General features: G+C 36.9%; 12 protein-coding genes, 1 long non-coding RNA gene and 2 pseudogenes across 18 annotated transcripts; 8 read left to right on the top strand and 7 right to left on the bottom strand.

Moving 5' to 3' along the window:
- Positions 1-12,592: 12,592 nt before the first annotated feature.
- Positions 12,593-16,244, top strand: LOC137741914 (putative E3 ubiquitin-protein ligase XBAT31). Its single transcript, XM_068481613.2, has 8 exons — positions 12,593-13,042; positions 13,250-13,309; positions 13,433-13,504; positions 13,606-13,727; positions 13,826-13,966; positions 14,068-14,175; positions 14,409-14,667; positions 15,370-16,244. Exons 1-8 carry the CDS (start codon positions 12,863-12,865, stop codon positions 15,763-15,765), a joined length of 1,338 nt encoding a protein of 445 aa, XP_068337714.2. The 5' UTR covers positions 12,593-12,862; the 3' UTR covers positions 15,766-16,244.
- Positions 16,245-18,554: 2,310 nt separating this feature from the next.
- Positions 18,555-20,541, bottom strand: LOC137741374 (uncharacterized). Its single transcript, XM_068481092.2, has 3 exons — positions 20,324-20,541; positions 19,921-20,070; positions 18,555-19,479 (listed from the first exon to the last, which is right to left on the bottom strand). Exons 1-3 carry the CDS (start codon positions 20,342-20,344, stop codon positions 19,012-19,014), a joined length of 639 nt encoding a protein of 212 aa, XP_068337193.2. The 5' UTR covers positions 20,345-20,541; the 3' UTR covers positions 18,555-19,011.
- Positions 20,542-26,355: 5,814 nt separating this feature from the next.
- On the bottom strand, positions 26,356-28,721 carry LOC148692819 (uncharacterized). The gene is made up of 2 exons (XR_015952842.1): positions 27,807-28,721; positions 26,356-27,070 (listed from the first exon to the last, which is right to left on the bottom strand). It is a non-coding gene; the product is annotated as an uncharacterized LOC148692819 (long non-coding RNA).
- A 1,173-nt stretch (positions 28,722-29,894) lies between these two features.
- Positions 29,895-30,371, bottom strand: LOC148692818 (uncharacterized). The gene has a single exon (XM_088680233.1). The coding sequence runs from the start codon at positions 30,369-30,371 to the stop codon at positions 29,895-29,897; it is 477 nt and encodes a 158-aa protein (XP_088536359.1).
- A 5,894-nt stretch (positions 30,372-36,265) lies between these two features.
- Positions 36,266-37,395, bottom strand: LOC137743113 (uncharacterized). Its single transcript, XM_088679150.1, has one exon. The coding sequence runs from the start codon at positions 37,035-37,037 to the stop codon at positions 36,405-36,407; it is 633 nt and encodes a 210-aa protein (XP_088535276.1). The 5' UTR covers positions 37,038-37,395; the 3' UTR covers positions 36,266-36,404.
- Positions 37,396-46,476: 9,081 nt separating this feature from the next.
- LOC137741697 (actin) lies at positions 46,477-49,660 on the top strand. Of its 2 annotated transcripts, none has more exons than XM_068481406.2 (5): positions 46,477-46,756; positions 47,585-47,674; positions 47,817-48,210; positions 48,502-49,115; positions 49,355-49,660. In XM_068481406.2, the coding sequence occupies exons 2-5, from the start codon at positions 47,615-47,617 to the stop codon at positions 49,418-49,420; spliced, it is 1,134 nt and encodes a 377-aa protein (XP_068337507.1). In that variant the 5' UTR covers positions 46,477-46,756; positions 47,585-47,614; the 3' UTR covers positions 49,421-49,660. The 2 variants fall into 2 exon arrangements, with proteins under 2 accessions (XP_068337507.1, XP_088535747.1); XM_088679621.1 differs by lacking the exon at positions 46,477-46,756 and adding an exon at positions 46,871-46,957.
- Positions 49,661-52,753: 3,093 nt separating this feature from the next.
- Positions 52,754-58,269, top strand: LOC137742412 (U-box domain-containing protein 33). The gene is made up of 7 exons (XM_068482272.2): positions 52,754-53,410; positions 53,814-53,932; positions 54,359-54,468; positions 55,298-55,796; positions 56,191-56,742; positions 56,845-57,567; positions 57,882-58,269. Exons 1-7 carry the CDS (start codon positions 53,116-53,118, stop codon positions 58,062-58,064), a joined length of 2,481 nt encoding a protein of 826 aa, XP_068338373.2. The 5' UTR covers positions 52,754-53,115; the 3' UTR covers positions 58,065-58,269.
- Positions 58,270-60,660, bottom strand: LOC137741324 (epsin-3). Its single transcript, XM_088679882.1, has 5 exons — positions 60,508-60,660; positions 60,110-60,254; positions 59,721-59,843; positions 59,318-59,479; positions 58,270-59,164 (listed from the first exon to the last, which is right to left on the bottom strand). The coding sequence occupies exons 1-5, from the start codon at positions 60,605-60,607 to the stop codon at positions 58,612-58,614; spliced, it is 1,083 nt and encodes a 360-aa protein (XP_088536008.1). The 5' UTR covers positions 60,608-60,660; the 3' UTR covers positions 58,270-58,611.
- Positions 60,661-75,089: 14,429 nt separating this feature from the next.
- Positions 75,090-78,377, bottom strand: PLL5 (pol-like 5). Its single transcript, XM_068481834.2, has 4 exons — positions 76,468-78,377; positions 76,253-76,366; positions 75,602-75,866; positions 75,090-75,502 (listed from the first exon to the last, which is right to left on the bottom strand). Exons 1-4 carry the CDS (start codon positions 78,133-78,135, stop codon positions 75,387-75,389), a joined length of 2,163 nt encoding a protein of 720 aa, XP_068337935.2. The 5' UTR covers positions 78,136-78,377; the 3' UTR covers positions 75,090-75,386.
- An 8,754-nt stretch (positions 78,378-87,131) lies between these two features.
- On the top strand, positions 87,132-95,584 carry LOC148692817 (akuammiline synthase 1-like; annotated as a pseudogene).
- A 4,601-nt stretch (positions 95,585-100,185) lies between these two features.
- Positions 100,186-101,923, bottom strand: LOC137742500 (fasciclin-like arabinogalactan protein 4 pseudogene; annotated as a pseudogene). Its single transcript, XR_015953731.1, has one exon. The product of XR_015953731.1 is annotated as a fasciclin-like arabinogalactan protein 4 pseudogene (transcript).
- Positions 101,924-109,107: 7,184 nt separating this feature from the next.
- Positions 109,108-113,171, top strand: LOC137742626 (protein TRM32). 3 transcript variants are annotated; one of them, XM_068482538.2, is made up of 5 exons: positions 109,108-109,351; positions 109,902-110,155; positions 110,448-110,536; positions 110,657-112,121; positions 112,313-113,171. In XM_068482538.2, the coding sequence occupies exons 2-5, from the start codon at positions 110,002-110,004 to the stop codon at positions 112,990-112,992; spliced, it is 2,388 nt and encodes a 795-aa protein (XP_068338639.2). In that variant the 5' UTR covers positions 109,108-109,351; positions 109,902-110,001; the 3' UTR covers positions 112,993-113,171. The 3 variants fall into 3 exon arrangements, with proteins under 3 accessions (XP_068338639.2, XP_068338641.2, XP_068338640.2); XM_068482540.2 differs by having other exon boundaries at positions 109,112-109,321; XM_068482539.2 differs by lacking the exon at positions 109,108-109,351 and adding an exon at positions 109,500-109,636.
- Positions 113,172-113,650: 479 nt separating this feature from the next.
- On the top strand, positions 113,651-117,337 carry LOC137743316 (GTP-binding protein Obg/CgtA). 2 transcript variants are annotated; one of them, XM_088680650.1, is made up of 7 exons: positions 113,651-113,981; positions 114,775-115,006; positions 115,130-115,238; positions 115,413-115,495; positions 115,575-115,637; positions 115,755-116,822; positions 117,202-117,337. In XM_088680650.1, exons 2-6 carry the CDS (start codon positions 114,872-114,874, stop codon positions 116,817-116,819), a joined length of 1,455 nt encoding a protein of 484 aa, XP_088536776.1. In that variant the 5' UTR covers positions 113,651-113,981; positions 114,775-114,871; the 3' UTR covers positions 116,820-116,822; positions 117,202-117,337. The 2 variants fall into 2 exon arrangements, with proteins under 2 accessions (XP_088536776.1, XP_068339284.2); XM_068483183.2 differs by lacking the exon at positions 117,202-117,337 and having other exon boundaries at positions 115,755-117,126.
- Positions 117,338-122,022: 4,685 nt separating this feature from the next.
- LOC137741563 (metallothionein-like protein 1) lies at positions 122,023-122,955 on the top strand. The gene is made up of 3 exons (XM_068481258.2): positions 122,023-122,180; positions 122,299-122,376; positions 122,629-122,955. Exons 1-3 carry the CDS (start codon positions 122,128-122,130, stop codon positions 122,720-122,722), a joined length of 225 nt encoding a protein of 74 aa, XP_068337359.2. The 5' UTR covers positions 122,023-122,127; the 3' UTR covers positions 122,723-122,955.
- A 2,400-nt stretch (positions 122,956-125,355) lies between these two features.
- On the top strand, positions 125,356-126,254 carry LOC137741562 (metallothionein-like protein 1). The gene is made up of 3 exons (XM_068481257.2): positions 125,356-125,515; positions 125,630-125,710; positions 125,934-126,254. The coding sequence occupies exons 1-3, from the start codon at positions 125,463-125,465 to the stop codon at positions 126,025-126,027; spliced, it is 228 nt and encodes a 75-aa protein (XP_068337358.1). The 5' UTR covers positions 125,356-125,462; the 3' UTR covers positions 126,028-126,254.
- The last annotated feature ends 3,054 nt before the right edge of the window (positions 126,255-129,308 follow it).

Raw genomic sequence — 129,308 nt, 5'->3', positions numbered from 1 at the left:
AGGGTTTTGTTCAGAGTCCAGCGTCAATTTCTTCTAGATCAAAATTTTACTCAAAAGAGAATTGGACTTGTTTTATAATCTAAGCAGTCCCTTGTTGACCAGCTATGTAAGAGGGTCCGTCTTGAATTGGATTGAGTGCTAGATATTCTAACTTAGAGCTTTTCTCACGACATATATTTAGTAACTTGATTGGATGCCTAGAAAATATTAATGGTAGGTATATTCAAGACCAATGAATCTTTGACATGGATGTTTATGATGGGAATCTAATTACAAAATATATCATTTTTGCGTTTGCGTACAAGTTACAACCACAAAAGCTTATCCAACTTGCATATCATCTTTGACCCTACCCTTAATTGTTTCATTCTCTAACAAAAATAAGATAAAAATTAAGGTAATAGTTTCTATTTTTAAAATTAATGTAATTGATTGAATGAATAACTCACCATGTTGAACAAAGAAATGGAGATTAGTTTTTAAATTTCGTACAAGGTGTATTTGCACCCTTCTTTGCTTGAAAAAAATGTGGTTTTAGGTATACCTCTATTTGGGGTTTTAGGTTTCCATCAAGAGATGATCATCTTTTGTTCAATCACCGGATTGGCTGCAATGTCTGACTGATCATTTTTGGCTAGTTTGCACTAGTTCATTTTGAAAAAAGTTATCACATACTTCTTGGTGGTTTTGCGGGAGAAATGTGATTCTTCGAGAAATATTATCATGTTTAGTGCCTTCGCTGTATCCAATTCATAAACCATAATAATAGAATATCAACACCTTCTGACTAATTATCTAATTCTTTTAATCTGAACAAAATTTGAAAGTTGACCCTCATTTTTTACGTCAACATATCTTGAATATGATATTCAATCCTAGTTACCAAACATATGATTGACGGATAATAGAAGATCAATTCCTTGTTTTTTTAATCTAAATGTGAAGAAATGTTTTATTGTTAGATTGTCTACAAACATAATATCCTTATATTGCAGATTGTAAATCAGTAATTATATTGATTATTTCCTGAATCTAAATTTACTAAGAGAACTTTATCTGTCAATTGTGTGTATTACAGTCGATTCTCCGTCAAATAATATACCAAAGGGATTAGAGAATTTAGATTTTAATAAAATTAAAGATCACTTTCAGGTGCATTGCCTACCCATAAGGGAAAACTATTGTGTGAAGAAACTATCTTCAAAGTTTAAAGCTTGACGACTTAGTTATTGTTTACAAACATATGTTGACGTAGATATTTAAATTTTTTTAATTACAATGTTAAAATCACGTTTATTAACGTTAGTCATTCACGTGCACGAGAATGGTTCCTAGTTGCTGATTTGAGAAGAATCCATTGTAAGACTTACATTAATTAATGATTAGCTAGTCATCAACACGTTTATGCTCTTAATTAACATTAATGAAATAAGAAATACTAGGGAGACTAAATTTGCAAACTAAATGATGTGTCACCAATAAGAATGAGCATGTTTATCAACGTTTATGTAATAAACCAATCATAAACTTCTATGTCCTTTAGTTTCCAAAATTTAATCTCTCTAGCATTACTCTTAATAAAATAGGGTAATTTTAAAGAGTTCAATTTTTTAAACCAAATGATGTGGTTGTAGATAATTGGATTATTAATTAAATGTCGATTATCGTGCTTGTTTTTTTATTGGTGACACATCATCCAATAAAATAAGAATAGTGTTATCCATACACTCATTTTTTTCTTTCATACCCTTCTTAATTTCCGGTCATTGGATCGAACGAATTGACCAAAAATTAATAAGGGTTCAGGAGGTAAAAATGAGTGTGAATCGCACTATCCTAAAATAAAATTCAAAAAGCTAAAAACAAACGGGTAATGCCAGAAAGACCATCCATTTAGATCAAATTTTGTAAGCCATATCACATGGTTGTTGATGATTGGACTATTATGTAAATATTGATTAACGTACTTATCTTATATTGGTGATGCATCACAAGATTTACAAATTTGATCTAAAAACTTAATATTCCTAACATTACTCAATAAAAACGTCATGATATTGAGGCCGGCCCTTTTTCTATATTAGGTTAGCCATGCAAAAAACTTTGCTAAATTTGGGTGCACTCCTTTACATTTTTAACGTCTGCTGATCAAGTGGGGGGCTTGGGATTGGATTGCCTGGTGAGAAATGTAAAAAGGACGAAACAAGAAAGGCTTTATGTTTGATTGGTACATGACGTGAATATATGAAATACTCCCCTACACCCACTAAGCAAAGAAAATGTCTTCTTAAAAATATCTTTGATTCTTTATTTGTTAATCAATTAAAATCGGGATTTGTGGTTAAATATATTATACTAATACAAGTTGGCTACCAAATAACAACTATGTACACGTACCATTGCATATATGGCAATTGTATGTAACCTTCTGACCGCATAATCCGATTTGCATGCAAATCCCTATCAAAATAAGGGGCCCTTATATGTGATCACCAATAATGGGATACATGGTGGGTGGATCTTTCTTTAATTGTATTTCAATTTTGAATCATTTTGTTGCTAATGTAGGTGAAGACATTGTGTAAATATCGTTCCATAACAATATTTTGTTCTTAATGCCGACTTGTTTTATGTAGTTAGATGCATAAACGATTTCCGATTCGAATGATTTTTTATAGAGATGACCTTCAACCGATCAAATATTAAGAAACTAAACGATGCTGTTTATAAAGTTAACACAATTAATATACATTATTCACAAACAATGAGATATGTGCATCCCCATAAAATTTCTGTATTGTCCTTATTAATTTCTGCATGGTCGATAAAAGCATGAGTGTTTTGTTGGTCATCGGGAGGCATATGCTGCAATATCCAATAATATAGGGAGCGAGGGGATTCACTACGCACTAGGGCTTCCTTAATTCGATCCTTAACTTTAGTAATGACTTCTTCTTCTAAAATATTTTTTCTGTATTGTGACGGAGGAATTAGTTACATAAAAGCACTTGGCATACCAAAATGGGAAGAGGGAATTGCTTTCATCAACAGTTGGTTATGGTAGAATTTGCTTTGGTGTATATTTGTATATAGGGTTTAGGGAATAAGCAATCTCAAAGGTGCCTAATAAAAGGGGCACATCAATTCTCAAGCAATGGAAAATACAAATAGTCCATGCATGATTCTTAGTTTTTTAAAATAGTGTGAAAATGAGAATTTCAAATTTTAGACCTTTAAAAATAGGGAGTTTTAATGAAACACTCCTGGTACTTTTCACTTTTAACGAAAATGACAATTTTACTCTAAAAAGTCATTTTAGATACTATTCACTTACAACATTTTTTTTGTCATTTTAATTAAAACTCAAAGTTTTCAAACATTTTTCATTAGTTTTTTTTTTTAAATATATACCACTAGCTTAAAAAGTAGAATAAGTCCATTCATGGGTCAGATGCATTATGCTTAACTGTAGACTTGTAGTTACACCAATGCATTTCCCATCTTAATTAGTTTTAACAAAAACCTTAAATTGTAAATGCTGTTGTGAATAGTATTTTATAATTAGTGTGACTGTGTAAACTATAAGTAGTAGAACTACAAGAATCTTATAGGATCTAAAAGATTCTTTCTTTGTACAACTTGTATAACTTGTAAGGCAAGTACTAAAGCTCATCGTGATTAAATAAATGTACTAGGCATAAGGAATAACACACATAATTCCCAATCCATTATCTCCTTCTTTCTTCTCTAGCCGCACCTCCTCTACTCTCTCTCTCAATAATTAGTTTTATAATACAAATATAGACGTATTTAAGTAACGTCGAGCTAACATCTCTCAATGGATGTGCCACCCCTAAAGGATGATTTGTCATCCCTGATAGGGCATGTTGCCCATGTATGGACGACATGGTACAAATGGTGGTTAGCCAATCATCTATCCCTGGCTAGAAGCATGACAGATCACTCGATTTGTAGGATTTACTTCCCTGTAAGAGGAAGAATATGGGCACAAAATGAATCCCTACTTGATCGTTGTCTCAACTAGTCCATCTCATGAGATTAATCTGGATTATCCCAAGACCTGAATTTCTAGATCCAGTATACTTGTTTGGGTGAGTATGGAATTGGAATGAGATTATCATAGATGATGTTTCACTTATATGGTAGCTACTGACATAAATGAAAAAACAACGATATCGAACCGTGTTCCTTTGATTAGCTGATTGGTCAAATAACAATCGATGTTAAATTAGATTCCTCATCAAAGTCTGTTCGGACATATTGCTTCTGCACTGCACAAGGTAACCCTATCATGTTACAAGTGAGAAAGGAAGTGTAATGAGATGAATGAAATAGTCAGAATGCACACCTTATGACGCAAGGCTTCTCTCAAATACTTTGTGATTGATTGCAGCATATTAATGTGCTTATGCGTTTCTCTATGAGGATATTAATACAAAGATTTACATGTAAGTTCCAGAAGAATTACATTAACTGATTCAAATAGTTCTAGACCACAAAACACCCTCTCAACTTGAATGAGACATTCATTTTATGAATTAAAACAATCAGAACAAATGTGATATACCTGTTTAAGTGATCATTTGAGAATTTTGTAAATTTAAATGCTAACACATTTGTTACACATATATTTTCAATCTTTATATATATATGAAATTAAAAATTTTTTTTTCTGAATTTGTAATCCTAAGTGTTTTATATTTTATATTTTGATAAACCTTTTCAATTAGAAAAAGATTTTAATATGACTATCACAACATCACGTGATATTATCAACCCAATTACATGTTATGACACATTAGTTCATTCATATAATAACACTTGAATTATTAACGGTAGATCCAAAGTTTCTCGTAAATTCAATGAGATTGTCTCCCTAATAAAGAACATTACCAAATGAAACCTCCCTCTAACCATGTGGCATTGTTGGTTAACTGTGCTCTTATTATTCTACTGCACATTGAGACCTAATCATCGTCTTCTTCTTCTTGTCTTTAGTTTCTTAACCAAAAGAGGCACAATCTTCTGAAAGACATAAAGTATTATCAAATTTTATTAGCTTAAAATACAAGTACCAGCATATTACACTTGTACGGTCCATCTTAACCTAAGATTCTGATCCACTATAGAAGGCATCAGCGTCAAAAAGAAAATGAAAGAATAACAGAAAAAGAGAAACCCAATTATTAATGATTATGATTAAAAAGAGAAACCCAATTATTATTGATTATATGATTAAGTAGCTTTTATTTGACAAATATCCCTTGCTTCATTGCAAATAAGCATTCAAGTTCCAAAATATCAATTGTGGCCCCAAGAATATGTCTGAAAAAGAAATGGGGGATTAACTTGAGGAAATAATATTCATTGCCAACAGATTTTAGCATAATTAAGGTAGTTAGAGTAATGTACTTTTTTACGTATTTTAAATTTAAATCTCATTTTTTTATAGTATAGATAAATTTATGTAAACTAATTTATAGTTTATCGAACAAAAGAATAATATTCATTGAGGTAGTTAAAAATTAAAATATAGAGTAAATTGTAAGATATTTTCTGAAATCACAACAATCAGACATTGAGATCACGAATAAATCAAATCAATATAAAATAGAGATGAATTTATCTGTAGAATACGAAAGACATGACTCTTTCGGATGACAAAAGATGAGTTCACAAGGTTGTCTTCTCCTACCAATACTCCAAAATATCACTCTACTATATGAATAGGTTTTAGTATTCTAAGGAATTCAACATATGGAAGCATGGACTTAACCTAGTATTTATATAACATTGGGGTTCCTTATTAGTCGGCCTATTAATAGCTACAAATCACCTTGATTGAGTCCTATCATGATGCAATATCTTTATATTTGAACCTCTAGATGATTCTCCTAAATTAACTGCAATGATTTAAGACTCCGTAATTCTTAACTAACTTGGACTCTTAATTTACTTGAATTGCACATCACTGAATAATCAAGTGATTTGTTGCTCAAGTAAACCAATTGTCACACATTGCCATTCATAGAACTTTACATAAATTACTTGCACTTTCAAGTTTGTGTGCAATTATAACCTTATACCTCATATATAAAACATTATAATGTTATACACAAACTTATAAATTGGTTGCAATATCATACGTTCTTTATTCAATTATATGTTTTTTTGTAAAAAAAATTAAAAATTAAAATAAATTGAAGTTGTCCTCCACATCAACATAAAATATGAGTTTTATTTTGCCAACTCATTTTGACAGCGGAATAAATGGATTGAATAATGGATGTATGATAGTGTAACCAAATCATAAGTCTTATATAACATCGTAATATTTTATAGATGAGATATGAAACTACGTACAATTGAACACAAACTTAAAGATAAAATGTAATTTACCCTAAATACGTCAACACCGACAAAAGGGTGGGAAAGTAAAACAAAAGTACGGATAGCAGTATTTAAAATTCATTAAAAACAAAAACAAACAACCTTTCTGCCTTTGCCGACGGCAAGTGTGAAAGGAGGAAGTATTCATGCAAACTCAGAGTATTTGAAAAAATAAATTAAAGAATTAATCTGGTTCCTGCTTGAAAGAGAAGAGTCTCCATTACTTAAATTAGTTTATTTGTTGATTAAACAAAGTGTTGACTGATCTTTAATCCACGTTTCGTCGCCGAGAGTTAGTTTCGTGTAGGGTGTTTCTTGTGGTTCTAACTTCTAAGGCCAAGCTCAATCTCCTTTTACAATTAATCACTTTAAATTTATATTTTGTTACAAACTTCCATTACTAGACTTGGCTGGATTTAATTTGTTTTTTATTTAAGTTTTTGATGCAAGAGTTCATTTTTGGTAACTTTGACGAAAGTTCTTAAAAGGACAATCTTTGTCCACATGTATAGTCGTGTGTGCATAGTTTGAGTGAGAAGTAATATTAGGTAAACTAAATTTGCAAACTATGTGATGTGTTACAAATAAGAAACAAACAAGTCAATCAACGCATAAGTAATAATTCACTTATCAACAACCACGTCATATGATTTAAAAAAATATATATTTTAAATTGATGGTCTCTCTAGCATTATCGATTGAATGAGGTAGAAAAACTTTCCCTTCACTGTTCCGTGCCTTATGCCATATGCCATTATGCATCTTTCTCTCTATCACATGCAGCACGTAAATTAGCGTGAAGCTTTACATGTAATGAGATTTGGTTAGTTTTAGAACACTTGAAGAGCTTTGTTGGACAATTTTTTTAGTGGAATATCACGTTAATTTCCCTAAAAGATGGCCGTTACATATATCATTCTTGTACGTGATTTCTCGATAGGGATGTTGTATAAATCACATGGGAACACCAAGATCAAGAGCAAATCTGAATACAAACATGTGTTTGGTAGCTATATAAATAATAGATAAATAACACCAATAAGTTTCTTTATTGTTCATTATTTTGATCAAGGGCCAAAGAAATTCAAACTTGAAACGTATACAAACATTAGAAAGAAAAGTAGTACTAGATTTGGAACTATTTAGGTTTTTTTTTTTCTTTCAAATTTAAATATTGAAAACACGACTTGACTCTAATTTGATAAGGTTAACCATAGATTATGTTAAGGGTTTTTTTCATAAATGATTTCTGAAGGTGACATGCATTATCAAGATAGTTTCTGAAATTTAAAATTAATTAATGTAATCCCTGAAAATAGGTGTTGCAAATCAATGTTATCCTTCCGTTACAATTTTATCCAAAATTATGTTATGGGCTGATATAACATATAAATGGGTCCCACAGTAAAATACAAATGGCTGGTTTAAAATGAGTGCATTTGGAGTAAATTCCATGAACAAATTCATGAATGCTTCCAACACTATTAAGAGTAAAAAAGAAGTGGAGAAAAGAAGGACAAGAACCCCATTTTAATAAAGAGTGGTGGTTGAGCCTAATTCTTTGCTTTGGCTTGGACATCATAAATTATGTGATTGTTCGACAAAAGCAGGCAGGTACCAAATGCCTGTTGTGGGAGGATATTACTTTTTCCAGATCCGATTAACGATTTGCATCACAAAAGATGGAATTTTCAAAGAATAAGTATGCTTAGCATTGCATAAACTTCGTTTACATTTTAACCAAATTAGTAGGAAAAAGAACTATCTTTTATGAATCTTATACCAAAAGACTAATCCCCAAAACCACCTTTTGTCTTTGTTTAGAATAAACCAATTTATATAGAACATACTTGGATTCATCTCATTGGGTGTACTGCCTTGTCTACTTATTGCGATTAACATATTTTTACTGTATAATTTAATTAGTTTTTTTAAATTTTCTTATTGCTATTAACATACTCATCATGATAAATCGTCTATATATTAATTACACATAGATGACTAATATAATCCCTGATTTGTTTGTGGAGGTAATTTAATTGATGCCTGAATATAAAATTATACTTAATACGTTAATCGCAAAAAATGGACAAAAATACAAGTATGGTCTATTGAACATAGAACTCATGATCAAAGATCTTATCAGTAATGTAATTTTCACAAAAATAAAAAAAATTAGACCTGTTCCCAAGAAAGGAATGATGAAGACCATGTTCAATACTTTTCTTCCCAAATTAATCTATGGACCCTCTTCATTATCAAACAAACAACGCACCTCCTCTCTTTTTATAACATTTCTGATAGGCATGAGACCTATTTCCATAGGAGAAGGTTTTCTCGCCTTCAAATTCTCCATCCTACCGTGCTCTTTTTCACTTTTTTTTTTTTTCTTCTCTTTATAAAAAAATCAATACAAGATGTTAGCGTAACTTAACTATGTTTGTTCAAATAAGAAGAGATTGGAAGGGAGAGAAATTAAAAAAAAAGAGAATCCTATTCTTTTCCGAGAAATTTAAAAAGAAGAGAATTCAACTCCATTTTCAATCGGATAAATGAGTGTTACAATATTATCAATATATAGTATTCCCCAACAAATTAATGGCATGCATGTAATGCAAAGTAAGATCCATGCAACATTATTATTTTTTTATAGAGGATGATGCATGCGACATTGCTCCATATTTAATTTGACTTTAAAAAAAAAAAAAAAAACCATTTACTCGATAAATCCAATTCGAAAAGAGATGAAAAATCATTACTCCACTTTGTCAATATTATTTATGTGAAAACGAAAAAGTAACACATTCTGATCCGAAAATGTCTACTATGACTCTGAATCAAGCTGTGATGGCTGATATCTGAAAGGTGACGAAGCCATAAAGTGTAGTGATGTGAAAAATGTGAGTAAATTTAAACCTAAAAGTGTCTAAGTATAAGAGTGCGATGTGAGCGAGAATGAACCCATTTCACATGTGATATCAGAGCATAAGTACAGTACAGTAAGATAGGGTGAGAATTATACCATCGAAGGTAATCGTCTACACCAAGATTTGCCAAGAATCCTCGTTGATATAAAAACTTAGCTACTAAAACCTGGAGGGGCGAAAAACAAAGGTGAGTAGGCCTAAAAATAAAGTTTTATAAAAACCTTTCTAAAAACATTGTAACCCCTCGCTGTAAAACAAGTATAGTTTCCAAAATATACATACTACATATAGTATGAAAATACCTACCATATCCTACAAAATCACAAGATTGCCATACGTCACAATATTGCGTAAATGAACATATAACAACCAATAACACATAATCTCGCATAAGCAAACATATCATATCGGGTGCTCATTGACACATGTTGACACACGAGTTCATGCAAAGGTATTCTGACATGAACATGACTGGGTGTAACAATAATATATGCTCTACTGTTACAATCACGTGAAGACTAGCGTTATTCGCGGTCACACACGAGTCGGAGTTGCCTATTGCAACTTGTACGACAGGACTGGAACCTACTTATATCTAAGGCGAGCATGCGGTGTGGATGTGAACATACACATGAAAAACTAGCCCTGGTCATGGGCGAGCATTAACACCGGTGCAGCAAATGATGAACAAATAACATAATTATAATCATGCCACAGCCATTCAACAATTATTGTCAATATCATACTATTCATGACCATAAATATAATTACGGCATCCCCTTATAGTAAGCTTACCTGTGCATCTTGTAGGATTATTTCATCATTTCCCAACAATAAGGCATTTCTTATAAATGTAAGTTTAATCATGGCAATCACGTAGAGAATTTATTTATAAATATATATATATATATATATGGAAACTAGCCAATATATATATATATATATATATATATATATATATATCAAAGAAAAGACCCATTTACAGACCATGTCACCGAGTCGAACCCGTCTCGTAGCATCGAGAGTCCTTGCGATCCGTTTCGCTTAGAAATGAAACCATTTAGGTAAATATAACGTGCTAATGAAATTACGCGTTTTCGTATAAAATACGGCTAATAAAGGAACTATCCTACAACGGTCGAACTTCGGAAAACAGACGGTGGATTCAGAATCAACACGTTGAAATGCACTGAGGAGGGTCCATAACCCTACACAAGTCAATCTGGGACATCCACCCATGGATTTTTGATCCATAACTGCCCAAAGTCCACACTAAACTTCTTGAACAAAATATTAAAACTTTTTTACGATCCAATGGTCGAATCTCTACCAATCGCAAATTCAAGTGGAGGTCAAAGTTAGATTTTACAAACTTTAGAATTTCAATTCGGGAAGATCCGTACGTTGGATTCCCGATCTGTAAGTTCCTAATGTCCACAAATATTACATATTATCATGTATTAACGTTTGGTGCTGATCTAACGGTCGGATCGTCCATTCATATAATAACCAAGTGGCGGCCAACTATGCGGTCCACTACGAAACTATATTAAAACATCAAGATTTCACTAAACGGATGTCAATTATGGAATCAGGGCATCAAATTAGCCTAGGATGGTCAAGTGGGGTCTTGGCCCATGCGGCGGCTGGCCGCCCCTACTCATTGGAAAATTCAACTATTTCCTAAATTTACCAAATTTCACATAAATGTAGATCTCGATGAATGGAGCAAGTTTCATACATGTGGCCAAGCCAAATTTGGCCGGGAAAAGTCCCAATTTCCCTCGAACTCGCCGGAAGCCCTAGAAATGGGTGGCTTCAATCCATCACCTTTGGTGCTCCACTGCCTCTATAGTTGTTTGGGTTTTGTTCCCTGCCTTAAGAGAAGTAGTTTGATGGTGATGGTCGACTGTACTACCTTCAAAAATGGCAGAATTTAGCCGTACACTCCAAGAACTCGCCCGTGAGTTCATCACAAATTCAAGGCCAATTTAACTCGGTTTTTGATGAAATTGGAAAAGGAATGGGTGCTAGGTTAATTCCAGGTGGTGTGTGGCTTCTAATCACTAGAGAAATCACCTGAAAAGGCGTCGGAAATCATGGCTACAGCTGGGTCGGGCCACGGGTCAAAGGATGACCCGGTTTGGCTTGGTTGTCCCTCCTCCAGTTCATCTCCTTTTCTCCCATCTCCTTTCTCTCCTTCCTTCTTTCTCCATTGGTCACTCTCATTCTCTCTCCTCTCCCGATTCAACTAACCTCTCTCTTTCTCTCTCTCTTTTCCTCATGTTCTCTCTTTTTCCGATTGGCCTCCCACTTCCTCCTTTATTTTTTTATTGGGCAGCCCCCAATCCTTTTTTTTTATTTTAATCCCAGCCATCCATCTCTTTCCTTTCTCCATCACAGCCATCCGCATGGCGCTTCCAGATTTTCTAGAGCATTCCAGACTATGATCAAATGACCATTTCGCCCATAACTTCGTTCGTTAATAACTCCTTCGTTATAACTCCAAATTACGTTCCATTTGCACGTACGTGTTCGTATCGTCGAGTACTTCGAGAATACAGTAAAATAGTAGTTTGTACATGTCACGAAGAGACGGCCAATAAAAGTCAACAATCTCACATTTAGGCATTTTCGTCAATTCACTCATTTAAAATTAATAAAATCGTAAAGTTATGGATAGATTTTCACAAAAAGAGTCTTTGCATTAAAAAAAAATCTTATTATTAATAGAGAAAAAATTTTAAAATTATAATAATAATTTAAAGAATACAGAGTTTTGAACTCGAGACGCATAACGTATAAAAACTTAACATCCAATTCAAAATTTTCGGGGTCTTTTGATATGGGTCCAAAGTAACTAAAAATTAAATATATTTCAAAAGTCAAAAGTCATTAAAATTAGACCTATTTCAAAAAATAATCTATAAAATTGGAGCTATTTCAAATTTTCCCTTTAATCTACTAAGATATTGTAGTACTCGCCAAAATAATTATGCAATGTTAGACACCGTCAATTCAGTCCTTCTGCCCAAAACTAAATACAGTCAAACTTCAACACGGTAAACCATTTTCCTAATATCAAATTAAACATCCTTAATTTCAACATTAGTAGCCTAATTATTTCCAATTCAACGACTGGAAAAATAGAGTAAAAATTTCAACGGCTGCGATTGATTTAATCAAACTGGGTGTCGCTGGTTGGCCCATCGTACTGTTTCGAAATAAAATCTAACTGCCCCAGAAATATCTGACTGCTGCCCGTAGTCAGTCTTAGTGACTGCCCGAACACTGACTCGATCAGCCCTTCTCCTTCCGGGCAGCTCCAAACTCCAAAGCTCTCTCTCTCCTCCTCCTCTCTCTGGACTCGAAATGCATAAATGTGAAACCTTTATATTCAGTTGACGATGGAGGCCACCACCTTCTGCCTTCAGGTGAAGGTGGCTCAAAGATATAGCTGAATGAAGTGCTCCCATTGACTCCATTAATTGAGTTTAAGAGAGAGAAACTAGAGAGAGAGAGAGATGGGTCAGGGGTTGAGTTGCAGAGAGAGTGACCAACATGGGCTGTTCAGAGCCGTACAATTTGGGGAGCTGGATACTGTTGAAGAGGTGTTAGAGAGAGACCCGACTCTCCTACGCCACTCCACCGTCTATGACCGCCACTCCGCTCTTCATATCGCCGCCGCTAACGGCCAGATCAAGGTGGTTTCTTCGTATTGACTCCTTTGATTCATTGGGATTTCAGAAAATCAATGATTTTTTGGAGTTCTTCTAGATTTTTGGCAAATGGGTTTTTTGATTCTTGGTGGTTAATCGTTTTTTTTTTTTTTTTTTTTGGTTGGGAAATCTTTATGCGGTTTAGATGTTTGATTTATGATCTTGTTTCTCCGTTTTTGCTTTGATTCGCAGATTCTTTCTATGCTGTTAGAACGATCTGTAAATCCAGATGCGTTAAATCGTCACAAGCAGGTAATTTTAATTACTTTTGGCTCCGAATGTGAAAATTTTGGAACTTTGATATTTTTTGTTTTGTTTTGTTCTGTTTTTCTTGTTCTAATTGTCTTATGGTTTTGTTGATTGGAAATGATTCAGACTCCATTGATGCTGGCTGCAATGCATGGCAAGATCTCCTGCGTGCAAAAGCTTCTTGAAGCAGGTGCAAATGTATGTGTAAAATCCCAACTTTTTGTTTTTGTCTCTGATTTGCAAAATTTTGTTCGTATTTCTAAATATTAACTATGAAATCATGGTGGGATATTAATCAGGTATTGATGTTTGATTCCCTCAACGGAAGAACTTGCTTGCATTATGCCGCTTACTATGGCCATTCCGGTTGCCTTCAAGCTATTGTTTCTGCTGCTCGTTCGAGTCCTGTTTCTGTTTCCTGGTTGGTCTCCTTTTACTCTCCACACTGATTCGGTCCCCTCTTTGATTACTCTGGCTATTTGCTTATCGATAACATGAGTTTGTTGGATTGGATTTCAGGGGATTTGCCCGATTTGTGAATATTAGAGACGGTAAAGGAGCAACACCGTTGCATTTGGCAGCACGTCGAAGTAGGCCTGAATGTGTAGATATTCTGTTAGACAACGGGGCTCTTGTGTCTGCTTCAACTGGTAGATATGGGTAAGAATTGTGCTGAAATTAAGAATTGTGCTGAAATTCTTAATCCCGATTAATCAGCGGTGTTAGTTCTGTTCTGTACATTGATGAATTTCTTTTTACAGCTTCCCTGGGAGCACCGCACTTCATTTGGCGGCTAGTGGGGGATCTCTGGATTGCATACGGGGATTGTTGGCATGGGGTGCAGATCGTGTTCAAAGAGATTCATCGGGGTATAATTTCATTCCTTTCTAAAATTGAGTAATACTTTCATTTCTTAATTTATATACAAGACTAAATTCTTGAGCTATGTTTTACGTTGTCTCATGGTCTAATCATTTTGTTTCACCTTTAAATTGCTCGACTCTTTTCTTGATTAGTACCATCTGAATGGATGATCATGTCCCTTAATGTGATTTTTGAAACTCCATTTGAGCTTATATCTTATGTGCTTTTATATATGCAGGAGAATACCATATATAGTTGCTTTGAAACACAAACACGGAGCTTGTGCGGCCATGCTAAATCCTTCATCAGCTGAGCCTCTTGTGTGGCCAGCACCTTTAAAGTTTATTAATGAGCTTAATCAGGAAGCAAAAGCTCTACTAGAACAGGCCTTAATGGAGGCAAACAGGGAAAGGGAAAGGAACATCTTGAAAGGAACTGCTTACTCTCTTCCATCTCCGTTGCATTCTGATACAGGGATGGATGACAATATATCTGTGGTAATTTCCCACCCTCTCTTTCTTCATATTCAAGTATGTCTATTAAATAAAGTAGGAGCTTATGGTGGGTTTCGCCCACTTTCTCAATGCTACTCAATAACCAAAAAGAGTTTGATTGAAATCTAACCACCCAATGAAATATCTTTTCTTCTTAATTGTCTACGACATTACATGAGTGAGGTCTATTATTCTAATTTTGGATTGACAAGTTGCTGTCTTGTCCTTTAATTTAGTGTTTCTGAAAGACGGAATCAATGAACTTGGTTGCTTAGACAGAAATTTTTTAAATGTTGTGAATTACCTTGCTCTTTTCTTTTTTTTTCGGCAGAAGAATTATCTTGTTCTTTAAAATCAGAAGCTGTGTTTCTGATCAAAAATCAGAAGTCATGAGCTTTATTTTCCATACAGTGAGCTGGACCATGAGTCCCATGACAGTTTTCTGAATCCTAACATTAGGAACACTGTACTATTTTGTCTTTGCTTCATTTGTTTTCCTTGGCTACGGTCCCCTTTCGAAGCATTAAATTTTGATCTTGCTGCTGAATTAGATCTTTACTAGTGTAGGATGCACCTCATTTTTTCCTACAGTTTTCGGATTTAGTAGGTCAAGGAGACATTTTCAGCGGTCGTGAATTATAGAGACATTTATCATATTGTTTAATGCACGGGGACCAAAGTATTAATTCAGACGTTTTATTGCAGGAAAGCGATTTAGATCAATGCTGCATATGCTTTGAGCAGGTGTGTACAATTGAAGTCCAGAATTGCGGTCACCAAATGTGTGCACAATGCACTCTAGCTCTCTGCTGCCACAAGAAGCCAAATCCAACTACATTATGCCTTACGCCACCAGTTTGCCCATTCTGCCGAAGCCCAATTGCCCATTTGGTAGTTGCAAAGATCAAAAGTTGTGATGATGATGATCATGACACCGAAGATAACAATTCCTCCAAACTAAGAAAGGCAAGGAGGTCCCGAAACTTCAGCGAGGGCAGCAGCAGCTTCAAGAGCTTATCGGCACTTGGTTCTTTTGGGAAGATGGGTGGCCGTGGCTCAGGAAGGATTATTGCCGGGAATGAATGGGTTGACAAGCCTTGACGCTTGTCGGATTCGTTGCTTTCGTGCAAGTGCAAGAGAGAAGAATCCAAGGAGCTGCTGTGTACAGATAAAAGTCCATGTGTTATGTAGTTTTGGAAAACAAGCAAAGGGAGTTGCAGGCAATTTGGGTTAGGGTTAGATGTGTTGTGGTCCTCTTAAATTTGTTTACTTGAGGTTCAAGGAACTTATTAGTTGGTGGTTTGAGAGTCTGTTAGATATCTGAATTGGGGAAGGAAAGAAAAAAAAAAAGAGGAGGAAATTATTTTTCTAAGTTGAAAATTCAAAATTCTTGAATGGCTGGTTGGAAAGAGTCAAAGGGTATGTTGCCAAACACTGCTCTTTCCTTGCGGAAATGTAATATTATTTTATTTTCATTTTTGGGGTGGCAAGATTGAATTATTTTTCTGTAGTTTGTGCATAGAAATGGGATTGTAGTGCAAAAAATACAAATAAATAAAAGTCATTTTCTTTTTATACAATCACTGTTTGAAATTTCTTTGATAAGATATTTTCATCGATGTTTCTTACACATCGGTAAATATTAGAAAAGTTTTTATATTTTGTTCTAATCTGACAATCCTTAAAGTTTTATTTTAAATTTCTACGTTTTTACTAAATTTTATCATTTCCTCAAAAGCAAATCAATATCCATGTATCCATAGATATTTTTACAAATTTACATATTGAAATTTTCACCGATATCAATATTTTAAATACTATTTACAACATTACATTTTGAACTATTTTAATTTATTAAAAATAAGATTTAACCTCAAATGCAAAAGACTTAAATTAGATTTTATTAGAAATACGCGGTTTTAACTGACTGACTTAACTCGCGTCGGTCAACAAATAAAGAAAAAGTGATTGGGAGATTGAATTTCATGTGATTGTGTCTATATTTGATCATATGACTCCAAAATCTAATTTATGAAATTGGACAAGTCAGCTAGATCGCTAACAGAGACAGTTGGATGGGTCAACAGTGAAACATTACCTGCCAAGATGTTGACTAAGAGAAAGACGTTCGGCCTGTGACTATGTGAAAAGACAAGAAATAAGCAGGCCCACTTAAACTATGTGGGCCCTGGATTTCAGTTGGCCCAGCCTTTTGCTTGATATGATTAATTTGGAAATCTACCAAATATCGGATGGATGTGGGCCCGTTCGGCTGGTTTTTTTTATCCATTTTATTTCTGTCAGCAAATGATGTTCATTAAAATTACGCATGTATGGACTTTTGGACAGTGTAAGAGTTAAGAGTTTTTTCGGTATGATAGGTACAAAGAGTAATACATTACGTGTTATTATATAAATTGTGGGATATGTGTATTAAAAAGTTGATAACTTAAAAAATAAAATTTCTCACCACTTCTATAAAAACACATGGTGTACCACCCGTATTCCTATCACAATGAAAAATTTCTTGTAAGAATTGGTTTAGGATTGCTTAAATTTTTTTGAAAGCAGCTTTTAAAAAAGTTGGGGCCTTAATTGTGTTTGGCAGATAAAGAATTTTTTTTTTTTTTTTAAAATTATGAGTCAAAAACAGCAGAAAGCAGAAGAAGCAGGTCTGCACATGCTTCTCAAAAAAAAAAAAAAAAAACGTTTTTCATTTAAGGCACATGAACAACACCAATGAAACTTTCATATTGACAAGCCTACCACCATTTCTTTTTTTTCTTTTTTTTTCTTTTTTTTTTTGGCTAAAAGCACTTTTAGCGCTATATTTTTTACCAGACACTTACTTCTTCTTTTTCACAGCTATTTATTTTCAAACCATAGCTGAAGCAGTTTTGAAAAAAAAAAAAACACAGCAACTCCAAACTAGCCATAAGTCTCATCTGATGGAAACATTGCTACTGACTTGCTTGCTACTTCATAGGTTCCACTTCTCCTTGCAAACAAGTTTGTAAGTATAACGGAATTCACTTTTGTTATAATACGTGAATTTATTTATTAATACATTTTAAGTTCACAACATTATCAAACATTTCGTTCTATATTTCAACATTTTGTGTATATGTTTCATTACATTATTGGGTGTAGATCAAGACGAATCTTTATATTTAGGGAACTTTGCTCTCGATACTGTTCATTTTTAACGAAAAATCACATTTTTACACTAAAAAGTCAATCATGGTACTATTCACTTTACCCTTTATTTTGTCCCTATCTTTAAAACTCAAAGTTTTCAAGTATTTTTTTTTTATTAATTTTCCTTTTTATTTAGGCCTTAATGTCTTTAAATGCCGCAGGCTCCAAACTTATTGTTGGTTTGGACTTTGTGTGTATACTTGTCGTTACGTTATTGGGCTTAGAATGTGTGTTGCCACAATTTTTTTAAACAAAAGATATTATCTACACTAAAGAAGAGGGGGTGGGTTTAGCCTCACAATGGGCTAGCAATAATGTAATTTAAATTCGCATTCGGTAAGAATTGAACCTAAGACCTTTCACTTACAAGTGAAGAGGAATACTATTAGACTGTAGTATTAAGTGGCATGTTGCAACAATTAGTTAAGCATTAGACACTGAATCGAAGAAATAATAAATTTTTCGAAATACTAATAAGAAATTTCTTGTAAGTTCTAGGAAAAATCCTATTTGGGGTTAAATTTAGGAAATGTTGAATAGTAGTAGACACAAATTTTCTTGTTCCCCTAGATATTTCCTAGCCATTTCAGTCAATTGGTAGGACATAGTACCTTAGGATACCATCACATTTCGGCCCCATAAGTCTTTGTAATCATACTTTTAGAACATAAATTGAAATGATGAACATTTGCTTTTGTAACTTACTTATCATTAAATGAGATTAATCAATCCAAAACACTAGCCAACTGGCGTGAAAAATAGCTTAATTTGCTCCATAAAGGTGAGACAGATACACATTTCATGCATTTTCTTCTCCATACTAAAAAAAATGTTTGTGATTGTTCCCGAAGAAATGAAATAAAAGATACGGTGAAGCTAGGGTAGTTACCGTACAAGGTATATCCAACGATTGATGCATAGGCAACATGATAGATCGATATGAGCACCCAATAATAGAACTTGGTTGTTGCCGATACTTTCTTCTCGGTTCCTTCTTCTCCTTCTTCCATAATTCGAGCTCGGATGCAATGGAATTGTCAATTGACCTCTTTATTTCTTCAAATAACATGAAATTCTGAATGAGACCCCGAAAAACGAAAGCAAAAGAAACTGAGACATTCGCATAATGCTAGGTCAATGAGAGAGTTGTCAACACATGCATGAAAACAGCATTGATTTTCTTTGGTCGACATGATCTGAACCAAACCGTGGACTAGATTGGGGAGGAGCAACTTGACCATCAACAAAGAGTGAGTTATTTGATTCTCTAGCTGGCTGATGATGCTCAGCTAGGGCAAGCTCGTCGTCTGGTCCGTAAATTGGAGGGTTTGTTCTGTAGTTTTCATTGGCCGCTTGTCTCTCAGCCGCAAGAAAGTGGCCGAGAGATGGCGGATGATTGCGCACGTTCTCATCATCTGTACTGTCTTTGGAGCATAAAGAGAGAAAACAGAGTCTGAATTTGGTGTTGTTGTTGTTGTTGTTCGTCTTCCTGTCCTTGCTGGCCTGATGATCGGTTTTTCTTCCTCTTAGAGATCTTCTTGAGAGCTCTAGGATGTTATTGATTCCTATAAGGCTCCCGAGCGTAATGCTCCTATCATGGAAAAAAGACCCTGTGGACTGCAGCCAACCAAGCACATTCTGAATTAACAATCATAGAAAATGTACAAAAACACTTAACACTGTCGAAGATTATGGAAAACACGATTACAGATCGCAGACCTCCTTCAAATATTTTCTTCATATTTCATATTAAGATCAGGCAACAGCAAGTTACCAACACATGATGTCAGTTAGCAACACATATTGTTAATTAGTAACAGTAACAAATGTAAAATTAGGTCCACAGTGTCAGTATCATCTACAAAACTACAGTGAAAGCGTAGGAACCTCTAAATTTCGAGTCCAAAATTTTTCACAACCCGAAGTATATACCAATCACTTCTAAACCAAATACATACACATATAATATACAGACAGATACACACATGTCATATGTATGACTAGAAAATTCCAACAAAGCCCATCGAAGACAAAACTAGTCTGTAATATATCACTGACCTCTGTGTCCAGATCTGATGAGGAATCTGTGGAGGAAGTTGGAGAACCAGTGAGTAAAGTGTTAAAAGAAACCGACCCAGAAAATTCATGGTTTGAAGCAGCCAGCCCAACTCTCACATGCAATGGCTGCAGTCCCAGTGGCCACCCTTCCTGCCATCCACCAGTCATATCATCCCAATATTATCAATTATTCATAAGCCTCCAACAAATAATGACAAAAAATTAACATGACTGAACAATGTGGCAAGAAAAAAGTAGACCCACAAACCCAGAAAATTATAGGAAAAAAACAAGAAATAAATCAGACCCACCATAGAAATCTAGAGAGAGAGAAATGAGAGGTGGGTTTTGAGCTCAGAGGGGAAAATCCAAGGAGGAAGAGAGAGAGGAGACAAAGGAGTACCTGCTGTTGTTGCTGAGCCATTTGTCTGCAAAGGCCAAAGGAACTGTGTCACCTCCTCAGGTAAATGGAAGTGTCATTTCCTTAAATTTGCATTGCAGCTTTGCTTTTTTCTGAGGTGAATTCTTGTTGGGGTGGTAATATTGGGTAACCCTATATAGAGGTCAGTTCTATGTACAGAAGATTAAGAACAACACCTGGAATGTAGAGAGAGAGAGAGAGAGAGAGAGAGAGTGGACTAATCATTTGTGAGCACTATTTGTTTGCTTTTCTTGGGTCCTGACTCCTGTTGAGTGTTTGACTAGAAAGAGGAAACAGAATCATTTCGTACCCAAGAAAAATTAAAAACAAGAGCATAATTCCAAAAATGGTTCAGAAGCTGCCCTCTGGAAATTATACATCGATATCACCCTTCCCCTACAAGTATAGATTTTTATACTATAAACAGTTCCATTACCCAACTCTATCAATTGCTTGTACAAACTTGTAACGCAGGCGCATTATGTAATGCTAAATGCAGTCGCTTACGCTCAATCAGATGAATTTTAACTGTTCATATAGTATGTTGCATATTCATCAACAGTTGAAAATTACACATTTGCTAATGGGCGACAAACCTATAAACAATAACAAAATCTTCTTTAGAGTCTTTGCAAAGAAAACACACGAACACGGCATGGATGAGAATGGTAAACCCAAGCACAACCCATTGAGTTTGAATCTGATATTTTTCACTTACAAATAATAGTAGTTCGTTTTTCAAGATTCAGATTTTTTTATTGTAGCCATGCAAGCTTTCAAAGTTCAGTGTATAATTAGATGAAATAATGCATTGTAGTTGGTCATAAAATAATTTCTCATCATTAAGATTGTAGAGATCAAATAGAGGGTATTAAATTAATTTGGAAAAAGGAAGACACTTTTGTTTTGTTGGATCATTGGATGGCAATATGAAGTAGTCACACTGCCAATGAGTGGTCCTTTTCTTTTGGCCCACAACGCCTTTTGTCGTGAGACTAAGCCCAATATTTTCCCAACAGGGCCCACAACAATATGACCTGGAGGAAGTAAATGACTTCTTGCTTTGCTCCACGGCGCCTTTTTGTTAAAAGTAATTTTTAGCGTATTCACAAAAAACAGTGTTATTTACATATTAATTTTTACTTTTCATATAATTTTGTTAATTTCTTTATTATTGATTTTCTTCAATTCATCTGGTTCAACGACTGAAAATTAATAGGGTGTATGAAAAATAAAAATAAGTGTGTAGAACCCAAAAAATAGTTGCATGGTGTTATTGTTTTACTCAATTATAACATGCATCCTTGATTTCTATTAATATACCATAGAGGTGAAATATATCAAAATTGTCGTCGACTTATCTCATACATGGAATGGTACTACACGTAACTTTTTTTTTCAGTAGTTTTTGTGACATTAACCTATATTTGTTATATCATTAATAGGACCATAATCACAATATGACACTTGATTTCTCGTGTGAAGTGTGGGTGATTTACTGGACAAGGCTTTTTAATAAGAGTTGGAACACCTGTTTAGTTTTCCTTCATCCTAAAAGTGAGAACTACAACTAACTAAGACAAGTATATTTTTTAAGGAAAAAAATTTTGAACTGTGATATGAACTTACACACATTTCTTAATTTTTCATATAAACTAAGATTTTGTTGTAGGCCTATTTGATTGAACGATCTAGGGTTTAGAGAGAGAAAGAGGGGAGCCGGCCACAATAAGAGAGAAGAGAGATTGATTTAATTGTGAGGTGTGTATGATTCACCCCATTGTGCCTTTATTTATAGTAGTAGGATAGGTAAAAACCTTTCCCTTTAGGATTACAACATTTAATAGGCAATCTAGTCCTAATAGGAATATAAGATACTTTCCCATATCTCCTAGGATTTACACAATCACATTCATATTCTAACTATGACTGCAACACTCCCCCTTGAGTGTGTAAATACTCAACAAACCATGACATCAAATCTTCAACAGATAAGGTAGAATAGTTGATGAAGTCATCGGCACAACGTGTGATCGCGAGTCTCAAATTTAAGTGAAGTATGCATTTGTAGTAAAACTCACAAAACCTCGCTATGGTAAAACCTAAGGCATGTGGAAAACCCATAAACTAATGAGAAAAGTGAGAAGTATGCATAATGTCTTTAAACAAATGTCAAACTGGATGAAGGTAAAGAACTCAACGGAGCATGATTATCCTAGGATGGGTGCCTCATTAAAACCTCGTTAGGTAGCAAAAACCCAGTGGGAAAAATGCTCCTAATCGTAGGAAAAAGAGTATATTAAGATCATGTGAGTATGCTTCTAGATACTCCCCCTGAGTTAGACATAACTTCTAAATAAGAGAACTATAAACGATTCAACTTAGATAATTTATGCATACCAATTCCTTGGACAAGCTTATGAAAAGTAGACTTGGGCAACGACTTGGTGAAGAGATCAGCCAGGTTGTCCTAGGAATGGATTTGCTTGACTTCAATGTTCTAATGCTGCTGTTGCTGGTGTAAGTAAAGGAACTTCGGCGTTATGTGTTTGGTGTTGTCTCCCTTGATGTATCCCTTCTTCAGCTGCTCAATACATACTGCATTGTCTTCAAAGATCGTCGTAGGAAGGTCAACGACTGATGTAAGACCACTAGTGCTTCGAACGTGTCCCATAACTTCTCTCAGCCAAAAACACTCACGCGATGCTTCATGTAGGGCGAGAATCTCAACATGGTTAGACGAAGTTGCAACTAGCGTTTGCTAGGTAAACCTCCAAGATATAGCAGTGTCTCCAACAGTAAAGACATAACCTATTTGAGAATGTGCTTTATGTAGATCAGACATATATCCAGCATCTGAGTAACCAACAAGGCGAGAATCAATTCGAGTACCATAGGGGCGGCAACATTTGGAAATTCGCAGTTATAGGACAAGCCCAAATCTGTTGTACATTTGAGGTAGCGGAAAATGTCTTTAACACCATTCCAGTGCCTGCGTGTGGGCGCATTGCTGTATCTACCCAATAGATTCACAGCGAATGAGATGTTAGGTTTAGTGCACTGAGCCAAGTACAATAAAGCCCCAATTGCATTTAGGTAAGGAACTTCGGGTTCCAAAATCTCTTTCTCATCCTCCTTTGGACGGAAGGGATCTCGTTGAGCATCTAGAGTCTGAACGATCATGGGTGTACTTGAAGGCTTCGTTTTATCCTCATTTAAATGACACAACACATTTTGGGTGTAGTTCGATTGATGTACTAGGATTCCATCCGAACAATGCTCAATCTCTAGCCCAAGGCAATATCGAGTTTTCCCAAGATCATTCATCTTAAATTCCGATTTCAAGTGTGTAGCAATTTCCTCAAGCTCTGCGGGAGTCCCAATGAGATTCATGTCATCGACATAAACTGCAACGATTGCAAATAAATGTGACTTCTTTATGAACACGCATTGGCATAATTCGTTGTTCACATAACCCTGACTTGTCAAATATTAACTCAGATGGTTATACCACATCCGCCCAGATTGTTTCAATCCGTAGAATGACCTCCTTGACCTAATTAAGAGAGTGTTCCGTGGTCTAGAATTATTTAAGCCAATCAATGGAAGTCATTCTGGAACTTTCATGTTTATTTCCGTATTTAGATCCCTATAGAGATGCGTGGTTACCACGTTCATAAGTTGCATATTTAGTTTTTTTTCGGAAACTACCAAACTGATTAGGTAGTGGAACGTTATAACGTCCATTAGGGGGAATACGTCTCCTCATAATCAATCCCAGGGCACTGAGAGAAGCCTTGTGCTACGATGCGTGCTTTCTATCGCACTATTTCATTCTTCTCATTACACTTCCTCACGAAAACCCACTTGTAGCCAATAGGCTTCATGCGTGGTGGTGTAGGAACTATAGGTCCAAATACCTTACGTTTCGCGAGCGAATCGAGTTGGACCTGGATTGCTTGTTTCCAGTTTAACCAATCAGTTATACGTCGACATTCATCGATGGAACGTGGTTCAATGTCTCGCTAAGCATGATGTTAGTAGCTATTGAGTATGAGAATACATCGTCGATGATCATCTCATTCCTATTCCAAACCTCATCCAATATTGTGTAGAGGATCGAAATATCACGATTCTCAAGAGGCTGGTATGTTTCATCTGAAGCATCACCGTAATCTAGAATAACCTCATGCATTGGAACAAATGAGTGAGCAATGGTCGGATTCAAACTAGGGTTACTAGTTGGTGCCATTTTCCTCTTTTAGGGTTGTGAATCCTTTGAACCAAGGGGTCTGCCACATTTCAGGGTAGGAGCAGGTGATTGGCTAACCGCCAATGTACCTTGCCGCGTGGAGGGTGCGGCCTCCCTTCCGGCCTTCCCAAGCGGGTTGTTGACGTACGCGGGTACATCTATCCTTGTAGGTGTGTTTACAGCGGGTATATATGATCTTGTCACCTTTGCTAGATCATTAAAAGCATCTAGCATGCTTTGAGCAATGCTCTGAAGATCTATAATTCATCGCACCTCAGTTTCAGACTGTGTAGTGAGGGGATCTAAATGAGACATAGTGGAAGTATACCACGACAATTTGTGGTGTTCTACAGGAACGTTAGCATGCTTGTTTCCTCATAACAACGGGAAGACTGTCTCATCAAAGTGACAATCCGCAAAACGTATGGTAAAGAGATCTTCCGTCAAGGGTTCTAAGTATCGAACAATTGATGGAGAATCATAACCGACATAGATTCTTATTTTTCTCTGAATACCCATTTTGGTATGTAGCAGCGACATTATTGGCACATAAATGGTGCACCCAAACACCCGTAAATGCGAGACGTCATACTCGTATCCAGTGTCCAATTATAACGGTGAATGTGGTTGGGTAGCGGTAGGCCTTAGGCGGACCAACATAGCTACGTGCAATATTGCATAGCCCCAGGCAGACACCGGCAGTTTGGTTCTCATAACCAAAGTATGAGCTATCAATTGAAGGCGCTTTATGAAAGCTTCTGCTAGGTCGTTTTGGGTGTGAACATGGGGCACATGATGTTCTACATCAATCCCTACTAACATGCAATAATCGTCAAAAGTCTGTGACGTAAACTCTACAGCATTATCCAGTCGAATCAACTTGATCAGATAATCAGGGTGGTGAGCCCTTAGCTTAATGATTTGAGCTATGAGTTTAGCAAACGCGACATTGCGTGTGAACAACAAGAAAACATGTGACCATCGTGTCGATGCATCAATCAACACCATGAAGTATCTAAATGGTCTGCATGTTGGTTAGATAGGTCCACAAATGTCCCCTTCAATCCTTTGAAGAAATTTAGGGGGGTCGTGAATAATTTTTGTATTATTAGGGTTGAGTATTCAACTTCCCTAAAGAACATGCTTTGCATGGCGAGGGTCCAACATAAGGATGTAACTTATGCCCGTGTGAAGATTTAAGGATATGGCGCATCATGTCACATCTAGGATGTCCCAAACGGTTATGCCAAAGCAACAAAGTGTCCTGAAACTCAGGCTTAGGGCCAGCCACACTGTGGGTTTCTATGTCGCGAATGGTTATGATGTACAACCCACTCAGCAAGCGTTTCAACTTCTAGTGAATATGCTTCTGGCCATATTCATATGAAGTGATACAAAGAAATTCAGAACCATGATCTTCAGTGGTTTTAAGATGATATTGATTATCTCGAATATCTCTAAAACTTAGCAACGTTCTTCCGAAATGTGGAGAATATAATGCCTCCTTAATGGTCAGAATTGTACCATTGGACAACATGATACGTGTTTTTCCGTATCCTTCAATCAGGTTGGATGAGCCTGAGAAAGTTGTCAGATGAGCTTTCTTGGGTATGAAGTTAGTAAAATAGTGTTTTTCACTCAAGATGGTGTGCATGGTTGCACTATTTGCTAGGCAACTAACTTCCCCACTAGACATACCTAGAAATAAATTGATTGAATTAGTCATATGCATAGATATAAGTCCATTCATTCAATTAAGCAATTCAAGAGAATAATATCCATTCAAATAACAATTCAAAATTCAAAACAAACTAAAACCAAACAAATTATTCCAAATACTTAGGAAAATTGTTAAAATTAAACCATAAACCTAGCAAAATAGTGGGGTAGGGCCAGCCACTCTTAGTGGGTTCGGCTAGTAGGGGTAAACACCCTCAAAACATGTCTAATTTATTCATCTGTAGGTGTTGATGCCTCCTGAAAATCTGATATCTCCATTGATGTAGTTGCATATTCCGGATGATCCACATATGCAAAGTTAGACTCACAACGAGAATCATACTTGGCAATAGCCTCAGAGGAAGCTCGGTATACACATGACCAATGATCCCTTGATCCACAACAATAACACATGTCCAGTTCAGTAGAAGCAGGCTGAACTGGAACTTTGCCCTTGTTCTTGAAGTTTGGGGCCTTAGAGTCAAGTGGTGGACGCTGCTGGGTCACATTTTTTCCCTTATGTGCGGCACTATGTTGACTTTGGGCCTATGGTTGGACTTGTCGCCCATTGCCACAGCCATGACGATTCTTTCGTCGTTGATGGATGCTATAATAAGTCGCATGCGCTTTAGGCGCGACGTTCGAGCCAGTGGTCAAGCTTAATGATTCTTCATTAGAAGCTGGTTCTACTTTTCAGCGAGAAGTAAAACAAAGATCAAATCCGAAAACTTGGTGAATTTTTGTGCCCTATATTGTTGCTGCAGGACAATATTAGTGACATGTATTAGCAGTAGTGTAGAAAAGCACAGAAATGCAGAAAGAGAATAAAAGAGAGAGAAAAAGTAATTGATTACATTGATACTGAATTAATCTTTACAACTATGAGAATACAGTTTATATAGCCATCATGACTAACTTGCAGCCTAAGCTATTTAACTAACTAATTTTGGTAACAACTCTAACAACCTTTGGATATTGTCAACATCCCCCCTCAATCTCAACTGGGATTGTCCAGTTTGAGATTGAAGCAGACCATCCAGCAATCAACTTCTTACAATCACAGAAATCAAGAAACACAACCTTCTTCGGCAATCGGCCTTCAATGAAGAAAGGGAACAAGAACTGCACTCCGGCAATCGGCCTTAATGGAGTTGCACACAATAACAACAAACAAAATTTTTCAAGAACGTTACTCCGGCTATCGGCCTTTAAGGAATAACACACAATATCTGAGACAGAACTTTTCACTCCGGCTATCGGCCTTATGGAGGAAACAAAATGCATTCAACACACTCTTGGCAATCGGCCTTTTTCGAGTGCACAAATCTGAACAAATTTGAAGTATACGGCTATTGGCCTTGACACTTCCAAAATTCCCAAGAAAATTCTCACTGAGACATTATCACAAACAGTTGATATGCTGGAAAGAAAATTAGTAATCTAAGACAAAACCTGAGAACTTGAATCTGGAAACCCATAACACACTGTCCTTACTTCGAATCACTTGTAGACACCTCCTTATCCGTTTCTTTCTCTCTATGTACCATCCAGTAAGCTGCACGGCGCTGATAGGGCTTCAACTCAGGAAGCAAATCGAGCATGTCAGCTTGAAGCATTGCATCTGCTTTTGATCGCTTAATGGCTTCATAGAACCCAGAGACATCAAACCTTGCTAGTTTACTAGGGTCTGAATTAGCATATCCATTTTCAGTACGCAAATCAATTTCCATTTCTGTTGATTTACTGACTCTGTACCTAGCCTCTGATGTCATTACTTCTGGATGAAGCCAACCCATGACATTCCTCATACTTTCTTTTTTTTTTTTTTTTTTTTTTTTTTTTTTTTTTTTTTTTTTTTTTTTTTTTTTTTTCAGACTTGCCTAGTAATGTCCAGAAGTGACTGACAAGCATCAAATGCACGCTTAAGTATCTCCACCCTAACCGTGACGGTGGACATATCAATCGACACAACCCACCGAACCGGCCTTAGGGTCATAAACCTCAAACTTGCCAAGTGAACAAGACCAGAGATACCTTCATCCGGTCCATCAAAACTCCCCGATAAAATCACTGAGCACTCGCCCGTATCCTCTGTTGGACACTTCTTAATGAATTCCAAAGATATATCAGCAGAGGATAATACAGGCCAATGGCCTAACTTCATACGGCCAATAAACTCATTCACGTTGCACACTCGAAACCTTAATGAGTAATCATCCTGATTAAAATCCCCATTCAATCCATCACCAGAAAACCCTTCTCCGAAATTCAAATTTGTCAAAACAACTTCAGCAATATCAAGGTGCTCGTCCGAAACCCAACAAGACCGATCAACTTCCACAAAATACGGCTCATCAACTTTATCCAGTTCATTCTTTCCTGATTCCCCATTTGAAATCTTTATCCACTTCAAGAAATCAAATCAACTAAGGAGACTGACACTCCAGACTATCAGACTATCAACAGCAACTCCAGACAATCAAGAAACGCAGATCACCAGACACTGGTTTTACAATTGAACCTTGTCCCCCATATCACCAGATCATCAGAATCGCAGAAACTCCTTCAAAACTTAATCTTGGCAGAAACTATATTGCATCATTCTTCAACTAATGTCAATGACCTTCACAAGTTCACAAGTAATCATGTATAAAATCTCACACTTTATCTTCTGCGGCAATTCCACAAACACCATGTATGCATAAAGAAGATGACAGATACACGAAATAACCTGACAGAATCCAAGATCCCACTTTCCAATCAGCAACACAGAAGAGAAATTCCCAGACGAACAGCAGAAAGAATCACCACCGAATCGAGATTTGCACAGCAGAAAGAAGATGGATCTCGGCACCCTAATCTTTTGACGAAGTGAGCTGTACAAATTGACATCCAGGACACCGCCAATTAAACCCCTGATTCTTCCTCGCAGACATGTCGATAGAAGTGGGAGCTCGGGCCCATTTCTTGATGCAAATCAGATGGAAAATTGAGTAGCAACTTGAGCAGGACCAAACATGTGCAGACCTCCTTACCATATCATAACAAATCATACACTCGACAGTGCCCTTCGTCAGCTTATCTTGAATTTCTTCCACAAGTTGGAGCAAATTTATCTGTTCCGCTAAAACCGAGTGGCTAGACCGGCGCATAGGGCTTTGGAATTGGGCGAGAGGAATCCCTCGGCAGAGAGCTTTAGTTATTGGAGGTAGTGAAGGCGTCGGTGGAGAAATCTCCAAATCAGAACAATCAACCAACAATCGCAGAAAAATCAACCCAAGCTCGCGGAAGCACTAAAAATTTAATGGAAATTTGAAGAGAAACTAAACTAGGAAAAAAAAAATTCGCAAACTACTACGAAGAAACCACCAGAATTCATGGCGTGAGCCTGGTGGCTCTGATACCATATTAGCAGTAGTGTAGAAAAGCACAGAAATGCAGAAAGAGAATAAAAGAGAGAGAAAAAGTAATTGATTACATTGATACTGAATTAATCTTTACAACTATGAGAATACAGTTTATATAGCCATCATGACTAACTTGCAGCCTAAGCTATTTAACTAACTAATTTTGGTAACAACTCTAACAACCTTTGGATATTGTCAACAACATGGAAGGTCGAAAGGTCTTCTCGAGGAGATCTGATTCGATTAGTTCCACTTTGCAGAATTTCAACAAAGAACGGATTCTACAAACTTCAGAGTTGTATTCATTCACGGACTTAAAGTCCTGGAAGCGAAGATGTTGCTGGTCGTGTCTTGCTTTTGGCAAGTATATGTCTTTCTGGTGATCGAAACGGTTAGCCAGAGCAAGCCAGAAGGTGTGTGGGTCCTCCTCAGTGAGATACTCAGTCTGCAATGCATCATGGATGTGTCTTCGAATAAAGATCATTGTAGTAGCCTTCTGAGCTTCGTTAATAGGTTTGTCGGCGATAGGTGTCTCGATGGTGGCTCTAATGCTCTTTGCAATTAAATGGAGCTTCACCTCTTGAACCCACTTTAGATAGTTTCTTCCTGAGACTTCTAGAGAGGAGAAATCGAGCTTGTTCAAGTTCGACATGTCCCTAAAACAGAGGGAAAAACGTGAGTAGTCATATGGTAAGCCATAGACATATATCGTAGAACATACAGGTTCTATAGACATGTATTGGTTTAATTTATGCATGAAAACTACAAGTTTTATGTGGTATGTTTTGAATGAAAACTTCGGGTTTCAAAGGCACTAAATTTGAAACTACAAGTTCAATTTAGTTTTATGAACAATTAGTTCATAATGAGAGGTTCCTGCAAGAAACACATAATGCAATATACTAATTTGAATATAGTGGATTTGAGGTTCTTCGGGAACTCAAGTGCGAGAGCTTCATTACTGTGAAAGTATGTGACGGTTCAAAGTATAAAAATAAATTAATGAATTGTCAATGTCCAAAAGTGATATTCGGGTTAATAATTTTGGATTCATTATCAGATTAATGGACTGCATATCACTTTTAATTAATTCAATAAATCGGGCCATACGGGGTTGATTGTAGAAGCTAGATAATATTAAAATAATATTATTGAATCGAAAATATAGCCCCAAAATAATTTGGGCTTGGTGTCGTGGGTAAGAGGCAAGGGTTGGGTGCCTTAAGTATACGACAAGGCCCAAAAAAAAGGACCTCGGGTCATGGCTGCAGGCCACGAGGTGGAAGAAATCCCCCAACCGTATCTGGGTTTTCATTTAGGCTAAAGGAGGGTGCACGAGACAAGGCCCAGCATGAGCTGGCTTTGTGGGTGATGCACGGGAGGACAAAAACCCAACCTTATGGGTAGGCATGTGGGTTCGAGTGAAGGCCTAGCCTAAAAAAAGTTGGTGTCATGGCTGAGAGCCAATGCAGCAAGATAGGCATGGGACTTTAGGTCCTGCCGAGGTGAGTGCCAAGCCAAGGCCTGGTGGCTGCTTCCATAGTGATGGTGCGGTGGTATGCCACACCATGTCCAATCCATTTTTTTTTTTTTTTTCAAAATTCCCTTAAGGTTTAGGAAAAACCCTAAATATGCTTCTAATTTATTTTGCATAGTTTGACTCACAAATTCCACATAACAATTTAATTGTGCGATGCATGAAACAAATATATAAACATATATATATATATATATATATATATATATATATATACATCGAAAGGAAAATATAAATATAGAGGGGTTCCTGCATCATGGGGAATGTTTTCATACTTCGTGAACGTTTTAAATATCTTATTTTATTTTAAGCGTACCTGATTAGCAAAAAACGAATAAGCCTTTGAATTTGGTGGATGATAGCCTCCTTCTACGATGCATCAATTCCTTAGCTTCTGGTAAGAGCGTGCTGATAACGTGTTGTAGGCCTATTTGATTGAACGATCTAGGGTTTAGAGAGAGACATGGGAGCCAACCACAATAAGAGAGAAGAGAGATTGATTTAATTGTGAGGTGTGTATGATTCATACCATTGTGCCTTTATTTATAGTAGTATGATAGGTAAAAACCTTTCCCTTTAGGATTACAATATTTAATAGGTAATCTAGTCCTAATAGGAATATAAGATACTTTCTCGTATCTCCTAGGATTTACACAATTACATTCCTATTCTAAATATGACTACAACAGATTTATTATTATTATTATTATGTTTTAAATTTTTATTATTGCAAAATATTGAATTGCCTAAGAATTCTTTTCCACATATTTTTTTTCACAAGTAATCGTTGAGATTTAATTAAATCTCAAAGATTAACACGTGAATAAAATGTGCAGATTAACAAAACTCTTAAATTGCCTCTCAATTCTCATCTTTCCTTCAAGGGTTTCATTCATCTAAGGCCATACAACCCAAGCCCAATTTTAGTTGTTAATGGGACAGAAGTTGAGCCCAATTGCGGATAAGGTTTGGGCTTTGAAGTTTTAATAAGTAGAACTAAAATCAATGAGGGTAAACATGGAAAAAGACCTGGGTTGACTGTTGAGACCATTGGTGATTCTCCCACATCATTTGTGTGAGGAAAGGTGAATACCCATTTTTTTTTTTTTTTTTTTTTTTTGCGAAGACCACGAAGTGTCCCCACACACGAAGGGTGGAATGGAACTGATCTCCACTCATGATTCGTCTTGCCTCTGGCCATAAAGTGCTTTCAGCTGGTTTGGAACCCCTGCCAGTAAGGCACCAGGGAATCCACCAACTAAAGATGGCAATTTGCCAATCGCACCACACCGTGTGGTTAGGAAAGGTGAATACTTGATACATGCAGCTAGTAAGACACATTTAGGGTTGGAAATCCCATATATTCATCAAGCTTTATGCGAGTTTGGTCCTAGGCGGACAATTTCTTGCTGGGACCTGTGACAACCATTAAGTCAATCTACCTTACACAGCCATTAGAATTGTCAAACAGATACTAGCTAGGAGCTAAATCTTGCTGCGACAAAGAGAATAGTGAAGCTTGGCCCGAAAACGGCAATGGATTGTGCTCGGGGAGAAGCTTTCTTCTTGTGTGAGAGAGAGCGAGAGTAATACTTAATGTCTTTGAATTATTTTTAGTTCAGTCTGAACACATATTAATCCATTATTAACAATATTGGGGTCGTCTTCGCTCTGCAATCAGAATCTTCTTGTAATTATTTCTATGTTATACTCCAAACCATCTCAAAGCGCTCAACATTGACTTAACTAGTTGATGATAAAGACGATTCTGTTTTAGTATTGCCTTCGTATTGTCCTTGTAATCAAGGAAAATACATATTCAAGATGAGTTGTGAATCCATTTATTTGATACATATATGAAACTGACTAAACAATCTCTGATTTGAATGAATTATGTAAAAGTGATTTTTTGGGAATGATCAAGAAAAAGAACGATTTCGATTATGAAATTTGTATAGTGTGAATATGTTAATAGCACGAGTTGGATCAGGTTTGCACCTCATAAGATGGATGCATGTATTATCCATTAATTAATATCATGTATAATTTCATGAGGAATGATAACCACACATTCTATTTCTCCTTCTACACACTTTTTTTTTTGTCATCGAATTGAAAATCAAACAAAGACAATGACGACCAAAATAAAACAAAGATGTGTGAAGGGAGAAAAATGGTGCGTGTTTTTTTTTATTTTCTAGAGGGTTCTCCAATCATTGTGTCATTCACACTGCATTTATCGTTTGGCCTTACTGCCTAGCCAAGCTAACAGGCATTTTATCACGTTTATGGCATCATATTGCAATTGGGGCCACTGCATGCATGTTAGTGCTGTGTCATGTGCAGGAAAGAAACAGTCGACCGACTATGAAATTTGACATGTAGTGGTAGCTAGCTAACTAAAGCTTTCAATTTCTACTAGTGTGTGTGTATATATATATATATATATATATATATATATATATATTCAGGTACCTCCTCCCACACCTTATAGTCAATCTGGGTCGTATAGAAGAAGACATATTTGCATGTTTATGTCATTGTGTTAATATCAGTTAGCTAACTTCGTCTTCATGGGAAAGTTCCTGTATTTTCCAACTTCCAAGAAAACAAATATAACATCGATATATGTACGTACTGACTTCCTTAACCCTGCTCACTATACATGAATGCACGACTGATATGTTTTAATTTTATATGAGGAAACAAAAAACAACAGAGAGGGATCAGAGAGAGAGAGAGAGCTCTCTCTGAAGGAAGTGATCAGAATGATATTGTAAAACAAAAATATATTGTAATCGTCAAAATTTATAGGCCAACGTTACTTGATAATGGTGAGGTTATAGAATGACATTGTTAATTACACGATCAATGTTGATTATTATACCCAAAAACGTCTATTACAGTACTAAGATAATTTAAACAACATCTAGGTCTTAGAGTTAGGCGAAGTCTTAAGAGTACGTGGAGAAAATTAAGATACAATTGGTTAGATCCAGAGTTTAATTCCCTGTTAATATATAGAATGGAAACCCTCAACATAAATCACCTCAACTAGTACATTCTAAATCTTCCCCTTTTAAGAAGAATCAAGGATCTCCTGGCTGATCTTCTTGTTTCGAGGAACCGCCAGATCTCCCGGCTGATCTTCTTGTTTTGGAATGTAATGGTTGTTAACTGTTGGTGAGGGGAGGTCTCCCTCCTCTCCCAGTTTGCTTATGTTGTACTCAACCTTTTTTGTTCAAAGAAATTCTATATCGTCGCTTAAAAAAAAAGAAAAAAAAAAGAAGAATCAAGGATGACATGTCTCAACCTTATCAACGATAAGCAAGTTGGATTAGTTGGATTTGTTTACAGTTATTTCCAAATTCCAATAAACCTTCTACTTTGATTTAATATCTACCCAATCTGATCCAAAACCAACACAGTAAAAAAAGATGCATACTGATCGAACATTAATTCCTTGTTACCAGTACAATATAAAATCGGTTAAAAAATGAGACCATAAACACAGAAAAACAGAGAGAAAGTAAAACTAGCTACCTAACTACCATTCTGCCCATTATCCTTTTGGGGCCTTGGGATGGAAATGGAAGAATTAGTTAGATGGAATTGATGGTGGGAGATATTGCATTTTTGAGAAGAGATTCTATCGGATCTCTTCCATCAAGGTCACTGGATTAAGTGATTCAGATTTTTGAAATTTCATCCAACGGTCAAAAATTACTATATCTTTTAAAGGGGTCAAAATAGGTGGGTTGTTGGATGAAATTTCAAAAGTCCGAATCACTTGATCCGATAACCTTATTGGAAGAGATCCAGAGAAGATGGTGCAATAATTTATATTAAAGTAATTAATTGCCAAGTAGAAGGAGGGATAATGTCACGACAAGAACAACTTATATGATATAAGATATAATTTGACATATTAATTATATTATTACACAAAATATCACGATACCCTTGTTATGCAAGTGCTATTATAATGTTATGGTGAGAGCTGCAAAAGGGACCCCAACATTCATTGATAAAGAGAAGGTGCGCGTGGGGGCCAATAAAAGCCTCCTTGAAGTTAGAGAGAGATATAAAGTACTACCCTACCAGCTCTTTGATTATTATTTCTAGCTTTTATTAGATCATCTCTGTCATCTATGGAGGAATATACCACATGGGTTTGCTCACCCCCCCTCAACTGGTAATAAAACAATGCAGGCTCAGGCTAAGGATGTCTGCATCTGCTAGACAAAGTAAAGTCAATGCCTTCCAATCCATTCTACAGAAATATGAGAGAGAGAGAGAGAGAGAGAGAGAGAGAGATCTATTCCACAGAAATATGAGAGAGAAAGAGAGATCCGTTCTACAGAAATATGATAGAGAAAGAGAGATCCTTCTACAGAAATATGAGAGAGAGAGAAAGAGAGATCCATTCTACAGAAATATGATAGAGAAAGAGAGATCCTTCTACAGAAATATGAGAGAAAGAGAGATCCATTCTACAGAAATATGAGAGAGAGAGAGAGAGAGATCTATTCCACAGAAATATGAGAGAGAAAGAGAGATCCATTCTACAGAAATATGATAGAGAAAGAGAGATCCTTCTACAGAAATATGAGAGAGAAAGAGAGATCCATTCTACAGAAATATGATAGAGAAAGAGACATCCTTCTACAGAAATATGAGAGAGAGAGAGAGAGAGAGAGAGAGAGAGATTCTATGAACACTGAGATGCAAGCTATAGTACTGTAAAGACATATCATATGATCACCTCCATGACAAAGTACAAAAAGAATATAAGGCCTTGATTCAAGGTAAGCATTATTCGAGGCTTAATAATGGAATCCTATGAAAACTTCATCCTTGATAAATTACAGAAGTTACACATGCATGATTTTTCAGATCTGGGGTTAAATTTCCCAATGTCAGATCTGGGGTTAAATTTCCCAATGTCCAAAAAAAGGAAAGAATATGATGTGAGATCAAGCGATAAACCTGAACTGCATATATGAAAATGGAGAAGAAAAAGTGCCGAGCTAGCACTGATGATCACAAATTCACTATATATCATCACAATGATATAGATGAGAATTACATGCCATTAAATTTGGCTTAAACATAAAATATAAAAATTACTTCACATGCATAGAGATCTCAGTTAGCTGATGTTATATGATCATCACTTGCTTGTACTCTAACTTTCTTCTTCATAATAATCTTACTACCAAGATCTGCAAGATCATCAACATGAGGAAACAACGATTCGATCTCATCAATCGAAAGATCAAGTAAAATTCTGGAGCCAATTATTGCTTTTCTCTTCTTTAGTGGTAGTGATTTGGGTTTTCTTGGTGCTGGTGGACATTGCAGACTTCCTGTGATTTTGTGATCCAAAGATGTTGGAGTCTTCAACCCATCTTCCACATCACCATCACCACCAATACCTTCTTGCTGGACTCTACAGAATTCTCCTGCTGACGGAAGTTTGACCTTCAACGACGAAACAAACATGTCGAAATTATCTTCTTGCTTCTCTTCAGAGATATGTAAGCCGTCATCTTCTCCTTTGTCTTCGTCTTCACAACGCGCAATTTGGCACGCATGGTTATTAAAATTCAACGCGGGTCTCACTAAGAAATTGAATTCCATGGAATTAAGACCGTTACCACTACCATTTTTCTCAGAAACCAACATTTGAGAGAGAGAATTAGTACTAATTTTGGTCTCACCGCCCATGGATATTATTAGTGGAATTGACTTGGAGAAGCTGTAGCTCTTGGCGTACATAAAGATTTAATTTCAGTAATGAATGAGATTAGGAATAAAGATGAAAATGAGATTTGGAATAAAGATGAAACAAAACAAAGGGGGGAAAGTACAGGAAAACAAAGATTTCTAAAGAGATTAATGAGCTCGAAAGCTGAATTAAAAGACAGTTGATTTTACAGATCAAATAGCTGCTTAAAAATATTATCACCACCAAACAACCATGTACCTTTTCTATCAGCTTCTTTGGATTTTAGCTCTCAAGATGTCAAACACACGGAAAGAGAGGAAGAGAGAGAGAGCGAGAGAGAGAGAGAAAGGATATCGAGAGAGAGAATTTTGGGAGTCTTTTAAAACCTACAATTCGGTGAAGGATCCAATGCAGCAAATATACACCTCTCTCTCTCTCTCTCTCTCTCTTATGTTGGGAGAGAGTAGGGTCACTTTCTCTCAATAAGTCAAGAAAAGTTTATAGGTATGGAAAACACGATTTGTATGTATTTCACGCTATAATAATTCATAACATAATTGATATAATCTACTTCTAAAGAATATTAATGAAATATAATTTATGTATTATAATTTGAGTAAAATAATAATTTTTTCCAAGTACACAGAATCTTTTGATTTGATTTTTTCAACGGGCTTTGATGCATCTAAGCATGTGGTTTACTACCAACAAACCCTGATCTGTTGATTCTGTTCCATGATCCATCTTAACGTGCATGGTCTAATTTTCTTGGCCTCTCTCGTTTTCTCACGGTAATCAGGAAGAATTTTTTTGTCGGATTGTGATTGTTTGTTTCGAATGCAAAAGGAACTTTTTCTGGGGTTTTCTTTTTCTAACCTAACATTCCCGAGAATATTTCTTTTTCTCGATGGATGCTTATTATGAAAGCCGGTTACTATTAAAATGTCCGGCCACAAGAATTACTACATTAATATGGCTCTGTCTGTACTCTGTATGTATGTCGTTTGAGGCTCAGTGTGTGTGTGTGTATATATATTATGTGTGCGTGTGTGTGTGTATTTGTGCGTGTATTTGTGCGTGTGTGTGTATATATCAATTGTTTTATTAGCTCCACCATGCACGTTGTACAGGTATTACTACCCATTTGAGTTTTCCATCGGGAATATGTTTTTGAACTTTAATCCTTGAAGAAGATTAAAATGTAATAAAAACTTGGTATTAGATTGGATATTGATTTTAGTCTTTTAATGTGTACTTAATTCAAATTCATATTATATTTTTCTTTTAATATTTAATCAATATCTTATTTAATGTCATTACATAAATTTGAAATTTACTATTATACACATTAATATTTTAATTCATTAATTTGATTTAAATTATATTTTACTAAACTAGTGTACCGAAATGTTTGTACCTAAGTATATTGTAGTAAATTAGTGACACATAAGAAAATATGCAAAAACATAAGTGTACCAAAAATTCTGTACCTAAATATATGATACTAAACTAGTGTACCGAAATGTCGGTACCTAAATATATTAAACTAAACTAGTGTACCGAAATGTCCATACCTAAAAATATTATACTAACCTAGTGTACCGAAATTTTCATTCCTAAATATATTGTAATGAATTAATGGCACATAAAAAAATATGCAAAAAATATAAGTGTACCGAAAAATCTTTATGAAAATATTTTCTTATATAAGATACTTACCATAATGAGAATTAAAATTTATAATATTTTCTTAAAATTTAATTTATGATCACCAGGAAATTATCAATAACAAAGAGAGACATTGAATACATATGCTGGTAAATTTAATTTAATAGATTTGTAAGTGAGAGGTCTTAGGTTTGATTCTCGTCAGAGGCGAATTTGAACCATTGCTAGTCCATTGTGAGGCTAAGCACATCTCCTTCTCCTTTAGTGTAGATTATATCATTTGTTCAAAAAAAAAAAAAAAAAAGAGTCTAGGGACTAAAATCAAATTTTAATCTTGTATAAGACATTTTTCTATACTTCATCTTATTTAAGTATTAAAATCTAATTTTCTAATATATATATATATATATATATATATATATATATATAAGTTAAATTTTAAAACTTATAAAATTATTTATTTTGGTTTTACCCATGAGCATGGGCAGAGCCATTAAGGGATCAAAGTGGTTCCATGCCATCCTGACCATTGTGTAAGAAATTTCTAATGGCCTTAATCTTGCAGCTGTAGAACCGTGAGGCATGAGGAAGAAAATGAATTGTCCTCGTGAAGAAGTTGAGTTGAACGACATCGTATCTTATAATTTTCTAACAGTTTTGTTTGTTTTGTCTTTGTGGATTAGTGAAACTCAAGGATGATATTTTAAAATCGACTTTATTTCTATAGCAACCTAATCAACTATTATTTGAAACCCTCCTCTTTGGCCTACTTTTTTTTTCAAACGATTCAAACTAGATTTAGTTGTATTTTCTTCCTATAATTTCAATTTTTTTAGTGGTTAGCCTACTCTCTACCTCTCACTTACTTGTATTATACACTTCTTTTGATTCCCTTTATTAAATTTAACAGGTCTTTCAATTTTTTGAAGATTAGTTCGATTGCCCATGCTATGAGTTCGAAATTTTTCTCAATACATATATGAAAGGCCCTCTCTCACAAAAAATTCTGGCTACACTGTTGCCTATGAGTGATCAACCAAATCATAGATTGCAGAGGTCATCTTATAGTAATCGACTAATCGTTTTGAAGTATCCTAAGATTCAGTAGATTGTGACAATTGGTGCCATATATGCAGGTATTTCGGAGCTTTGGAGATACTGCAACAGAGGTTTGGTAATGCATGCGTGGGTGCATTTGGACCATTTGATCTAACAAGTCTAACTAATGGCTAGCAGATCCTTTCGAATATGGTGAGTCCATCTCCGGGCTGAAATACCTGATGTGTCATATCCAATTTTTAGGTTTTAGTCTCAAATTAGTTAATCGATTCAAGTTTAGATTTGAAGTCTTAAATTTTGGATCACAACTCTAAAGGATTTTGAGTCACATAAAATTAATCATGACATAATTGTCTCTAAACGTCCATCCTTTAGTATTAGTTATATAGTAATAAATAATTTTTTTTCTATTTAGACAACCTCATTAACCCTTGTAATACACATATATGGTAGTCATTTGATCAGTTTTGTTATAGAAATATTGTTGTAAACAAGAATTTGCACACATCCTCTTTCAAGTAAGTGTCATGCATTCAGAGTCTTGTGACCTGATAATTTAATTTGATTGTTATACGAAAGAGAAGGAACGACACATGTGTATATAGACATAACTAATTAAGGTACTATACCTTGCAACACATATTCATGAATTTTCTTGTCTTTGAGGTAAGTAAATTTCAAGTGAGTTTAAAGTGATTAATCCAAATTATACACTAACTAAAAATCAAATAAATCATCGCCAAAACTAGTGAGACCCCCTCCCAGCCCCCACCCACGACGTGGTGTTTTCACTCAGCTTCATGGGCCAATGACCACCATTAATATTGCAGCCACCAGCAGAGACATCCCGCTTATTTTGCATCAGAGAAGGCTGCCTTGGCTGCATTATATCCCTTGCTCGCCACGTGGGTCCCACCAACCAACTGCAGGCCATCTTCAACAATTCAACTGGTAGCGGTAGTTGACAGCTTGTGGTTGTGGAATGCATGGCATGGTGAAATGCATGGCATGCATGCGTGCGAACGTCGTTGTTTGCTTGCTAGGGCTTTGGATTCCTCATTCCATTGTCAAATTTGGATCCATTGATTTGCCGGCCCCCTCCTGGCAGATCCGATTCAGATCGATTTGGTAAAATTTATATTACTATTTGAAATCAAACTTTTTATTATTAAAACCCGAAGGAAAACATATGTGTCTGTTTCTCATGGGATTACCTGAGACGATAATTCAACGATATATACGTCTGCAAAGTAGGGGACCCCAATTGGATTGCTTGGGTTTCACCGCATCTTAAGACATGATAAAATAAATCCAAATTGTACCTAAAAATAATGAAGGGTCCAAATTTGAGAGCATGGCTCGTGGCTCATCTTGGAGATAGTGTTTAGCCCCAATTTGTCCAATTAATTACATTCTTTTGTAAGCATGATTTTTGGTAGTAAAATAGGTTTTTCAAGGGGTAAAGCGTCTTAATATCAAAAAGGTCATTGTTGAAGGAGATTTCTAGATATTAGTTGACATTTTAAACCATAAAACACAAAGTTTTATTGATGAGTTGAATCAATTATTCATGACATTTGTCACCCACTAAGATAAATTTCAGATATTACATTTCATTGTATTTACAAATCGTAAATATAATAACCTAGCAACAATTGAATTTGCTATGTTTGGACATAAATATGATCATATTCACAGTTGATAAATTTTTTATGATATTATTATATATATATATGATTTAAAAATATGTCTAAAATCTTATTTGTAATTTGCTTCTTAAAAAGGAATAAATGCTCTCCTAAGATATCTGCTCATTTTTTGTTTTAGTCAAAGTCATCTATGATACTTTAAGGTTCCATTTACCAAGCCTCATGTTGTATCTTTGCTTCATTTTCAATTGTAAGTTAATAAGATAACAACACTTAATCGAATATGTTTGTTTCAATATGTAAGTCAAAATGATTGTTTATCTGAGACAGCTTACAAGAAAATATAAATTCGCATGAATCTTATAACCTAAGGGACATTTAAATATGGTCCGAAATAATTGTTCCACAAGTACGACATAAGCTTCTCATTTTTGTTTTCTTGAGTTTAGTTTCGTTTAAGTTAAAGACTCTTTTAAAAGTGAGACTCTCTATTGACTATCTAACACCTCATATTTTTAGGATAATGTTATAATGTTGACACAAAAATTAACGTTAAACAGTGAGGTGCTAGAAAGTCTGTGGAGAATTCCACTTTAAGAAAATCTACATTTCTTATATATATATCTATTCTACTTTATTAAGTACATAATTATTATGTGATGGAAAGAATTGGCATGTTATGATAACGTGGGGTATTAAGCTAAAATATATATAAAAGTGAGTGTACACACACACTCTCATGGCACATAATTGCTTGTCATACTCATGCCTAATCATTTTGCTTCTCCCATGTCCCCATCTCTAACAATCATCTCTCCCGCTGTTTTTCAACCCTTTTTGCCTTTACTTTTCGTATATCTTACTTCATATGTTCACCCGCCATTTTTGGTCCCCACACTCAAAGTTTTTGGTTACTATTTGAGGTAATTAAGGTGCCATTTGCCGTAGTGTTTGTAAGTGTATTTGTTTTCAACATAATGCCTATTCAGATGCGTGTTAGAGGATGTTGAGAGGCTAGTATTTCTTTAAAAATAGAGAATTAGGTGTGCGATTTCGTCAAACTATAAGAGCTTAAAAATTGTCGAATTAAATATTTATCACCATTTTTTTTCATGTTTACATCTTTTTTTTCAAGGTAAGATATGATGGGGCAAAATGTGGGTGGAGTTTAACGACAAGGATTGTCTGCCCTCCCGTGCCCTTCTGTTTGTGTGGTCACGGTTAAGCCACGTCAACATTTTATATTACTATTCATTTTTGTTTTATTATCTCTATAAAAAAAATAATATAAAATGTTGACGTAGCTTAATTGTGATCACACAAAACAGGAGGGCACCGGAAGTGAGAGGGCAGACAATCCTTATCCGGAGTTTAATGTTTTTTAAGCTAGTTAGTTAGTACGTTAGTTAGTGAGGCTAAAACTTGGTTTTCTTTCAGCCAAAGCCTACCACTAGCAGCACATTTATTGAAGTTGGCAGGCAGAAGGTTTTGAGGATGGGAACCACATTGTACAACTTGTGTATGATGTGTATTTAAACTAACCTAAATAATATATTAATTTAAAATCAATTAAATTTATAAGTGCACGAATTAATTGTAGTAAGATATGCAAATAGGAGGTCAATTCCACAAAAATTACTTTAGCACCAATTTAACCGACTAATCACGCTTAACTTAATTAAACAAAGAAATGATAGATTAAAGTGAAGGATTGATTAAGACTAAAACTAACAATAAAACTAAAAAATACAAGTAAATAAAATAACATGTGTCAGAAGAATTTGAGAAACGATGAAGTCTAAGGTTATGAATTCGCCAATAACAATCTTATTTACTTTTCCTAAAGTGAACGACTATCCAATTATCATGCCAATATTAAAGTTTGTTCCTCCTAAGGTATGAATTAATATGTGGTCAGACATCAACTCGTGTATCTCTACATGATAACTATATCCTATTCATTAGGCATACAATTAAACATATAAAAGCTCATTAAGTGTAGAAGAACCATGTCAACCAAGTAGGACTAGCTTATTGGTCATGCTTACTAGTTTATGTGACATCCCACATCGCCCAGGGGAGTGATCCTTAAATGTATATTCCCATCCCTACCTAGCACGAGGCCTTTTGGGAGCTCACTGGGTTCGGGTTCCATAGAAACTCAGAAGTTAAGCGAGAAGGGGGCTAGAGCAATCCCATGATGGGTGACCCACTGGGAAGTTGCTCGTGAGTTCCCAAAAACAAAACCGTGAGGGAATGGTAAGCCCAAAGTGGACAATATCGTGCTACGGTAGTGGAGCGAGCCCGGGAAGTGGTTCCGTCGCGGGTCGGGATGTGACAATTTGGTATCAGAGCCTAACCCTGGCCGTGGTGTGCCGACGAGGACGTTGGGCCCCTAAGGGGGTGGATTGTGACATCCCACATCGCCCAGGGGAGTGATCCTTAAATGTATATTCTCATCCCTACCTAGCACGAGGCCTTTTGGGAGCTCACTGGGTTCGGGTTCCATAGAAACTCCGAAGTTAAGCGAGAAGGGGGCTAGAGCAATCCCATGATGGGTGACTCACTGGGAAGTTGCTCATGAGTTCCCAAAAACAAAACCGTGAGGCAATGGTAAGCCCAAAGCGGACAATATCGTGCTACGGTAGTGGAGCGGGCTCGGGAAGTAGTTCCGCCGCGGGCCGAGATGTGACAGTTTATCTAGTCTTCTTAATCTTAGTTCCAATAAACCTAATTAATTGCTTATCATCATAGGTTTATTCAAGTATATGGATGTATAATTTCTAAAGGCGATCAATCATTAGATATCTGAACCTATAATAAAATAAGCACAAAGAATATAACATGGCATATAATCAAATAGCAATTAAAAATTACTTCGCAGATATTCACATATGGCTTCATCATAAACCTTATAAAATAACTTAGTTACATAAAAAGATAAAAATAAAGAAACATAAAACCTAAAATTCATGGCTAGTCACGTCCCTAAGTTCTTCTTTGCGAATTGCGGTGTATGATGATGGTATGGTATTATGGTCGTGTGGGGGCATGGTGATGTGGGGATTTGTAGAAAGAGCTTAAAGTGCCCTATTTATACTAGAAAACCCTAAAATGTTTGATAGAAACTCTCTTAAAACAGAACAAATTCCTAAACAATTATTGACCAAACTAAGGAAGAATCATTCTTGGCTTGAGAAACACATCATCTATCTTGCACGCCAGTTTTGGGGTCATTCCAACATCTAGAAAATTTTGGGAAAATAGGAAAATCTTAGTTGTATGTCTTAAGCTTTCCAAGCATATATCTCATGTTTTTAGGAAAAATCATAAAAGACTTCAAATCTTCATTCTCTCACAACTGTGCAGTTTTGACAAAAAATGTAACTCTCACGGGATTGATTTGTTAAAAATGGAACAATTGGCTTCATGAAACATTATGAAAGTTGGACACAATGATCTTCAGCCTCTTAACTTTCTTGTTCAATTAGCCTTACATCAAAACTCCTTCAGGAAGTTAATTTATCATCAAAAGCATCCTAAGTACGTAGATTGGCTGAAATTGAGAAAAGAAAAATAACAAGGCTCTTTTAAACCAATTCCTTAACCAAACTTAAGGATTATTGACATAAATATTAGTGTTCCTTTCTTCAAGGCTAAATCACACTTTTGATCGGTGGATGGTTCATTTCAGCTAAATTTTGACATTATTCCTATAGTTTAATTAGTTTAATTGCAATCAAATCTTAACCTGCGATGGAGAAGCATTCAGGAAGACTGATGGGGATGTCAGCCAACTAGTTTGAGATGCAACATGAGTAATGTCAATGACTTTGCTTGTGATCCATTCTCAGATGTAGTGGTAGTCAATATTGATGTGTACGGTTCTAGCATAGATAGGGTTAAGGTGCATAAGGGTTGAGAAACAAAAATCAAAACTTAAAAGTTGGACGGTTCAAATCCTTAAAATATCATACATTAAATTTCATCTTAATCCTAGCTAATATTTTGATGATGCCATTGTATGATCTTCCTTATCAGGGTGTGTGCCTATGTATCACTCACTACTCACATGATGAGTGAGGAAATGAGATTATATTCTATATCACGAGTGCAATGTACGTATTTTTGTGCTTATCTCACTCCTCACGTGAATGTACTAATGTGCTTATCTCACTTCTTATTTGACAATCAACTAAAAATATTAAGGCATACTTGTCTCTCTAAAATATATGCAGTCAACTGAGTACGCAATCATTCGGTGTATAAATTTTTCTGAACAACTTCAAACTTGTAGGACTTGATCATTGCTTGTGAAACAAAGAAAAATACTAGGTAGACAAACCTAGATATTATGTCGCACAAACCTAGAATTACTCAACAAAAATACATGGTTAAAAGTGCCAAACGTGAAATGACGTAGACAAATGGAAAATAGGTAAAACTACATAGATAAAAAAAAGTGATTTGACTCATTTGAAATTATAATAATTTACAGAAATGACATCGACAACTATATAAAAACCCTATCATCTATCCACTTGTTACGCTCGAATTCATTCTTAGTTGCGATATTCCTTTGGTGTTACAAATGAGGTTGGAATTTTCTCTAAAATATTACGATTTGAATTATTTTTCTAAAATGTAACGTTATCGAAAACTTACATGGAGTTGGGCTTCTGCTTACTAATTAACCTGACCAATCCAAGTCGACTTTTACATGGGTTGGGTTGGTAATTAGCTTAGTCGGGGCTAGAAACCGACCCAGCTCTGCTCTTGCCAAGCCAGGCCCTTGAGCCAGATTAGTGGGCTTCAGTAACTGTGTCATTAGACTTTCGTGTGTCTAAGTTAAGATTTGGGCTAATTTTCCAAAGGCCCATATAACAAGCCCAAGGCCCAACATGTGGTCCAGAAAAATAAGACAAAAGGACCAGAAAAAAGAATAGCTCTCTGACACCTGGATTGACAAAGCAGAGAAGAGATTATTCTATCAAGATTATCGAATTAAGTGATCCAAACTTTTAAAATTTTATCGAATGACTCAAAATTATTAAAACTTTTAAAAGATTAAAACAGAAGGGAGTTGTTGAATGAATTTTCAAAGGTTCAGATCAATTTATTCGGTGATCTTGATGAAAGAAATTCAGAGAGAACCACTTCTCGACAAAGCGTTTTAAAGTTGAAACAGCCTGTAGTTTCGGGAGCCCCAGATCAGTAGGGCCCGCGTCGCCACGAACACGAATCTCGTTGAACAGATCGGACGGCCAGGAGTGAGCGCTGAGAGAGCTGTGGATTTAAAAGGCGAATTTCAGGTGGGGTTGGAGGTCTGAATTTTGAACCCAAGGGCGCGCAGTTTAGATCCGAGGGGCTCCTCCGTTCACGCCAAATCCAAGGTCAGGTTACTCTTCCTCCCTCATTTTCCGAGAAAATTTCAACATTTTCCTTGCAACCAAACAGAGCATGCCAATCTATTAATTTAATTTCGACATCGCCGATCTCTTCGTGTGGCATTATTCGGTTTTGGATGTAGGATCGTTTCATTTTCGTTCTAGATTTGTGAGGTTTTGTTTGGCGATCTCTCGATTGTGGATCGGGTACCTTGGGAATCTTTTCATCGTGAATATGCGGGAATTTGAATATCTAAGGATTATTTTGATGTTTCTTTTGGATTTGTGCGGTAGCTATTGGAATTTGAATTATATTATGGGAATATTACTATCTGATTTTGTTTATTGTATCTGGTTTGTGTTGTGATTCGATTAAATGTAGAACATTTGGTTTTTCATGAAAGATTTGATTTCGTAATGCGAAACAACGGAGTTTTGAGATGGTTTGGATGCCTATGACACGAAGGAGGCTCATGAATCGCGTAGATTCAAGCATTTGTATTAATTCATAACTGCCTTTTGAATAAGTCAAGTTGATCAACATATAACCGGAGTGTTATCTGGATGCAAAGTTGAATTGTTTTGCTCTAATTTATAATTGACGGGAAATCATTTTATGGTGGGTGTTTCGTCTGGTATGGTGTGAGCATTATGTTGAATGAATGAATGTACAACTTATGGTTATGGTTTGATCATTATGGTAATGATGTTACTATTTGTGTTGATTGAATTACTATACATCTGATGCCCGTGTATGTTTAGGAAATTGATGGGTGTTTCGTCTTTAGTATTTCAATTTCTCTATTGTTCATATCATGTCCCACTGTATTGCAGTTAATACGTCTCTATAGCTGGAATTAGAAAATGGCTGATGCCGAGGATATTCAACCACTCGTCTGTGACAATGGAACAGGAATGGTTAAGGTATGTTTTTATCTCCAACTCTTGATGACTAAATCTGATTCTACTCAACTTTTGTAATGCTGATCTTGTAAAGGCATACATTATCTCAATGGAAATCTTAATACTAATAGATCAATAATTATGTTGAATTCTTATCTTTTAGGCTGGATTTGCTGGAGATGATGCTCCAAGGGCAGTCTTTCCTAGCATTGTCGGCCGCCCACGTCACACTGGTGTGATGGTTGGAATGGGTCAAAAGGATGCATATGTCGGAGATGAGGCTCAGTCTAAACGTGGTATCTTGACTCTGAAATACCCCATTGAGCATGGTATTGTGAGCAATTGGGATGATATGGAGAAGATTTGGCATCACACGTTCTACAATGAACTTCGTGTGGCCCCAGAAGAACATCCAGTTCTGCTCACTGAAGCACCTCTGAACCCAAAGGCTAATCGGGAGAAAATGACCCAAATCATGTTTGAGACATTCAACGCTCCTGCTATGTATGTCGCCATCCAGGCTGTTCTTTCCCTCTATGCCAGTGGTCGTACAACTGGTAAGCAGTTTGAACAATTTCAGCATGTTGTGGATTTGAGTTGATGTCGATTCAATGACTTGAATGCAAACATCCGAGGTGCTGTTAGTTAGCCTTTAGAAGAGCTTATCTTGGAAATTGATTTGAGATCATTATTGAAGTGATCGTAATATATAGCAGGTGCAACTGTTTTCTTGAAGCATTCGAAAGAATCAAAACAAAAATTGAAGTGGTTTTTAAAATTTACGGAATGATAATTATGTGCATCTTCAATATCATTTAGACAATTTCCTTTCCGGAACTTCCGTGCAGGTATTGTTCTCGACTCTGGAGATGGTGTCAGTCACACTGTCCCCATTTATGAGGGATATGCTCTTCCCCATGCCATCCTCCGTCTTGACTTAGCAGGTCGTGACCTCACCGACGCCCTTATGAAAATTTTGACCGAGCGTGGCTATTCCTTCACCACCACAGCTGAGCGAGAAATTGTCAGGGATATGAAGGAGAAGCTTGCATACATTGCCCTTGATTATGAACAGGAGCTTGAAACTTCCAAGACAAGTTCTTCTGTTGAGAAGAGCTATGAGTTGCCTGATGGGCAGGTGATCACCATTGGTGCTGAGCGCTTCCGCTGCCCAGAAGTACTCTTCCAGCCATCCATGATTGGAATGGAAGCTGCAGGCATTCACGAGACCACATACAACTCTATCATGAAGTGTGATGTCGATATTAGGAAAGATTTGTATGGAAACATTGTCCTCAGTGGTGGTTCTACCATGTTCCCTGGCATTGCTGACAGAATGAGCAAGGAAATCACAGCTTTGGCACCTAGCAGCATGAAAATCAAGGTTGTTGCTCCACCCGAGAGGAAGTACAGTGTCTGGATTGGTGGATCCATCCTTGCATCTCTTAGCACTTTCCAGCAGGTATGCAAATTTAGTATACGTGACACCGATTATGATTACACACTCACTTGGCACGTCATCTTAGAAATGTGCATAATCTTTATCATTTGGAAAGGCACCCTGCTCGCATTAACAAATCATATGATACGCTGTTTTCCCAATCTCTCTCCCAAAACCAAATAGCGATTTCTTCAGTTTCTTGTACAATTATTCCATTAGTTCATACTAATCGAGTGTTAATGTTTATACTTGGAACGCAGATGTGGATTGCCAAGGCCGAGTATGATGAATCTGGCCCATCAATTGTACACAGGAAGTGTTTCTAATTCTGTGGGATGGGGATCGCTAGAAGCGTGATTTCCAGTCTGTTTCGGATAGCAATTGCAGCTCGCAAGTATTTACTCTTACCTTTGCTTCTCTCAAAATTTTCTGTGTCCAGTGTTGTTGAAACAATGAACTACGAGATGTGGAGGTTATGGCCGAGAGTTGAACTCTTTAGCTGTTATTTTCTGTATTAACCGTTGAACAGTGTTAGTTCAATGCTAAAAGCCTCTGCCATTTATTAATTTTTGCTCCTCCCCACCTTTCTGATTGAAATTCTAATTTGCCATTAAATTCTTAAGGGCCTCTCTGTTTATTTAATAAATTAATGTTTCTCTATTTTTCTGTAGTGGGTTCTGCTATTTCCCCAGATGAATTGAAGTGTAATTTAATAAGCTCATACCCTCTTTAAGTTTTATGTAAATGCTTCTGTTGCTTTGATTTCATCTCAAAGTTTCCTAAAGCATTTGCCCACCTTAACTTCAAACCCTAGGCAAAAGTTGATGATGTTGCGCATAACAAAGAAAACGACTCATGGAATATGCTTGGGTTAGTTGTCCATGATCGAGTGAGAGGCATCTCGTAGCTTATGCATGTTGTGTTTATAATGCATTACTAGTTGATCACAATACCAACGAGATGTCTCCCACTTGGGCATGCAATGGCGGAGCGAGCAGAGCGTTATTGGTTGTCCTTTAACTTCAACAACTTCAAAAACTTTATGTATATTTGTTTGCGTATTGTATTTGACCCATATAAACAGCCAATACAAATTAAATTACAATCTCCTCCTTCTATTTTATTCGATCATATTTGTTTTTATTTTCTCTCTTCTTGCGTGCGACTTTGTTGTGCACACCATGTGTTAGTTGATAAGTCTTGGAAGTCTTTAACACTACTCCACATAATTCTACATTCAATTTCGACAAACCTCTACAAAAATAGTGGTCGACATATGTCAGCATAAACTTTTGGTACATGTTGACATGATTGACAGTTACCTACTAAGTGATTGACGAAATGGTCCAAAAATTAGTTTTTGATTAACATGATGAACCTATTATTTGAAAATGTTAGCTCCGTCACAACGCACATGGACGTGTTGGGTTTTCCATATCGACGGGATGTCATATTTTGAGATTGATCAATTGATTAGCTGGAAATAGATTTATGATTATTTGATGAATATCCAAATATAAGAAAGAAAAAGAAACATAATTAGCGACATTCACGGGTCGAACGAGAGACTTAACAAGGTGGCCCATTGGTTTTACTTTGGTGCCTTGAGGTAATAGCCGTTACATTTAAATACTATACATGTAAAGAATTTTCATTTACGGATACTGGTTGGGTAGAATCTTCAAAGTCCAACTGATTAGAAATGATACGAGTCTATGATATTGACAATTGCTTTGCCTATAAGGCTTGAGAATCTTTTGACTTGAATAAGATGATACAACACGCGTTATAATATAATTGAATGATAAAATTGATGTCTCACATTAGCTTATTTTTTGACATTTTTTCACTTATATTATGACACGTGGTTGTTTCGACCCAATATTTTCGTTTAATTGAGACTATTGGATGAGTATTAATTTTTTCTGAATATTACTACCTTTCTTAATTATCGCAGTAATTATCTTAAAGAAATATATTATAAATTATAAAATATTATGCGAAAAATATAAAGTGACAGAGAGATCCCACTTTTAAAAGGAGATGGATTGTCTGCCCTCCCATTTCCATACTCTCCTCATACCCTCCTGTTTGTTCCATGCCCTCTTATGATGTGTGGTCACGGTTAAGCCACATCAACATTTATATTCCTATTAATTTTTGTTTTTTTATTTCTATAAAAATTAATATAAAATATTGACGTACCTTGTCCATAATCACACATCTTAAAAAGACATGAAGAAAGTACGAAAATAAAAAGGCAAACAATCCACCTCTCTTTTAAAATTCTCCTCGTCATTTCTCTGAAAGTATTATCCAAACTCAACAACATTCAAAATCATGATTTGGGCGAAAACTTGATCGGATGATGTAGGGTGAAGATGATGAGGTAAAATGGTGGGACACGTGTGAGGCTTTTAACGAGGCAAGAAACCTTCACGAAGGTTTGAAGTTATTTGCCAGTCACTAGATTATGTCGTCCACCAATTGGCGGTGTCGTGGGTCCATTCAGAAGATAATATTTTTAGATATTATTTTAAGCGAATTCGTTACACACCGCATCATTTTTACAACGTGGCCATCAAGGATATTGTTATAAAAGGAGGTTTAACAAAACATTTTTGGTATTGTTTACTTTTAAAGAAAAATCATATTTATACATTTCTCTGTTATTATTCATTATACTTTTAAAAATGGCTTTTTCATTAAAAGGAGAATTTTTTTTTGAACTTTTCATTAGTTTTCCTTATTATAAAAAGAGAAGGTTGGACCTTCAAACACTTTGCACAAAATCTCATTATACACGCCTTCTCTCATCTTTGAGGAATCACTAACTCTCTTAACTTCGTTAGCACGTCTTTAGTTTGAATTAATAATAGTTTGGATTAACAACCCTATGTTGGCAAACCTTTTCGGCGAAATGAGGTGTTACGGGGTTATTTAAGTGTTTGGCACATTGAAAACCAAACCCTTATTTGGACTTCATGGTAGCTAGCAACCTTATATTCAGGTTCTAAACTCTGATTCAAAAGTTAGAAGCGCATCCGACACTACCACCACATTGGTCCTACTCATCCGCCGAAGTGTTTGGCACCTTGAAAATCGAACCCTTATTTGGACTTCACTGTCTTTAGGTTATAGAATTCAGAGGCCGATACGTGTTTCTCTCTCGATTGCGTTCGCTCGGATACAGAAATCAGAAGCACATGCAACATCACCATCATATTTGTTGTTCATGTTTAGTGGCGAGTTGGCACGTCCACATTTACTAAGAGGACTTGGTAAGGCTTGATAGCTGTTAGGTTAACACTGGTGGGTACACTGAAAAATAAGAATCAAGGAATGATTTGTTTTCTTTGTTATACGCCACTTATTTGATGCTAACTAATTGATTTGACTAATGTTATGAAAATATAGATTTGAGGGTTTACCGTACTTTTTCAAGTAAACGTAAATTAAAGAATCAAAAGATGCTCATGAAGATGCTCTCACGTTTTTAATTTTAAAAATTTTAAACAATCTTTGACTGAAAGCAGAAGAACAAAGAAAATGAGTGAAGATCGTCGTCGGATTCTTTTGTATGGATTTTGAAAATATTTAAATTATATTTGTTTATTATACATTATATAGTTAGAGATCATTATAATTTTTTTTATTTAAAATTGAATATAAATAATATATGATAAAAATTGAACACATGATATACGATAAATGAATGTGATTAGGAGATTCCGTGAGAATCCTACGAGGATCCTATCTCAAAGAAAATCTCTTCCCCACTCCACCGTCAACATTTTCCCGTGTCACTGTTAAATCAGCACAAAAGGTTAAGCCTCCCTTGGAAACGAGAACTCCCTACAGATCCCTACAAAATCCACGAAATCTCACTCCTGTAATCATCAGTTCCAAATTTTACATATGACCCTCCCACCTGCACCCCAACAACACCGGCACCCACATTCCTCAAACCCCAACTCCGCGACCAGCAGCGGAGCTGCTTCCTCCTTACCCTTCCATTTCCATGGAGCTCGTACAGCCTTCATATCCGCACCATGGCCCGGTGGCTGAATCCCCTTCTGGGTTCTCTTCTCCGGTGAGTTTCCGACGTGGGTTTGACCGGCCTGCGACTTCCTCCTCTCAGTCTCAGTTGCCCGAGGTTTGTGAAGAAGGTGGTGGTGGTGACAAGGTGCACGTGGCGGTTGGGAAGTCTGTGGAGAAAGCTTTGAGCTTGCTTCGTTGGACGTTCAAGCACTTTGGCTGTAATGAAATTTGTATACTTCATGTTCATCAGCCATCTCCGCTCATTCCCACTCCCTGTAAGTCTCTCTCTCTAACAAGACTAGTGTTCTGGTGAAATGGCTCCAGATTATTCTCTCTGTTTTGGTGAAAAAGGTTCTAAAGTTTCATGATTTATGAATTTCTTTCACAGTATGCATATAGGGGTCTTCCAGTTTTTTCCTGAATTCAGAAAATGTTATGAAACAATTTGAAAATGTGACAAAAATTGACCCATTAATGTGTTGTGGATGGAATGTGAATTATTTTCTGTTTGCATTTGGGAAAACAAAAGGGTTCTTATGACAGTGTAAAATCTCGCAAAACTTATTCAATTCTCATTTCCAGGCATTTGCTAAGCAGTTTGAGACCCTTTCTCTTCGTCTTTGAAGACTTTGATTTCTTTGAAATTGTATGTCATTCATGATTACAATGATTTTGCAGTAGGAAAACTACCTGCAAGTCAGGCAAATGACGAGGTGCTAACGGCTTTCAGGAGGGAGGAAAGGGAACGGAAAATGGAGCTTTTGCAAAATTATTTGAGGGCTTGCTCTAGAGCAAAGGTGTGTGCTTTGTGCCCTTATGTTTTTGTCTTTTAATTTATAAATCAATCTTTATTTTTAGTGTTTGACTGTCTTAACTATTATAAATTGAAGTCCTCGTGTTTATCAAAGTTTTAAGAAAGATCGCTACTCATAATCATGATGTTTCCTTATATTTGGTAGAACCTTGATTTCTTCCACTACTGAATTTTACCAGTACCTTTTGAGTTTAGCTAACCAGTTCTCTAGTTTTTAGCTTCATGAACAAGGCTTTTCTGCCTTGCGTATTATTTTTGTTTCATCGGGACTCAATATATTATGTGTTGATAGTTCAATATTTGTGTAGAATTGTCTCAAAAGTGTCCACATTTCGTGAAATGACAATTGCATAATAACTGAATACAAATTGTGTATCTAACTATATTACTGCAACCATTTACTTTCCAGGTTAAAGCAAGCACTGTTATGGTTGAAGCTAATGAAATTCATAAAGGAATTGTAGAGTTGGTCAACAATAATGGGGTTAGGAAGCTTGTTATGGGAGCGGTACCAGAAGAGTAAGTGGTGCATAATAAGGTTCCACTGTAAGTCTAATGGTTTGCTCTTGAAAGTTAAGATAATTATAAAAAAAACACAATTAGGTCGTATACCGTGGTCTCTGTAAAGTTGTGAATCACTCAGACATGAACGTGGCTATCCAGCTTATTTGTACTGCAGTGAAAAAAATTGGATATCGAAGAGCCTCCTTTGGTAAAAATGTATTTGGGAACTGATTCTGCTATGGTCCAGTTCATCCCTCCTCCCTTAGGGTAGGCAAATGAGGCCTACAATATTTCACCCCCAGCAAAAGCCCTGCCTTCTGTCCAACCATGCATGCATCATCTTAGAAAATAAAATAAAATTATGTTTACTTAAACCCCAATACGTGACATCGTTTCAAGTGCTTTAATATAAAATGCTGAGGTATGAAACTAGTGACATGTGGGTCTTAAGTGTTTTTTGTTGACTTAAGATGTGTATGTATCAGCAAACTTTGTCTTGTTTTTTGTTTTATGTACAAATAATTATTCTGTCAAGTTTATGTATTAAGGGACCTATTTAAGAACTTACCTTGTGCTCCCACACTCTCAAAGCCAGCTTTTTGCAAGGGAGTGGTCCAGGGATCAACTCCTACTCCAGTAAGTAGGAGTTGGTGTCTAATTGAACCGGCCCTTGGTGTCTACGTTTTGTTTTCTAAATATTTTCTTTGTCATACTAACACAATGGAAAGTAAGTTTTCCTGGTTTTGTTGTTATGAAACTTGAATGTTATATATCTTTTGCAACTGCAAGATTTGTTATTGTATTATATAGTAGCATAGTATGCCTTCCTAATATTGTACTATAGTTGCATGAAGGTGAAAAAGAGCTCCAGCAAAGCAAGTTATGTAGCCAAATGTGCTCCATTGTTCTGTGAAATACGGTTTATCAACAAAGGGAAACATGTCTGGACGAGAGATGCTTCAGATGGCCAAAGTTCTCCGACCTCATGTAGGCAACTGCAGATTGCACCTGCAGAAATTTTGAGTTGTAAATCATTTCAAAATAGAGAGAATGCAGAAATCCACAAAGAATTGGCTGCATCACCAACCTTAGCTTGTTCTTCAAATACGTGCTTACCCTACAGTATTCATAATTCAACTAGTACAGGTTCTAGCTCTGGTTCAGGATATAATTTTGCTGAGGGAAGAATGCCTTCAGATTCTGATTTAAACATTGAGGAACAGAGCTTATGCCGTATGCTTACGGAAGCTACACTAGAAGCCGAGGCATCAAGGGACAAGGCATTTGCAGAGCTATCGAAGCGCAAAAGTTTAGAATCAGAAGCTATGAATGCTATCAACAAGGTAACTGCGAGTTGATGTTGCAGCTTAAGAACTAACGTTTTTGGTATTATGATTCCTAGAAATTGCGTTACATGATCCATTTCAAGAGTGCTACACTCAAAATAAATTTGTGTAATGCAATGAAGGGATCTTTCTCAGTACTTTCAAGTAATAACTGTGAGTGCGAATCTAAAAATAAATTTGTGTTACGCATTTAAGGGAACTTCTCAATACTTTCAGAAGATTAGTAAGCACGCATTGCTGATTAAGAATTTCTTGGCGAATAAGATATTTGAAACATTTTATATTTGGGTTATAACTACATATATAACGATCTTGAAAGCTATGTTATAATGAAATAATTTATTCATTAATCTTGTTATTCCTAACTCACAATTGTGTTTCTCTGTTTCAGGCCAAGGCATTTGAGTTAGCCCGTGGCCGAGAAGTTAAACTTAGAGAAGAGGCTGAGGACGCCTTGAGAATCACGATTGAGGAACAACAAAAACTCTTGGAAGAGAAGGAAGAAATTAGTGGTGAGATAAGCAGGGCCATGAGAAATATTGCCCTTCTAGACAGCCGAGCACAGGAAGCAAGTCGAAGGTTTGATGAAGCTTCTGGGGAAGTGAAGCAAATTCAGACTTCGATTGCAACTCTTCAGCAGGAAAAACAATGTATTCAACGACAAAAGGTGGAAGCCCTTCACTGGATTGAGCGGTGGAGGAATCATAGACAAGCTGGAGCCGCAAACTGCAATGCGCTCATTGGGTTTGTTGAAGAGCTGCCGAAATTAGCAGAATTCTCATTGTCAGATTTGCAGACTGCAACGTGCAATTTTTCTGAGAGCTTTAAAATTGGGCAGGGAGGATATGGTTGTGTTTATAAGGGGGAAATGCTGGGGAGAACTGTCGCCATAAGGAAATTGCATCCACACAACTTGCAAGAACAAGCTGAGTTTCAACAAGAGGTCTCTCTCTCTCTCAGCTATATATGTCAAATTGATGGAGTGATTAATAATACGTCAATGACACTTCAAAGATGCTCATTTTTGTTTTCTTTGTGCTTGCAGGTACAAGTTCTTGGAAAATTACAGCATCGTCACCTTGTGACCTTGCTTGGTGTTTGTCCAGAAGCCTGGTCGCTTGTATACGAATACTTATCAAATGGGAGTCTGCAAGACCATCTTTTCAGGAAAAGCAATATTTCTCTGGTGCCATGGAAGACCCGAACACGGATAATTGCTCAAATCTCTAGTGCCCTTTGCTTCTTGCACTCCTCTAGACCTGAAAAGATTGTCCATGGTGATTTGAAGCTGCAAAACATACTACTAGATTCTGAACTCAACTGCAAGATTTGTGATTTTGGGATTTGCAGGCTGGTCACTGAAGACAATCTTTACTGTCGAAGTTTCCGCCGGGGAACTGAGCCAAAGGGTGCTTTTCGTTACACAGATCCAGAGCTGCAGAGAGTCGGGGTCCTGACGCCCAAGTCTGATATTTATTCCTTTGGGCTGATCATTCTGCAGTTAGTCACCGGACGGCCTCCAGTTGGCTTAGCAAGTGAGGTGCGCAAGGCAGTTTTAGGTGGAAATTTGGCATCGATTATAGATTCCTCAGCCGGAGAATGGTCTATATCTGTGGCAGCGCGATTGGTAGACCTTGGTTTGCAATGCTGTGAATTGAATAGTAGGGAAAGACCAGAGCTTACGCCAGCTTTTGTGAGGGAATTGCAGCAGCTACATGCCTCTGAAGAGCGACCAGTACCATCTTTTTTCTTGTGTCCGATCCTTCAGGTGAGTGATACTAATAACCTCGTTTGCTGATTGTTCCAAATTCTAGTAACCCTCGGATTCAATTTGGGTTTTGCTCTCTAATTCATGGTGTTGCAAAGCTCTATACGTAGATTTAGTTTTACGGTAACTTCAGAACTTATCACAAGTAAAAATTTTAGATCATCCATATGAAGACTTCAGACTACGGTTTTGTACTTGTGAACAAGGCTCGTGAAGTACCACCTATGCACCAAAAAGCTCCGAACTTTTAACTTGAATACAAGAACTAAGGTGGTAAACGACTTCCAAACTGACAGATTTTTCGTTGTTTTCAGGAAATAATGCATGACCCGCAGTTGGCAGCTGATGGCTTCACGTACGAAGGTGAAGCTTTGCGTGGATGGTTACAAAATTGTCGCGAGACTTCTCCAATGACCAATTTGAAATTGAGTCACTTGCATCTCACTCCCAACGATGCCTTACGCCTTGCAATTCAAGATTGGCTTTGCAAGACTTGAAATCTCACTACTTTCATGTATGTATGTATGTAGGTATGTATGTTGTCGCTATATCATTTACATGTTCAGATTTTTGTTGTAACCATTGTATTTCTATATCATGCAATGATAGGGAAAGTGCTTGTTGTATAAAAGCTACAAAAATTGAAAGCATTGTAAAGTTAAGCAGATTAGTTTTCTAATGTTACAGTGTAAATTTACTAAATTTGAGAAATATCAAGATAGAATATATTTAGTCATAATCTTAGACGTTCACTCATGCAAAAAACTGTGCGGGTGAGCAAAGCTCTTACTAATATTTCAAGATAACATAATATTTGAGTTGCACACGATAATAGGAACAATAAAAACCCAACCAAGTAGCCCATTCAACATGCCAGTGGAAGCGGTTTGCAGGTACTTTTTCGTTGTAACGGGTAGGTCCGAGAAACTATTAGACTAACGATGTACACAATACTTGATTTCTCGATGTAGATACTACAATAGTTGGTTCTGGTCCTTTAAAGACTACGAGTGTAATAGGAGCATTCGTTGACAAATGAGTGCATTAAGTTGCAGCAAGCAATGAAGCAGCACTTAGATTGTGCGTTTCATTGAAGGGATGTGCATCCTCAGCAGAAATTTCAACCCTAGACACATCTTTCTCACCATCCAAAAGTGGGTTAGACTCTCCCTTGCAGCAGCATCTCTCCAAATCGTCCTTGTTTGGAACCATGTTTTCTTTAAAACTTGTTCGAGCTTCGGGTTTCTCTACTTCATCGTTGACAGCCACAACGATCGCAATGCTTTCGTTGCTTCGCTTTGATTCTTCAACTTTCTTAGTAAAATTTTTGACGTCAGATGATGGAAACTGATTCTCCTGGTTTTCGTCGTCACTGAAGAGAGATTGAGACTTAGACCTTCCATATGTTTGAAATGATGATTCTCTTAAAATCCCTTGTGCTGAAGAGCCAGATGATCTTTGGCAGAAACTCCCAAACCCTTGAATCCCTCTGGTTAGCTTCCTAGCTTTGTCTCTCTCCTCTTTGAGAAGAGGTCCTTTCTCTAGCAGCTTCAAAATTCTCCCGGACTTCTTTCTAAGAGCAAGACCCCAATTGAATCTGCATTTTAAATATTTAGACCCCTCGCAAATTAATCGTACGCAAAGTCATGCTGCACTCCTCCCGTTCACAAAATGAACGAGAAGATTTTCAGAATGACTATGTTATAGAGTGCTAATAACAGTTCTCGAGAATTTTATCAGAATTACGTACCCTTTCTCAGCTATATGCTGAAAGCTTCCCATCTGTTGAATAACATCTTTGCCAACCTCAAACTCAACTGCAACGCTTTCTGGTCCATGAGTCAGCAAATGCTCAACCACAATCAGAGAATTGTAGGAGACCCTCCAGTTCTTCCTTTCAAACTTCACTAATCTGAAAACGAAATTATAAAAGCATAGATTAATTCACCAAGTTTTCATAATAATAAATCTGGAGGGAAAAAAAGTGTAGTGATTTCCGGGCTTCTCTTTTCTTCCGCATGCACTCCACCCTATTTTTCTAGTCTTAGGATCGAAAAAACCAAAGGAGAATCAATGGACGTAAAAAAGGGGAGTGCGGAAGGAGAAAATCGTACGAAAAATGAAAGCGAAAGAAAGGGAGAAAACCCAGAAACCTTTTGTGCAAAATCTCCACAATTCTTGTGTAATCTTCGAGTTCAAAAGCAGCCTTTGAAATTGAACCCAAAGTCCTTGTGTCTGGAGACAATGGATTCCCATTTGTAGCTTCTTCAGTCAATCTTGACACGTTAAACGCCAAGCAAAAAGTTCATCACATCAGAATCCAAAGCCACAACAAGTTCCTTCAAAAGCAGACCAACAAAAAACTACAAATCCCATCTCACTTAGTTCAACAAATAAACCATAAAAATGAGAGGATGCGGATATTCTAATCTTATCCAAACTACGAGCAGACAGATTCAAACTTGGCTGCAGAAGAGGAGTCCGAGCACGCTGCTCTAGTCAACTTAGCTACACACCATAGAAAATATTGATTGAAACTTACAGTTGCGCTGGTGTAACATCTGTGAGGACTAGTCTTGCAGTCTTGATCTTCTCCTTGAAGAAGAAAGAAGCTTGTTTCTTGAACTCATGAAATGAAGGTGCCCCATTGTTGCTGCTGCTGATATTGTTGCTTAAGATTGACATGTCTGAGTTTCCCAGTTGAAAAAAATGAGAGGAAAGAGAGAAGAAGATGAAAGTTTTGCAGACCAGTTTGGTGTTAGATTAGACCAAGTAAAGAAATTAAGGCTCAACTAGCTAATTACCAAATTAATTATAATTTGAATATAACACATAATTTCTAACAAATAAAGTGAGGTGACACTTGCATATGTAATCAAATGGGAAGAATGAGGTACAAATTTCAATTGTTTAAGTTAATTAATTGGAGAGGGTGTTTACCGGGGGAGAAGATTTCAAAGTTTAAAATGTTGAGTGATGTAGCAACCAACATGAGAATGTCAGATATGTCAAGGCAGTTTGCATTGAAATTTCCAAACATTGTTTAAGTTAATTCTGCACACGTCTGTTTAGTTAAGTTTACCATAATTGTATACTCTATTCACAGTATTTGAATTCAAATTCTTTTACCGTAATTTAGATGACTCTAATATAATTAAAAATATCTTTGTCAAAAAAGTTAAATTTAGTCGTTGGAGATTTAAATTGTATAAAAAGTAATGAGGTCTGAAGTCAACATCTGCTGTTTTGTCTACGTGCATTAGTGCACAACGGGCGGAGTCTTTGTTTGAATTTGTAGTGGTCGGTCAGATTCATACTATTTGATTTTTTTTTTTATTATTATTATTTTTTTTTTTGTCAAAGATAAATTTTATTAAATTCTAATAGAAACGTTTACATCTTCTGCATGAATATTAAAAAGAAATTCAGGATCATAAGCATCCCACAAGAACAAACCACCACGTGAGGTAGCATAGGAAGCCACTACATGGGTAGCGAGGTTGCCACTCCGCTCAACATTCATAAACTTCACCTCCCTAATCTAAGATGCCAAATTTTGAATATAAAAAATGAAGCATTCCCCATTTATCATGCTGATAAGAGATAAAGCATCAGACTCTTATCTTTACCATCTCATAATGCATGTCCCTACATATCACCAAAGTTGCACAAATTGCAGCCGCTTCCACCATAGCGCATCATTGAAAAACTCACCTCCCCACCAGCCATCTACAAAAGTCCCGCAAAATCTCGCACCACCCATCCATGGCCACCTAACATTGATTTTGTAAAATATGGAAGAGAATGCCTTGTTTTCTTATTACTTTCTCTACAAGATTACAAGTATATATATACATGATACAAGTGTATAGGTAGGACAAGGTAGGTCGGCTATAGGACGGCTAGACGGCTGTAGGACGGCTTGACGCTTGACGGTTGTAGGACGGCTTGTCTGTCGGCTTGTCCGTCCAATAGAAAGAATAATAATATTTTCTTAATACTCCCTCTCAAGTTGGAGAGTGAATATCGTGAACTCCTAACTTGTCGCGTAGAGTCACAAACTGATCCTTTCCTAAAGCTTTTGTAAACACATCTGCTAGCTGAAACCGAGTAGGAATATGTGAAGGACTAATCATTCCAGCTTGCAGTTTTTCTCGTACAATATGGCAGTCAATTTCAATGTGTTTTGTACGTTCATGGAAAACCGGATTAGCGGCAATGTACAAGGCCGCTTGATTATCACAGTACAATGGTGTTGGAGCTACCTGTGGTACCTTTAGATCTTGTAAAATATATCGTAACCAAGTTAGCTCCAAGCATGTATTGGCCATAGCTCGATATTCGGCTTCTGCTGATGATCTAGAGACATTGGTTTGTTTCTTGGATCTCCATGAGATAAGAGAATTTCCAAGAAAAATGCAGTATCCGGTAACTGATCTTCTTGTGGCACGACAACCTCCCCAATCTGAATCACAGAATGCTTTCAAGGCAAGATTGTTAGAGGCGGGAAACAGCAAACCTTGACCAGGTGTACCTTTGATGTATCTAAGGATCCGTAAGGCAGCATCCCAATGTGTTTTTCGAGGTTGATTCATGAATTGACTAAGTGTTCGGACGGAGTAAACTATATCCGGCCTTGTGACAGTGAGATAAATTAACCTGCCAATCAATCTTCTGTACTTGGTTGGGTCATTGAGTAACTCTCCATCTGTGGGGGTGAGCTTGAGATTTTGTTCCATCGGAAACTTGTCTGGCCGTGCACCTGTGAGTCCTGAGTCTTGCAAAATATCTAGTGCGTATTTTCTTTGAGACATGAAAATACCTTTCTTTGAACGTGAAAACTCAATGCCTAAGAAATACTTCAAATTTCCAAGGTCTTTGATGCGGAAGCGTTTGAGAAGAAACATTTTAAGGTGATTCATTTCTTCAAGATCATTGCCTGTGAGAAGTATGTCATCAACATATATAAGGACTACAGTAAATGAAGTACCTTGTGCCTTAGTGAAGAGAGAGTAATCAACTTTCGATTGACTGTAACCAGCTCTCCGAATGGTTTCTGAAAAGGTAGAAAACCAGTTTCTTGAAGCCTGTTTGAGTCCATAGAGAGATTTGTTGAGTCGACACACAAGGTTCTCCCCCTGTCGGCGAAGGCCAGGAGGAGGCTCCATGTAAACCACTTCCTGCAGGTCACCATGAAGGAAGGCATTTTGGACATCTAATTGGTGGATATACCAATAACGGGCTGATGCAATAGTAAGAAGACACCGTAGGGTGGTGAGTTTGGCAGTCGGAGAAAAGGTTTCGTGATAGTCAACACCCTCAACCTGAGTATAACCCTTGGCGACAAGGCGAGCTTTGTATCGCTCAATGGTGCCGTCGGACTTGTATTTGATTTTGTAGACCCATTTGCAGCCGATGGGTTTATGACCAAGAGGCAGTGGAACCACACTCCATGTGTTATTTTGTTGCAAAGCTTCTAATTCGACATGCATGGCCTGTGTCCAATGAGGATTTTGGATGGCTTGAGCATAGGAAGTGGGCTCGGTAGGACCTGTGATGTTAGCTAGAAAAGCAGAATGGGAAGGAGAGAAACGAGAATAGGAGAGGAAATCAGAGAGAGGATAGCGAGTACCTGAAGGACAAGGCGTCAGGGTAGATGGACTGACGTGGTTGGACATGTGGTAGTCTTTATGCCATGCCGGAGGGTGCGTAGGACGGGTAGAGTGTCGGGAAGGTGCTACGGTGGGCTGAGGAGATGGTGGGATGGCAAGTGGTAACGGGCCAGCGGAAGTGGGTGAGGGAGGAGGGGATTCAATGTGGGGTTGGGATGTAGGAGGCACATGGCCTGAGTCAGGTGTGGTCGGGGCAGTTAGTGGGCGGGAGTTGATTGGATCATCAGGTGGGGCAAAAGGCAGCAGGTCTGATGGGTGGGGAGGGTGTGTGTGGCCTGGTGGTTCAGGAGAATGTGCGGAATGTGAAGCATAGGGAAATGTGGTTTCGTGAAAGTGTATATCACGGCTGACAAAAAATGTATGAGTATCCAAATCAAAAAGTTTATAACCCTTTTGACCATGAGGGTAGCCAACAAAAATGCAACGTTTGGCACGAGTGTCAAATTTATGTGTGTGATGAACAACAGTAGCATAACAGAGGCAACCAAAAACCCGCAAATGAGTGAGTGGTGGCGGTCGGTGGTACAAAAGTTCAAAAGGTGATTTATTAGAGAGTAATGGTGATGGGAGACGGTTAATGAGATAGACAGCTGTCAAAACACATTCACCCCAAAATGAGAGAGATAAGTGGGATTGGAAGCGGAGGGCACGAGCAACAGTGAGAATGTGACGATGTTTGCGTTCGACAACTCCATTTTGTTGTGGAGTGTAAACACATGTGCGTTGATATTCAATGCCATTGGTTTGAAAAAATGATTTCATGGATAAAAATTCTAGCCCATTATCAACTCGGATTGCCTTAATGTTGGCATGAAATTGTGTGTGGACAAAGGATATGAAGGTTTGCAAAAGTTGTTGTGTTTGAGATTTAAATTGCATAAGAAATATCCATGTGCATCTAGTAAAATCATCTACAATGGTAAGAAAGAATCTAGCCCCTGAATGTGTGGGAATTTTGTGTGGGCCCCAAATATCACAATGTAATAAATCGAAAGCAGCATGAGTTGAAATTGAACTTAAAGAAAAAGGAAGTCTGGTTTGTTTGGCCATAGGACAAATGCCACAATTATTATCAAAAGATAAATTACTTGAAGACAATAATGGAGATACTAATTTAAGACGAGAAGGAGAAGGATGGCCAAGACGCATGTGCCATAAGTTGGAACGTTGTGAGACTTGGCAAGAAACTGGTGTCCTCTGTACTGGGGACATGTAATAAAGACCACCACGTTGTTTACCCGAGCCAATCATCTTCCTTGTAGCCAAGTCCTGCAAGACACAAAAGGTGGGAAATAGTATAACACAACAATTTAGAGAATCAGTGACTTTGCTGGCAGACATGAGGTTTAAACGGAATGAGGGGACACATAAAACATTATTTAAAGTGATGTCAGAATTAAATTGTATTGTGCCAGTGGAAGTGATTGGGGCGGTAGAACCCGTAGGTAAATTGACTATGGGTGTAGGCGATGAATTTGTTTTAGTGAAAAGTGTGGAATCAGAAATGATGTGATCTGTAGCTCCACTATCCAAAATCCAAGGCTTTGAAAATATAGAATTTATTGAAGGGATAGAAACAGAAGGCAGACCTGCAGCATTTGCATAAGCATCATTGTTATTACCGGAAGCATGGTTGGAATTGATCAAGGACACAGCATGGGCAAGTTGTTGTAGCTGTTCATGAGAAAAGGCCTGCATTGGATTGGATGATGATGAGGACACAGCATCGGTTTGCTGTCTCTCAGCAGCATGGGCATAGGAGTCACGTGCCCTGCTGTCCTTTGTGATGCCTTGATTTCCACGCGGTTGCTGTCCCTTGTGGTGCTGTCGGCCATTAGAATTGTTGGTGCCGTTTTTAAATCGACATCTATCCTCAGTATGCCCATTTTTGTCACAATAATTGCAGTGGTATTTTAATGTTCTGCAATTTTCAATCGAATGTCCATCTCTGTTGCAATGAGTACAGTGTGGCTTATTGAGGGAGTCATTCTGTCGACTTTGAACTGCAGCGGCTATGGAAAAATTATCGGTTGTTCCCGTCGACGTCATATGGCGTTGTGTCTCTTCTTGAGCAACGAGTGAGTACGCTTGACGGACATTTGGTAGCGGTGTCATCATGAGGATATTGCTGCGAACTCCACTGTATGTATCGTTGAGTCCCATGAGAAATTGCATCATTCGGTCTTCTTCTGTTTGTTCATTGTGTTGCTTCATTTGGTTGCATGTGGGAGGAGTGCGATAGGTGTCCAGTTCATCCCATAGGCCCTTGAGTTGTGTGTAATAGGTTGAAACTGTCATGGTGCCTTGTGAAAGAGAGGCAATAGATTTTTGAAGTTGATAGATTGTAGGCGCATTCTTTTGTGAGAATAATTCTTTGAAATTTTCCCACACTTGATGAGCACTTTTGGCGTGAACGACACCTTTGGATAGGTTGCTTTCCACGGACTGTGCAAACCATGATAAAATCATGCTATTGCATTGTTTCCAGAGTGCATATTCTTTTGGCGCTGTTACATCTGATGGAGGCGCAATGGAGCCATCAATAAAGCCGACCTTGTTCTTTGCTGTGAGTGCATGAATCATGGATTTACTCCAAGATGGATAGTTGGAGCCATTCAATTTTTCAGGAACTAGCATATGGCCAGGGTGATCTGAGTAATGGACATAGTAAGGACTTGATGTATCCATACCGAGGTTGATGTTGTTGCCGCTTGAAAATTTTGTTGGTGTTTGATTTTCTGCTATGGTGTTTGAAGGCTAGGAATACAGGTACCAAGATTTTCGCTCTGATACCATGTAAAATATGGAAGAGAATGCCTTGTTTTCTTATTACTTTCTCTACAAGATTACAAGTATATATATACATGATACAAGTGTATAGGTAGGACAAGGTAGGTCGGCTATAGGACGGCTAGACGGCTGTAGGACGGCTTGACGCTTGACGGTTGTAGGACGGCTTGTCTGTCGGCTTGTCCGTCCAATAGAAAGAATAATAATATTTTCTTAATAGATTTCCCATGCCATGCCCCATCACAGTTAATTTTCAAAGTCCCAAAACTAGGACGTTTCCATCGAACTTGTTGCCCAGCGAAAACCGACATTGAAGGTTTCCCACAGCGCTCATTCTCCCTTGTCTTTACCGGCTGGGCATCTCTAAATTCTTGAATATGGCTTGGTGATAAAAAAAACTTCAGCTTATTTTGCACTCTTAGCCTCTATGCATATTTCCAGACACGGTCAGACACCATACTCCTACTTCCCATTCCCGTAATTAACTCCCCTACCATCACCGGCATCTCCGCATGCCTAGATCGTATATGGAACGTACATAACTTTGGAATCCAAAGATCATATACAATCTTGATACTCTGCCCATCTCCAACCCTCCATCTTAGCCCCCGCTCCAAAATACGACGACCCTGAAGTATACCTTTCCAACCCCACGAAGATTGCCTCCCTTGTTTTGCCTCCATAAATGGTCTATCTGGGTAGTATTTTTCCTTGAGAACATGAGCCAGCAGTGAGGTGGGGTTCATCATTACCCTTCAGCCAATCTTAGCAAGAAACGCCAAGATTGAAATATAAGAGATCTCGAAAACCCAAACCATCCACTTTCTTCTTTCTCTTCATTTTGTCCCAAGAAATCCAATGCATGCCCTTAATTCGTTTAAAACCCAAACCATCCACTTTCTTCTTTCTCTTCATTTTGTCCCAAGAAATCCAATGCATGCCCTTAATTCGTTTATTTCCACCCCACCAGTAATTTGCAATCAACCTCTCCAAATCTTTACACAATTTGACCGGTAGTTTAAAACAAGACATCGTATGGTTTGGTAAGGCCATAGCTATGACCTTGATTAGAATCTCTTTCCCCACCAAAGAAAGAATTGTTTGGCCCATTGTTTGGCCCATTGTTTGGCCCATCCATTTATCCGACCATTTAGCACCTCTCTCACTTCCTCGAATACCGCAGTTTTGGAATGATCAAAGTCCGCAGATAATTACAAAGTTATCCCTTCCCTTGATATGTGGGGTACACCCCACAATCTTTTCCCTTCGTTTCTTCGCACAATAAGACCAACTTCAATGGTGGGCTAAAAGCCAAATTATCCTCCAAAATTTCCCCCCAAACACACTTCAACCCAAGGGGAAATTTTGAGCTAAATGCTAAATGCTAAACCAATGCCAAATTCCCCCCAAAATTTAGCCCAGAAATCAGAGTGGACTCCACCCAATATTTATCGGAATTTAAATTTTTTTAGATTAAAATGTTTATAAAATTAATTTACAATGGTCTACGTATTTATTTTTTTTAAAAAAAATTAATTTAACAAAAAAAAAATAGTCTAAGTTCATTCTTTAATAGTCCGGGCTAAAATTTTAGGCTACAATGGTTGGAGTAAAAAAACTGTTTCTGGACTAAAAGCTAAATTTTTCGGGTTAAAAAATTTGGTTTTTAGCCCAACCATTGGAGATTGTCTAAGCACCGAAAAAAAGTGAACTCTTCTCCATGTTTATAACTGGCCCAGAACTCTCCGCATGAATTTGTAACACATTCATAACCTCCAACGCTTCACCTTCCAAAGCTTTACAAAAAATTACTGCATCATCGACAAAAAAAAAAAAAAACCGAAATAGGCAACCCTCCCTCAAACACACTAATGTCGTGGAGACCACCCATCTCCTTTCTCCGTCGCAACAAAGCCGAAAGGCCTTTAGCACAAATTAAAAACAAAAAAAGGGACATAAGATCCCCTTGCTGCAACCCCCGTTGCGGTTGTATGAATCATGTGGACGATCCATTAATCAAAATATTATAAGACACCGTAGATATACATTCTTCAATTCTTAAACACAAAAACTCAGAAAACCCCAATGTTCGCATCATGGCAAAGAGAAATGGTCATTCAACACGGTCATACGCCTTAACCATTCTAATTTCATCGCCATGAAAGACTCCTTACTATTACTTTGTTGCTTGAGAGAATGTAACAACTCGTGCACCACTAATATGTTATCCTGTATTTGTCTCCCCGCCACAAAAGCTTATTGATTCATACTAGTGATGTGGGTCATAACCTTTTTCAATCAATTAGTTATCAACTTTGCAATCACCTTATAGACCACATTACACAGCGACATAGGTCTCAATTGAGTCATTTTCCTAGGACTGGCCACCTTCGGAATGACCACAAGATGCGTATGATTCATTTTCCTCAATAACTTTCTTAAGTGCCAGAATGACTTCACCATGTTAAATGATATCATCACCCACCACATCCCAATGTTGCTGGAAGAAACTTCCTGAAAAGTCGTCGGGGCCAAGCGACTTATTTGCCGGAATTTGAAAGATCATTCTCCGAATCTCCTCTACCGAAATTTGTTTTATCAACTCTACATTATCCTCCTCCATCACCCTAGCCTCCACACAACTTGTTATTTTCGGAATTCTTTGCAGAGAACCGGAAAGGAATAACTCCTGAAAATATTGAATGGCAATCTCATCCACTTTTTCAACCTCCTCACACCAAACTCCCTGATTGTCCTCCAAACCCAATATTTTATTGCATCGCCTCCTCTTTTGCCGTTTGGGCATGAAAATATTTTGTATTTTTATCCCCTTCTTGAATCCATTGGGTTTGAGACTTCGATCTCCAATAAGCTTCATCTTCTCTAATAGCCATCTTTAAGTCCCCTTCCTTTTTCCTCACCTCATCACTAGCAAACAAAGGTGATTGATAAGCTGCACAGGGTTCTTTTTTTATAGCATCAATTTTCAGCTTTGAATTTTTTCCATGTTCATCAAACCATGCCACACCCATTTTAATTTCTCCACAACATGGAATGCACAAAATCCAACAAACTCCCTCTTCCACCTAGATTGCACAAAATCACAGCACTCCTCATCCTTACCCCACATCGGATCATATATGAATCGCCGCTTCCTTTGTTGTGGTGGGACATCCGTCTTCAAAATGAGCATAGCATGATCCGAACCCTCCAAAACCTCATGAAAAACCTTAGTTTCAGGATACACTTTAATCCACCATTCCGTTGCAAGACCACGATCAAGTCTTTGTTGAATTAGGCCATCATCACGCCGATTCCTCCACGATCGGTAATTTCCACCTTCCTTCTCAGAGTCGAATAAGATATCATTAAAATCTCCAATAACAAGGCATTTTTCCCATGCTGCCTCAATGCGTTGTGACAAAATTCTCCATTGCTCCTTCTGTTTCTTATCATCGGTACTAGCATACACAGCAAATAGCCTCCAATTATTGTCCGTATAGTCAATCACGAATACCAACCTCGATAAAGAAATCCGAGTATTTTACTAACAGCACATGATTGCAATCTCTCCAAAAAATGCACATACCGCTTCCAATACCCTTCGGTTCCCCATCATGCATAAAATCCATCCTCAGTCGTCTTTTTAAATAGGCATAGCGATTGCTTCGATTTTTCGTTTCCAGAAGAATCATTATGTCAAGGGTGTGGAGCCTATTTTCCTCCAACAAATCGTCAATTGTCAGGTCACCCTCGATCACCTGACAATTTCAACATATTAGTTTTATGACGCCCTGGGAGATCCCTCAAGGCTGGTCTCCTCCACCTTAGAAAATAACGGCATTTTTCTCGAACGATTACTCCTGGTTTTCCACACACACCTGCCATGGCTCAACCTCCACCTCCTGAATTACCCTCTTCTTACCCTTCTGCTCTCTAGTCACAGCCTCAATAATCGGAGCCAAGTCAAAATGATCATCATCATTTGAATGATTCGCAACTAGCATATGACCCACATCCACCATTAACTCCGGCTGTCCACTCTTCCATTTTCTTGAGATGTGCGAACTTCGATATTTGCATCGGGCCCTTCTTACAAGGTCTCAAGTACATTCTCTACCCCCGGTGCAACCAATCATCCCGGTCCGATCAATCCTGCATCAAAAACCTCATCTCTAGCCTTCCGTGCCTTCTCTTCCTCATCCCTTTGTTTTCTTATCCTCTCTGAGAGACTACCAATATAGGTAGCCCCCCGCAATTTTGTTCGAGGCTTGCTAGGTGACACGACAGTATCAACTAGTTCCTCATCACTCCTATCCTCATCTCCCATTGTGTTATGAGATTCACCCTCTCCATGATCAATAGAATGCTTCATCCAATTTGAATCAGATGACATTCCTTCTCTCTTATACTCCTCCCTCCCTCTTGACCATTCTCATCTTGGCTTTCCCAGATTCATGCATCCCCCATTTCAACCCACGAAACCCGATTTTCGGAAACCATAATCCAAAGATTTTCCTCTAAGATCAAATTCAGCATCCAAACCTTTAAAAGCATACATTCCTTCCTGCGCTTTTTTGGACTCCATATAATCTCCCTCTATATTTAGCTCTTTACAAACCCTAGTAGAGTGCCCCAATACTCCACAGATTAGGCAATACTTGGGAAGATATTCATATTTAAAATCCACCCACAGTGTGCCATCATCAGGAAAGCTTATGAACGTATCCTTCATCAATGGTTCTCTGACGTTAAAGCGGATTTTCACTCTAAGAAAACGATCGATACAATCCTTACTGACAAAAGTATCCACCTTCATAATTGTGTCCATTAAACCACCAATAGATTGTGCAACTGCTGACGTCATACTCAGTGGCGGGACATTGTGAACTTGAACCCAAAATACACCAAGCGAAAGTGACTCCTAGCAACCATTCCCTCGCAACGTGTGATCCGCAACTAACACCAAGTCACTCTTGAATATCCATGGTTGGTCTGCCTCTAGAACACGCTGCATATATTGTTCTCCAACAAACCTCTCTAGAAAACGTCTATCCCCCAAGTCTCTAATAAACACCCATTCCCGTCCTCTCCAAAAAGACATAAACCGATCAATGAAAAACTCTCCATGCACATCCTTTTTCATACACTTCTGCTACTAAAGTAAACTGGAACCCAAGCAAGGCTCTTTCAATAGCCTTCATCTCGATCATAACGCCCTCTCTCTCATTCTCGAATAACTGTAACTTAGCACCAAACCACGATCCCAAATCGTCCATATCCACACTCTTCTCTTTACTGGCCATAACAGTGCCACCCCTCACCATAGAGCCCTTGCGCACCAAGCAAACCACAAAGCCTAGCCCTTTTGAACCTCTATTTTTTCAAGAGAGACTCAATTGCTTCAAAACTTCTCACAAGATCCACCCCTAACTCTCCCCACTAAGATTGAAGGCTGTTGTCCCACAAACCCTAACCCTAGTTGACCCATTTCACCCTCCTTTTGATTTTGGGTTTTCTAGTTTGCTACGGCCTATTCTATTTCAAACCCTATTGTGACTTAAAAGACTCTGTCATTTAGGATATTTAAGGCCTTGTTGATACAAATGATTGACTTGGATATGACTATTTATTATATTATAGGTATTTTAAGGAAAGAAATGAATGATAAATTCTTTATTTTGTCCAAGTTGAAAGTTACTCATGAATAATAGTTGTCCCTTTTAATCTTTACCATTTTTTGTGAGGATTAGTAGGGATATCTTTTCTTCATGAGTAAATGCTGCAACTTGGACAAGATAAGAAATTTGTCATCCATTTTTATTCCTTGAAAATGGCTTCAATACAGTGAATAATCCAAGCCTATCCTTTCTATCAAACGAGGCCTTAGGAATTGCAATACATCGAGAGAATTACAAGATTGTCTTGCTTTTAAGAAGCACTTCAAGTCCACACCTATGTTCACATAGGGTGAGGGAAGCAAGGTAATTTGAATTATGGAGAGATCAAATCTAGGGGTGGTCTTGGGACCACTCAGAAGTTCGAAGAAGCGCTTGTGAGGACCTCCAAAAACTATCCAATGACCTAGGCAGGTGGTGGAAGAGAAAAGGCCACCATGGCTATGCAACAGAAGCTTTGGATCAAGAAGAAATATCTAATTTCAGATTAAGAGGAACACAGAGAAGACCACCATGACTCTGTTGTTGTTGGACCTTCGTTTCAAAGAAGAAGAAAGACTTTCTCTCTCCATTCCCCATGTGTCCAATTCTCCATTTTTTTTTTTTTTTAATTGTTGTTCAATCCAGGTTGTGTCACCTAGTATTTTAATTAAAAAAGAAATAGTGTATTACTCAACCAATACTGTTTATACCACATATTTGACAGCGGTATTATTATTTTTAAATTGACTATAAATTCATACGACTTCTGAAAAATATTTCATGAAGTACTACGAATTCAGTCACTTGAACTTTCATCTCATACCATCAAATCACTAAAATACTAAAGAAAAAAGTTATGATATTTTTGTTTTTCTTTTTTTTGTTTGAGAAAAAGATATTTTTGTATGTTATATATTAAATAATAAACCTAATTAAAATGATAAACCCAAATTCTTAATACAAGTGTTGTTGTAGGTTTTTTTTTTTTTTTTTTTTTTTTTTTTTTGCAGTGTAAGTGGACATTTAATTATATGATAGATAATAAATTTACTTAAATTATCTTGTAAGTATAATTCTCAGTTTATTTCTTTGTCATTTTTTTAATACAACAATATCATTTAAACTAAGATGTGGAAAAATTGGTTAAGCCATACAACGTGCATCTATAATAATTTGATATTGAACTCGCTATTTACATGAGTTGAAGCTATACAAGTAAAAAGAAATGTCACAACTGTAATATTAAATGATATTTATTCGTTACTAAATGTAGTCTTTGATATCTTGTGGCAACCCAACTCAATTTAATCCACAACTGAAAAGGTTCACTAGGATTAGACAAAGCCCATTTTCTTGATTGAGGCAAGGTTCTAAAAGACGATAGGCGCTAGTCGGGTGGTGGGTTAGGGTCTGGCGCCTAGGAGACTAGGCAGGGTCTAGGCGGGCACCTAGACGGACTAGGCGGATTTAATTAAATCTATTATATTTCGTGTAAATAAACGTCTTTTTATACTTAAAAATATATATAATTTCATCATAAACTACAAAATAGAATAACATATATATTATGAGTTATTGGAACGTAATGAAGCTTATAATGCGTGTTTATTTATATTTAACAAGTCTATTACAATTTATTGGAAACAAATAAAATGCAAAATGAAAGTTATTTATTTTTTATCTTAGTGAATCGCAACCTAGGCGGGTCTGGGCGTGCTAGGCAGGTGCCTAGGCGGGTGTCTCAGTAGGTCTAGGTGCCTTTTCTTAATTTTCAAATGTCTAGACATTAATCGAGGCGATGACCAGCCACCTAACACCCAGACGGGATCTAGGCAGGGCTAGGCAGGGCTAGGCAGGGATTTTTAGAACCGTGGATTGAGGTGATTCTAGTTTCTAAACCCCTGCATTGCTCACTAGAAACCTGGGTCAGCCTTAAAGAACTCCTCCTATATCTCAACACTGAACCGAACCGCCATTATTACTAAAATCCAAAAGCTTTCCTCCTCCTGTTGTGGGGAGGCAACCAAAAACCTTGGGCTGCAAATAAATTCTGCAGTTTTGTCCTTTCAACGAAGGAAGCGAATGGGATAGGCTGAAACTGCATTAACTCAAATGTAGCCGGACGCAACTCAAAATATATTCGAAAGACTTGCAGTTTGAAAGGTCGTCTTATTACATCATTAATTCATGAGTGAGCCTGAGCCTGAGTCTGAGTCTGGCATCCACCTTTCCCCAACTGCATCTTTTTTGTGCAATTACTATGGATTTCAGAAGTGGATAGCAGTTAGGAGATTTATGATTTCTAATTAAAGCTTCAAAGCTATTAGCAGCAACAGGCCCTGCATGTCTTGGGGCTCTCCTTTTGCTGCGTGGCATCACCAAAATGCATATACCAAATTCAACTATACTACAATGTAGGGCACGCACATGAATGGTCGGATGTGCGGTCAATGATTCAACTGTTAACAATTTCATTATATATACTATACGCTGGTGGAAATATAAAATCTCGTATATGTGCATGATTAGAAATTTGACTCTTTACGTGTAAATAGTCATTGTGTGTTGCAAATGAATCAGTTTGATCAAAAGACATGCATTATATACATGAGAATTGCTATTCAGACACTTTCAAAAGTAAAGTTTTCAGACACACAAAACTGATTACATTGCTGATTTATTGTCGAGTATCGGTAAACCCTACTAAAATACAAAATACACTTTTACTAGTATTACCATGTTACAACTTAAACTTATTATAATACGCTGAATGATAAATATTACAGGTGTCAACAAGTCTCACTCAAACGTATTTACGAGAGTGCATGAATATCGTTTTTCATGGTTATGACAAGGCAATGGTTTGGGTTTTATGCACATGGTCAACTAAAGGTTGACCCATTCCAAATGTTGACTTTACACTGTTCGCCCTTTAGCTAGCTGGCTCCCTCGTGACGATTCTTCATTCGGATTAAAATAATATGTTGGAAAAATCTCGTTCAAAAAAAAAATTGTTGAAAAAATGAGTGGGAATCTCTCCACCAAACTACCCTAACCATTGATTCAGTACATGATGGTACATTGAAGTTCCACAAGTCAACTTTCGGTACCACAGAAATCTCACAAAGAACATATACTCTAAAGAATAAGTGCAACACAAATAAAGAGCTTCACTTTCTGTGTGTGGAACCAATATATACTAACACACACACACACACACACACAGATATATGCTGATAAGGGAACACAAATATCCAAAACCTAGTATTTCTTATGTGGCAAAGGAACATTTGGAAAGCCAACAATCCAATTGCTCACAAAAAAAGCAGAAGATGCAGATGCTGCTGAGATGAAAAGTTTGATCATAAGAATTGCAGTAAAGTGATGGCAGAGAAGATAGTGCCAAACAAAACCCTTTTCGCAAGGTACGTCGATTATTCGAAAAATTACAATTTTGATTTTCTGTGAAAAGTTTATGTAATCAGCTAGAGAACCAGATTTTACATCTTTACAGTCCTCATCACCCAGAAAAGTGCACAACCAAGTTCCTCCTCAGGAACTTCCTGAAGCTCAATTGGTATTTTACAGAGGTGATTAGGGAAAAAACGAAGAAAAAAATGTCGAACAAGGAAGGAAATGCCTGACTTTTCCGGGATTTTCTCTGTATTTTTATCTGTTTATCTTTTATTTTCTCTACTTATACACATGATCTCCATATTCTTCCTTCTAGGGAGATAACAATGACAGAAACATCATCATGGTACCGCCTTCGATCCCCTTGGGGTATTTGGAGAAGGTCGTGGAAGTCCATTCCTGAGATTCATACAAACCAAGTTCACTGTATTAGTGTTCTGCAATGAATTAAATTTTTTTATTGGAACAATGTTTTCTCTAATTTTGATTACAACTTACCGGCCTTTTTTGCAGCACGAAACAGCACTTCCTCAACCAGATGCTGCGCCGGATCTCCTTCAGGTTGCAATGTGATGAAAAGTTCAACTTCGGAAACAGCTTCTTCGTTGGTAAAGTATTGATACAATCCATCAGAGGATAATATCAAAAACCTGTCTTTGGGACCTAATCTGTGGTGGTGGAGAGACGGAGAACAAGTGATGTATGGGGAAGTCCCTATGTAGTCGATTTGGAACGCCTCTAGAAGTGCATTGTTCCATTTAGGCTGCACGCAGACAGACAAATATCGATATCAGCAAGCGAACAATCTTGTCATGAAACATTGTAAATCTAAACGAAGAGATCCTTCAATGTAAAAATTGGCATTCAGTAAAATATTCCGTCATCCATCTGTCGCATCTAAAATCTCAATAGTTCATAATTTGCAGCTCAAATATTTTTCTATTTGTTCTAGCAATGATACTTCAAGTGATTTCTAATCTTTCTAAGTTATTCGTGCAGCTGAAGGTTACTAATCAGAATGGCTGTAACATCCGAATGCTTCTATTATCGATATACAAGCACAATTACTTGAGATGTAATGGACTACTAAATGAAAGAATGCTAACAAATAGGCTGTAGAGCAGCAGCTAGTGTAGAATGTAACAATACCTGTTTGAGAAAACCTGCACCGAATGCCCGAGTGACCTTCAAGGAGCCTTTGACACGGTCATTCATCACAGCGCAAGCATCCTCGGGGTGTTCATTTCGGATTCTCTGAACTTCCTGAAGAAAATGCAGCATACAAAAACATGAATCAAACCTCTCAAAACTAACAACCAAAACAGAAACACAAGAAACAACGCGAAAAACGAAACACAACACACCTCTTCTTCACTTGTGCTGTGATCCGTGGTCAGCTGAAATGCAGTCAAATTGGGAATCGCATTGCCTCTCTCGCCATCACATCCTTCCATATCATTCAAAGTTTCCTCATTAATCCTCTCCAAATCCTGCCTAATCTTCCCTAACCAATAATCGGGTTCTGCCTTGTGCGCCAAAACCACCCGACTATCGCCCACATTCATCACATAAACATCCTCGCCCTTCATCAGCATTACAAGAACACAAGAACCCATCAGAGCCAATTCAGGATTTTCCAAAAGCATCTTATCAGCAACTTCCAAATAGGCCTCCTCTGTTTTTCTCAAGGCTTCAGACAGAGCTTTCAAAACATCCGAGTGATTCGCACTTGGAGCTCCGGTGGACGATCCATCGGAACCCAAAAACTTACTGAGCTGTTCCTTTAACCTCCGATCAAGCTCTACTCTCTCTCTATCCCACTCACACCTCCACCTCCTCTGATTATCCTCCCATTTCCTCCCCGTGCCGCGGTACTTTGTTTTCGAATTCCTCCCTTCTTTTCTCCTCGAATTCGAATCTAAATTCCCCTCCCCACTTGCACAAGGATAATTCTCTTGCTCATCCACCACCGGATTCCTTCCCAAATCACCATCACTCTCCGAATTCGAATCTTCGGAGCGAACAGGGGAGGTTGCAGGGGCGGCAATGGCACCCGATTCCGCCTTCTCATCCCACAACAACCCTTTAAGCTCCTTGTTCACAGCCGTGTACAAGTTAGACATCAAGTAATCCGGCGCATCGGGGCCGTTGAATCCGTCGTAAATCCCGACGAAAACCCACCCGTCCTCCTCCGAAACGACTACGTGCACCCGATCTTCACCTGCCTTCCCCTGCGCCCACTGAAGATTCTGACTCGCCAACGACTCGTCGTCTTCCAAACTCCCCTCGCTACTGAAATTCACGCTGCTAACGGTCAAATTCTCGTTGTGATTAATCTTCTCCTGTCCGCCGCCGACAACCCAATCCTCCTTGACCGAAACGACGCGGCTTTTTATCGGCATAGCGATGGCGTTCTGACCCCGATACATCGTCTTCGATATCGCTCGCCGTAAAACCCGAATAAGCTTGCCCTTCCCGGATCTCGATTTAAACCCGAGACCGCCGATCGAGAAGCTCCGAGGCAACTGCTCGGAGTAACCCTTTTCCATAGGACCCGAGAAGATGCCCCGATCGAGTGGACCGGACATGAACCCGCGCTCGATCGGACCCGAAAGGAACCCTCTTTCCAGAGGACCCGACCCGGGAATTCCAGCGCCCGAAATCGGCCCCGAGTTGATCAGATTTCTCGGGATGGGCTGCAGTGGAATCGAAGCGAAAGAGGTGGAGCTCTCGAAAGCGGCGGCACGATCGATGCTGTTGTAGGAGTAGAGATCGATTAGGGAGGTGGAAAGAGGGGTGGAGGTATTGGCGCTGACGGAAGCGCCGGAGATGGTTCTGAAGGTGGTTGCTTCTTCGGAGTGGACTTTGGAGGATGCGAGCCAAGCTGGGTCGGGTCGGACATAGCAGAAGGAGTGGCCGAGTCCCTCGTCGTATTGGTTCGATTCTAAAACTGACTCGTCGTGTCTGCCGTGACGGCGGCCTTCCTTGACGCCGGTGAAGCACCCGCTCACTTTCCCGAAGCCGTTCCCCATAATCTGATCGAACCCAAATCAAAAAATTAAAAATTGAAGTGAAAGATTATCGAGCTTTAGCTTTTGGTTTAGCTCTCATGGCCGATTGGTAGAGAGAGAGAGAGAGATGAAGCTGAGAAGAAGAAGAAGAAGAAGAAGAGGGAGAGGCGTTGACTTTAAGGGTTAGATTTTTGAAATGGGAAAATAAAAAAGACTTTTTGATAATTATTTGAATAGTGCTTTTTAGTAAACTCGTCGGTTTTAAGTCTTGAGATTAATTTTTGCTTCTCTTTAACTAGGTTGTCTTTGACGAGCGTGCAGTCAACGCGCGGTTGGGAGTGGAGGATATTTGCACGGCTCGGTGGGCCCGGGAAGGGGGAGACGTGGTTGATTTTTGTTGAGTGGAGGTTCTCTCACGCGCTCGTGAGATGCGTTGACACGACGTGGGGGAAATGCTTTGAAGCATCCAAAAGTCAAATAGCCACGTCCAACAAGTAGGCTTGGAAAAGCGTGCCGCGAGCACCGTTGGATCGGGACGAGGGGAATGAGGAGACGCGTCGGATCGGAAGCACGTGGGACGCGAATATTGCGTGGGGGATTTCTTTTGTCAACTCGAGTACGCTGTCCGGGGCTCACAGTGTTTTTTTTTCTTTTTTTTTGTCGTCGTCGTCGTCGTCAAAACAGCTCACACACAGTGTTGAGTGGTTGATTTTTTATTTTGGTTTGTTTTCTTAAAAATAGTATTGATAATCGCTGATAAGAAAAATGAATAAGTTCGATAAAAATTAATAATTTTTATTTATTCAAATGATGAGTAAGATTTCTTACTCAAAATTATTTGTTGTTGATTTCTAAAATTTGGTGTTTATAATCATAATCGTTTATATTATAAATCACTCAATAAAGATTGTCTATGTAAAAATATATATATAATAATTAAAAAGTTTAATTATGGAAGTGTATAAAAACATATGAACAAAATTGATAAAAGCAATACGAACCGTCTATGTATTTGCTACAATAGATTGACTAAACGACCTTAATTTTATTTTATTTTTTTTTAGAAATTATATTTATAGAGTGATTCATGATATGAATAGTTATGTTCATAAGTATGAAGTTTTCTTATTCGAACACGAAGAGTTTTAAATACAAGTAGCAGGAAGTAGTTTTTTCGAATAAGTTAGCGATTTCAATCCGATCGAAAGAAAAATGTTTTGCACATACATTATAAACAATGATTATCTTTTAGAAGCACATCAACGATTAAATTTGGAGGTTCTTCGGACTAAACAATCTTTCCAATTTGGTATTTTATTTTGATTTGTTTGAGCTACCATTTTTTGTTTTTATTGGGGGAAGTTTTTAGTTAGATTTGGATTATTAAATTTGGTGAGGTGGTGTGGTTGAAGATTAGTAGATTACTAATTATGTTATGTAAACGGGTAATGTGGGAGTTTATAAAGGAGGTTGACCAATGTGGACTTGTCTTTTTGTTGACTTTTAATTATATTTGACTATTAAATATTGATTAAATATTGATGGAAGGAGGGAGAGGGAGGTAGGTGATGATGTCAATACCAGAGGCTACATGTACAAACCCATTAGTGCTAAGTCAGTTTTTAAATAAGGAAGTCACATTTTATTTATTTATTTATCTTGTGGGTTTGCAATTTACTCGACCAATTACTTTCTTCACCAACAAACTAGCTTTTGATTTAATTGTTTTAGGATACTTAATTAGATGTGTAGTTCGATGCTAAGTTTTTACGTGTAATTTGTCTTGCCTAATTCTTCACTCTTATTGTAAATGTGTTTCGTTCCAATTTTCTCTACTTTTATTGAAATTTTTATGTGCATTCTTTAAGGAGAACTGCATGGATAAAAGTTGGAGGATCGTCAAACCAAATAAAATTTAGATTATGCACTAGGACCAACTTGGTTATTCTATGTGCCACAACATTAGCGCTACGTTAGGCATGAATTATACTAGACTTGAGAGAAAGATCTCAAACTAGCTTTCACATCACCAATAATTGGGTTGTGTGATGAAGAGTCTTGCTTAACGTTGCCAACAGAATGAACAAGTTGAAGAAAATCACGTTTGAGGATAACTTGATCATAAGACGATATATATTTGTGATGAGTAAGATATCTAATTATGAATTATTTATTGTGATGTCGTAACTCTATTTCTTAAGTGGGCTATCTCGCTATGAAAGTTATGTACATTTTATTTTTTAATAAAAATGAAGTTGGGCGAAATAATGAAAATACATATCTCAATTGCTAAAACAATCGCTTTTCAGAATTTCGTCAGTATATCATCAATATTTAATTGCTATGTTGTCGTTAGTTAATTCTAATCGTTTTAGTTTCAACCAAATTTCTCTGCTAAAAAAAAACCCAAGTCGTAAAGAAGTATCACAATTGAGTTTGGATTAGCCTTCTAACTTTTGCAGGTTTGGAAGATATACCATTTTAGATATTGAAAGAAGACTTTACAGTTGTTGAAGCACACAAGGGGTTGGAACTTGGAAGAGTTCAAAGAGCTGGTCTAATTTGTTGGTTTCAAAAGGAGGATTTTGGCAAAAGAGGCGATCGTATAGGACAGTATTTGGGGTAAGGATGTGCATGTATGTGCCGATGCCAGTAAGACTTGACCATCTAGCTAGACAACTAAATATGTCAAACTTGCCTCCAATTTAGACACATGAAATTGTCAAATATGCTTGGATTTTACCACGACTGTCAAACTTGTATGAAACCTAAAGACTAGCTCCACCTTGATTCACACAAAATTTGGAGGGTGAAGTGTTAACTTGGTTTTATTTTGATCTAGAGGTGTAAGCGTTCCAATTTGAAACCAAAAGACCTTTATATATACACAAGACAATATCCTAACTAAATTACTTTAATTTACGGGAAGGAAGATTCGAATTTGAGTGCACATACTATTGGCCTAACATCAAAAGACAAAAGGAAGTGAGGTAATTTCAAGCAAGAATTATATGGATTTTAAGGTAAAGATGAAGTTAAAGTAAATGTAAATGATGTTTTGGAAGGTAAAAACAAGGTGGTTGAAGAGATTAAGAAGACAAAAGAAAAATGGGTAATAAGTCAAGTTAAGACGAGGAATTATTTCTGGTCATTTATATATTTTGTTCGTATTACAATTATAAAAAGAGAATTCTTTTTAAAAAGTCAAGTTTTACCATAAATTTAAGGAATGTGATATTCACACACTCATTTTTATCTCTCACACACCCTTGTTGATCTTTTGTCATTGATCTTCTTCAAATCATTTGATCTGACGACCGAAAATTAAGAGAAATGTGTAAGAAGTAAAAATGAATGAGTGGATAGCACTATCCAAAATCAATTAGCAATATGAGAAATTGTCTAACACCTAATCACATTCGTTATTTCCCCAATTTGAAACTCGTACCCAACATTTTAGCAATTTGGAATGAGTGCAGGACTATTTTGGAGTATAGTTTGCCTACAAATGTATACTCAAATTGTTTGTGGATTGGTTGCCTCCTGAGTGGTTGCTTCCCACGCTCGAGAAAGATTGAACATTTTTTTAAATATTTTTTTTATGAAGTTTGGAGAAAACACATCTTATTCAAAACATTCATTTCAATCCTACAAGTCAAATCTCCATGTCAAATTGAATCTTGATTTTTCAAACTTATATTTGGCATTGACAAAAAATTGAAAAATGTGAAAATGTGTAATCGTATTAAGCGTGAGAAGAAAAATATGGAAGACATTAACCTAATTTAACCTTTGAGAGGAATTCAAATGCAGAGTTGACACATTATCCAGAGAAAATCATGCACAACCATCAATCAATGAAGTCTTCAATTCAGTCACGAAAATAAAACTCGGCACTAGTACATATTAGTTGAAAATTTGACATAACACAACGAAGGTAAACCAAATACACGCTTATAAAAACTCAAATAGTAACGAGACTATAAAATACAGATGAACGATCACCGTTGTCTATCATAGATTAGACACTGACATCGAGGTAGAAATCACCACCAAAGTAAATGCAACGCACAATTATAACACAACCAATCCAAATGGAAACTTGAAAACATGGTTGACATCAACCCAAAAAATGGGGACAAAAACCCTAGCTAGAGACAATTTTCTCAAGTTATAACAAGTAGATTCGTTAGTAATATTGATAATAAAGTAAATAAATTTATCTTTTAACTGTATTATAAAATGTGAATTAACTCTACCCCGTGACAATATTTTAGTGTCATGAAAATAGTATTTTCGCAACCACAATTGAAAATCATGAGGCAAAGGTAATTATTTTTTAGCTGAATGATTGCATCCGACACTTGAAGAAAATAAAGATTGATTTGGGAATATTATATGCCTTAATCAAGCATTCAAAAGTTCATATTAAGAGGGTAAGTAGGCATCAACCTAGGTTATTAATATTATTCATTAAACAATAGAAATCCCATCCCAAGAAATGTTAAGGAAACTTTCTTAAAAGTGAGACTTTGTATGAAGTCTCTGTCATCTTATGTTTTGACATAATATTTTATAATATTAACACAAAAATTAACGTTAAACTGTAAGATGACAAATAATTCATCGAGAGTCTTCTTAATATTTCTCATCCCATCAATTGCCACTTTCTTAATTCTATCCCATTCTTGAAATAATTCAAGCCCATCATCATTCCAATATAGCAAGTGGAGTAACCTGCCTAAGCCTCCACCACCATCACCCGTATACATATGCACATCCATTTGCTTCCCTCCTTGACCCACCCACTATTTCCAAACTTTTGTCTATTTTATCAGCACCCTGAGCCTTTTATCATAAACTAATCCTACCTAACATATAATCAAATAGGCCTTAAGTTATGTGCAAATCTGCATATTAAACTAAACCACACACTCAATTATTCACATATTATCTTATTAAGTTATTTACTAGTTAGGGGATGAACGCGTATATATACGGGCCAAGTTTTTGTGAAATCCATATTCCATAGTGTGACCTTATTAAGTGTTATTTCAACCATTGATTTAAATATGGAGTGTGTTGGCAAACTTTGTAGGCCGAAGAAGCATGTTCCATCACTAATATCATCGATATTGTCCCAACTTAACCACTTATTACTATATGTTGAGTTTTATCATAAAAGGTCTCGGTAATATTAAAGGTGGAAATTCACACATATTAATTATGTATTATTTTATCATATGACCGACATGGGATCCTATTCTCCAACAGGTGTTTTAACACTACCATTGTAAAATTTAATCTTAACCATGGGAGACTTTGTGAATAAGTGATTTTTTATTCAACAAACTTTCGTTTACTTATTATTTTGTTAGTAAAATATCCACCGATACTGTGGAAAAGATTTCACAATCTTGGACTCAAATCTTCAAATGTAATTTATGCAGAATTCTAATAAAATGTCATGTAATGAATCCATATAAAGTTGAATAGCTTAATATTTGAACAATGACTTGCATGCATATCCAAATTAATTTTTTGGGGAGCACAATTAGTGTGGTCTTTAAACAACTCTAGAAAGAAAAGAAAGATAATGGCATGATCCATTGACTCATCAACTTGGAGATAAAAATAATCATGCTTTGGATCTTTAAATCATTTTTGGTTATTATATTGCCAAATAATATATGGTAAAAGAAGATGCATCCAATGGGTTTCAACTTTTTATTTTATTTTGGTTTGTTTCAGTTTGATGGGTTTTACTTACGATAGTGATCTTCACATTTGCACTTCTCCGTTTGTTTATATTCATTGATGGTTCTCTGACTTATCCAATCGTACGGTTAGAAGACAAAAGTAAGAGAATAAGAGCAGTGCATAAATCACTTCTCTTTATTATTACCTTCTCAATCCTTTTGAAAGTTTTGCTGCCAGTTGCCCTTACCCAACTCTTTTTGCGATGGAAAATTGCTCCAACTAAAAATAGAAATTAGCCTCTTACGTTCTATACTTTTCCTATCCTCTCACCCTTCCTAATCATGTAAACTAATAGTTTACAATTTTAACTTTCTAAACACCAATTCTCAAAATCATGTAGTTGGATGATAAGTTGTTTACATTGTATCGAATTTTAAACTTAATTTCATCGTTAAAAAATGCTTCCATTAAAAACTTCTGGCTCTGTCCATGGCTGCCACCATGTTTATTGACCAATGGACTCCTAATGCTATACACTTCAGCTAAGCCTTTGTTTAAGTAAATAAGGAGAACCCAATAATGTGCATGTCATGACATCTTTAGTAATCAATCTGTCTTTTTTGTTCTTGATCTTTCTTTCCCTTAATTATTAAAATAAATTAACAACTGTAAGACTTTGTTTAAACCCAATAAGATATAACTTAAATGGCTTGATCATGGTGCCTTTCAACTGGGAATAAATTATGTATTTTAAGGTTACCTAATTTGAGAAATAAAAGGGGATCCCTTAAAAAAGTGCCAAATATCAATTATGATTCATGAATGTTGTTTGACAATTTCTATCATGTAAGGCAGCACACCAGTCAATCAAATTATAAATTAATGAAAAGAGGGCTAAAACAACTAATCTTATTTCTTGACTTTAATTACAAGGTCTCCTTTTTCCAAATGCACATAGACAAAACTTGAACCTTAAAAATTCTTGTTAATTAAGATTATTAATTCAACCTGCAAAAAGAATGTTGATTTCGTTGCAAAATCAAGGAAACTTGATTAGCAAGGAAAATAGGGAGGGAAAATGAGAGATTTTCTTTGGCAACTATTTCACAGTTTTAGCACCGCTTCATATGGCCTGTCAATGCTTAAACGTGTTTAAAAAATGCATCATCCGCCTAATAAAAACTTTGTCACATGGTGAAATAGTTGCAAGAGTGCATCTCGGATAGAAAAAATATTATATACTTTGTGCTATACAGATTTTAATTTTAGGAGTCTACCAAAAGAGATTTAAATGAACATAAATGCCAGCCATAGAGCAAACACAATCTAAAGAGTTTGACTGAAAAGGAATTCATAGCTAGGCACCATGGTCGCTGTCATTAGGTTAAGCTCCTCCTCCACCACCACCACCACCACCATTGCCCACCACTAATATTTACAAGCAGCAGTAGATATTTACAATCAAAAGAGTTTGACTGAAAAAGAATTCATAGCTAGGCACCGTGGTCACTGTCATCAAGCTTAAGCTCCTCCACCACCACCATTGCCCACCGCTAATATTTAACAACCAGCAGTACATATTAACATTGTTGTCTCCATTCTGTGCCATCCACATCTTGGTCCTAAATTTGGCAATTTTGACAGGAGGGTTTGGCTGAGACTTCACCAACATTGAGTATATTGTTTCCTTTGTTTCCCCCTTCCTCAAATTTGGGGATAATTTCTTTATTTTTAAGTAATGGTATACAAATCACTAGTGAATCGTTTCGAAAATCATACACTTCAATCGTCGTAACCACTCTATTTCCTAAGTCAATCTACATGAGCTAGTTAATTTGACTCTTATGATTCAAAAGAATTTTATTGTTCTTCATTTTGCTTCACTAGGCAATGACGAGATTCAGTACATAAATACATAATTATTAGGGGTATTATTTGCACTCCAAAATTAACTAGGTGTACTTGCGTACGAGGAACGCCACGAAGCTAGGTTTGTAGGGCATTCGTCATTTCCAAAATGCTACTCACATTTACAACTATTTGGTTTTGACTTCAAATGAGGAAATATGTGAATGGATGTTATAATCATTTGCAGTAATCACGGGCTGGACTTTACATCAATTGTGTTGATCAATCTTTTTTTCTTTTTCTTTTTTTCACAAATCCAGTTCCCACATGGAAAGAAGAATGATCATATGTTGTTTGTATATATCATTAATGTGAATTCGATATATATTTCAACATGAACGTACAAACATAGAATTATTCTGGTCATCCTGCAATAAAAAAATATAGACAAGTTGTCACACTAGTCTGGTTTGAGCCAAAAAGTCTTTGATGTCTATGTTAGATTTAGTAGATGGAATGAATGTGCATACTTTAGTTTCTTGGCGTAGGAGAAGTTACCTCTTCATGGCGGATGGCTGTGGCCTTACATAGTGGCAAGTTTGAGCTTGAAGGTGATTCATTAGGGCACGTGTGGTATTCTGATGATTGCCTTGTTTAAGATCTTTTATCTTGCCCATGAAGTCATTAGTCTGATTTTAGTGAGACGTGACAAAGTGCAATAGTTAAGTGTCCCGTTTAGGGAGACCTCGTAACCACATCGAATATCATGGCATATGATTGGGCCACGGTTATATGAATTGCTATCTTGTTTGTTGATCCTGTTGAAAATATTCCTTATTCAGCCTTATTGGGCTAATTTCTCTATCAGGCCTTGCTAGGCCGAAGGAAGGATTTGAGTTTTGCTAGCCGCGTCAAATTATTAGCAAAAAGTAATGCTAGGTAGATTAAAGTTTCAACATTTAAGTAATAATCTAATTATCAATGTTCATATTTCCTCCACCAAGAGAGTTTATCGAGGCCACTGGAAACCCGAGCGTGGACTTGGATTCTCGCCAGTATTTGAAGGCCATCTTTCGTCCGCTAGGGCTTCTTATGTTAATGTTAAATCATCAATTGGCAGTAATTTCTTATTACCACATGAAACTTTACTTATTTGAAGTCATCATTTTAACAACAAATTTCCTGTTAAATCCACTCCTCTATTGCAGGCATAATTGAGCAGGCCCAATACTTGATGGTTAGGCTAGCCATGCAGCGTTATAGGCTCAATAATGTTTGCCAGCCCAACTCCTCCGGCTGGCTTGCCAATGCCATGGATGCAAAAGACTTTAACGACCACATTGTGTCTCCTCCGTTCCACGACTCCAACGCGCGCTCCGCGCTCCTGAAACCTTCCACTAGAGCTCCAACTCCAGCATATACATGGAGGGTCCTTCTATGTTTATTAAACTCAAAGGGTTGAGAAAAAGATGGCTTCATAAATCAATGTTAAAATCCTTGAAAAGGAAACTATTAAACCATCCTCTCCAACTCCTCCCCACATTAGAAATCTGACCCTCTCTTTTTGAACCTGATATTTAGTCCCACTACTTCTCTTCTATCCCAAAAAACTAGGGTTCATGGTATCATTGATCACCATTCTTTGTTTTCTGAGAGATCCAACTTTCTAAAAACATAATTATCTAAAGCCCTCACTCGCTTCTACCCCTTTGCAAGAGAGTTTCAAAAAATTGATTCATTCTATTGCGATGATCATGGGTTGGATTTCTTGTAGCCTAAGTCAACTGTCCCATATGGAAGATTTTGGAGAAACCAGATGTTGTGGTCTTAGAACAGCTGCTTCCTACTAAGAAAGAATCCACAATATCAGACACAATGTCTCTTGTACTAATCCAGGCCAACTTCTTTGAATGTGGTGGGTTGGCAATTGGGGTAAGCTTTTGCCATAAGATCTTGATGCTTTTACAATAAGCAAACTCGTTGACCTTGGCTGTGAAAGAACTTAAGCCAAGATTATAAAGACTAATTGCATAAGCTCAACTCAATTAATTATGAGTGAGTTATGTACTTCAATATATAGGCTTTACAGGATTAGGTAGTTACAGTGTATCTATTATCAAGATTACAATGGAATTCAAATTACAAAATACATAAATCGAAAGCTAAGGTACATGGTGATGATAGAGTCATGTTGAATGAGGACTCTGGTTCTTCTCAATCTGTTGAAGACTTCGTGTGTTATCCAAACTTTGATTTGAAGTAGATGAGCGGGAACCATATAATTCGAACTTTGGTTGATGAGTTGACACAGGTTGTTGACCTGGACATGTAGGATTAGTAGGTTTATCACTCCCTCGCAAGCGAAGCGGTCGTTGGCGAACAGGAAGCTTGGAAATAAGATAATGAAACCGAGTAGGAGACAGTCCTTTTGTGAGAAGATCAGCAAGTTGGTCAGTAGTAGCAATGTAGCCAACAACTAACTCTTTGTGCACCACTTTCTCTCTAACATAGTGATAATCAATTTCAACGTGTCGCATCCGAGCTTGATAAACAGGATTGGAAGCAACGGCAAAGGCGCTGATATTGTCACACTATAACCGTGGTGATGTAAAAGGAGGATGAAGATCACGAAAAATATGACGGAACCAAGACAAGGTAGCTGCAGTATATGCCATCTGTCGATATTCATCCTCAGTGTTGGAGCGGGAGACGCCTCATTATTTCTTGGAGTTCTAAGATACTAGGTTATCTCCAAGGAAGATATAGTAGCCCTCTGTCGAGCGATGGTCATCTGCGTTGTCGGCATAGTTGGTATCAGCAAACGTAATGAGAGTAAAAGGACTGGGTTTGTATACAATTCCATGATAATGTGTAGCTTTTAAATAGCGTAATATGCGTTTGACAGCAGCCTGGTGAGCAGTGGTGGGTGAATGCATATATTGGTAAACTTGGTTAACAGCAAAGGCAATATCAGGTCGCGTAAAAAGAAGATATTGAAATGCCCCAATGACAGTTCGAAAATCAGTGCCATCCAACAATGGTTCGCCTTCATATAAACTCAATTTTCGACCAGTGGCAGCTGGAGTGGTGAGTGGTTTGGCATCAACCATTTTTGTCTTGTTAAAGAGGTCTAGGATATACTTTGACTAGAGAGATATGGTAGTGGAAGTCCACTTGATTTCCATGCCGAGAAAATAATGTAAGGGGCCGAGGTCCTTCATGGAAAACATTTGATCGAGTTCAGCAATAAGCTGGGAGATGTGACTAGCATTGTTGCCCATAACAAGGATATTGTCGACATAAATCAACAAATAAATAATGGTGATGCCATTGAAGAAAGTAAAGAGTGATGAATCTACCATGAATGCCTGAAAACCCAAGTGCTCAAGATGTTGAGAAAAATAGTGAAACCAGGCGTGATGAGCCTGTTTCAAACCATATAAAGATTTATGCAAACAACAAACATGTGAGGGGTACTGAGGATCAACAAAGCCAGAGGGCTGGCGCGTATACACTTTCTCTATCAAAGAGCCAGTAAAAATGCATTTTGGACGTCGAGTTGGCGAATGGGCCAATTGTAGTGCACATCAATGGAAAGAAGAAGTCTGATCGTGGCATGAGTGACAACGGAGCTAAAGGTTTCATTGTAGTCAATTCCGGCTTGTTGATGAAAACTATTTGCCATAAGACTTGCTTTGAATCGTTGTATGGAACCATTAAAATGCCTCTTAATTTTGTACACCCATTTATTTGGAAGAACGTTCATGGATGATTGAAATGGAACCAATGGCCATGTACCAGTTCGTTGGAGGGCATTAAACTCTTCTGCCATAGCATGTCTCCATTCTTCATATTTGTTTGCCTGTGTAAAACAAGTAGGCTCAACCACATCATTAGTTGTATGGGAAATAAATGCATATTTGGGATTAGGTTTGTGAATCCCTTCTTTAGCACGAGTAACCATGGGATATGTAGGTAGAATGGACCTCTGAGATAAAGAGGTGATAGTGGATGTACTTGCATTCGCAAGGTGGGGAGAAACTACGGGATCTAAGGGTAGATTGTTGACTGGAAGGGATAAAGATAAGGGAGTAGGGTTGGCAGAAGGGATGGTTGTAGTGGGATGTGGGGTAGCATGAGGGATTGATGGAGTAGAAGTGGGGTTGGCAGAAGGGTTGGTAGTAGTAGGATGTGGGGTTGTAGGAGGGATGGATGAAGTAGGTGTAGGTGGTGATGCGGGAATGGGATGGAAAAGTGGCATGTGGGGTTCAATATTGATTATGGTGTTAGGTGAAAAGGTAGAAGAAGAAGACCAAGTAGATGGTTTCTTTATAGGGAAATGTATTTTCATCAAAGACAACATGATGAAACAAGAAGACGCGACCTGTAGACAAGTCTAGACACCTATAACCTTGTTGACTTAATGAGTAGCCAAGAAAGACACAACGTTTGGATCAAAACTGTAATTTATTGGAGTTGTATGGCTTAAGATATGGAAAACATGCACAACCAAATACTTTAAGAATTTCATAATGAGGAGTTTTGAGAAAGAGTTTTTGAAATGGTGACTCATCATTCAAGACCATAGTGGGCAAATGATTGATTAAATAATTGGCAGTGTGAAAAGCATCGTCCCAAAAAGAAGTGGGTAGGGATGAGTGAGCAGGAAGAGTAAGACCAGTTTCAACAATGTGACGGTGTTTACGTTCTGAAACATCATTTTTTTTTGGGATGATAAGGACATGTGAAACGATGATGTATACTATGATGAGTCAAGAAGGTTTTGAAACTGTTATTAATATATGCTCCTCCACCATCAGTTTGAATGGATTTGATTATGGTGCTAAACATGTTTTCAACTAATTTTTTAAAATTTACAAAGGTGGAAAAAAACATCTGATTTTAGTTTTAATGGATACAACCATGAGTATCTAGAAAAATCATCAATAAACACTACATAATACTTAAATCCATTGATAGAAATAGAAGGAGAAGTTCATACATCCAAATGAATTAATTGTAAAGGAAAACTTGACCTAGAACTAGACAAATTGAAGGGTAACTTATGACTCTTGATGTGAAATCATGTCCCCGGAATTTCACTATTCATTATGTATCTCGTAATTTAAATTCGTATTTCACGTTTACGTTATTTTTATTACTTAATTTTAATTCCGTAAATTTTGGGAATTAAATCGAATAGTTATTGGGTTTGAATTTTCGTAATTAATCTTTAAGATTTGTTGACCTTTCGAGGTCACAAGTAACGTTTTTGAATAGATCTCGAAACCACGAGCACATAGGCGGAAGCCGTTTGGGAGTCCGAGTTTTAACGGTATAGTTACGGACATTTGAAGTTGTTACTAAATTATAGATTTTAAATTTATTTTGAAACTCCCACCTTGTGGGAAAGAGACCAATGAGATAAGAGAGTGAGGGACCAATTAGAAATAGGAGAGAAAAGGAGAATGAATCAGGAAGGAAGGAAGAAAAAAAAAAAAGAGGACTGGATGCTGCCAGGTGGCAACAGGAGAGAGAAGAAGATGAAAGTGCTGGAGAGAAAAGGAAGGGAAGAGTGACCAATGGGAAAAGGGAGTAAGGAGGGGAAAGGAGAGACCAAAAAATGGATCATTTTTCACCCGCGAACTACCATTTGGATCCGGCCATATCTTTTTCATCCGACTTCCATTTTGGGTAAGCTTGGTGTCCATGGAAAGCTCTTGACGAGTCCTTCATCCCTGTAGTGTTAGATTTCCATTTTTCTAGGTCGAAGCCACAAAGTGCTGAGGGTTTTCTGGCGAGTTTCTCATTTTACGGTGATTCCGACAACGATTATTGTCGATCATCACTACCAATAGACTCCCCTCAACCCCTGAGCAAGGCCCAAGCATTGGATAAGGCATCGGAGTTTGTTTTGGGGATGAATCGAGAAACACCCATTTCTAGGGTCTCCAGCGGGTTTGGATGAAATTGAGACACTTCCCGACCGAATTGGACTTGGCCACAAGTATGAAAATTGCTCCCCTCATTGAGATATACTTGCTTGTAAAATTTGGAAATTGTTAAATTTTCCGACGAGTCGGGCGGCCGACCGCCACCGGTGGCAGCGCTTTGGCCAGTGGGCCAACGATACCTTTCTAAGTTCAATTAAATGTCCTGAATTTGTATTTGATATTCGTATGATGTGGTTTGATCGTTTGAACCTAATTTCATTATGATACATTACTTGATCAAAATATGAATCGACGATCTGACCGTCGGATCGTGATGAAATTTCAGTATGTTCTTCTAGAGGCATAATGTGGATTTTAGAAGATTACGGATCCAAAATCTGATGTGCGGATCTTCTAGATCAAATTACGTAGGGATGTGGACCCCACCGTTGATCGGAAGCTAACTTTTGGTCAATATGTATTGAATCATTTAAATTACTAAAATTAGTATTGCTAGAGACTCAATGAGGCTTTGCAGACTTGTCTTGGTGAGTGACTTTAATATATGTGATATGGTTATTACCCTGTTTTCTTATATTAGTATCCTTTGTGGATGAATTGGTTTTATAAATGTGTTTTCTGTTAAAATGTGATTTTATAATTGGCCATCGATCTATTTTTATTAAATGTGATTTGATTCATGGATTGGAAGTATTTGTGAAAAGGTGATTTGAAGTGCATATTGAAATGTTTATGAATTGTGTTATAAATATACATTTGAAATGTTGAGAAATGAAAGGGCTAGTAAGGGACCGTTACCCTAGTGTCACGGGGTTAGGTGACAAGAAGTGTGCACCATTTAGCGGTGGTACATGGATGGTCCTGCTTAGTTAATATGCGATGGGGGACCATATTATTTATGGATTGCGCTTGGTTAATCCACGATGGGCGATCCTTATGGCTATGTATACTTAGGAGTGATCATGCTTAGTTAATCCGCGAAGGGTGATCATTGGCTAACAGTTTTGTAGGTGTGACTCTCTTAGTTAATCTGCGATAGGGGGTCACTACCTACTTGGTTATCTTGACCCTGCTTGGTTAATCCGCGATAGGGGGTCACTAGTGGTCTTGCTTGGTTAATCCGCAATGAGTGATCCTTATGGCCATCCATACTTAGAGGTGATCATGCTTGGTTAATCTGCTATGGGGGACCACTTCCTGTTTGGTTACTTATGTAGGCTTCAGCCGAACTGCGTCTCTCTAGCCCTAGTTTTTAATGTACATATGAACGATGGTTTTTGAGAATCTTGGTGGTTTGAATGGAAAAAGTCGTTGGATGTCTGGGTGACTCATTCGGAGTTGTTAAAGATTTGACTATGTTTTCATATTTACGAACTTATATTTAAGGTTTATAAACTATGATCGATGGTCTTTCTTTTTATTGATTATCACATGTATTATTGTCACTGGAAAAAATGGTAGAAACCATCCCTACTCGGGTCTTGGAAAGCGTCTTCCCCGTGTGAAGGTCCTGAATACCATAGGAATTTGGATATAAGGTTAGGGAACAATTGTTATCAGTGGTAAACTTATGAATGGATATAAAACATTATGGATGCATTAAGGCAAAATAGTGTGTTGGGTAATTAAAAGTGGCTTTAGGTGTGTGAATGCAAGAGTTTCCAATATGATAAATGTGCAAACCTGTTCCATCTACTACATCATTCACTTGGTCAGTACCATGGTAAGGACACGAGTTGGACACTTGGGCTGGATCGTTTGTTATGTGAGCATTGGCACCAGAATCGAAAAGCCAATTCTGGATAGTTGGAGCACTGGTAGATACAGGTGGAACACCAGTAGCATAGGCTTGAAGTTTAGGCATTGGAACACACCCTTCATAGGACATGTTGAGACGGTCGAAACAGTCGATTGCCAAGTGACCATATCGACTACAAATTTGACATTGAATCCTATTAGTGGGAAAAGGACTCGGAGAATGAGCATTACCAAGGATACCATCAGGTTGGCGAGAGTGAGATCCTTGATGAGGCCCATGATGAAAGCCTGGTGAGTTGCATGGTCGAGATGAGGAACCACAACCACCATTGGGACTGCCGCGACCTTGAAACCCAGAAGAGGATCCGCATACTTGAAAAACAGCAGGTGGATAACCACCATTGTAAACTACAGTAAAGGTAGTAGGTCCAGTGTCAGCAATGAACACATAATGCATTTTCTGTCGGTGTTCAACGCCAAGAAGAAGTGCTTCCAAAGCACTATAGGTGAAGGTCTCGTCACGAGCTTGGGCGGAGGCAATCGTGCTTTCATAAGCAAGGCCAACATTATTAAGGATAATGGCGACGATGTCAGAGTCTGAAACAAGAGCACCTGAGAGAGAAAGAGTATTGGCTAGAAAATTAATTTTATCCAAATAATTCAGAAATGGACAAATCACCTTTGTAAGTATTCACCAACTCACTTCGAAGTTGAAGAAGACGACCGATTGACTGAGAAGCATATCGGTCACGTAGTGTTGTCCAGGCAGAATGTGATCTAATTTTCCCAATTAAAGCAGCAAGTACGGTCGGATGAACTGAAGAATTGATCCAGGACATGACAGTAGCATCCTGTTGTATCCAGGTGTCAAAGTCGGGGTTGACTATATCAATGAGGTTACAATCCACATCTTTTAGAAACGCTGGAGGACACTGACTGGTTCCATCTACAAATGAAACAAGGTTTCAACTGCGAAGGAGAGGAAACATCTAGGCTTGCCAAAGTGGGTAGTTGGTATGATCAAGTTTGATTGTGAGGAAGTTGGAGACATTTGGTAGGGGAATGGGAGAGGAAGATTAAGAAGCCATGAGAAAAAAAATTTATGTCGTTGGACTTTAGCTCTAAGATACCATGAAAGAACTTAAGCAAGGATTGTAAAGACTGATTGCATAAGCTCAACTCAATTAATTATGGGTGAGTTCTATACTTCATTATATAAGCTTTACAGGATTAGGTAGTTACAATGTATCTATTATCAAGATTACAATGGAATTCAAATTACAAAATACACAAACCGAAATCTAAGGTACATGGTGATGATAGATAGAGTCATGTTGAAGGAGGACTCTGGTTCTTCACAATCTGTTGAAGACTTCGTGTGTTATCCAAACTGTGATTTGGAGTAGATGAGCGGGAACCATATAATTCAAACTTTGGTTGATGTGTTGAAGCGGGTTGCTGACCTGGAGGACATGTAGGATTAGTAGGTTTATCAGGCTGCAGTTGCCCTTGTCTCGGCCAGCTCTACTACTGATCATAACGTCGTGCTTGCTGCTGGAGAATTCAGTGTTTTAGCTTCTCTTTTCCCACCTCTAGATTTCTTCAACTCGAACCAATTTGCACTGCCACCCAGTGTCTACAGAAAGGTGTATGACAAGGAGACTTGTGATTGATGCCTCCAAGATTTCTGCTCTCAAGTCTAAAGCTACCAATACCACTCCAAACCCGACGCGCGTTGAAGTAGTGTCAGTGCTCATTTGGAAATGCATAATTCAAGCATCAAGATCAAATACGAGTTTTATAAAGCCATCGATTTTGTGTCCAGTTGTGAACATGAGAAAGAGAGATCGGGGCAGGCCTTGGCTGAAAACATTGTGGGAAATTATGCGTGGACCTTTGCAGCAATGACAGTGCATGGAAAGTGATGAGGTACAACTTGAGAGCTTGGTTGCTAAACTCACGAAAGGGATTGAGGAATATAAAAAAAAGTACGCTAATGAAGTTATCGGTAACGATGTAATTGAAACTATCAAAGAGTACGGTAACTTCCAAGAAATGGATGATATGACACCCATACTTGCAGCAGTTGGTGCAGGTTTTCCTTCTACCAAACCAATTGCGGATGGGGAAGGCCGTCGTAGGTCAGCGTTCGTGCCGCATTGAAGAATACTATTCTGTTGATGGTACGAGATGATAGACGACAATTATGACTCCTGATTTATTGTGATTTCTAATTGATTTTCTGTGTAAATAAAATCCCTTAGATTAGCCTTCCTTTTATGTATTTCTTGTATAGAAAGTATACATGTAAATCAAGGCTTTGTAATCCTACATAATGATTGAGAATCAATCCTCAAACCATGGAGGAATTCAGCCACATACCTTTGCTGGCCTCCTCTACGTTTTTTGTTGCCGTGAGGACCTGCTGCCTATTGTTCCTTATAATCCTAGGTCACTTCAGTTGGAATAAACAGTGCAAAAAAGATCATTGATGCTTTTTTTTAATGAAACAAAGAAGGATTATGCGAGGTTAACGCTTCGTCAATGAAAAAAGATTGTACACTCAGCGAGTTCAATTATAGTTTGCACAATTGCCCTTGGCTCTCCAGTATTGCTACGTGCTGACCTCCAATTTTGGCATGAGGGTTTGGCTGAGATTTCACCAACATTGGGTCCATTGTTTTCCTCTTCCTCTTCTTCAAATTTGGGGAAAACACACTTCGTTTTTTTATTTTTAAGCATAGAAGATAAATTTGTAACGAATCGCCTTCAAAATCATATGCTTCAATCGTTATAACCACTCTATTTTCTGAAGCAATCTGCATGTTCTATTTAACCCAACTCTTGCAAATTAAAAGGATTTTGTGGAGGAAAGATGGTAAGTGAGATGTTGTAGTAATGTATGTACATTTGTCTGAAGAATGTTATGTATATACAACGAATGCACTACATGAAAACTAAAAGCCAAAAACTATTAGAACTATTTGAATACTTTCAAGATTCTATTGTCATCCTCTCATAACCGTTCTTTGTCTTCCCTTTATGTTTTCTTTACACACAAAGCATGAAAACTAAAACTAAAAAGTTATCAAAACGAGCCTTGCATTTATGCAAATGATAGCAGGGTAAGGAGAATCTAACACAGGATTTTGGATGCAAGGGTTAATAGTGTGACATCGTCATGTTTGAAATTCGAATTTACTAAACTATAGCAGTAATACTATTTTAACTTGCGTTCATGTTATGCTTTTTTGCTACCTTATTTATGTCCCCAAATCAATGCAAGAGAAACTAGGTACTTTAATATAAGATCTCGAATGCATAGATGAATGTTTTTAACCACTACAATCCTTGCTGAGATATCGAATGCTTAGAGCTTCATCTCAGTCCCTTTCTTCTATGTAGGATTTGATTGTAGCCTCATATTTTTATAACCTAAACAACTCATTTTTTGTCAGTTAGTACTACGACTTAGTAGTTTTTATTTCATTTGTAAATGAAGTTTTAGATTTGAATTTCGTTGATGATGAGTTTGATGCCAATTTATTATTTATTTGTTTTAGTATTATCGTTATATAAAAGAAAATAAAAACAAACAAGTCATTCTTTTGGATCAAACACGTGTTCACAAATGAAAGCCCAATATCATCACTTCCAAATTAAATTAAAAACTGCATCACTGTTTCAGTTGAATGGATGAGTTTGGATCATATTGCATCACTGTTTCTGTTTCAAAAGGCTTCAAACGATCCACATAATCTGTCGTAAAATTAATATATTGTTTCAGTGACATCATTAATAATATTTTTTATTATCATATATTCAAATAATACATTGTATTGACGTCACCCATTGCAAGACAAATTCACTTAAAAGGAACCCTGTTTCATCTGTCTAATCTGGACGCCAATAAACTAACATCACCATCAGAGGCGTATCCCGGAAATAGAGCGCAAAAGCGTCTGAGCATATCACACTGCAGATTTCCTCCCTCTGATCTAATAGTTTCACTAGATCTTGCCGTACACTGCCCCCACTCTCCCCCTGCCCTCTGCTAGTCCAATCAAACATCGAACGGCTTTAAAATGCATGAACAGAACCACATCCTCCGTCGATACCGTCCGTTTCTAAGGCCCACACCATGATCTGTCATGCACTTTCTCTTCACTCATTGCAATTCTGAGTTCCCCACCACCAACTTTTCAATTGTTTTTTTTTTTTTTTTTTTCTGTAGAAAGATATCTCGTATATTAAGAAAATGAGAAATTCGGTTAAATCACATAATGGATAATTTAATTTAATATCGAAATTTTCATCTATGAGATTTGAATCTAAAACCTTTTATTCATAAGTAAAGAGGAATATCCCAAATCGTAGTACTGAGTAGTAACTTTTTAATTGTTGATTAAACAAAAGACTTTAGAAAATAAACACCAAATTTTCAATTTTCTTCGTTTTACATTTTATTTTGGGGAGTAGAGCTCCCCACACACTCTGGCAATTTATTTACTAAATTTTTAGTAAATTAAAGGAAAATTAATAATAAAAAAATAAAATGCAAGCGCTTAGAAGAAGAGGGGATGTGGACGAAATGTCATTTTCTTTTATTTTAAATAAATTTTTAATTATGACGGAAACTTAAGTGGTATATCTCATATTTTGTGGGGCTGCGTGGTCAGCACGCCAGTTGGGATTGTGTGAGGTTAGAAGATACAATTATCTAAACTACATATTAATAAAACATTCATTTTTAACCAAAATTTTATGGAATTACCAGTTTAATCCTATAATTAAAATTGAACATGAATAAGAAATATGGGCAAAAATGTAATTTCACACCACCAAATTTTGTTTTGTTTTTTTTTTCTTCAAAGTTTCACCTACATGTAATTCTAACATATCTCTAATTAAAAACTAAAAATAAAAAATAAAGCCTCTCCCCATTCCCACATTCTCTATCACTCTCTTCCTCTCTCCTTCTACTTCAAAAACAAAAATAAAAAAAAATTTCACACACACTTTGTGTGTGCTCATATGCTAGTACAAATTAATTTTAGTTAAAAATGGAAATTTAGAATATGTTCGGTTTTCCTTTTGTGTCTATTGCTTCCTTTTCAAAACTAATGATTATTAAATCATTCTGTTCCATTTATTATTCCACTCTAGTAACATCGATAATGTCTCCAATTTGGTAATTATTACTTGCCCAATATATCAGGTATGAGGTTTTATCATAAAAAGTCTCGATGTTTGTTAGAGTAGAGTAATTCTATTTAAACTCTTATTCTTCTTTCCCTATGGCCGATGTGGGATTCAACATTAACAGATGGCGCTTTGCTTATGCATCCTAGTATGAATTTGATCCTACCTTCTCTTTTTTCTAGCAACTTATTTAATTCACTAATGTTATCACTATGCTAAAAATAATGCGGTTAAAAAATGTTCAAAATGGAGAAGGATATCGTGGGGAACACAAAAATGAAAGCTTCATAACTTTATTATGAGTATGACAAAAGGAAACAAAAGTTAAAAGAAAAAAAAAAACAATTACTAATATTTTTTTTTTAGTACATCGATATTTTTATACTAGGATGATGACAAGTTTAGCTAAGCCACATAATAAGCAACCTAATTTAGTATCGAATTCACCATCCACGAGATTTGAACCTAAGACCTCTCATTTCCAAGCGAAGAGAGATACTACCAAATTGTAGTACTAAGTGGCAATCCAAGTTGGTCTATATCAAACAAGTACCTAATCTATTGAAAATGTCATATCCATTAAGTTCCAAATAAATTTATGTTAAATTAATTTAGGCTTAATTTGTCTACATCATCAATATGCCTCCACCTTTCAGGCCATCACCTCCAAACCCAGCGCATAATCACAAACTCCACCATACAACTCAAGCTGCCAAGGAAAAAGGTAATGGAGGTTGTTGAAATGGGATTGCCATGATATAGCCACCATCTTCACTTCCCACAAATAAGCATTGGAAGCTTTACTAGCAAAAAATCAACGAATGAGGAAATCATATAAATAGAAACAAGCTCCTAGAAATCCTATCTTAATTCTTAACCCTCTTTTTTGTTAGGACATTTTTCGATCTTCATTTTTTTTCCAATTAATTCGTAAATTTGTTTATTTATTTTTATTTTTTCATCTTTATGTCTTTTTTGAAGTTATTTTTATCATTGTTTTAGTGTCCAAGTAAGCAAATAAATAGGATCTATCATTGCCACATGTGCATTTATGGAAATTAATTGAAATTGAAACTTAACGGATGTGACATTTTTAATAAATTTTTACTTATTTGAAGTATTTAAAAAAAATTAAAACTAATATAAAATAACAGTAAAAGGTTGAAGAGTTTTAAGTACTTAATTTAATTATTTTTGTACCTAAGTTAATTGATCCCTTTGCTTCCTTCTTCCTACTTTTTCTCAAAGTCTGCAGACTCCATCTGAAAGAATTTGCAGATTTTCTACATTTTGGGTGCTTCCAGCCTTCCACACATTGAAAAATAAAAATTACCCATGGGTTCGATTGGCTAGTCAGTTAAAGGCAAAAGCTAACCTATCTTCTTTGAACAAAGATTGTTTGCCCTCTCACTTTTGGTGCTCTCCTGTACTCTGCTGTTTTGTTTTGTATAATCACGCTGTTTTGTTTTGTATAATCACGGTTAAATTACGTTAATATTTTATATTATTTTTTTGGTATAAAGATAATAAAACAAAAATAAATAGTAATATAAATTATTAATGTGACTTAACAATGAACACACAGACAAAACAAAAGTGCAAGAGGGCATCAGAAATGAGAGGGAAACAATCCTCGTCCATTTTATTTACCACAAGTTACTGCAAAGTAAGATCAATGCAACTCTGCAAATGCAGATGAGACTGGTAAAAAGCAAAAGAATTAGATCTTATGATCAAACTTTGAACATCTTCCACAGTGGAAAACACCAGATCCAAGAAACTAAAAAAATAAAACAAAATCTGTTCTTTCTTCTGATTTACATAAAATTATTCAGTAATTAACACAACTTTAACAAATTAAAAACAAAAATGGCTTCTTTGATTTTTGCAGCCTAAATTCAATTCAATGTGTGAAAAAAAAACCCCACAAAAAATCTAGCAATTAAGAACCAAAAATAACAAAAATTTAATCTCATACCATTAAATACAATCCTATACAACAAGATGCAATCCACAAGCTCCGGAACCCATTGATTGCAGAAGTAGCAGCATCTGATCTGATCCCTTCGCGAAAACCCGGCGGCGAAGAGAGGTGCGACGGAGGCTCATTCAGGCTCTCCGGCGACAGGGCAATGTAGGGGGGCGGAGCCCCGTCTAAGGGAGGCCCGGGTTGCGTTGCGAAAATCGGGTTTCTACCGAAGATCTCTTTGGGCAGCAAAACCTCCGAAACCCCGAAAATTGACACGGGCTTTTGGTCGAACACCGTCTGGGTGACCACGGCCTGGACGATCCCAGTGCTGATGGCCATCGAGCCGTTGATTCTGCTGATGTTGAGAGTGTACGAGGTGGCTCCGCCGTCGTCCGTGGCCAATGTGGGCTGGACCGGGTTCACAATCGACTCGAGCGAACCGAGCGGGTAGTAGGAGGGGATGACGTGGAATTTGAGAACTACCGCTTTTCTGTCGGCTGGGAGGGACTGGAGGCGGACAGTGGATGGGAGATTGGAGAACGCGGTGTCGGTTGGGACGAAGAGGGTGATTCCGGCGCCGCCCTCGGCGGCCTCGAACTCCTCGACGACGCCGGATGCCGCGAGCATGGAGGCTGCGACGTTGAAATTGTGGCCGTCGATGAGGACTTTGGTGATGTTCATGCCGAGGGGCGGGCGGGCATCGGAGGCCATGAGGTCGAATCCGTAGGGGAGTAAAAGGGAATTAACGGAAAAGATGGAGACATTGTACGGGAGGTTTGTGACGAGGGACAAAACGGTGGCATTTGAGGGGGAGAAGGGGGCCGGGGAGCGGATCGAGACGACGCCGGTGTAGGGGTTGCGGGTGAGGTTGACGGAGCCGAAGTTGTTGGTGGCGCGGCCCGTGGTTTGGAAGAGGGTGGTGACGAGCTTGCCGGAGGGAGGGAGGCGGAGGATGTCAGCGGGGGAGAGGTACTCGAGAAGGACGTGGTAGCGGAGGACGTCGGCGCGTGAGGAAGGGGATAGGCGGCGCGTAAGGTCGGAGGTGGAGGAGAGGAAGGAGTTGGGGACGGCGAGGAGGGTGAGGGAGGAGCGGGGGAGGAGGTCGGAGGAGATGGAGGAGGAGAGGAGGGAGGTGAAGGAGGAGAGGTCGGGGAAGGGGGAGAGGAGGGTGGAGATGTTGAGGGCGTGGATGGAGGAGGACGAGGAGAGGAGGAGGAGGAAATAGAGGAGGGATGCAGGGCTAAAATGGGAAGTGGGAAATGTATTGGCCATGGTGGCTTGGATTGGGTAGGGGTAGGGGTGGTTGTTTAACTCTCTCTCGTACTGCAGAGAGAGTGTTTTGGGTTTTTGGTGGGTGCTGGCTTTAAGTGCAAGAGAGAGTGAGAGAGTGAGTGAGAGATGACGCGTGTGAAAATACCACAAATTTCATTCTTTTTTCACATAGTTTATTTGGTTTTGGTGTCTGAAAGTGGTGGTTGATTGGTTTGACCAGTCGCAGGATATGGTTGAGTGGGGGATACTCGCGGTGGGGAGATTTGCTAGCTGGCAAAGGAAAGTGCAAGTAAAGCGGAGGAAACTGGGAGGTTCGGAAACTTGGGAACTCAAGTAAACTGTTTTGGGCGGTGAGAGAGTGGTGAGTTCGGCTTCTTCACTTACGTTCATAACTAATGCAATCCGATTACTGACTAATTTCTTGTAATTTTCAAATAATCTTCTGCTTTTGGATTAGGAGTGTCGGAAGAGAAGAAAAGTTGTCCATCTATATCATTCGTAAGATATTTCTTACAAAAATGTAAATGTAGTTCATATATTTCGATTTTATCAAATGTCAAGCTGATCATGTTGGACGTTTGTTAACATCATCCAAGGATCATAACAATTAAACACTTAAACTACGTTTGAATGACTTGCGTATATTGCAGTAAACCCTAAATGGAGAAACTATTATGGGACTTATTTGCAGTGGAAGACATCACGATTATGTTGAGTGTTTGATCTTCCCTTCTTTGAAATCCTTTTGTGTTCCTTACTTTCAATAGGATTATCAATCATAAGAGAACGAATGTGATTTGAGAAGAGGGATCAAGCCACTTATACGATGCAACTACTCCTCCTATCATAGAGATAGTTGTCGTCAAATTCTTTAAAGAGTTTGTAACCAACTCCAATTCAAAAAGACTAATTACATTAATTCCCTTTATTAAACCAATATTTATTTAATGTGTACTCTGTCTAAATATATCACAATCCCTTACTTACTTGTTGTCCGACATACCAAAATAAATAGTTTGATTAGCTCATATATGGAAAAACTCTTAGGGGGCGTTTGTTGCGCCGGACTATCTCGGACTGGATTAGCTTCAAGGACTAAGTTGAACTGGCTTAGACTAGACTAAACTGGACTAACTTAGTGAAGCGTTTGGTGCAGTATTGGACTAAGAAGCTGGATAATAACAAATTCTAATATTATATTATTTAATATATAAATTATTAATATTTTATTATGATCTTATCTTTTTCTTCATCTTTTCCTACCATTTCCGTCCCACTCTTTTCCTCTTCTCTCATCATCCCACCCTCTCCCTCTTTTTTTCCTCTTAGACCTCTCAATTCATGTCTCTTTCTCATTCCTGGTCAAACTCCTTATTGATTCCAGTCTCTATTTCACTATCCTCCCTCTCTCTCTAGCTTCCAGTCTCTATTTCACTGTCTTCCCTCCCTCTCTAGCTATGCGTTGTTCGAATGGAACCTCACGGCTCCAATTTTCCCGACGAGTTGCAGGTTTCCCGATGTGTTTTCCGGCCAACCCTCGTTAAATTGGATGAAGTTAGCACCGCCAAAAAATTCATCACCATCCCTAGACCGAGATCTTAGCTTTGAATGCTCGAATCTATCATGGATTTGAAGAAGCCCAAACATGCCGAGACTTCCAGGCCATTTTCCGGCCACATTCGACCACATTTTGGCCTTGATTTAGGTAAAATCGTAATCTTGTCATTCCCAGCTTCAATTTGGTATATTTTATATGAAAGTTGGTTGTGAAATGGATCTAAAAGAGAGTCGGAAAGTTAATGATTGATCTAGGTGACCGGAGATGACGAGGAGTCTGTCGGGAGTGGTCATTGAGCATGACGAGGACAAGAAAGAGAGGACAGTCTTAGCTAGTCCCATGGTTATTGGGGGGTCTCGCTAAGACCTCTTAGTGAAGGGTTTTGTCCATGCTAGTCCCCTTTAGTCTCATTAATGTTAGTCCCAGCATGGAACAAACACAATATTGGACTAATAGCTAGTCCAGTCCAGTCCAGTCCAACTTAGCGAGGGCAAACAAACGCCCCCTTACAGATCTCACTTGGATTGAGAGCATCCATATACTAAAGGAGAGATATTTTATTATCACCAATTCTTTATGTTGCAAACGTTTATTGGATGGGTATTTCACTTTTAGAACATGTAACAAATGTTATCCGACAAATGACATGACATCGACGAAAGGAATAGACCTTCTACACGTGGCAATCATCTATTAATAGCTGGCACCACTAAAGCCTTGTCTTAACTGGAAGAGGAAATCACTCTCCTCTGTTTGTGAAGAGATATTTGATATGAAACCATTTGATTGAGATGGGTGTTCTGCATTTCACAACAAAGCTGCTATCGAAAATCAAATGCGTGGTGTCATCTATATACCCGCTTTTATCTCTTCATGTTTCTTTTAATTTCTAGTCGTTAAATTAAATGAATTAAAAAAAAATTAATAAACAAAAAGTAACCAAGATGTGTGGAAGATAAAAATAATGTGTGAATAACATTATCTGGATCATATTCGTTAATGTATTGTTTGTTTAAGAAAAAGAATGAAGAAAAAGGCACACACACGACGCATGCAATTATTGGGACGCTAACTCTTACGCATAATGTTGGGAAAAATAAGGTGTTCAAATTCCATATGAAACCGCAAGTTGATTTGTTTGGTTATATTTTTGTATGTTGCACTTCTACTTATGTTTCATTTTTTTATATTCAAAGTTAAAGTGTTTGTTTGAAGTAAAGCACCTAGACTATATATAAACTATTGATAAAAAAAAACTATATATAAATTGCTGAAAATTTGATTTGGTTTCATAAGCACTTTCAGTTTATCTTACAAAGGCTTTATTTTAAAATTTTGAAAGCTTTCGTATCGCTTCTAATTGTACTTCTAAACATATTTGTAATGTCATATTGATTTTTATCTTTTAGTTTTCCACTATTACAGTCATATCTTTCTTAAATTAGTTACTTAATTTGTGAGGATTTGGGTGTGATGTTTAGCGTCTTTTGTATTATAAGGATATAGTCTTTAACTACACAAATTTGTGAGGCCCAAGTATCAAGTATGAGGATTTATTTGAGAAGATCTCGAGTTTTTCTATTTAAACACCATTATCCATCTAAATTTTCTTCATTACGCATAGTTTATTTTTTATTTTTTATTTGTGATTGTGTAATTAAAAGACAAAGAGGACATTGCTTGAAACTTAAGATAATATTCCTCTCTACACCCTACAAACCCCTATCTTTTATCTTTCTCTTTCGTAAATCTCCAACTAAGAACTCATCGTATCTCAAAAACACATTCGAATAAGAAAACGTGCAACATCGAAAAACTCAAAATGTATGAAAAAACATAAAAGGAAAAAACAAGTCTAAAAATGTTGTTACAAAGATCAAACAGAAAATGAAACAATCTAACGATCTAAGATCTAACTGAGACATGAGATAACATTTGAAACTTGTAAAATTTAAAAATAGAATTAAGGGACTAAAGTGAGGATGGGGTATATATTTAAGGATCATTGCTGCAATTAAAATTGTTTAATTATAAATTTCAAATTTATAATTTATAGTAGGAAAACTTGTAAATTGTAAAATCGATATAGAAAAAGATTCAAAATCATTTTTCTTCTTTTTATTAATTTGAATGCAAAGAAAGAAATATTGATTGAAAAGGGGGACAATGTGCTTTTTATTTTTATTTTTATGCATCAATCATTTGTTCTCGGAGTTAGAGCCACAGGAGAAGCGGGGGACTTGACCCAACATCCGCACGATTCAGGAGGAAGAAATTAAAATCAGAATTAAAGAGGGACAAAAGAGGCTGCTGGCGTACCTGCTTATCCAATCATTCAATTCGAATCTTTGAAATTTGATCTAGTAATTACAAATAGGGATCTATTTAAAAATTATAATAACTTTAACTATTAAATTAAATTTCAAAAGTCTGGATTAAGTTATTGTATGGATTTAGTAGAAGGGATCCGGAGAGGATCCATTTCTTATTTTTTGTTGCTTCATGCATAAAGTATTTAGATTTTTTACGTAAAATAGTCCCCAAAATTAGTATAACTCCTCATTTTTGTCTTTAAAATTTAAAATAGATAGAAGTGGTCAATGAGTTTGTCTATCATCAATCATTTTAGTACTTCTATGAAAAAACTTCATTATACAAAGATAAAATAACAAAAATACTCACAATTTTTGCCAAATCACTTTTCTCCATTGTTTATTAAATTTAGTTATGTTTGTTATTTTGGTCTTTATCTAACAGAATTTTCATAAAATGGTAAAAATGATTAGTGGTAGATAAACTCAATGACAATTTTTATCGATTTCAAATTTCAGGAATTAAAATGAAGAGTTATGCCAATTTCATGGCTCATTTTAACTAAAAAACCAAAATAAAAATAAAAGAAAGCAAAAGCTTGCATATGATATGATGAATCTTACAGCTGCTAATAAGGTTGCCAAGTGATGCCAAATTTCCCCCAACATGACCTGATTTTTTTAGAGCTTAGAAGTGGCCACATTAAAAGCTTTATAGGAGAAAACTCAGCGTAAAAAAATCATGAAAGAAATAAAAAGAGTACCACCCCCTCCTTATATGTCTTACTTACGGATTAAGCTCCTCCAAGCTATACCTCTCAAATCTCAATCACTAAAGGAAAACAAAACTCTCATCGATTGAAAATTCCAAACCAACTTTGACAGCATACAACTCCGTCGTAAGCATACAACTCGTCAAATTCCAGATGGTGATTGTTTGATTATACCCTATAGATGGTTGAAGATAAGGCTAGAGACGTGGTTTAAGAGCATCTCTAATGTGAACCGTAAATGGAGTTTCTACAACCGTATAGTCCTTAAATATAAGGACAAAAAACATCTAATGGGTCGAAATAGAAGTCCACCAATTATCTCAACATATAGGGACTCGCTGGATACCTTAAAGTAATCATTAAATGTAAGGATTGTATATAGGGACTCAAAGGGTGGACCCATTGTTAATTTTGAGTGAGAAACAACCCAATCCACATGGGAATGTTGTACAATAGTTTCTCTTTTTGATTTTTCTCCTCCAACAGTAGAGATAGCTTTTTGATTTTAACAACGGCCATAATACTCCAACAACATGAACAATGATTTTGTTGTTGATATTTTAGTCTCTATATTTAAGGATTATACTATAAGGACCTCCCGATGCAGATAATATTTTTGTAGGGACCTGACTATTCTCTTTAAGTCCCTAAATGAGTTTTCAAAATTAGCGGTGGAAGTCCCTAAATAGGGTTTTTCATTAAAAATGCTCTAAGGTCTGCCAATTTCTTAATCTCGTTCCACTCTTTTTTTTTTTTTTTCCTTTTATGGGCAAAGCCAATTTCCAGCCTTTTTTTTTAATTATTTAGGAAAAAATATGAAACCAAAAATAATCCTAACCGAACTATACTAACGAAAATCAAACCAAATTAAACTGAGTAATAATTTTGGTTTAATTTTCGGTCTTAAAAAAAACCGAATTGAAAGAAATCAAACCCTGCCTGCCCAAGTGAAAAACTAAACTTTGAAAAATGAATCAAATTAGAAAATTAGGACCGGCCTGTAAATTCTAAAGCCACTGAACCGCTAGAGCAGAATTGGGCCAAGCCCCTATAAGTTTTTCTTTCTTTTTTTTCTTTGGTTGACACAGTTCAAAGTTGACACCTTAATTAGACTATCTAATTAATTATTCTTAGACTACTTAATTAAATTGTTAATTTCTAGGATTCGCACGTGGTATTGAAGTGATCAGACGAATATTCAGCCACGGAGTTGAAGTCAAGGGCAAGATCCACATCCATAATTCTGTTGACCTAATTCAGTTCTAACCCCACGGAGATAATTTCATGCATCGATGATTGAATTAAGTCAACTTTCAGAATTTCTAGAAAACCAAATAGCAAGTGCAAATGATACACGAATACGTACGCTGCTGTGATTTTTGTTTGAAAATATTTGGGTGGTTGAATATTAAGAGTTCTTTACTACAGATAAATCAGTTTGACAGATTGTTTTTTGTTGTATTTTTTCTCGTTGGCCTATTTTGTTGACATTAGTCCGATGGTAGCTCCTTCCTTTCTTTGAGGTCTCACTCGCTTAGAATTAGTTGCGTGGTAAAATTTGCTCCTAAAAAATGGCTTATAAGATAAGGGTGCTTAAAGCTATCTTAAGGCATTCCAAGATTACGTTATTTTTTCGGTATTGAGTCGTAACACAAGTAGTGCTTTATTTTCTTTTGATAATTTCATAAAATTACATAGTCACATTTTTAAAGCGCAAATAACAAATTTCATTCAAAATATTTGCACATACATAATTAAAAACGTTTTTTTATATGAAAGATCCTTTTGACTGGCAGCTACCAATCCCTTTCCAGCCTACCGGATGCATAGAATATTGAAATATCAAGGGCAACTTGGGGTACTAGGACCTACAACGACTTTGAACGAGCCAAAAATTGCAAGTGTCATACAAAAATTACTTTAATTATTCATTGAACCAAGTGAAAAACTTTACTCATGGAGGCTTTGAACTTTCAATGTATCTATGTCTCCCCTTTCTTCTTTTTAAGGCAGAGTTAAAGATGTGTTTTGATGTTGTTTGGCCTTTGATATCATTGCCAATCCTTTTTGTCTTTGCTTTGCAAACACTAGGAATGTTTTTCCATCATACAATTAGAGTTTATCGCAAAATAAATGTCTAAAAGAGAGTTTGATACGTGAATAAGATATCATACTAGAATTTAAACTTCGAACGCAAAACCAATTGGTGAGGTGTGGTGAAACTTAAGATTTCGTGAGCACTTTATGCAAGACTTCCATCTCTAATGTGAGATACTCTCAACAGTCTCAACTGTTGAAATGTAAGCATGTTGATCAATACAATTGTCTCAAATTGAATATTCTCTCAAGTCTAATGATAACGTAATTAAATATCATTTGTCTATGTCGTTATTTCTTTTGAACAACATTTCAACCAACATCAACTGCAAGACATCAGTACACCTAATCACACATCACCTAAACTCTCTAATTGATCCAGTAAATCAGTAATAAAAAATACCTAAATAAATTTGTATACCATATAGTTGATGAATCATAGAGAGGTGTTCAAATTGGCTAGAACAATGTACGCTTCTTCTACATCAAAGTTCTAATCTCGGTATTATTCAAATAAAATATATATATGGTTGATAATTTAGACTAAAGAGAGAGGACCATGATTCTGAGATTCTTGGCGGGTAATAACAGCTTAGGTTACCTATTCCTCTTTCTCTTTCCCGGGTCGTCTCTTTACTGGAAGACTAACCACCTTCTTCTACTCTTGTTTTTCTTAACGTATACGCCACACACAAACCAACATATATTCCAAGCTTATTCAAAGCCCACCATAGATTTGCAAACTGTTCCAAGCTTCTCCCAAGGTTCGCACATCTGCTTCTGTTACTTTTAAGGTTCGCGTGCTTAATTCCCATATTAAATACTAAGCGTTGTTTTAGTTTGCTTAATTCCCATCTTAAATACTAAGCGTTGTTTAGTTCAAACATTAATTAGTTGAAGTTGTTTTTCTTTTCTTTTTTTCGGCTTTCGGTTCAGGTTTTTTGGACCTCAAAAGTACATCAACTGATCAACTTTGATAAAGTTGCAAGCTTTTTTGTTTTGCCGCATGGAAAATGGAACTGGGTGTTTGCTCCCGCCTTTGAATTTTGAATAGAGGCTCTGAGATTATCTGAATAGCTGTATGAACACATGCCTTCCATGTTGTTTAGATTCCGTTTGATATCGGTTCTCTCTGAATTTTCATCTGAAGTTTACGTTCTTGAAGATCAAACACTTAAAAAACCCCAGTTTGAAAACCGTTTTGTTTTTAGTTTTTAGTCTTTGTTTTGTTGTTTATGCTTTGGAGAAAAATGAAGCTAAAATATAAAATCGAAATGGTTATCAAACCGGCCTTTAGATGTATATGTGGCTTACATGGTGGTTTTTTCTTCTATGTTTTTTTAGGTTTTACAAGGGAGTGGTCCAAATAGTTGAGAATCTTGAGATTAATACTCAACTCGGTATCGAATTTCTGAGGATTATTTGCTTCCCCTTGAGCTGAAAAATGGGAAAGCAGTTGGAACGCCTGGACTCGAGTGTTGGGGGCAACCGACCAGGCTGCATGTGGAGCCTAATGAACATCCTTGATTACCATCATTGGAGTAATGTCAAGAAGATTCTTCCCCACAGAAAGCGGGCGGGGGGAAAGCAAGTCAGATGTAAGATATCTCAGTTCACCCTATCACATATTCTCCTATGTTCATGTGTGATGCTTTTTTTTTTCTAGTGACAAATTAAATAAGAACTCATGTGAATTATGTAGTGCAATTTCTAGATAGGTTGTTTTGGTGCTATATAAGCATACTATTTTGCTCAAAACAAGCAACTTTCAATTTGTGCAGTGAGGTTTTCACTTTGCAAATCGTCCTCTTTCCGCACACATGGTTGTTTATGTTCGAATTTCAATTATTGACTTATACAAGCTAAGTGCGACAAATCTCTTTCTTGCAGGCAATTATGGAAGTCGAAAAGCAGCTTCGAAGAACCGTGAAATTAGTAAAGGGCCAGAGTTGGTAGTTGCGGAAGCTGAACCTTTGTTGGTAAGTTCATGTCATTCTTTGATTAAATACCGAATTCAGAAGCGCATGACAGAAAACAGAAGTACTACCCTTGCATGCAATGAAGCATAAGCTGACTGTATCTTAATGTAATTGTACTAGGTCAAACAGCATAGTACAGAAACTAGCACAGCAAAGAAAAGGTCTTGTAAATCTCGCAAGAAAGCATCAAGTGCAAAAGACAAAGCAAGGGAAGACAGCCCCAAAAGATGGATTTTAAGCTTCCCTGTACAGTCATGGTTGCGAAGGACTAGTGTTGTACATGATGCAGAGCCTTCGGAAAATTGTTTGGATACAACAAGAAACGGCAGTATCACTAGTCCTGGAGGATTGCAGGATTCATCGCACTTGAAGATGTCGAAGAATACAATGAAACGGGAACTTCCTCTCAACGACGTTTCCAGTGACACAGTTAATGATCATGTTGACATTTTGGAGTTATTCAAAGTAAACAAGGAATTTTTCTTTAAAATTCTACAAGATCCAGAAGTTAGTACAAACCAGTTTCCAGGCCTGAAAAATTCCAAGAACAAAGTCAGATTAACAAAATCAAGGTCATTCCCCTTCACTGATTCCTCTCGAGCGAGAAATAGGAGGCCTAGCACACTCAAACACAAGCAGAATGAAGTTTGGTCCTTCCCAAAAGGAGAAAAATTGCTTGCTACTACTCAGACACCTAAGTCAATGACATCCGAAACTCAGGAAGACTATTCTATGAAGTCCAAGCATTACATGAAGGGTAATAACAGCGTAGGCAGTACCATGCAACAAGAAACAAGCTTTTCTTCTTTGGGATTGCCTGAGGAATTTAGTCACCAAGGATGGAATCAATTGGTCATAAATCGTTTCAGACATATAACGCAGAAGCTAATGCATGCGCTCCAAGAGAGCAAGAAGGAAAATTCTGGCAATTCCACCGAGTCTCTTTTCTGGAAAGACCCTTCTGGACGTGATGGCAAAGAAGTGCTTGAAACGCTGGAGTTAACTACGACACAAGAGGGAATCAAGGTTCATGGTTTAGATGATAATCTTGGGCGGCAAAGACGTCAGCGTGTAAGAAGAACCTCCTCTCTAGATGAGTCGCTTAGTAGATATACTCAGTTGTATGAGAGCAGCTACAGCAGTGATCAGAGAAATTTGCATCACTCGAAGAGCTTAAAGTTGAAAAGTGAAGAAAAAGTTCCTTCAACTGGGAATGCTCAGAAAACCACCAGAAGGAATCTGTCACTGCCTGATCTTGACTCTTTTTCTTCCATCTTAAACGGGGCAATGGTTAAAGATGCTTTTCGTTTAGGGATGCCGGTTACAAAAGCTGCGGAACAAATTACCGATAAGTCTGAACAACTCGATGCTATTTTAGAAAGTGACGACAGTGCAAATATTGCTGACATAAAGGACAGTGATGAGCATGCAGTCGTGCCATTAGTAGGAGAAAGCACAACTCACCAGGAGCAAGAGATGGTTATTGCGATGAGTCGTGAAAGCAAGCAAGCACAACCGATGGAAAGTTCTAATCTTGATCCCCCAGACTATATAACCAGCAATGCAAGGTTGTCAATCTCTGAAGGTAAATCACAATACCCTTGTAATTGCACATGTATGAGTACAAGTCTTAAAATATTTGCTTAAGTTTCAATCATATCGAATATTGCATGTTTTACGATGTTAAACAGAATTTATCTCTGAATGATCAAGTGCTAATGCATTTTTTTCGTGCTACGTATGATTTGATTCAATTGTTTTTGCCATATGTATCAGGTTCAGAGTTCAATCCCGGAAGTCCCGATGCGAATGAGACGAATTCTTCTCTTAACCTACAAGGCAGGCACATCATAGATTCTTTACCGGAATCCTCCATAAGCACTGAAATTGAACATAAGAGTTCAATCACTCACTCCTCGCGCTTTGTAGTGGACAAAGTGGATGATCCTGATTCCGAATTCAGTTACGTGAGATATGTTCTTGAGCTCTCAGGCTTCATTGGTCAAGAGCACCTCGGAGCATGGTACTCGCTAGACCAGCCTCTGGATCCCACGATGTTCATGGAATTGGAGGATTGCTTTCAGCATGAACCCGAATCCTACGAAGACCGACTTACATCCGGCAATTGTGATCACCGTCTTCTATTTGATTTAGTTAATGAGACCCTCCTTGCGGTCTATGAGAGGTCATACACCTACTTCCCAAGGGCCTTGTACTTCAGTGGCAACATCCGTCCAATGCCCAAGGGGCAACGTCTTCTTGATGATGTCTGGACAAGAGTTAGCTCGTACCTGAGCTTGAGGCCGGAGATGGATCAATCACTGGATGACGTTGTGGCTCGAGATTTGGCAAAGGGCGATCGTTGGATGAACCTTCAATGGGAAACTGAGTGTGTGGCACTTGAACTTGAGGAATTGATCTTTGATGGACTATTAGATGAAGTTATTTGTGCTTAATATTGTTGAAGCCAAATCACAAGCTGCTAGCTAGCCTTGTACATAAATTTTTGTATGTATTTAATTTCAGTAATTGTAAAAGATTTCTGTCTAAAAATTTGTAGCTATCATAAGAACTTCTCACAAAATGGAGTATGATAACTTGCTCTATATTTATTATACGGATCACGTTACATTTATTGATTACATTGCTGACAACTTCACTAATACAGGAGAGTACCACAAAAAAACAAAAAAAAAAAAAACTATAAAGGTTAAATCTCGACAATTGAAGTTACAAAATATTAGCAAAACTTTGCTTGAACTACACAGTCTAAAATCCTAATTTAACCGAATTCTAAATACTGAGAGAATTATCATTAGCATTCAAGAAAATTCGTTATGCTCCTTCCTCCTTAATTTATTTTTTTTAGTTTCGCCTTAATTTATTTCAATAAAACTAAATGACTGCAAAATGGCCTTTCTGGAGTGTCAACTCTGTACGAAAACTAAAAAGCTTTGCTTACATGTCCTAAAGAACAAAAGATAACGGTTGATATTAAATTTGAATCGTTTACTCGTGAAAAAACATGTGCGGGATAGAAGCTTTGCTTACCTGCTCTAAAGGAAAAAAGATAACGGTTGATATTTACTAAATCTAAACTGTTTACTCGTGAAAAAACTTGTTCGGGAGAAATTTCCTTAAAACTAAAATCTAAAACGTATGTTCGCAATGAATAACGTTGGATATATATTTAGTTGGCTAAATGATAGGCCCATCAATCATGATCCGAGCCCACAAAACCACACCATTTGCAGGCTCTGCTTCTTGTTCCTGTGCAGCTGTGCTCTCCCTCATTTCTGCAACCTTCTTAATTTCCTCTCCTTCTCGTTTGCAAGTCCTTCGATTTCAAACCTTCATCTCAGCTCACTTTCTCTCTCCGGCAAGTCGCAAGTTACAAAGCATCAAACCTCCTCCAATCCCTAATCCAACAGCGACGCAGAACCATGTGAGTAATTCTCCCTGATTCTTCTCCTCTCTAATTCCATTGGTAGTGTTTGATGATTGGTTTCTATATCCAATAAGCACATTTTTGTGGGTTCTGTGTTTTTGCTAACATTTATTTGATTCTGTTTCTTTTGGGTTTTCAGATTATTTTCCTTGAACCCTAGTGCGCATGGGGTTTAAGAATTGTGGGTTAAACTTAAATCCTGTTAATTTGGTTGCAATATGTAAATTGTTCATCTTTATTCGAATTTCGGTACATACCGGTAATTTATAGGACATTTTTCTACGTAGTGTTTCATTTCTTGTATCTCTATTACTATACAGCTTTTTGCTGCTTGTAGTTTTAAGCAGTAAGAATTTGTGGATCGCATAGATGCATAAAGGGTGGCCTTTCGTCAGCTATTTGGATTAAAACACGTGATAAGTTTGAAGTTTGGTGAGGATTCTGGTGAATGCAATTGCAGTAATGCATATAAGTATTTCAATTCGGGAATCAAGGCTAGTGCATTAACCAAGCTTGTTTGTTGGAACACTATCGGATTAAAGGATTTGATTAATTGTGTGTAATCAGAGTGCTCACACGCATCAGTTGCACCTATGTAATTTGAATATAAAAGATAAGAAGAAAACGAGTGAGGTCGAGGTGGTACATTTTTAGACAAATTTCCTCTGATAGATGTGTTAATGTTCGTTTGTCTGTTTGAAGACCCATTTGAATGGATTGAATGCAATGAAAGAATATAAAGGGATCATCTTTCTCACTGTTACCATCGTATGCTGTTTTCTTTTTCTAGGTCTCTAGCGTCACATGTTGGCAGGGTGATAGGTGGTTTGCGATAGGTTTACATTAAGGCATAAAAAGAGTTTTGAGGGATAAGAATACGAAGATAGATGTGGGGGCACCTTCCAAAATCGCTTCAGCACATAAAGACTTTGAGACATTCTTCCAAGTCTCCATGGATATCTTTGTTTTCGTGTTCATACTCAGATGCTCCTCACAAAAGATCAAAGCTTGCTCCTCTGCAGGTTGCTAGTTATCCACTTCTGTTTTTCATCAGTCCTTATGCCTGCCCTTTTTTATCTATTGATAGTTCTTTTCTAAACCAATGTATCTTCGAATATTTGGGATTGTTCATTCTTTCTTTGTAGGAAAGGAGAATGGTAGACAGGTTTAGGCTTTATGCTAAAGGGGGTGGTGGCGGCAGTGGTTGCACCAGCACTCGCCGCAGTCGACATGATCGCCGCGGCAGACCTGATGGTAGGTTTTCTATTGTAGTTCAATGTCTATATTCATCTTTTGACTGAGCAGCATGTTATATATTTAATTCAATTCAATCTACATCAACAATTTAAAGATTTTTCTTTTTGGAAATTATGAGAATTTCTGTTGTGGCATTTCTGCAATTTCCTTCTAACCTTGGAGCTAATGTAGGTGGGAATGGTGGAAGAGGTGGTGATGTTATTTTGGAATGTTCTCCAACTTGTTGGGACTTCAGCGGTTTGCAACCTCACCTTGTATGTAACTCTTATCTTTCTTCTTTCTCAACATGTACCATTGTTGATAAAATTGCATTGAAGTAATGTTGTTCTGCAGATTGCACAGAGAGGGGGACATGGATCCTCAAAGAACAAAATTGGCACCAGAGGAGCAGATAAGGTATAGTTGTGTTTAGCAATTGTCGTTACCTGCATGATTGTATCCTGTAGTTTTTCGTATGCTAGGTACTCAAATTAGAAAGCTGAAATTTACTATCAAAATCTTTTACTTTCGTAGGTTGCCCAAGTGCCCATTGGTACCGTGATTCATCTTTTGCAGGGTGAAACTCCTTGTGTTGCTGAAAGACAAATTCCTAAAGATTTGGATCCATGGGAAATTCCAGGTACTCCTATTGGTGATGTAACTGAATCCGATCAACACTCTACGCTTACCGGCCTAACTACGGCAGAGGATAGTGATAGCTCATCCTCTCAACCTGACAGAACTGTTGAGGAATCAGCCGATATGAAGGGAACTACGCAAATGGGATCAACTGATTCTCAAGCGTCATCTTCTTCTGAGAGTTGCTCAGAAGATGAGACAGAGAAAAAAGATCAAATTCAGTACAATGTTGCTGAATTAACTGTACAAGGTCAACGAGTAATTATTGCTTGTGGAGGGGAAGGTGGTATGGGCAATGTGTCCTCTGTGAAAGTATTTGATGATGAGGAGTCGTCCCTTCGTGTGGGTTTGCCTGGTTCTGAAGCTGTTCTTATACTAGAGCTGAAGAGCATTGCTGATGTGAGCCTAGTCGGAATGCCAAATGCTGGTAAAAGCACTCTGTTAGGGGCTATATCGAGGGCAAAACCTGCAGTGGGACATTATGCCTTCACAACTCTTAGACCCAATTTGGGGAATCTAAACTTTGAGGACTTCTCGCTCACAGTTGCTGATGTTCCTGGACTCATAAAGGGTGCCCATGAGAATCGTGGACTTGGACATGCATTCCTGCGACACATAGAACGCACAAAAGTTCTAGCTTATGTGGTAGACTTGGCTTCTGGATTGGATGGTAGAATTGGAACGCCACCTTGGGAACAACTTCGGGATTTAGTTTTAGAGCTCGAGCATCATCTGGAGGGTTTATCTAATCGACCGTCCTTGATAGTGGCAAATAAAATAGATGAGGACGGTGCTGAAGAAGTGTACGAAGAATTGAAAAGGCGGGTGCAAGATGTTTCTATATTCCCCGTCTGTGCTGTTCTGGAGGAAGGAGTGCCAGAGGTAAAACTGGCTCTTAAGAAGCTTGTGAATGGTGAAACATCAGACAGACTCGTTTTAGATAAAATTACGGTTGATTAAAAGGTTAGTGATACTTCTTCAACAAAAAATGATTTGTTGGATGTCGAGTTTCAGTATTAGATTTACTTTGTTTTGCAGTATCCATAATAAGTTTTGCACACTAGAATCATACTCCGTTTAGAAGAACTTCTGTAGGACAATCATTTCGTGTCTGGTTTGTTCAACCATACAAAAATTAACATGTATTGAGAAAAATCACTTTTTGTTTAGTTTCAGTATACATAACTATGTATATATTGCAACCGAAAACAAAATTTCAAATATGAATGGTTGATTTTTCTTCGGTGGTCTGAACTCAGACGCGTTATGTTAGGGTTTAGGGTTTACGGGTTAGTAGTGGTCAGACTCATCCCCTGATTTTCATTTTCCCTTTTTTTCTCAGATAGAATTCAGTATGTTTGAGTTGATCACATGATGTAACTTCTATAGTGGTATCAAACTCAGGCTGACACATTATGCAGAGCTTGAAAACCATTGAAAAGCAATCAACTTTGAAAGAGGTGGCTATTTGAATTCTATCAGTCCTTGGGCCTGGCTTCCTCCACACACAAAATAGCAAATTGGTCATGACACGAAATGTAGGAGAAATTCTTTGGTGCGTCGGTCACACCTCAATCTTGTTACTAATTTATGTATTACAGTATGGATGAATGACGTGATTGATATATCATCAACCTAGGATGTAGTATTAACAAATAACTTAAGTAGATTGGTAATACCACGTCATGCGGGAAGACTTCTCCAAATCTAGAGGTTGATTGGGGTCATAAAAGGAGGCAACTGCATGCAAAATGGTCTTAAAAATTGGATCACATAATCGCTGCCCTGAAATATTTGCAAGAAATGGGTACCCATGACCATCAGCTTTTGCTATCGGATGGACTTTTTGTCTTTCGCGCGTCTCTATGTCCCATATTCTGTCGCTAAGGTTGAAATTAAAGCCTTCGGTTCAAGAGATCTCAAATCACTTGGTCATCAAACAAGAATATAAAAGGAAATGAACACAATGATCCTCTAAAAGAACCAAATGTTCATGATGATAATCAAATGGTCAAACGATTTTGGATTTCAAGGACTTTTGTGAAGGAAAAAAAAAAAATTTAAACGAAGATCCAAAAATTAGATGGTTTCGATTATTGCACCTCATTGAGTAGTGCATTGACTAATGGAATCCTTTCACATTTTAACGATGGAAATGATTTCCGCTCACCATGTTCTCTCTCTTGGTTAATTTTTGGTTGGCTTTTGAATTGAATAAATCAAAGAAAAATCAAATAATTTAAATAACAAGAGTGTGCATAAGGAGAAATTGGCCACTTTAACATAGTTCAAGAGGTAAATTGGTTGAAAAAATAGTTCATGATAGAAATTGGCATTCACGTGATTGTCCGGGAGGGTATACGGCAGTTTATTCTTTCCTTTTCAACCATTCATCCATCGGGTTCACTGTCAATATGGCTTTCCTTCAAGGATTGCCATATAAGGGGTTTTTTTATTTTTTATTTTTTATATTTTTCACATGGTAATGCATTATTTGATTGGGACGCTACCTGATAGTAAACATGTTTCATGTAAGTTTCTCTCCATTTTTAAGAGTCCATATCTGGTGTTTTTCATAATTGGAGAGGTTGTCTTCACGCCATAAAAGTGACAATTCTATACTACCAAGTTTAATATTTGATAATCCATAAGATATAGCGAGTTAGAATAACTTTAGAGAACTTCTTTCTTTATCTTTTCCAAAGAAAAGAGAAGAAAAGGCAAATGGAGAACCTTTGATCATAAAAAGATGAAAAGAAAAGGACATCTGAGGTGAAGAGATTTGAAGAGAATATCATCTCACTTTTGGGATTCACAATTATAGCTGGCTGGCTCCACAATGAGGGGATAGAAGCCCTTCAAGCCCCACCGTTTGTAATGGAAGATCAATAATTGAAGGAGGCAGTCTCCTTCTCGCAACATCTTTTTCTGTTTCTACTCCACAGCACATGTGAGGGGCCGGATCTAAACTACAAGAAAGTAAATCAAACACACAAAACAAAAATGGAGGAATGGAGGAATGAAGGAATGGGGGTGTCTTTTTCTCCTGAAGATGGACAAAGATTTTGCAACTCGAGTGCTGAGAGTATTATCCCATATCAGCAAATGAAACTCAGCGTTATGCTGTAGGGTTGTCTATTGGCTCGAAACAGCTCGAGTTTGCAATAAATTCGGCTCATGAAAGAAACAAGCCAAATCAGGCCTAGTTTGGATATGAGTATGTTCAGCTTGTAAAGCTCGTGAGCTACTCATACTTTTTTATGAGATAACTTGAGCTAGAATCTATACAAGAGGTTTAGTTGAAATGAAAGAAAATGTTTACGCTGAATATCTTCAATTTGATTTTTTTCTTCAAAGACAAATCACAGCCGTAGTGGTGTGAGCCTCCGACTAGGTCCATCCATGTAAAAAGAAAAAGGAATTTATGTTTGTGATCCCTGTTTTGCTTTTTTAGATTTTATATATTCTGTCATTAAAGTGCGTTGTCAAGCAGCAAATCTTTTGAACTCACTCGAGCTTGGATCGTATGAGAAGCACGCCAAAGAACCCAGCTCGAGTTTGAGAAAAATTGGACGAGTCAAGCTTCAGTGCAGTGCAGTGGTATTTAGTTTGACTTGGTTCGTTTACAATCTTATAAACTGGACAAGTCAAGGTTGATCACCGTAATATTTGGTGTTGGCTCGTTTGCAACCCTGACCTTCGACACTTAATTGAGTCCTTGAAACGTTATTCCGCCCCGACTCCCTACTATGTCCAAACTCATAAATTTAACAACGATACACCTAATTCGGAGCAAAATCTATCCACACAAGTACAGGTTTATTTTTATAATTGGATTTCTAAATAGCACATCCCACTGGAACTGAAAATTTGCAGGTGAGAGACTTGGAGCGTTATGAAAGAGGGAAACGAGAAGGAAAAAAAAAGTAGGCTTTTCGAAAAACGGCATGGATTTGGCCATATGGATATACTCTTCATTATTGTTGATTGATTTTGAGTTGGATATTTTTATTAGGATATCATTGTCAGATTTCTTTCGTAACTTAAATCTAAAGTTTATATGTGTTTATGCGTTTTATAGTATGAATTGTTCACATATTTAACTTACGGATAATACATAAATAATGACGTGTTAAGAGTATTATTATGTAAAAACAAACAATCAACATATTTCTCATTAAAAAAAAAAAAGTTTTTTTCTTGGTAAGAATAAAATAGCCAAATCGCGCCAATAATCTGATGAGACAACTTGCCCCAACACGTTATCAACTTTAATTTGATTGGTTGGAAGGCTTTTTGACAAAATTGCATCATATAAAATGATTTGAAGTCCTTTTTAGACTGTCTTTGGTAGCATCGACCATCCTTGATATTAGAGTATAAGATAACAATTAAATCGATGGTGGGTTGGATTCCAAATTTCCAAGGGGCCACCAAGTTTATTTGTCTATGTGAAAAATATTTGATACAGATTAATAAAGGGACCCAGAAGAGAACATTTTAAATATGTCACTTTGATGTGTACATTTTATTTGATTCAACTAATAGTGGTCAAAAGAAAACAATTGCATTATTTTGCATCTAGAAATTTACCTACAGAAAATGACCACTTTGTCAATTCATGTATGTTTGGTCCATCATAGAAATTAAGGATTGGATTAGGAACTTTCAAGAATATTGTAGTCTCACCCCCGTTGACTTGAGGGGAGCTTCATGATTCAATTTCAATTCCTTTTTATCTTGCAACAAAATTTTAAGCTATGGAATCTAATCATTTAGGACAACTTTGCTTCATATTTTTTTTTTCTTTTGATAAAACAACTGGGCTTCATCTAAATAAGTTTTTGCCAAACTAAAATCGATAACTCTGGTTCATAAGAAAAGGAACCACTTGATGCATACACATAGAGATTGAGTGTTATTATGCTATATGTTGTTACGAAGAATTAAAGTATGGTTTTAAAGAATTAATATATAAAAAAAAACAATTAAAGAGAAGTATGACCATACTTATAATATAATTTGATAGAAGTATACATGTACCCACAAATGTTCTCTTGATCACTTGATGATCAAGAAATTCACGGTGACTTGCCTTTGGATTTGATATCAAGAGTTGAGATGAAGTGGATGTGATTTTAATATCTTAATCTCAATTCTGATAAATATAAATCTCACATTGAAAACAAAAAGAACTTAGCATGTGCTTATAAGAATTTGGACTACTTCCTATTTTGTCAATTGGTGATAGAACTTTAACTTCCAGCGTAGTATTTTATACTATTCTAATATGCACAAAGAGATGATTCAACATTAGTGCAAGTGGATCTTCACACGGGTTTTTTACGCCACCCCCCAACTGTTGATTTGATGGTGAAATTTTAACTTTTTTCATATTAACAAAATAGTATTCTAAACTATTGAGTTTAGAATACTACTTTCTTTGCCACTTAGTACTACGGTTTAGTGGTATTCTTCTTCACTTGTAAGTGAGAGGTCTTAGATTCGATTATCGCGCCAAGGCGAAATTGAATCACATTATTGCTAGCCCATTGTGAGGCTTAGCCTTTCCCATCCCCTTGAGTGTACATAATGCCATTTGTTAAAAAAAAAAAAAAAAAACAATACTACGTTCTTCATAGTATTTTAAACTATTCTAATATGCACAAAGAGATTATTCAACTTTAGTGCAAGTGGATCTTCACATGGGTTTTACGTCACCCAACTATTGATTTTATGATGAAACAACTTTAACTTTTTTCATATTAACAAAGTAGTTTTCTAAATTATTCTAGTATGTACAAAGAAAAGATTCAAATTTGAGTACAAGTAAATGGACACAGTGTTAAACCAGCTGGCCTAACCGAACATTTTTGCTATAAACATTAAATTAGCACATAAAAAACAAGCAAGGTCTTTTTTCTTTTTTTGTTCGAGTACAAGCAAGATCTAAAAAATACAAACCTCCTACCCCGTCATATAATAACACAATGTTAATATCATTATGTGACGTCAGTCACACTATTTTTTTTATTTTTATTTTTTTAATTTCATGGGATTTGGATTTTTCGACAGAGCAATGTGATGTCTATAAACTTTATTAATCAGCATAGATATCTACACTTGATCGGCGTGTACACCTTCACCTGCACTACTATAAATAGCAGTTGAGACCCTCACAAGAAAACTCATCCCAGGCTTTGAGTTAATTCAATTCCCAGCACTACAACAATCTTCTCCGTTGTTCTTATACCAACTTTTGAAGAAAATGTCTAGCAATTGTAGCTGTGGTAGTGACTGCAAGTGCGGCAGTGGCTGCAAGTACTGTAACCCTAACCGTATATATGATCGATCATCATTCTCTATTATTCCTAATAGTCTTAATTAGGAATTAATTACTTTGTTTGTATTTTCCAATAATATCGTTTTATATATGTAGATGTGGGATGCACGCTGACTTGGGTTACTCAGAGACCACTTCCACTTCCATCATTGCTGGGGTTGCACCAGTGAAGACGTAAGTTTTTATGAGAGAAATATACCTAGAATAAAACTGATTACAATTTTTTTTATAATAGTTTGGAATTACAATGACACTAAACAGACAATAATGCGGCATGTACTGCATGTTGTTTACTTAGTGTCCCTCTAGTTCTATTTGTCCATATTGCTCTTTGATAAAATCTTCAAACATTGTTTTAATTTTATGAATTGTATGCTGAAAATAGATTGATTAATTGAATTAAGCTGATTATTATTATTATTGCAGGTTCTCTGAGGGGTCTGAGATGAGCTATGGAGCAGAGAATGACTGCAAGTGTGGCTCGAACTGCAGCTGCAGCTCATGCAGCTGCAACAAATGATCAAAGCAAGCCGAGGTCAAAAGTCAAGAAGAGCTGTCCTGCATGGGGTCTATATAAATAAGAAAAGGACCGTGAAAGTTGAATGTTCAGTTGGGTTTTAGAACTTAATGTAAAATAAGATTGCCATTTTACCTGCAAATCCATGATCTCCTACACTAGCTGGGCTTGGGATTTGCTTCGTGCATGGCTACCGTTGTATGTTACTCTTAATTAAAAGTGTTTGTTCTGGTGTTTTTTTTTTCTTTTTCGGTTGAGTTCATCACACTGATGATTGTTTAGGTTTGCAAATGAGAGATCAAACTATACGTAGTTAATACTTAGTATGCACAGCTGAGACCTCCAATATATCAGTATTATCCATTAATTTATTAAATTAAGCACAAAGTACTCAGTATGCATGCATGACACCAGCACAAGTACTGTTGATCGCGATCCATATCTTTTTATTTTTTTTCAATGCGACGGTAATTGGACCAGGTCTTCAATCACTTACAAAAGAAACGCAATTATATTGTGATATAAATTGATCAGATAAGGGTGGCAACTCTTTTGTTTGCTTAACTTTGTAACTCTTAGTTTAATTTTCTAAAATCTGAATAAGCTTCATCCTCAAGAGGATAACAACTGGATCATCAGCTAATTAACACCTCTAAAATTATGATAAGACATTCTTAGGCATGACCGATTATATACATTCATGCGTCTATCTCTATCATTACGTTAGATGTGATAGTTTTTTTTAGTGATGAAGTTGTAACATATGCACTATTTGAAATCCTTTATAGGCTAGAGTGTATAAACTTTACGAGATCATGGAGGGCTAGATTCCAAAGGGCCACCATTTTTATTTTTCTGTAAGAAACTATTCGACACTAATTAATTAAGGTACCCAGACAAGAACATTTCAAATGTGTTTCTTTCTTCACCTTGACGTGTACGTTTGATTTGTCTGTTAAGCAGCAGGCTGTATTCCTTCTTAATAAGATGCCATGAACAATACTTAGGACAATTAACCAAACGAGAAGTTAGGACAATTAGCGTTATTTACAACTGACAATTGTTTAATTTATCCACACACAAAAATTACATTGTCTTGCTCTTAGAAATTTACCCACAGAGAATGACCACTTTGTCAATTATTCATGGATGTTTTGGTCGTGATCTATCCCAGGAATCAAGGACTGATATATCTATGGATTATTATTTATATAAGTCATGATTCAACAAGGACTATGTTAGTTGACTTGAGAAGAGCTTCAAGATTCAATATCCATTCATATTTGTTTTCTAACAAAAAAATAAGTCATAAAATCTAATAGCTTGGGATTTGTTTCATAACCATTTCATTTTTTTGTTTTTAGTTTTTCAGATTTTATTTATTTTTGTTAGCTATGAGTTAAAAAAAGATGGTAAAAGATACGTTCAAGAAATGTATAAGAACACAAGAAAAGAAACACAAAATTAAAATTAAAATTTATTTTAAGTTATTCTCACTTTTAAGATTTTATTTTTAGTCAAATTGTCCTTTATTTCTCTTCTCTTCACCACTCTTTTCTCTCTCTCCCTAACTCCCAAATACCATAATTAAAAACTAAAAACCAAAAATTATCAAACGGATTCATAAAATCACTTACTGAAGTTTATCCAAATTAAAATCAATAACTCTGGTGCTACTTAGTACTTCCAAATTAAAATCAATAACTCTGGTGCTACTTAGTAGTATGGTCTATTAGAATTAATTTTTACTTGTAAGTGAGAGGTCATAGATTCGATTCTCGTCAAATGCGAATTTGAATTATATTATTGTTAGCTTATTGTGAGGTTAAACTCATCTCTTTTCCCTTTAGTGTAGATAATATTGATCATTAAAAAAAAATCAATAACTCTTGTTCATAACAAAAGGTAAAAAAAGAAAAAAAAAAAAAAACCAAAAACTAAAGGTTTTGTACCCTTTAGTAAAAGACGACCACTTGTGGACGCAAATGCGCTTTGTCCTGCGGAGAAGACCGAAAGATGGGACTATTATTATTTATAAATAAATAAAATGAAAGAACTCCTCGCAAATAACAAGTTGATGGAATTAAATTTGAGTGGTGCACATGAGTGATAAGAAATAAGATCCTTAAGTTTCTATTTTAAACATTGATGCTGTACTTATGTTTTGAATAGCATCTTTGAAGTTTTTATTTTTTATTTTTTATTTTTTATATTTTATTTTTATTTTTTGTTTGATTCTACAATTATTATGTATAAAATTTGAACTCAGCTAAACTTTTCTGTAATAATAGTACAAATAGAGTGAATAGAACAAATGATCGATCTTTGCTAAGAGTTTAAGTTAGGTTAGTGTTTGATAATTACTTTATACTGTGACATTTAGACACAGTAAAAAACAGTAAGGATCTCTAAAGTATAAATGTGTTACCATTCAAACATAAATGTTAATGACATCGATACCACGTGTCAATGATCTAGTTACACCAAAAAAAAAAATTCCTACAAATATGAATTGTGGATGGTTGGCTAGGGCCAGTAATCTCTGTAAACTATAACAATCCCGCATATATAGACATCTAGGAACGATCCACGTGTACGGTGGATCTCAACCACTTCAACCTTCACCGGTACTATAAATAGCATTTCAGACCCTCACAAGAAAAATCATCCGAGGCTTTGAGTGAATTCAATTCCCAGCACAACAGCACTCTTCTCCTTGTCCTTTTGCCAACTCTTGAAGAAAATGTCTTGCAATTGCAGCTGTGGTAGTGACTGCAAGTGCGGCAGTGGCTGCAAGTAATTCTTCTATTCCCCTAACCAGCATATATATGATCATCAATCTCTATAATTCTTAATTATTAGTCTTTTTACTAATAATGTCAATTGTTTTCTTTTTGTATATACGTGTAGATGTGGCATGTACCCTGACTTGAGCTACTCCGAGACCACTTCCACTGAGACCATCATTGCTGGAGTTGCACCGGTGCAGATGTAAGTTTTTATAAGGACTGTTTTATTAACCAAGGTTAATTAAATGTATTCCGAAAATAGGTTTAAAGCGTACTGTAAAAGTACTTATTAGCATTTAAAAAATGTCATTCTCTACTCTAATCACATAGAAATATATAGAGAATTTACTCTTCAAGGAGTGCCGAATGACTTTTTAGGGGTTCTAAAAAAAATGAAATTGACTATATTATCATTATTATTGCAGGTTCCCTGAGGGGTCTGAGATGAGCTATGGAACAGAGAATGACTGCAAGTGTGGCTCAAACTGCAGCTGCAGCTCATGCGGCTGCCACAAATGATCGAAGCACGCCATGATCTAAACTCAAAGAAGAAAGCTGTTATGGTCTCTATAAATAAGAAAAAGACTGTAAAAGCTGGGTTTTAGAACTTACTATAAAATAAGATTAGCCATGAGATTTGCAAATTCATGAATCTCTAGCTAGCTAGGGTTTGGGATTTGCTTTGTGGCTAGCTTAATTATCTGTATGTTACATCTTTCTTAATTTATGTGTTTCTTCAGCTTAAATTTCTTGTGGGTTTTACTTTGATGTGTGTTTGGGTTTGGAAATGAAGGATAAAATTGTAGTGGATATGGACCATTGAGAGCTCCTTTGAGTTGACCTTTAATCCATATTTTACAAGCCACCAACTATTAGGTCATGTTCCTATCTTCTGACTTTTTATCTGATATAACCAGATTTGGAATTTAGAAACACCAGGGATATTCGACCCCAAAAAAAAAAGGGAAACACAAGAGATAAACCATATAATTAATTCATTCCAAGAGTCATATAATTGATTAATTAAAGGCATGATTAATTTCATCTATTCAAACATCGCACGTAATCTACGCGACAAAACAAGATATTTACTTCCATCTTGGAGCTCTAAACTAAATCTACTATGATCATGTCTTAGAGTTAAAACTAGTAGTTTTCCATACCGGGGATAATAATAAACGGCATAATTCATGGGAAAACGGAAACATGGATCTGTGATAATATAAGGCGTTCATTACTAGACACTGGCCATTTTTGTATGATGTTCCACCTACAGCCACGTCCATATCCTCCCCCTCCCATGGCAACGACCGCGGCCACCTTGAGCATGAGGTGCTTCTTCCTTGTATCCTCCATCCTCCCCTCCCATGGCCACGACCGCGGCCACCTTGAGTAGCTGCCTCCGAAACCACGTCCTCTACCATTTGCCGCTATCCCCGACTGTGTAATCCATCGTCATTTGGTGTGCCCTCCTCATCTTCATAATCAATCTCTTTCAGATGCCTACACGAGTTCAGCAGGTAAAGAGAGCTGGTAGGCAGGGCCGTCTCTGACAGTTTGGGAGCCTATGCAAATTTCATAAAAAAAATAGAAGAAAGTAATACACAAGTTTTTTATTGCTAGAGAACAGTAAAAAATTAATATATTAAGTATAAACTCCACTTAATCAATTGTAAAATCATACAATGATGATTTTTCTTTTCATTTAAAATTTTTTTATTAGAAATTAATACTCATATATATTTATATAGAAAGATGAAAAATTATGGGACCTCTCAAAAATTCAGTCTTGTGCCACTGTACCTTTTGGACACCCTCAACATCCCCTCTGTTGGTACGTACCACCCATGGAGGATTAATTTATTACCTTGAGTTGAAGTCTTGGCCAAAACAAGAACATATTGGACTCATATATGTTTGTCTACCTGAAAAAAACCATACATTTCTTGAAATAGAATTCTAATATAGGCATCGAAGAACCGTCGGCTGGCAACAGCCACCATCACTTAAAAGGTGACCTGGTTGTGCAGGTGCCGTGTGGTAGGAAGAAATGAACTACTTTGGCCCACTCCACCAATCAAATGAAACTCAAGTATAGGTTGACTCCTTAAGTCTAAAAAAGAGTTTTTATTAAAAAATACTTTGTGACATATTTACATAATTTTATATTAATTATCGAAATTGTTCATATTATAATCATTATTTAAAGATTATATTTACAAAAAAAACTGTTATTAACACTCCAAAAATCTCATTTTATATTCCTCACAAGTGTATTTTTCTTTCTAATTATAGAAAGTTCGGAGTGTCAAATGAGATTTCTGAAGTGTTAATAACAATTCCCTTGCAAAAAAATCAATTAAAATTAAAATTGTTTAGTTATCGAATTGTATAAAAACAGACAAATAAATTCGGTAAAAGCATAAAGTATTGTAAATATGCCATGATATATTTTAAAGAGAAGTTCTCCTCAATCCTTAAGGAGCCAATTCTTTCTTTCCAAATAATAAATTGAGAGAATTAAGTTGAGAGTATTTTCAAGAAAAGTTCCTCAATATATCCTTCAGGAGCCCAAGTTTTTATTCCCAAATAATAAAAAAAGGAATTAATGTGAGTGATGCACATGAATGATAAGAAATAAGATTCTTAATTTTCTATACCCTAATTGTATTCCTATTTGAACCACATTATTATGGCTAGCCCAGTGTGAGGTTTAGTACACTCCTCAACCTTTTTAGTGTAGATAAAATCGTTTGTTAAAAAAAAAAAAAATCTTTCTAATTTTAAACTATTGTTTATGTGCTTATGTTATCATATTTGAACATTAAACCTCTTTTTGAAAATAATAAAAGTGGAGTGCCACTAAAAAAAATTAATCATTATCAAGGTAGAAATTGAGTGCCACTAGGTTGAAATAATTATTATTAATTATCAATATAGAAATTGAGTGCTACTAATTGATTGTCATCAGTTTAGAGTTATTTTGAAACGTGACAAATTTATATACAGAAGAAATTTATTTCAATAGTGACACACCCCGACCGAAGTTGAGATGTGCTGACCATCACGTAAGGGTGACGTAGCCAAGTGTACAACAAAAGTGATGATAGTAATAGGTAAATGCGAATAAATAAAAACGCTAAGCTAATTTAACTAGTGATAATAGATAAGTGTGTGAAAGTGATCAAGTACCAAATACCAATATTCAGAGCATAGGCAATCCAACAGTGCAGTCAAACCAACTAAGTGCTAATTATACAAACAGGGAAAAGATCCCGACTTATTTATGGAGATGTTAGAACCGCCGTGACGTTCTCGTGGGCCACCAAGGATTATTAGCTACCTAGAACCTGGAGGGGCGTAAAACAGAAAACGTGAGTGGGCAAAAACAAAGCTTTTGAAAACGCAGTTGTCCTTATGAACATACTAACCCCTCACTGTAAAACCCGTATAATTTCCCAGAAAATAATAACATGTAAGTATATAAAAACAATGCTTAGAAGCAGTGAAAATAGAGGTATGCCATGTCAAAATGTTCAACCATAAAATGTGTAAGTTAGGTGATACGAATCAATGTAAAATAGTATACCAGCCGGAGTCACCTAATGTGACTTGTACGGCTGAATCTATAGCTCATCAAGTATGCCTGCACACGAGTCAGAACCACCTATTGTGGTCTATATGACAGGCTGGGTGTAGAAAAGTATGCTCAAGTGCTACGATCATGTGAAGGCTGTGTGAATAATCGCGGGTCACCTACGAGTCGGAACCACCTATTGTGGTCTATACGACAGGGTTGT

This window comes from Pyrus communis, chromosome 11, assembly GCF_041283825.1.
Source record: "Pyrus communis isolate YQ-2024b chromosome 11, ASM4128382v1, whole genome shotgun sequence".
NCBI lineage: Eukaryota > Viridiplantae > Streptophyta > Magnoliopsida > Rosales > Rosaceae > Pyrus > Pyrus communis.
The sequence above is the reverse complement of the archived record's forward strand: the minus strand, read 5'-3'. Positions and strand labels throughout refer to the sequence as shown.

Bases quoted from the DNA above. Each gene is read 5' to 3' on its own strand.
- LOC137741563 (XM_068481258.2), top strand. From the start codon at position 122,128: ATGTCTAGCAATTGTAGCTGTGGTAGTGACTGCAAGTGCGGCAGTGGC. The intron at 122,181-122,298 runs GTACTGTAACCC...TTATATATGTAG, and splicing joins AAGTGCGGCAGTGGCTGCAA to ATGTGGGATGCACGCTGACT. The intron at 122,377-122,628 runs GTAAGTTTTTAT...TTATTATTGCAG, and splicing joins GGGGTTGCACCAGTGAAGAC to GTTCTCTGAGGGGTCTGAGA.
- PLL5 (XM_068481834.2), bottom strand. From the start codon at position 78,135: ATGGGGAACGGCTTCGGGAAAGTGAGCGGGTGCTTCACCGGCGTCAAG. The intron at 76,367-76,467 runs GTGTGTTGTGTT...CATTTTCTTCAG, and splicing joins ACAGCACAAGTGAAGAAGAG to GAAGTTCAGAGAATCCGAAA. The intron at 75,503-75,601 runs GTAAGTTGTAAT...TATGAATCTCAG, and splicing joins TCGTGCTGCAAAAAAGGCCG to GAATGGACTTCCACGACCTT.
- LOC148692818 (XM_088680233.1), bottom strand. From the start codon at position 30,371: ATGTCGAACTTGAACAAGCTCGATTTCTCCTCTCTAGAAGTCTCAGGA.
- LOC137743316 (XM_088680650.1), top strand. From the start codon at position 114,872: ATGTGGGGGCACCTTCCAAAATCGCTTCAGCACATAAAGACTTTGAGA. The intron at 115,007-115,129 runs GTTGCTAGTTAT...CTTTCTTTGTAG, and splicing joins CAAAGCTTGCTCCTCTGCAG to GAAAGGAGAATGGTAGACAG. The intron at 115,239-115,412 runs GTAGGTTTTCTA...GAGCTAATGTAG, and splicing joins TCGCCGCGGCAGACCTGATG to GTGGGAATGGTGGAAGAGGT.
- LOC137743113 (XM_088679150.1), bottom strand. From the start codon at position 37,037: ATGTACGCCAAGAGCTACAGCTTCTCCAAGTCAATTCCACTAATAATA.
- LOC137741697 (XM_068481406.2), top strand. From the start codon at position 47,615: ATGGCTGATGCCGAGGATATTCAACCACTCGTCTGTGACAATGGAACA. The intron at 48,211-48,501 runs GTAAGCAGTTTG...ACTTCCGTGCAG, and splicing joins TGCCAGTGGTCGTACAACTG to GTATTGTTCTCGACTCTGGA. The intron at 49,116-49,354 runs GTATGCAAATTT...CTTGGAACGCAG, and splicing joins CTCTTAGCACTTTCCAGCAG to ATGTGGATTGCCAAGGCCGA.
- LOC137741324 (XM_088679882.1), bottom strand. From the start codon at position 60,607: ATGTTTGGAAATTTCAATGCAAACTGCCTTGACATATCTGACATTCTC. The intron at 60,255-60,507 runs GTAAACACCCTC...TGGGAAACTCAG, and splicing joins CTTTGAAATCTTCTCCCCCG to ACATGTCAATCTTAAGCAAC. The intron at 59,165-59,317 runs GTACGTAATTCT...TTTAAAATGCAG, and splicing joins CAGCATATAGCTGAGAAAGG to ATTCAATTGGGGTCTTGCTC.
- LOC137741914 (XM_068481613.2), top strand. From the start codon at position 12,863: ATGGGTCAGGGGTTGAGTTGCAGAGAGAGTGACCAACATGGGCTGTTC. The intron at 13,505-13,605 runs GTATGTGTAAAA...GATATTAATCAG, and splicing joins TTCTTGAAGCAGGTGCAAAT to GTATTGATGTTTGATTCCCT. The intron at 14,668-15,369 runs GTAATTTCCCAC...GTTTTATTGCAG, and splicing joins TGGATGACAATATATCTGTG to GAAAGCGATTTAGATCAATG.
- LOC137742412 (XM_068482272.2), top strand. From the start codon at position 53,116: ATGGAGCTCGTACAGCCTTCATATCCGCACCATGGCCCGGTGGCTGAA. The intron at 53,411-53,813 runs GTAAGTCTCTCT...ATGATTTTGCAG, and splicing joins TCCGCTCATTCCCACTCCCT to TAGGAAAACTACCTGCAAGT. The intron at 56,743-56,844 runs GTCTCTCTCTCT...TTGTGCTTGCAG, and splicing joins AAGCTGAGTTTCAACAAGAG to GTACAAGTTCTTGGAAAATT.
- LOC137742626 (XM_068482538.2), top strand. From the start codon at position 110,002: ATGGGAAAGCAGTTGGAACGCCTGGACTCGAGTGTTGGGGGCAACCGA. The intron at 110,156-110,447 runs GTAAGATATCTC...TCTTTCTTGCAG, and splicing joins GGGGGGAAAGCAAGTCAGAT to GCAATTATGGAAGTCGAAAA. The intron at 110,537-110,656 runs GTAAGTTCATGT...TAATTGTACTAG, and splicing joins CGGAAGCTGAACCTTTGTTG to GTCAAACAGCATAGTACAGA.
- LOC137741562 (XM_068481257.2), top strand. From the start codon at position 125,463: ATGTCTTGCAATTGCAGCTGTGGTAGTGACTGCAAGTGCGGCAGTGGC. The intron at 125,516-125,629 runs GTAATTCTTCTA...ATATACGTGTAG, and splicing joins AAGTGCGGCAGTGGCTGCAA to ATGTGGCATGTACCCTGACT. The intron at 125,711-125,933 runs GTAAGTTTTTAT...TTATTATTGCAG, and splicing joins GGAGTTGCACCGGTGCAGAT to GTTCCCTGAGGGGTCTGAGA.
- LOC137741374 (XM_068481092.2), bottom strand. From the start codon at position 20,344: ATGGCTCAGCAACAACAGCAG. The intron at 20,071-20,323 runs GTACTCCTTTGT...GGTGGATGGCAG, and splicing joins TGGCTCAGCAACAACAGCAG to GAAGGGTGGCCACTGGGACT. The intron at 19,480-19,920 runs GTCAGTGATATA...GGTTGGCTGCAG, and splicing joins CATCAGATCTGGACACAGAG to TCCACAGGGTCTTTTTTCCA.